This window comes from Dunckerocampus dactyliophorus, chromosome 12, assembly GCF_027744805.1.
Source record: "Dunckerocampus dactyliophorus isolate RoL2022-P2 chromosome 12, RoL_Ddac_1.1, whole genome shotgun sequence".
In the NCBI taxonomy this organism is placed as follows: domain Eukaryota; kingdom Metazoa; phylum Chordata; class Actinopteri; order Syngnathiformes; family Syngnathidae; genus Dunckerocampus; species Dunckerocampus dactyliophorus.
In genome coordinates this window covers 8,188,122-8,332,300 of record NC_072830.1, presented here as the reverse complement: position 1 = coordinate 8,332,300, position 144,179 = coordinate 8,188,122, and the positions used below count along the sequence as shown (strand labels likewise).

Genomic DNA, 144,179 nt, shown 5'->3' with positions numbered 1-144,179 from the left:
AAAGTAATGAACAGAATCGATGACAAAGGGCAGCCCTGGCGGAGTCCAACCCTCACTGGAAATGGGTCAGACTTATTGCCAACAATGCAAACCGAACTCTGACACCGGTCATACAGGGAACAAACAGCCTGAATTAGGTGGTCCGGTACCCCATACTCCCAGAGTACTCGTGGGACACGGTCAAATGCCTTCTTCAAGTCCGTAAAACACATGTGGACTGGTTGGGCAAACGCTCATGCACCTTTGAGGACCTTGCCGAGAGTAGAGTTTTGCACAGTTCCACGACCAAGACGAAAATCACACTGCTCCCCGTGAATCTGAGATTCAACTATCCGGCAGGTCCTCCTCAACAATGTGGAGATTGTGGAGTATAGTTTTATAGAGTATAGTTGTAGCTGACCTAATTTTAGCACGTAAGCATGTTGTTGATTGTGGTGATTTCTAGCCTTGTCACAAGCTCAGCCAATGAGGCAATAGCAGTCACCGAATCTGCTCGACATGCTACCAGGTATGGTAAATACTACCTGCTACCAGAAATAGTACCCGGCACTTGTAAAAGACTCAAAAGCATGCCCAGCAGGTACCGTACAGCAAAAGAAGAGCTTCAGGAGTTCACGTTATGGTTCATCAACATGCTTTTGCTGTTGCATATCACTGCTACCCTTTTGTGTAGCATCATAAAAAAAGCCAAAGAAACAGCAAAACATCAGGCAAAGTGCAAACTGTATACAAGAATACCGTAGCTTCCAGAGGTAAGTTGACATGTGTTGCCTGTTGCCATTTCCAGGGCGCCATTTCGTCACTCGCAATATCACGGTTTGGTGATCGCTCCCTCGTTATATCGTGTTTTTTTTTTTTTAATTTAGGAATTAATAAATGATGGCTGTTTCGTGGTACACTGTATTCTATTGTTTGTCAAAACGTATTCAAATACAAGTGATATGTAGTATTCTGGTCACTCGGCGGCAGAAATGACACAAAACCACCATGGCATGTCCGACACGACAGAGTTTAAAATAGTTCTCCTCCCATTCCATGTGGAAGTGGTATGTTTTTGGTCTTGAGTTTAGAACAAATACATTTGAGGCTAACTAGCTGTTAACTAGCTGTTAGCTGTTAAGCTCGCTAGCTTGCTGGCAGCGAGCTTAACGCTTGCTGGCAGCGAGCGCAAGAGTTGCAATGTGGTGTAAACAATGAATTATACGAGCGTAAAGGTGATATAGGGATGTTATTTCATGCCTACAGGGCTCTAATAATGTTAAACACCATATTTAGAAAATCATAAACATGTTTTTTATTCTGTAATTCAGAAAATATTTTGTTTGTTAATACTGAATCCTATATTGCGGACATTTATGTATCGTGGTCGGGTCTGGAACCAATTGACCTCTATAAACCAGGGACGAATGCATGTGGTGCATGGGGGGGGCGGGTATTTTGAGTCAACCCACACACACATTGTAGGTGCCCCTCGAGGAATTGTACAACTTCAGGAGTATTTAAATGTCGAGGTTCCACGTTGTTTATGATACAATGGAACCTTGGTTTTTGTCATTAATGTGTTCTAAAAGGTCAAATGAAAACCAAAACTTAAAAAACCAAGTACTTTTTTGTCTGTCTGAATCTGTCTATAGTGTCCTGACTCTAAAAGAAACACTATCCAGTCCACCAACGTGTGGAAGCTTTGTTGGGAACAGGATGCCGCCGACTAGTTTCGTACGATAACCGAGACAGTGTACAAAAACAAAGACAATTCATTTTCGAAAACCGGGGTGTACGAAAACCAAGGTCCACTGCATCTCCTACTGTGAACACACACAACCAAGCCTCCCACTGTAGCAAAAGGCTGGATTCATCCAAAATGGCACACATTCACGGTCCTTGAGCTCTCAACTGGCCGTGATAGATGACGCTGTCATTGAAACGCAATGGAGCTCGTCTACGGGGCCTTACTTGATGCTTCCTGGGATGTTTGCTTGGCTTCTGCTCCCCCTAAAAGGCACAGCCTCTTGAAAGAAACAAATGCAAGCAAGCCATCTTAAAACACAGTATATGTGGCTTTGTTTTAAAATAACAAGCGTGAGTATCACAACCTCAGCTCTTAATCTGCAGAGCCAGAAGTATATACAAAAAATAAAAGGAAACATGATTAGCTCAAGGCGGCACACGTTTTAGCTTGGACAAGTCATCCATTCTTTTCTGAACGTACGACAAAACCTACACTATATGCATTTAATCCACCATCAAGAGAGAGGAAGGAGGAATCGACGCATGAATATGAACACAAAGAAAGCCCGGGGGTGTAAATACGTTCAATGGCGCTACTGTAAATCCTGCATATACGTGATTAGAAAGGCAATACATCACGTTGCAGTATATCTATAAAACAATATTTGCATTACTACATTGATGAAAAATAAGGCAAACACAGTCAGCGTGTGTTACGTGGAGGAATATATTACTTATGTATGCATGCCAACTACACACACTAACGCTTGAGAATTCCATCATTTATTGGGGCTAATTAGTTCCAGACCCGACCATGACAAGTGAATTTCCGCAAAGTAGGATTCCTTATTCATAAATGGAATATTTTCACATAGAAAACCTGTTTACGATCTTCTAAATACGATTTTTATGATTATTAGAGCCCTCTAGACATGATATAACACCCCATAGACACCTTTACACTCGTATTACCCAATATAGTCGACATAATAAGAGAAAATAAGACATAAGATAAAACCGCAGTATGCATCGCAGTAAATGTGTTCTGTGTGGGGGACAGGATGTGACGTCGGGGATTACGGCCGCAACAGTAGCCCGTGTTGTTATTATGATTATGTTATTATTGTGGCTGATCATTTAAAGCTGCAATAAAAGAGTGTTGTTCCGGCGACCAAGTCTGGTGATTGTCTCACTGAACAGTTACTGACACGTAGTGACCAATGTGGAATACGACATTCACAATTTGAATTTCTTTTGAATGCCTTATATTTGTATTTTAGTTCATGCAGCCATTTTTTTGCTCAAAAATGATTAATTTTGGCAAAATATATGTACAATTTGATTAAATGTGCACATTTTTTTTACGAAAAATAGGCTGAATTTAACCATGAAACAGCGTGATTTATTAATGAATTGTCGCGAAATTCGAACCGTGGCTGTATATTGATTTTCCGTTCATATTTCTGCATTATAAACGTTATACGGTATAACTATATGATGTCATAGCATATGCTTGTAAACCATCACAGTTAAGGATCATTTACAAGCGGAAACCTTCTCCAGGCACAGGATGGGTTGCCATGGTAACCCAAGCTAAAGTGTCCCATCTCCATTATCGCTGGCCTTCAGAGCGCGAGTACAATGGAACCTTGGTTAGCGTACGCGTTTTTTTGGTCAACGTTGAAAATTTCCACCAAAATTTTGCCTCGGTTTGCGTACACTTTTGGGTTAGCGTAGCGTTAGAGCATAGCCTAGAAATACGAGTTTTGTGTTAACATTTTGGCAACTTAGTTTCGGTTTGAGTCGGACCTTCTGGAACGGATTAACGGCGCTAACCAAGGTTCCGATGTGCTTACTTTATTGTAGTTTTCTTCTACAGTGGTTAACTTCTTTTTACACTTGTAAGACAGGTAGGAATGCTTTTTAAAAACCACTGCAGGGAAGTCACACGCGCACTAAAGAGATGATGACGCACAGTGAGACTCCAGTGTGACTTTGTATTCATCACCACGCCGCCTTCGTTGTAACCTGCGGGCCTGTTTTCACAATTAGAATGCGAGAGCTGCAAAATGTCACTTTGGACTGCACTTCTATTCTTCATCTGTCTTGTTCTCACTACATTTGAGAGCCCTCCCCCACCCTCACTGCCCCCCTCATCTAACCCTCTCTGTATAAGTGTGTGTGCACAATGCAAGTTGTATTGGTCTCCAAGGAGCCCGTGAACCCTGGGGTACAGAGGCAGGGAGTAGCAGCTGGAGATGGACTCTCCCTCGGTTCCTGTCCCAATTAATTAGCATGGACAAAGACGTTTACATAAACACACGTCTTTCCCTTGCACACACACGCAAACAGACACAGCAAGGTTTAGCAAATGACGCTAGTGTGGTGTCATTATTCAGAAAGAAATGAAAATGTGTTTGCAGCAGGCTTGCGTTTGCATTTTTGTTTTGTTTTGTACACTACACTTTAAATCTGTGCACTACACATTCGGGGCCATGATGTAGGCCTGCTGTAGATGTAAAAGATGACAGGGTTATGTCACATCCCATAATTCTGTGCCTGCTATACAACAACAATCTGTCTGCATATGACTGAAAGCTGTTGGAAAATGTGCATTGTTGTTATTATTGTATTATTCAGAATTAATGAATTAATGCATCTAATTTTTTCCTATTGTCTATAATGTTATTATGTACTGTATCGCTCTCCCTTTTTTGTACTACTGTATTTTATGAGCCTGTATCCAATCAGATTTCAGCCCTGCGTGTTGCCAGCTAAATGGAAATCTACCTTGCGGAAGTTGGTTTCTTATAGTTTGAGCACAACTCTAGGGTTATGCATTTATTATTATTTAAATGGGCTTGACAGCAAGTGTCTACTTTAGCTTGTTCATATTTGGCAAAGGGACTGAATATTCAAACCTAATTTTGGCTAGCAACAGTCATCCGTGTGGGGGAGTGAACGATCTTAACATACACCTGTTCTTTGGTTGTTTCCATTGCGCTAATTAGTACATCATTTAAAAGTAGCCCAGAAGTTCAAACTGTTACCGAATTGACCATCAATTATCAAGCCGACGTAAATATAATTGCTAAAGTCCACTAGTGGTTTACTTAGCACAGACAAAAAAAAAAAGAACATACCTGAACAGGATTGGCTGGCGCAAAACCCAATTTCCAAGATCCTGCGTTGTGATTGGCTAATAATTAATTTAGCCACGCAATGGCCCAACTTGTTTGGGGAAACCGAAAGTCTTCTAATAGATTTGGCGGATGGCCTGGTATGTGATGACGTCATCGTTTCCTGTGCTTAGCTTGCAGCATCTACTTGTATTACAACAGCAGCAGTAATCAAAATAAAATTAGTTTATATCGATTTGTTTGCCTGTATTTCAACCCACAGTTGTGCATATATACATCCAAGAGGGTGATAATCAGCCTTGAAGTGGATTCAAGGGAAAAGAAGAGAATTGCTGTTTGCACTGCTAGCATTAGCCTCCGTGGCTACAGGAAAGGGCTCACTGTTGGAAGGAGACGGATCAACTACGAGGGAAATGATTGAGTTTGTCTACAAAGATGTAATACTTTTGGTGAGTGTACTATATATAATTATTTTATATATACAGTATATGCATTGTTTAATGTAAACAGTGGGTGTTGTTTAGCTTTGGAGACTTGTTGAATTGAGTTATTTAGCATTATATTGTACTGTACAGGTGAACAGAATAGAATATAACTTTATTGTCACTGTTACAGGAACAATGAAAGTCAGTTTGGCATCTCTTCATAATTAACAGCATTAAAGATAGAAATACAATATAAAACAATAATTTACAAGTTGGGAACAGTCGTCGATGTTGGTCCTTGGGTTACAAACTCGTTCGTTCCGACGCATTGTACGTCGAACGCATACGGATTAATTAACACTTGTCATTTACAGTGAAGTCACTCGCACTGGGCACAGAACGCACAAAGGACATAAAATACAGTAATCACTGGTCAGCGCCGACATATCCCACAATTCCTCATTTTGTTGACTTCCGGTTTAGCGAAAAGCCTTCAACGTAAGAGCCCAGACGAGCTTAACTTAAAAATGTTCAACTTGTATTCTGCAACAAATGAAGCTAAACGTTTTACGAACAAAATTCAATAATAATGTTTTTGGTAACAAATATTTTGCTCAGCATAAGATTTTTATAGTTTGGAAAAATACAGAAAGTCGACTTGCCTTCAAAGGAAGAGTCCTAGGGTTCAACCTAATATTGTTGCCAAGATGATAATACGTACAGTGTACAACATCAGACACACTATGCTTACAATTCCTCTGGAAAGCTTTAAAAATAATGGAACTATCGCCTCAAATTGAAAGTTCTGAAAAATACAAGCTTGTGACGCCGATAAAGCCTCAAACAGCTCTATGTACAATTATTCCATCAAAATAGTTGTTCTTAAACATGACTAAGATAGAATTTGCAAGCTTAACAAGATTCAATAAAATAGTTTCCTTTTAAAAGCATGTTTTTTTCTCTATAAATAATCTGTCATGTGCTGAAAAGCTGCAATATACAGTAAAGTGTGACGTAATGCATAACCCAGACATCAGCAATGCACGTAAGGAGACATGACGGCATGGTGTCATGAAGGCAGCGTTGGCCGCGTTGGCCGCGAACTCCATCTTGAGGGTTAACCACCTGTTAAAAAGTTAGCGGTGGTCCTTAGGTGTGGTAACTATGATGTCAAGTTAACAGCCGGTTAAAGTTAACCGAGTTTTGGACAACAAGATGACGGTGCCGTTAAGTCTACTTAACTAGTGGTTAAATAAATAACAGAGTTATAACTGAGTTACCGTATTTTCACGACCATAAAGCGCAACGTATTAAAAGGCGCAGTCTCAGTTACAGGTGCTATTTCTGTATTTAACACATATACAAGGCGCACCGTATTATTGGGCGCAGGTATGCACGCTAAAACATACCATGTCGCTCAGAAGTCAGTGCGAAAGCGACAATGTTTAGTTTCTTTAGATAAATTAAGAGCAGAACTCTCATTCAGTTTATCAAACTCGCTTGAAATCAGGATGGTCATCACTCAACACAACAGTCTCAGTCATGGTGCACAACTAAAAACATCACACAGCAACGCAAAAACAGGCAAGACACTACCGCTATTTTTGCAGAACAATAACTAACAACTATGTAGCTCAAACATGTAACTTTAAGAGCATTTGCACCAAAACACGCTGGGGAACAGGAAGTGCTCCCAGCGACGCCACAATACGCTAGCATGCATGCTATTGTATGTTTTTAAAAAGCCAGCGGGAGCAAAACGGAGTTCGGTTGTACTTTATTGAAGTATTTAACAATGTACTCACGTTATTTTTGATCAATCCTCATCCACAAATCCATCAAAGTCCTCATCTTTTGTATCCCAAATGAACAGCAGGGCAAGTTCTCCATCAAACACGCCAGGTTCCCTGTCGTCATTGTCAGAGTCAGTCTCGTTGCCGTGCGGCACCTCAGAAATGATGCTGGCTTTTGCGAAAGCTCGAACAACAGTGCATCAGACACGTTAGCCCAAGCATCCACAATCCATTCACAAAATTGTGGCGTAACTCGCACGGCGCTGCCTCCCAGTCTTAGTGAAGCTGTGTTCGCTAGCTGTCATCCATCGCTCCCACGCCGCTCGCAACTTCACTTTAAATGCCGTGTTTACGCCGATGTCCAGCGGTTCGAGTTCCTTCGTCAAGCCTCCTGGAATGATGTCAAGCTCCAAGTTGATTTGCTGCACTTTGTTTTTCACAGCGGCTGTGGTGACGCGTGGGAAAAAAAAACATCCGGTCTCTTTCCGTACACGTCACTCAGCCACTTGGCCATTTTCTCCTCGCCCTACCAGTCCTTTTGATTGGTCCAGGTGGAAACTTTTCTTGAGGCAGCGTCTTCCTCTTACAAATCACCACAGGTGGCAGTTTCTGTCCATTACCATGGCAACCAAGCCCAACAGTAAAAGCCGACTTCTCATGCCCCGTTGTGTGTATCGCTGCACTGGATGTTGAAAGTGAGCGGCACGTCGTCCATGTTGGTTGCAATGTTTTTACTGTGGTAGGAGCGGAAGATGGCCAGCTTTCCTTGTAATCCGCTGGATGTTACTGCGCCACAGTAGTCCTTTCCCGGATGGATAGATGGCGTCGTTTCATAAAATATACCCATATAACTACTGGGGCGTGCCTTTAGCGTCCTCAGTCATGTCCACCTTTCCTCAAAATGAGCAGCGTGTCGGCAAGAGACGCTCCCAGTCAGTCGTGCGGAGCGCTCATAAAAGCCACACAGCAACACTTACAGATTTTGGAACTCGGTACACACATAAGGATAAAGCGCCCCGCCCATTTTGGGCAAAATGTAAGACTTTAGGTGCGCCTTATGGTCGTGAAAATACGGTATGTGTGGTGTTAAAGAGTTTTGTGGTTTCTGACACTTTGTGAAGCCGTGACATGTGACATGACTGTAGCCATGTCCCAATTCAGGATCTACTCTGCATACTTCGAAGGGCACAGCCTATGCGGTCGAAGGAGGCAGGGTTCTTTGGCGTGAATTGGAATTGGACCTTGCCTTCGGAACACTTCCTGGTTCTGTCACGTGTTTACATTCTTGCTTCTTGCGACACTGCCGTTAGGTCCGCAAATGAATAATAATGATAATGGCAGCAAAGTTATTGTAGATTTATTATTGTAGATTTATGTGTTGCTGGAAAGAGAACACAAGCCAGCAGGGCGGCAGTGGCTCAGTAGGTAGAGCAGGTCGTTCTCACTCCCCTCGTCCAGTCACTGCCGTCACTTTGCCTCCAGTGCCGCCCACACTGGTGTATGAATGTGAATGAATGTTTGTTGGTGGTCGGAGAGGCTGTAGGCGCGTATTGGCAGCCACGTTTCCGTCAGACTACCCCAGGGCAGCTGTGGTTACAGATGTAGATTACCACCAGTGTGTGACTGAGAAGTGACTGAATGCCTTAAAAAGTGCAATAAAATCTAATCCATTGTTGTTATTATTGTTATTCATCCATTGGTGAGAGGACCAGCGGTAACCATCAATAAGAAGCTGTGTGGATATCTATATATTGTGTATTATGTCTTTATTAGGTGAGCAATATCTGAAAGTCGGTGCATGAAGCGGAGAGAAAAGGTGTGTACTCTGTATTGGGCAGCTTCTACTTAAAATTTGAAATTAAACCGAGCCCTCTAAGCATCTCCACCCACCGGGAGACACGGAGAAGCAACCCACTCAGATCATGAACTGCATTTTGTTTACTCGCCGTTGTGTGCGCCTAACTATCTTCTCTAAAGTTGAGCTAGAAGTGGGCATGCATTTAAATCATTTAGAGCTGGAACACACTGCAGACTCGGCTAAAATGAGAATAAACTATCTTTTTGTGTGGAGTGAGTTGTGTGATGGTGCTGTGTGGGCTTGCAGTGCAAAGTCTGATTTACTGGCACGGACGCCACAGCAGGATTTGCGTGGCGAAGTCATGCACATGTTGAACACAAGGCTGTGAATGGACTTGAAGTTGCACTCAGCTGAAAACACCCTTCAGTTATTGCGTGTATCCCAAGTGTTCAAGTCCTCCCCCTCCCATACGAGGCGCGGTGAGCTCGTCAAGTCACATGACATTTCCCTGATGGTTCTGTCACTCAGCAGATGGCTGACAGCTCCTTCACATCTGCCCAATGGGGATGTGAGAGCTTTAAAAAAAATAATAATAATGACGTGAACTAGACGTATCTGACAGAAGGTTTATGCAGACTGCACAAATCACTCTGAACGCCGCCTGACACGACCACATGCTCAAGGAAGTTGGTCTCCATGGTGATGAAAATGGGCTCCGATTGCCTCAAGAAGCTCCTGGATACCCGATGATAGAAAGATAAAATGAAAGTTTGCAAGCGGAATGTGTGAATGCATTTTAGTCGTCCATTTTGGACTATGTTCAGATGGTCCCACAGGAGGTCATCCATTGCTAATTAAAGACCCTTTGCAGCTGAGTCCTTGCAGCAGCTCATACACAGGATTGCGATTAGCATTTACTTGTTAGGCTACAGTTGGATAGTCACTCACTTTTGTATACACGCAAAGCCTCATAATTGATACATAAACAAGTTGATTTTATTTTTTTGTTTAACTCTCAAAAAGGAGCAAATGTTCTTGTATTGGAATTGCTTAGGTTGAATTTTTTAGAAAATATGCTGCCAAAGCCAGACCTTTACCATTTACTAATAAAGTAGTGAACTTCTTTTTACACTTGTGTGACAATTACGAGAGAATGCATCTGTAAGGCAAATCCTTTTTTGGTTTTATGCCCTTTGTCATGCATTATTATTTAAGTTAAGGTTGAGACTTTTATGGTTTTTAATGTTAGCCAGGTCCGGTCCAATCCTCAGCTACAGAAGCTAGCTCTTCGGACGTGGAATGTCACCTCTCTGGTAGGGAAGGAGCCTGTACTGGCGCTCGAGGTTGAGAAGTTCCGGCTAGATATAGATGGACTCACCTCAATGCACAGCAAGGGCTGTGGAACCAGTCCTCTCGAGAGGGCCTGGACTTTATTCCACTCTGGCGTTGCCAGATGGGCAGTGGTGGAAATTCTTGTTGCGCCTCGGCTTGTGGCCTGTATGTTGGAGTTTAACGGTCAACGAGAGGGTAGATACCCTCCGCCTTCGGGTGGAGGGACGGGTCCTGACTGTTGTTTGCACTTACGCACCAAAAAGAAGTTCAGAATACCCACCCTTTTTGGAGTCCCTAGAGGGAGTACTGGATAGTGCTGGACCTGATGAAGCCTGATTGGGAGGAACCGTCCCTCTGATTTGAAAGCGGTGCTTTGTTATTGGACTTCTGTGCTCGTCACAGATTGTCATTAACAAACACTATGTTCAAGCGTAAGGGTGTCCACATGTGCACTTGGCACCAGGACACCTTAGGCTGCATGTCGATGATTGACTTTGTGGTCGTCGGGGATGGTTGGTTGGGGAGGATGCCGGTCAGACCTGGCAGGCCCAAACGTATTGTGAGGGTCTGATGGGAACGACTGGCAGAGTCCCCTGTCAGAAGTAGTTTCAACTCCCCCCTCTGGGAGAGCTTTGACCATGTTCCGATTGATGCGGCGGACATAGAGTCCGAATGGGCCATGTTACGTGCCGCCATTGTCAAGGCAGCTGATCGTAGCTGTGGCCGTAAGGTAAGGTAAGGCTGTGCATGTCGTGGCGGTAATGCCAGAACCCGTTGGTGGACACCAGTGGTGAGAGATGCTGATACTAATGGGCATTTGACTAAATATTATTAAGACAGTGAGTAAAAATTTGTTGCGATTATTTTAATTATTTTTTAGACTGTAAACTAGTCTAAACTGACTCAACAGTGCCTCTGCTGGTTGCACCCAAATAGTGCACCCAGCGTTTTGCCTCAGTTTCACAATTAAGGAACAATAAATTCCACTCCATTTATAGGATCCGACTAATTGATTGCTACATCCATGCTTAATAATACCACAGGTTAACATATTTTTACACTTTTGGCAAGTTGAATGTTGTTTTTTTTTTTGAGAGCATTGCCCATGCTTATTAGTTGTCTGTTCCTATTAATTTTCTGTCAGTTCAATTAATGTTGTGCAGGGTTGTGACGGAAGAAGCGTTCCAACACTTTAAGTCAGACTCGGCTTTGCCTCATTTGCCAGACAAGGTGCGTAAGCAGGTGATAAAGGCTATGATGCAACAAGCGAACTTTACGGCCTGTCGTGTGTTTTAGATGGATGCTAGTAAATGTGGCGGAATATTCGCTTGGCCAGTGGAGGAAGAAACTGGAGACGGGAAGTATGAGGGATGAGGATACATTATGTAAACACTTGCACCTGCATGGCTTGGTCAGTCCACTTGCAGTTGTTGGTTTGGAGATGAGTGTTTTGGACACATTTAAGCCACCTTTGATAGTCAGCATTGCGAATTGCACGACTAAATTATAGGATTGTATTCGAAATGAATCATTATTTTGCATTTATACTGAGTGCTAAAAACTATTAAAATCTCCAATCTTTTACTGTTTCTTCGCTTTTTCTTGGCCATTCTTTATTTCTTTATTTTTTTTACACAATTTGAGATTTGAGCCTAAAGAGCTGTTTTCTCCAGCACCCAACACGTTTGCATTCAAATCGCCAGGTTTACATTTCATTCGCTCAGAACCAACAATTGCTGCAGATTGCCTGCCCTCTTTTAAGAGAAATGCAATCCCACGTAAAGACTCGCACAAAGGAAAATCCACCTATATACTGCAGCGTTTCCCACAGGACTGCAGTCTATTGGTGACAAAGGTGGGTAATAATTCCATAATTGGCCATGCGGCATTTGCATGTGATTGTAAGGGACGGTGGAGGAATAACTTTGTGGGAGACAAAAAGTGAGTTAAAGGGATAGTTGGTAGAAGTTGGACATCCCCATCAGCAGTGGAGTGCATCAACAGTTCTTTACCCCCTACTTGGTCCCGTGAGTCCAGTTCTTGTCGGATTTCAATGATGAGGAAAGTAGTTCCGCTTAATGCAGGGGCCATTTAAATAAAGAGTTTGGCTTCTCTAAACAATATGCATTCAAAAGAGTAATACATTTGCATCATAAAAATGCCTCCTCGAAAAAAATCAGACCTCAAACATCACTCGGCGCTATAAGACGCTGGCATCTTCTACCGCTGTGGAACACACACATAAACAAGACGGCTGTCGTGCTCCATCGCGGAAGAAAATGCAAGCGTCTTCACCACACACAAAAGAGTGGAGAGGCGACAGGCGCAGGGACACGGCAGGAGACAAGTATAACACAGATGACAACCTTGAAACGTACCCAGTACAACAAGGCTTTATTGGGTTTTAGGTTATTTTACGTGTATGATATACCCTGGTTAACTAACCTCTTTTGATACTTGACAGATCTACATTGCCATAGAGATAATAAAGGTTTGATGGTGGCAAGAGTGCCTGGAAGAAATGAATTGGCATTACGTTATATCCGATCGGAGAAATAGTTTGGAAATTAGAACTTAGAAGACAAATGTTCAGCTTTGGATCTCCCTTGAACAAATGCAGGCATTCAAACACTTGCTTCTTCCTTTTTCTCAGACTAATCCAGATGCTTACAGATAAGCGATTTCCAGGGGTTTAAAAATAGCGCCCATGGATTTTAGAAAATGACACCTAATTAGAAACAGCGAGCCCAGTCTTCCTACAGCCAACCCTCCTCCTTTATATCGAGCTTCTATTATTGTCAAATGTGTTTTTTTATGCTTTAATGTTTTTTTTTCTTACTTTCTCATCCTACATAACAAAAATCAGCTGCCCTGAAAGTGCTATCAATTTAGATGAAACAGGCAGACTTTGCTTGTCCTCATCACATCAGGAAGCCAAGCGAGAAGAGACTTAACAGCCCGATAGAGCCTTGAGTTTTATTAAAAACGCTGCAGATTGACAGCAGATAGTTTTTATCGTCATCAGAGAAGGTAGTTATGTAATACATTTCTTTCTCTTTGAAAGTTGTCAAATTGAGATGCGTGTTGGCGCCTCGACAACGTGAGAACTCCCCTTGCCCTGCGCACCCATCTCCATCTTATGCAAGCATTTCAACAATTAGATCACAATAAGTGTGAGCTGGGAAAAAATAGAAAGCCAGAATTTGGGGTAAAGATTATGGACTTGGCAGAGAGTGTGTTAGAGGCTGTCAGATATGCCTTCCAGGAGCTCATTAGCATACTTCTTTCGTCTAAATATAGCCCTGATCCCAGGCTGAAGGGCAAACAAATGAATCCATGCAAAAGGGCGTTGTTGATGAGCGGCCCTTTGAATGTTATCATTATGACGACACGCTGTTGTAGAAGTGGTGCACAAAGGGTGCGATGCCAACGCCCGACATGCAGTTTACGACCCCATTTGGAAGCGTTTACTATGCTGCTTGTGACGGAGCAAACTGCAAATGACTGCTGCGGGCTACAGTGATGCCAGGGGAATCTGCTGAAAGGTCACAGGCAAAACAAGCTTGGCTGCAGGGAGGACATGCAGTGACAAGGAAGCACAAGTGTCAAAAGACGTGGAAATCTGCCGGGACTTTAAAAAAAAAAGTCTTGAACGTAGGCTCGCTGGCACACTTTGCATAAAGGAAGTCAGATGCGGACCACTGTTCCTGCCGGCTGTCTCCCATTGGCCCGCTCTGTGAGCATTAAAGCGGCGTGTGTTGTGCTGTACACTTGATGTGATTATATATGAATCATAAAGGCTTGCTGCCTTATGCATGAAGTGTTGTAGCACAAAGCAGGTCACAGATGCATGTAAATGCCATCATGGCCCAAAGGAGACCGTCGCCCCCGTTGAAATTATGTCAATTCAGCAGAATTCAACATTGAGACACAACCAATATTTCATACAAAAAATGCAATAAATGAATTGGCCTAAAATGCAGTTTAACTGGAAGCAGGCGTTAAGTGGAGAGACTCAACTTCACAACTCATGATATATGACGACCAGGTGTGCTCCAATCAGGGATTTATGCTGCAGATTCCGACACCGATCATCCATCAGTGAAATTGGCTGATCAATGCCAATACCGATCACAAACCTTTTAACTTATTTATGAGGGGTGTAATGATTCATTCACTACATCGATGCATCGATTTATATTCCTGTGATTCAAGTCAATCGATCTGTGTTTAGCAAGTTTTTCATTCCGTACAGCATATAACTATGATCTAACATTGTTTAATAGGCACTCAATCGATAGAATCGATACTAGGAAATAAAGCATTGGATTTAAGCACAGCAGGCTTTTTATGGAGTATAAAGTCACCACCAGTAGGGAGCCACAGCACCTTTGTCACGGAAGGTGGGGAACTAAGATACACCAGGCCATGAAAGATACCAAGACCCTTTCCTCCTGACCAGGAGTGGGACATGAGGGTTGACCTCGGCAGGTAGCTTCGATTCCCCACGGAGATCACCGCTAACCCTAGGTCCTGAATTTGTTGTTAAGGAACCAACGCAAGGGCAGCGCCCCTTATCGAACTGACAATTCCACATAAGGAAAGAATTGAGGCTGCCTTTGAGCGCAAGAAGACCAAGTACACAGAGCTGTCTGCCGAGTGCCAGGAGGCTGGCTGGAAGACTATCATCTACCCAGTCGAGGTGCAATGTCGAGGCTTTGTGTGTCTGTCGACCGTACGCCTCTTGAGGGATGCAGGGGTGACTGGGCGGAAGCTGAAGAAAGCAGTAAAAGAACTGTCAGAGGAGGTAGAAAAGGGCAGCTTTTGGCTCTGGTTGAGGAGGAGGGACAGGTGCTGGGGAAAGAATAACTAATCCCAACAACAGCCGCAAAGGAAACACCTATTAGCTGCAGGGATTGACAGGGAGACGTCCCTGTCACTGCTCCGCCACCAGGAGATGTTCCAGGATTAAAGGGGCAAAACATTGAGGAATGATGGTTCCTGGCTGTTGACCCTGCAGCTGACCCATGGGCACCGGAGGAGGTGCGACAGGCAGAAATGCTCAGCAGGAAATTCCAGCCACCTGTACGTTTACTGATGTGTGTTTTTTGAGCACTTTTAATGAAAAAGACGTTAAATGTTAGTCGATTCAGTCTGCCTGTTTGTGACGTCATCGTCTTCTGGGTATGTGGTGGTCATGGGAGTTGATTCTCTCCATTCACTTCATTCAGTATTCATATTTAACTCGTATGGTCTTATTTTAAACTCCTTTTAAGTGACATTTATGGGGACAATATGCAAAGTAAGGACGTTTTGCACGCCTCGAGAAGGTAGTTTAAGGTCCAGTAGCAGTGACGCTTTGTGACGTCATCATCCAGCGTGGCGTGTGCAGGTCAAAACACATATTTGCACATTTGTGTATTCTTGCTAGTTGTTGCAACATTCTTTCAAATGGCTGCTCTGATCAGGAGGATTATCACCACAAAAGAAAAAGCCCCTCCTTCCATTGGCCCGTACAGGTTCCGTCTGCAGAAAGTTTCAACACCTAATTGAAGATACCATACCACATTCATTTGCTGAGGAATTTGCATAATGTCCCTCACCTTTGGGTGCAAAGTGCAGGTCTGGATTGCACTATTTAAAGTAAATAATTAATTAATCATGGCAACCTGTACCAACCTGAGGTCATCCTGATTTTGTATTGCATTTTTAACCAATTTTTTTTCTCATTGGTAATAATGTGGTATGTCCACATTATTAATAATTTATACCTGATTCCCTTACAAAAAACAAGGAGAATCTAGGAAACTTCACCTGCACTGTCCAGTATCCAGGTATTTATTTCACAGTCACACTGGCAAAATTTAGGCTAAAAAGTTGCTGAATCAATTTAAAGTGACTGAATCGTTTTGGATCGTATTGTTCTAAATGAACCACTATCGTCCCTGAATCGTATCGGCAGCCACGAATTGTGATATGAATCGAATTGTTATTAAAACGAATCGTTACACCCCTAGTATTTATGATAAGTGCTATTGGCCAGGGACGCCAAAATAGGGGAGATAAGTTAGGACAATTAATAGGTAATTAAAAGGGGAAATTGTTGTTTTTCCTGCTATTGACTATATTAGGGCTATATTATGAAATCCGTTTTAATTTTTCCAAAACCTGTTTTGTCTTAACTAATTTAAATTCCGTTTTTTTTTTAATGTACTTTTTACACTTATTTTGCCAGCATAGAATGTGTAATAAAATGTCCGCTAATTAAATGCAAAAATTAAATGATTGCATTTATTGATGCACTACATCATTGGTCAATTTTGCTAATTGAAATATTTCAGAAACGGATGTAGCTTGGCTGACTTTGCTAACGGGATGTCAGCCTCTGCACACACAAAATCCTCAACAAACTGCTCTTATTTTGAATGCTGTTGTTTTGAAGGTCGGAAGTGCGATGTGGGTGCAGAGAATGTCTATGGACGATTAAGACCAGCTGGGAGCAACAATAAAAGTGCCTCTCGTCCTTATGTCACTCAGAACTCGCACAACATCAGCAGGCATCGTAAACTGCTTGTTTGCATTGACAAGCGATAAAACACATACTCTAAAACACACACACAGCCGCCCTAGCATTCTTTGCTAAACTAAGCTAAACCCGCTAGCTTGCATTCACTCTCCGTAAGAGAGGGGTTTCAAAGTTTTTTTGACAACTTTTGCCAGTGTTTCAAGTCACCGTCTCGACGTGTTTAGTTCGGGAGGGGGCAGGCTAGTGTTTGTGATGAGATTCCGTTTTTATCGGCCAGTTCTGCGATTCCCTCCCCGATTCCATTAAGACTGAAATCATAGGGCCCTACTAGATGATCTGAAAAAAAGATCCATTAAAATCACCTTAATTTGGACAAAAACATATTTTACTTTCCTTTTCAAGAGAACATACCGTATATCACTCATGAAACTTGCCTTTTTTAGGGAGATTTTTTATGTAATTTTTGATTGTCTGGTGGTGCTCTGGTAGGGCTACGCATGTGAAATAGTTCCTTCCAGGTAGCAGGTAGCGGGGCTCCAAGAGAGATTGCAGACAGCGTAACCCCGTGAAAATCGGTTCATACTGATCGATGGCCGATGGATCAGAGCACCCTAGTAACTTATTTTTTTTAACTTTAATAATGATTTGGAGTTCATGCATGGCAAGGGACATGTATCCTTCTTTGAGGTACTGTATATCAGGAGCAGGATCAATAGGCTGATCAGGAGAGCGAGCTCTGTCCTGGACGGTCCTCTGGACTCCGTGGAGGAAGTGAGGGAGAGAAGGATGTTGGCTAAGCTGACATCCATCATGGACAACACCTCTCACCCGCTACATGACACTGTGGGTTCCCTTAGCAGCTCCTTCAGCAGTAGACTGTTACACCCACGGTGTAAGAAGGAGAGGTTCCGCAGGTCCTTCATACCGACCGCTGTCAGGCTCTACAACACCTGCACCACCTGAACCATGTTGTAGTGCTTTACTTTACTGTTCTCTTTACTTGTCTTGCTTGCTTGCTGCTGTAACAAGTAAATTTCCCCGCTGTGGGATCAATAAAGTACATACAATACAATACAATATGTCACAGCACAGCAGCAACAGAACCAGTGTTGTAATAGCGGTAAGGAGCAAATTGCTCGGCTCACATAAATACCGCTGAGTTCATTGTACATAAGAGTACAGCAAGTCTAGCGTGCATGTGTTTCACACCAACAGCTGAGTCGCGTATTATATAGCGCATGCAGAGGTAGATCACAGCACCCGGTGACTATAGGAAAATTCTCGGTTGATTGAATAAAGGCATTATTGGAGCATTTATGGTATTTCTCTAAAATCTAAAATGTTTGTGCAAAAGGAATGAGCAATAACTGAGTTGTTTTAAACTGAAACATGTTTTTGACAGGACGCCCCTTTAAAATGTGTGTAAATTGCAAAGATGTTCACTATTTTGCTCCATGTTGCGTTATTGGCACTGTTTTACTCACTACTCCGTACCGCAAACCTTCTTCCTGTTGACGTTATGATAATTTTAAAGGAAGCTACAGATGTGAAAGCACAAATGCCATCGCATGCTCGTGTGTGTGAGCGAGAGTGTGTGCTGTGATGCTTTATTTGCCCTGAAACAAATTAGTCATCCTCAGGTAGGTGAGAACCGGACAGCACTCTCTTCCTATTCTCGTGTTGTTTTGGTGCGTAGGAGACCGAGAGGGGTCATGGGGGTTACCTACTCACTGAGCAGGGGAATGGGTGGAATTTATCTGTAAGATAAATATGCCGCACTAGCTTATCTCCCCATGAGGTAATGCAGTTTCCTAAATCAGTGATTCTAATTTTGTTTGCTCGTAGAGATGTCCTGTAGATTCTTGCATGCCTTATTTGTGAATATTTAATGGAGTCCACTCTTGCTTCTATCAGAGAATATACAAATATACGTTCCTGTTAAAAATTGTAAGACCAGTTGAAAGAATTTACATTTTGCATTGTTAGATCTTAAAGAGGTTCTAAATAGAGCTTCAAAATGCAAAAAGAAGAAATGAGAGCGAGACAACTTATCTCACTTATCTGGGTCCGAGTCATGGGGGCAACAGTCTCAGTAGGGAAGTCCATATTTCCAGGTCCTCGGCCACCTCTTCCAGTTCCACTGGGACACCAAGGCTTTCCCAGGCCAATTGTGAGACACCTCACCAGGGAGGCGTCCGGGAGGCATCTGGACTAGATGCTCGAGCCTTTCGATGTGAAGGAGCAGCGGCTCTACTCTGAGACCCTCCCAGATGACCGAGCTCCCCACCCTTAGGTTAAGTCCAGCCACCCTATGGAGGAAACTCATTTGAGGCGCTTGTATCCGCGATCTCATTCTTTCGGTCACGACCCAAAGCTTATGACCATATGTGAGGGTGGGAACATCACCTCATCAGGCTCCTCTCAATGCAGAGGAGCAGCGGTTCTAAGCTCCAAGCTTCTCCCGGATGACAGTGCTTCTCAACTTATCTCTAAGGGAGAGCCCAGCCACCCTACGAAGAAAACTAATTTTGGCTGCTTGTACTCGCGATCTTGTCCTTTTGGTCACTACCCAAAGCTCATGACCATAAGTGAGGGTAGGAATGTAGCTCGACCAGTAAATTGAGAGCTTTGCCTTTCAGCTCAGCTCCCTCTTCACATCAACACGCCGATGCAGAGTCCGCATCAATGCAGACGCCACACCGATTCGCCTGTCGATCTCGTATTCCATCCTTCCCTCGATCGTGAACAAGACTCCGAGGTGCTTAAACTCCTCCACTTGGAGCAGATCTCACCCTGGACCCGGAGATGGCACTCCACCCTTTTCAGAGCGAGAACCATGGACTCGGACTTGGAGGTGCCGATTCTCATCCCAGACGCTGAAGGAAAGTTGAAAGTGAAAGTTGAAGGTCACGGCTCGATGAAGCCAGCAGGACCACATCATCTGCAAAAAGCAGAGACCCAATCCTGCAGCCACCAAACCGGAACTCCTCAATGCCTTCTATGCGCCTAGAAATTCTGTCCATAAAAGTAATGAACAGAATCGGTGACAAAGAGCAGCCCTGGCGGCGTCCAACAATCACTGGAAACTCTTACACCGGTCATACAGGGAACGAACAGCCTGAATTTGCTGATCCGATAACCCAAACTCCCGGAGTACTCCCCACAGAATTCCTCTAGGAACACTGCCGAATGCTTTCTCCAAGGTCAAAAAACACATGTAGACTGGTTGGGCAAACTCCCATGCACCCTCAAGATTCAAGATTCAAGATTCAAGATTCAAGAGAGTTTATTGTCATGTGCATAGTAAAACAGCAGTTATACCATGCAATGAAAATCTTATCCTGTTCATTCTCCCAAGAAAAAAAAGAAAACACAAGAAAGAATAAGAACATAAGAAACATAAACACATAAACATATTTACCAATAAATTAAGCAACAACAACAGAAGAGACATTAATACATCTTAGAAGGACCCTGCCGAGAGTGTAGAGCTGGTCCAAAATTCAAGAAAACCACACTGCACCTCCTGATTCTGAGATTCAACTATCCAGCGGATCCTCCTTTGCAGAACCCCTAAATAAACCTTACCAGGAAGGCTGAGAAGTGTGACCCCACAATAGTTGGAACACACCCTTCGGTCCCCCTTCATAAAAAGGGAGACCACCACCCCGGTCTGCCAATCCAGAGGCACCGCCCCCGATATCCACACGTCGCTGCAGAGTTGTGTCAACCAAGACACGCCCACAGCATCCAGGGCCTCATGTAAAACAATAAAACATTTTTTTTAGAGGGCTTCATAGTTGAAATAGGTACCTTCCATGATGTGCATTGTTAGCTGGCTCATACTAACTCGTTTCTCCTGTTGGAACGCACAGAAAAGGGATTTGTGCTTGTGTTTCACATAAGGATTGTGGATGATGGGCAAAATTCCAAAAAAAGTGCAATTTTCCTTTAAGATTCAACAGTGCAAAATTGTGTAAGTTCTTGCAATTTTTCAACTGGTCTCTTCATCAGGAGTGTATATAAGCAGGTGGGTTGTCTTGGAGTACTCAGGTTTGGTCTGCATTGTTTGAAGTTATTTCTAACTGAAGTAAAGATTGAGCTTAAGGGTGCAAACAATTCATACCCAACTAGTTTGCCCCCTCAATGGGCTACAGAGGAATTTTGAGTTTGGTAGCACTCATCCAAACCATCACTCCATTGCCTTTATTTGCAGTCTTTTTCTTCACTTCACATTTCCCAAACGTGAAGCTGAGGCTCAAATAATGGCATTGATGTTTTTACATTCGAGTGAAAAAAGATATGAAAGAAAGCATTGATTTTGTTCTTTTCTGGTTTTGCTTAATCAATAAACAATTTGAAGTGCAAGAAAGACTTACAGTGCAATGTTTTTGTTATTTGCTGTTCAAAATAAAGACAACCAATCACTTTGGCGGACAGCTGAGGTGCAGCCATAACACTTCCCACCAACGAGCAAAGTGACTCTCGTGTTGTGTATAGAAGTCCTCTTAGAACAAAGTGTGTCTTGTGTCTTTGACTTGCCCAGACAAAGCAAAGTGATGACTTCATTTGCAGAGCCTATGTGGAACTATTGATTCATCGCTATCATTGATGGGATCTCTCACATCTCACATACTTCCTTGCTGGCTTGCGCCTCAAATTGTATTACTCACTCTCAGTTGAAGAGCATTCTGTTTTTTTGGAACATGCCATTGCCACTGTCCAGATAAGGGTATTGAGTAGATGATACGGTGGTCTTCCAATGATTCGACATACTGAAGCTCTCAATGTGATGCAGTGCAGGTCTACACCAATGCTTTTACAGCTACTAGGGGTGTAACGATACACCATGATCACAGTTATGTGCATACCTCTATATATGATTCCATATATTTTTATTTTAGTAAATTAAACTTCCTCATTGCCATTCCCCATCTCTGCTTCTCTGCTTCTTCTTATCTACTTGTGTTTTTCCAATTGAAATATTTCACAGGGAATGCCAAGTATTCCCAATCAGGACATTTTAATGATGGAAAAGGATTTTCAAGCTCTGGCTTTTCCTTGGCACTATTGCTAGTTATGACTGTACCGTATGGAAAAATCCCATTAGAAATACATGTACCATTACACCCTTAACAACTACCAAAATAAACATATTATTATATTAATACAGGGGTGCATGGTAATGTCATACCGATAAATCCGAAAACATAAAAAAAATATTTCGATAATTGATTGAAAAAACAAAACAAAACTAGAAAAGCACTCTGAGAAAGCAGACCTCTGCCAAGCGCCATAGTCCCCCCCCCCCCCCCCCCCCGATTTATGATTTACAGCATAAATATTACTCCTATATTTATTTTATCAACATATTTAGATTCCTTGACCATAAAAACATACCATTAGCAATTGGATTGATAACGATGTCAATATTAGTTCAGTGGTTATTCACAAAAATAGCATTTTCCGTAATGGCAGGTTTCTTGTGAATCTAGTAGCTTCTGGAGTAGCATAGTAGCATTTGAAGATACAACGCATCCGTTGGAACACTCCAGATTCCACAGTGTCTTGGTTATACAGTATATAATGGTGTTTGATGCATGTTTAGAGCTTAATTTGTTGTCTTCCTCATGATTAAAATTCCAAAGGTCCCCTATTTTTTCATATTCTGGATCATCGTATGCGGAATGATTCCATTGTCTGTATCAGTCTAAGTAGAACATTTTGTAGACTGCCTCCCAATACATTAATTCTCACACAACTGTGTGACTAATTCACTGGGTCCAATTATCCATCGGGAACTGGAGAACTGGACTGTTTTTTTTCCTTTGTGGCAGTATGCTGGAAATTGAGAGATTGAATTGTTTAATATTTACGTTACTGTGCACAGTAGTCAAAAGAAATTCTGGTACCAATACTTTGAAAAAAATCTGCAGTATTGTAAATATTTTTTTTTGTACACTTTATTTTCAATATAATTCACACGCAAACTTAATTTTTTATTTTGTCAGCTACTGCTCCTGCCCTCAGTAGCCGAACCTGGTCTTCTTTGTAATTCCCTGGCCTTTATATTGTGCTAACATTTGCATTAACATATTTACATTAAATATGTTGCATTGTCCTGCATTTTTTTCCCCCAAGTGCTCTGACCATTTTTTGTGGAGTTATATGCACAAATGCCAAAAAATCTCAATGTTAAAGAATACTTTAAACAATTTCTGGATCCAGACGGTGATCCGGATCACCCCCATCATTTAATCAGTTCTTCCATATCCCATTTCTGACAATTCTTGAGTAAATCAAGTGCTCATTTTTTGTGACGTGGTGCAAACGGCCTGTCGTAACTTCCCCTGAGCTCACTTGTAAACAAACTTGCCGTCGTATGGGACTTCTTCAGTTTCAGAGGAAGACATTTAGCCAAATTCCATAATGAGGGTGAAAAAAAACAGCAAACGTCAACAAATCAAAGCTTATCACCAATCTGAAACGCCAGCATTGCTACGACACCTGGGGCCCGGGGCTTGTTCCTATCGCCGCTGTGTTAGAAAAGTGCAAACAGAGACACACGAGGGCTTAAGCGGTCTGTAATTTTTACCATCATGGAAGATTCTGGCTTTTGTCAACTGGTAAACCCCTTTGAGCCACAGTTTGTTCTTCTGAGCTGCCGCAATTTTTTTTTTTAAACGTTGTGTTAGTAGTACTTGCATAGGACAAATATAGGTACAATTTGTCAAAATTTGTTTGTGCACAAACTACAGGTAACTCTACAGTGAAAAAGCTAATAGATATTCTGTAAATAAGCTATTGGTCATCTGTATCGGTCTTGAGAAGCAGGAAGTTATCAGCACCGGTATCGGCATCCCTGATTAATACCAAAAAAAAAAAAACAATTATCTTTAAAAGCACAGCATTTAATACAGACTTTACATTGCTTTTTTTTTTATATATATGTGGTTTCCTGTTTCCTCCCATTTATGATTTTGATTATATTCTGTTATCCACCTACGTAGACAGAATTTAAAGTGAAACAGTAAATCAGTAGTTTCTTCAATCACTGGTATATTACAGGAGGCCAAGATGAGGCACACGTTTAACAGTGCACGCAGTAGAGAAATGGTGAATCTCATCATGTTTACCAAGTCAGAATTAGGAGTCTGCAAAGTGTCTGTTCTGGGAAATGGTTGTTTTCATCTGTGCTACTCAGCAGCTGAAATTTGGAAAGATGCACTCTGAGGCGATAGAAACTGCCATCAAAGGCAAAAAGCTCTGTTTGCTTCCATGATGAAGGCAAAGGTTTGTCTTCTGAAGCTTTTAGTCACGACTCTCTCTTTATAGCAGCCACTGTTTGATCTGTGTGCAAGGCACCGTGTTTCATAATGTGGTGAGATTGCATGTTGCTATATTTTCTATCTTGCAGCGGGAAAAAATAGCACTCTTTATCTGTGAGGGTAGTCCCACTTGTGGTGTTGTGAGCATATTTTCTCCCTTTTTGAATGTTGTCTTAAATTGCATCACCTTAGCACCTCTCCTGATTGGTCGGCTCTGTCTGAAGCTGCTTTTACACCCGAGCTTTACAATCATGTTCACTTTCGATTCCCGAGGCTTACAGTGCCTCTTTTGTTGGAGAGAAAATACTTTCCAGGAAGCTCTTGAGGGCTTTTTGCATGGGGCTGCATGTGATGATGGTGCAGTTTAAATGCATCTTTGTCATACAAGGAAGTTAAAGTAGGAGGGGAATTCTTGTAGCTGTGAGAAAATTAGGCACAGCAAAGTCAGTTCCTTGGCAATAATGAACAGAAGAGGCAAAGAAGAAAACAAACAACCCTGTTTAGGGCCGCACAATTCCGCAAGCATGTAAAAGGTTAGGTCAAATATAACACATTAGAAAATGGTTCATATCTTGGTGTGACAGCTCGCGCTTTTTCCGTTGTGCAGCCGTAATCCTCCGGCAAGTATTGTCTTTCTCTTCTGCAGCTGTTTTATTCCGACTACACATGTTAATGGCTTCATGCGCTTCCATCTTTTTCCACATGCATGCATTATTTAAAGCAGAAGACTCGTGTATTAACTAGCAATGGAGAGAGAGCGAGAGAACAATGGCTCAGTGTTATACTTTTGTAAGGGTTTGTATGGGTGTGCTTTCCTCACGAGCAAATAACATCTACAGCACAGCATGACGCAATATTTTATTCATGCAAACATGACAGCACCCCCTCTGTAGATCGAAAACAAACAGTACAACTGATCGACTGATAACCATTAACTAATGCTGCAGTGCATTTTATATATACAGCAACTGCTTGACACAGTGTTAGCCGTCCCTCCCTATTAGTGTTGGGACCAAGGTCAGGAGGCACAGGGGAGATGCAAATTGCAACCGCTCCAGGGCCCCACTTAATTATCTCTTACATCCAGGCTAAGACCTTGCCCTTAGAGCTCATTGCTAACTATCAGCGCTGTTCCTCCCTACTGCGCCACCACTCCTTAAGAGCAAGTAAACTAACCCAGAAGCGTCTGTGTTTGTGATTCTCTGGAACGGACACTTCGGGGAAATAATTATTAGAACACACTTTGCCGTAATGGACTGAGATCCCGCTGTACCCACAAGGTCCCTCTGCTCAACGCACAAGTCTGTGTAAAGTTGGCCAATGAAAACCTCAACGATGGGACAGTATAATGTGACCAGATGATGTTTTTGGCAGCAACGCCACTCTCCATGCTAGGAGGAGGTGGTGAAACATGGAGGTGGAGACATTGTCCTTTCTCTGCTCAGGGTCCAGGAAGACTTGACCGCATTGAGGGGCCGACCAATGGGGCCCATGTGCTGAATCTTGGATGATGGGTGTGGATGGGTTGCCAAGGCGACCAAGGAATGGTTCAAGAATAAGCACGTTAAGATCCTTGCATGACCTAGTCTCCAGACCTTAGTCCTGTTGAAAAGGTGTAGAGGGAAAGGCAAATCTGGTTCTTTTGTTTAAATTCTGTCTGTCTGTTAAAATAAACGTGCTTAAAAAAGTTATGGACTGTTCATGTCCACGTACAAAATCGGCAAGGATGAAATAATTATTTCCCCCCCACTGTATCGTAACCCATCATGTCTCTCTTGCACAACACTCCACACGAACACCCTCTTGCACCTGCCACGGGTACCAATCTCAACATGTCATTCATCAGATGCATTATATTACCATCGTGCATTATTCAATTTTGAATCAGGGACTGCCATCTTGCTGACGATCTGCCTTCCGAATGTAATAGCTCAGACAGAAATAGCCTTGACACCATAGTGCTGTGATTATGCGAATTTGGACGACACCGACCCTCCCCTCCTCTCCCCATCAAATGTAATATCGTGTTCCTTTTTTCTGACTAGTGTGCTCGTTAAAAGTCCTCCTCGCGCCTCCTCTGTCGCTAGGTAGTAGCTATGTGGCAGGGCATGCTTTGACGTTTTTGTGTAAACTGGTAATGAGCGATAGAAGTGACGTTTGCCGCGACCAGCAATATTGACATCAACAAGCTGCAAGCAAACAGGCTGAAAGGGAACAGAGCTGGTGGAAAAGGCCAGTACAATATTGGACTTGGTTCGTGTTTAAGCCGTCTGACAATCAGCAGAAATCGGTGTGTGGGGCAGCAATTCCAGCTGGCAAATACAACTTTGAGCTTTACCACCTCAAAATGATACTGACTTCTTCACTGTATTGCACTTTTTACTGTCTACGGCATGGCACTATTGGAAAGAACCCTTAAAACTTGAAATAATTGCTTTTAGAAGTATGTGTGCCTTTGTATACTGGAAGTGTTTTCTGTATTCCAATAATTCATTGCTTTATTTGGGGGAAAATATGTGTACAGCACCAAATGTTGCTGGCTATTTTGTGGCAAACAAAAAATTATCAGGATATATTTTTTTTCATATCATCCAATCACGATTTTATATGTCATTTTGAGCTTGACAGTTTGAAAGCATTTGTACTAAAAGCTCAAGAAACTAAAGGTTATTTAACATTTTTGATTGCTGCCTTGGTCCAGTGGCCGTACCACCAGGAGAGTCTGAACTGCTACTACGGATGCTAGCAGCAGTGGCAGACTCCGCTCCCATTTTCACTTTTTGTGTAACCACTTAAGCGGTATTTCTTCAAATTATTAAACAAGTTTGTGTTGCCGGTTTTTGAGCGCACCGACCGCTGACATATACGTTGCACATCGGCTTGATTTGCTCCACGTGACTTTGGAGAAACACAAACCAGCGTCACACAACCGACGCTGAGTATCCTCAACAATACCCTCATCTTCGGAGGACAACTCCAAGTCACAGCTGATCTATTTCACTGCCCTCACCTCTGCTTTTAGCTCCACGTCTGGTCATGATGTTTACTTCTCCGGCAACTTGTAAACTCAGGTGGTTCAGGAAAAGATCAACTCTGATTGGCTGTCACGGACATTTCCGCCATGTTTGATCGAGTAGATATGCTCACAGCTGATGAAAATGTTGTGATATACACTCCTGACCAAAATTTTAAGACCAGTTGAAAAATTGCAAGAATTTACATTTTGCACTGTTGAATCTTAAGGAGGTCCTACGTACAGCTTCAAAATGCAAAAAGAAGAAATGTTCATCTGGTGATCAAAAGTCTAAGACTGAAGCCTTTAAAAGCCAGAATCTTGGCAAAAATGTGCCATTTTCTGTCAGGTATTTACACCGTCATGATCTCGTCATGGCAAAGGGAAAAAAGCTTTCTCTCTCTGAACGCGGCCGGGTTGTTGAGCTGCATAAACAAGGCCTCTCGCAGCACTCCATTGCTGCTGAGGCTGGACACAGTAAGACTTAAAAGATCTTAAGTGTTATTGAACAAAAAAGTCAAGTGGTCGACCCAAAACAATGTTATGGGCCCTGAGTCCGAGGATCCGATTGACTGTCCGTCAAGACACAGGACGATCCTCGGCCCAAATGAAGGTTGTTACTGGCGCCGAGTTCACACCAACAACCATCAGACAGCATCTGCGAGAAGGGTTTTAACAAAAAGCATCTTCAAGGCCTTGTCTCCTTCAACGCCACAAAATTGCTCGTTTTGGAGTTTGCACAAGAGTACCAAACATGGGACATTGACGGGTGAGGAAAAAATGTAACCCTAATGGTCCTGATGGCTTCCAACATTACTGGGATGACAAGGAGATCCCACCTGAGAGGTTTTCCACACGGCACAGTGGAGGGGACACCATCACGATCTGGGGTGCTTTTTCCTTCAGTGGAACAATGGAGCTTCAGGTTGTGCAGGGGCGTCAGCAGCTGGCTATGTGGAGATATTGCAGGGGGCATTTCTCATGACTGAAGGTCCTCGTCTGTGTGGTAACGACTGGCTTTTTCAACAGGACGATGCTGCAGTTCGCCGGACAATGGACTTTTTCCCAGAGAAACAAGCTCACTCTTTTGGACCAGCCTGGGTGTTCCCCTGATCTAAACCCAACTGAGAACATTTGGGGATGGATGGCAAGGAAAGTTAACAAATGGACATCAGTTCCAGGCAGTGGATGCCCTCCGTGAAGCCATCATCAGCACCTGGAGTAATATTCCTACTAGCCTCCTGGAAACACTGTCATACCCTTACCAATTTTTGAGGTGATTAACAAGAATGGCGCAGCTAATCATGACTGTCATTTTTTGTACATTTAATTTCTACTTTAAATGGGTTTGTTCTTTTGGTTTTTTTGAGTTATGGTCTTAAACTTGTGATCAGCTGATGGAACAGCCTGTTTCACTTTAATGCTTGTTTGCAATAAATTGCTTACTCAAAACATTTTTTTGTCTCACTCCCACTTATTCTTTTTGCATTTTGAAGCTCTACTTAGAACCCCCGTAAGATCCAACAGTGCGAAATGTAAATTATTTTAAAATTTTGATCAGCAGTGTATATTGCAGTAAGGATTTTAGGCCATATCGCCCATCCCTGGTGTAAAAGTCATTTGCATAGCACACAAAGCTGACTCAGGGATGCTGCTGAATTCTGCGTCGACTTCTGTTTTTAATCCTTCAGAATCCATGTGACTGTTAGCCTTCAGAAAGGAACACAGATAATGTTCCTTCTGAAATGTATCCACTTTTCTCCAGCATGCATTTAACAAAAAAATGAAATACAAGAGAGTGGGAGACAGTGTTGTTGATCTTATCACACATATTACTTCCCCAAAGCATTTACTGCATGAGGTTTTTGCCTCAAGACAAGATAGTGCTGTACTGATCTTGCCATGCACTGCTAATCCAGTTTTCAGGTATCTAGAGCTCACCCATAGCCTTGTCAATTTGTTACACCACAATGCTATGTCATGCTCTTTTAAATTAAGGTCATTTCTAGTCCTTGTTTGCATAATTATCTGCAAAAAAAAATAAAAATGCTCGCTGATGGATGAACACAGAACATGTTGTTCTTTTGGCCGTATTATGTTTATTCCCATGAGAACACACATAAAACAGATGACATTCCTGCAATGAAAGATGAGCACTCTCTAACAACAAACCTAGCAGATGGAATACATAATCTGAGGCAATAATGTCACAGTGAAAATAAGTGAATTGATTGGACAAGCATCTGTAAAATAGAATGGTGCATTAGAAGGATTCAAAGATGACTGCGGATCTATCATTTCTTTTGATAAATGAAAGCTGGATATGAAAATCATGTATTTTTATATTGTAGAAATTGTTTTCGATTTGCATGCCTAGAAAATACCCTGTATCTAATAATATCGCTGTATTAAACATATTCCGAAGTAGAGGACGTATAGGGGTCACCTCATGCAGGCAGTCTCGCATCAAGTCAGTCAATTGTTACTGTCCGTCTCCATAACCCGCCACAAGGGCCGTTTTTAACAGAAGACAAGGGAGGAAACAAGTGAAGAGACCGAAAATGTGGAAAGACAAAGAACACTTCAAGTAATAGGGTAAGGACCGGAGGGGGTCATGATGAAAAAGGCAAATATTCCAGACGATCGACACAAGATCTGATCATCAACAGTTGCATCGTTCGGAATAAATATACATGGAGTATTTCATTGTCATCGTGTGTCTCATCTAACATTTTGTAGACCATTTGAAAAATACATTTCGTATAAAATCGAGCCACAACATGCATCAGCCAGCAGCAGTAGCTTGGTGAGTAGTTTGATCTGCATGGATCAAACTACCACCATCTCATTGTAATGTAGTACTGAAAGACACAGTACCGTTTTATTCACTGGGAGGGGGGATTCAAGCAACAATATGTGGACAATTGGACGTTAATCTTAATTTGAGTGGGCAGTGGCGTTGTTATTGGTAGTGCCTGTGTCATTGTCAGACGACACGTTCTCCGAACCTGCAGAGATCTTTACAAAGAGCTTGGATTTTGTGTATATTTTAAAATTATTTGGTGAAATTGAAATTCTATGGTTGTAATGTTTACAATATTGAGGTATAGTGACGTTAAATTGAATTTTGGTTAACATTTGGTATAATTTTGATTTTGGGGATGCAAAAACCTGACAGGAATATAATGGTTTTGAGCCGCTCTGATATTAACTGAAATTGCACCCAGTAAAATCATTTCATTATGCATTCATGCTGTTTCTGCTACACCGATAATATTGACGAAGTCCATTACATCCATCCAAAACAATTGTTACTTTTTGTGTCTGCCGCCAACATGCGTGTTAATTAGCAGGGGAAGCTCCTTGAACGCCTTCTGTTTTGCTTCTAACACACAGCAGCTGCAAAGCAAGACGCTCGGTTATAGTTATGGAGCTAAATTACACCAGGTGAATAAAATGTGAAGTTATGTATTGATATCTAAAAATTGTCCAAATCATCATGCTTATCGCTGACATGAATGTTTCTTTTGGGAGTGCACTATTTTTCATGATTTATGATGTGGTGGTGATTAAACAACGAGTGCGCCTCAACTGTTAGTCAGTGGGTTGGAGAACGTGCCATACGCTGTGCTGTATGTCAAGGCCAGGGGTTTTCAAAGTACCAGTAGATTTCAAGGGCGGCAGAAAAAAAACAAAAAAACAATATTTTTCAAACCTGCTGAGCGAACTTCAGTTATGGTTAAAGGCAAAATTAATTGATTTTTACTTCCCACAGTGAGAGTGAATAAAACAGTCTGGGGTAAGCAGAAACCCCCACAATGTATGCTCCAGAAAATCTGTTTTTCATGCCGTTGGCGGAGACCAATTGTATCATATTCTCTGAGGGGATTCTTGCTGCACCACACTTTGAAAACCTTTGGTCTGGTCGAGGCCATCACTGGAGGTGTCGTTTTCTGCAACGGTCTGTTCGTTAGTGAGCAGGCTGTTTGTTGGTTCATGGAGAATGGGGGTTGATTAATCCATTTTCCCATGAATAAAACAAGAAAAGGAGTCAAATGCCCATGACTTGATGTCTACAACATGACTACAACGAGACATAATGAAGACATAATGTTTATGCTACAGACAATGTTAGCTTCCAGAACATATACATTAATTGGCATGGATTTAGTCTATGTCAATTAACAAGTGCATGTTAACCGCTGTCCACTTATAATTTACCACCGCCGCTTTTAAGTAAATGACACTTCACAATCGCGGGGGAGAAAATAAAATCAGTCACTCAGTTGCATTGTCTTCTTTTACCAGCCTGTGTTGCAGCTAATTACCCTGAAAATGAGCATAGAATGAGGTACAAGCTGGCTTATTTTGGGGCAAAGCTCCCAGTGTGTGCGAGAGAGACAATTAGTCACACATACATGACAATATACGCTATACTAAAGACAGGGATTTGAAAAAGAAAACTGCATATCGGTTGCATTTGGATGGCTTCCTATGTTTTCCTATGAGCAAACTATTAGCCTTACATATTCCAGTGAAGAGGAAGCAGAGTATGGAACAGAGACGGGAAACAATTTTCCATCACTGCAGAGAAGCTGTCTGTCAGACACATTAGCTGTGCTGAGATGAATCAATACTCTTAAAAATCAGAGCAACGGTGTATCCATAATGTGCTCGGTAACCTGTAGTCTTCAGATGGAGTTTCCCTCACACAACTGCAATTGTAGTAAGTGGACACGATAATAGGATTATAAAAAGACAATCGGCACCACCAACTTTGAAGTGAAGATATAGATGCTGTACGTATGTGTGTCGGTACTTACAGTACAGTACAGTGTCTAAAAACAATCTATACTATAGATTGACACTCTAGTAGAGGAGTATTGCATGAAAGTGTCCTTGCAATGGAGCAAACTGGCCATTAATGGTTAATCAGTCAGGTAGTCCATCAGCAAAGGGCGTCTCCTCCAAAGCAGCCGCTGAGCCATTGGTCTCTCCTCTACCTCCTCCTGATTCCCTCTCCTCCTTGTCCTCATCCTGGCTCAGTGGGTCCAAGTCGGACAGGCGGTTTAGAGGGTCAAAAGTATGCATTTTTGGTTCCGGGCTGAGCAATGACAGCTGAGGCAATAGCGGCCCTTCCCGGAGCTTGGCGGCCATCTCCTTGGCGCTGCAGGTGGGGGTGTTGGTCTCGTAGACGTCGTGGAAGTTGTTGTAGTCGACCTCATAGAAGCCCTTCTCCAGGGAGAGAACGGGCGTGAAGCGGTAGCCCCAAAGCACTTCTGTGTCCAGATAGGAGCTTCTTGCTTGACAGGTCATCCCTATACCGAATCCATGCAGACGGGTCAACACGCACACACGCACGCACACACACACACACACACACACACACGGTATGAAGTACAAACACATAGAAATGAAAGAAATTGGGAGACTGACATTGGTAATTTATTCATGCTTATACACAAACTGCATAAGAGGAAAACAATGTTAGAAATGCCATTGCTTTAATGTTAAACTATTCTAGTCATTTTATATACTGTAGTGCAGGGGTGCCCAAACTACGGCCCGCGGACCAAATGCAGCCCACGATACATTTTCCACTGTTAAAGTCTAAAAATATAACAGAATATGGCCCCTCATAGAATATGTACTTCTTCTTCTTCTTCTTTAAACACTAGAAGACCCCTGCTGTACGTACAGTAGTCTTTATTCTGTACACTTTCTTATAGGCTGTAAATGATATCTGATTAAAGCTGATGAATGTAGCTGAACCTCTGACATCATACTGTAGTTCACAAGCAAATTTCCTCCTCAACTCACTTCATTTAGAATGACTGCATATCCAATGCAAGTACACTTATTTTATGTTTATTTTTTTCAGTGCTCGGTGTCTCGCTTCGCTTTTCCTTCCTTGGCACAGACAAACAAAGATCCAAAGCAAGAGTGTGTGTGGGCAACCACGGGGTGGTGGGTAAGTTGGTAAAATCAGGCTTCTTTTGTATCTATCTAAAAGTGAAAGGTTTGAACTTTCAACCGAAAACATTAGACAGGCTCTGTTGCTCCTTCCCTGACACTTCGCATGCAAATGTGATTCAAAAATAGAAATACAGTCAATTCAGCGTCTTTTATGTTGCTGCACAAGCGAGCGCTCGAAGACCTTTGTTATTATTCCCTCTGGATATTAATGGCCTAGTTTGTTCCTCTTACTAATGTTTGTCTACTACTGTAAATCCTGGACTATAAGCCGTTTCACTTTCACTTTCGCTTAAACAATGATGCGGCTAACCTATGGCTAAAAGAACGACAGCTCCCATGATGCTTAGAGGAAAAGAATCAGGAAGTAGTGAATTGGATGAGTGAAGTGGATGCTAATATCATATTTTGAAGTCGTAGGCAGGAACCATGTTTTGATCTGACAATTCTTAAGTAACTTTGATCAAGTGTAGAATTATTGACAGCTTCTTCTTGGACTGTTTGGACGGCGGCAGCTGTTGAACTCCGATGAATTCCGCCTCACGCCTCATCAGCGGCGCTGACGAGTGACCCTGGGAACGGTCGAGTGTCGGTATGATTGCAAGGTTTAAAGTGTCTTTCTGTGTAAATATCCCATGTTACAACGTGGACACCTGCGGTTTATAGACAAGTGTGGCCGATATACAGTGGTGTGAAAAAGTGCTTGCCCCCTTCCTGAGGTCTTATTTTGCACGTTTGTCACACTTAAAGGTTTCAGCTGATTAAACAAAATTTAGTTAATTTTAGTCAATGACAACACAACTGAACACAAAATGCAGTTTTTAAATTAAACTTGGCCCTGTGTGAAAAAGTGATTGCCCCCTAAACCTAATAACTGGTTGGCCCGCCCTTAGCAGCAACAACTGCAATCAAGCGTTTGCCATAGCTTGCAATGAGTCTCTTCCAGCGCTGTGGAGGAATTTTGGCCCACTCATCTTTGCAGAATTGTTGTCATTCAGCCACATTGGAGGGTTTTCCAGCATGAAGCACCTTTTTAAGGTCATGCCACAGCATCTCAATAGGATTCAGGTCAGGACTTGGCCAGTCCAAAGTCTTAATTTTGTTTTTCTTCAGCCATTCAGAGGTGGACTTGCTGGTGTGTTTTGAATCATTGTCCTGCTGCAGAACCCAAGTTGGTTTCAGCTTGAGGTCACCAACAGATGGCCGTACATTCTCCTTCAGCAGAATTCATGCTTACACTTATCACAGCAAGTCTTCCAGGTCCTGAAGCAGCAAAACAGCCCCAGACCACCACAGTACCACCACCATATTTTACTGTTGGTATGATCTTTTTCTGAAATGCGGCGTTACTTTTACACACACTTTTCAAAAAGTTCAGCTTTTCAATTTTCCACAGAGTATTTTCCCAAAGGTCTTGGGGATCAAGTTTATCATGTTTTCTGGCAAAATTTAGATGAGCTTTAGTGGATTTTTTTGTTCAGCAGTGGTTTTGGTTTTGTAACTCTGCCATGCAGGCCGTGTCTTTCTTATGGTGGAGTCATGAACACTGACCTTTACTGAGGCAAGTGAGGCCTGCAGTTTTTTGGATGCTGCTGTGGGGTCTTTTGTGACGTCTTGGATGAGTCGTCGCTGCGCTCTTGCGGTCATTTTGGGAAGGTTCACCACTGTTCCATGTTTTTGCCATTTGTGGAAAATTGCTTTCACTGTGGTTCGCTGGAGTCCCAAAGCTTCAGAAATGGCTTTGTAACCTTTTCCAGACTGATATACAGTGTTCCCTCATTTAACGCGGGGGTTAGGTTCCAAAAAATACCCGTGTTAAGTGAAATCCGTGTAGTATAAGTAGATTTTTTTTAAAACTTTTTTTTAAAATGTTTTTTCGTTCATTATATATTTTTTCATGTACAGGATGTTTTTTCATGTATGTTTTTTTTTGTTTACAGTTTGTGATTTTTCGTTCACAGGATATGTTTTTTCGTTTATTATACAGGATATGTTTTAAAGCTGTAAAACCCTCCATCCATTTTCTTCTGCTTAATCCAGTATAAACGTTTTCCTATAAAAAGAAAAATATGATAGCTTTTAGCCATTGGTGCAGGTGTCTTTTTGCAAGTGAAGAACATAGTTATGGGTAGTTGTTGGCTCTCTTTTTTTTTTTTTTTTTCTTCTGGGCCAGAATATTCTCATAAACAGACATGCCCCCTTCGATTATATTTGAGAACTGTAATGAACGAAACATCAGAGGGTCCCATTCTTGTGCAGCTTGCTGAAGTTCATTGGACATTATCACCACTGTTGCCAAGCGATCAAGTGCTAGTCCATGCTCCTCGTCTTTATCAACACCTGTGTCCTCTTCTCCCTCTTCTCCCTCATCCTCACTTGGTGGCCTCGTCATCTCTGCCAGGTCTTCATCAGTCAGCGGTTGTGAGTGGGCATTAGTCAGGGCATTAATGTCATCAGGAGTCATATCGTTAAAGCGTTAAAGTCATATCCTGGACATTGTGTTTTGTCGGGGAGAAAACTTACAGCACTAAAGAGCCACACTGCTAGCGATCGAACAATGATGTAAATTAGGCAGTCCCTACACAAGATTGGGTCCACGAGAATGGGGTGAAATGAGATTTTGATATTAATTTTAAGAAAAGTACAATGAAAAAATATGACAGGAGAAACAAACTTTTTTTTACTTAACCGAGCCACAAAACAATGCAGGTGCATTTTGAAATGTTTATTGTTATTCTTGTCAACATTTTTTGAAACCAAATAAACTACTGGTATGCTAATAATAATTAGAATAAATACTATATCAATATAGTATTTGACATGTAGGATTTTACACTGGTCATGTTACTGGTACTGGTAATGATACTTAACCGACGTGATCGCCGGAAGAGCAGGTACTACAGGTTTGAATTATTTTGTAATGGCCACAATAATCCCTAAAACGGGTTACTGTTGCAGCCGTAGCCCACACCAAGCTAAAACTCAACTCTGAACGCCCGACATCACTTCCTATCTGCGCCACCAGAACACATTTACAGGACCACACACGAGTGTGAATCTTATTTATGTTTTTTAAATGGCTTTTTTTCTGTTATGTCTACTAATATTGGGTAACAAGAGTATAAAAGTGACCATAGGGGTGTTATTTCATCTCTAGAGGGCTCTAACAATTTATTTTCAGGGTCATAAACAGGTTTTCATTGCTCTAACTATAAAAATATTCCATTTAAATAAGGAATCCTACCTTGCGTAAATTCACTTATCACGGTCAGGCCTGGAACCGATTAACTGTGGTAAACAAGCGATTACTGTATACTCAAATACAAGTACAAGTTTTTGTATCACTAGACAAGTAGTGAGTTCTGGACAATCAGTGGGTAAATCCAAAGATGTTTTGATTAATGGCGGCCATGTTTTTTTCAGTTTTGCTCAGATCTTGCAGACGTGCTTGTCAGTCCTCTAAAAGTGTGTGCCAAATTTTGTGGTGTTTGGTAGAGCACATTGACCTGTGTGACGAAATTCGAATCGATCCAACTAACGGGGTCAGACTTGTCCTAATTTTTTCACGTTATGATGTGGAGGGCTCTTAGATCTTTAGGATCTAACACAACTTTGAGCATTCATGTAAGCAAGAAAGTATATAACATATATATTAAATACTGTATAAGGTCACTTAGGTGGATCAATAACACTGATAACTGCATCGCATGAAAGTCATCCAGACGTCTGGTATGGAAGTACCCTTTCAAGGTAGACCTTTTAACCTATCTAAGTAGAAACATAAAACATAATTAAAACTGTGCTCCACTTCCTGCTATTGTGCATGCTGACTTAATGGGACGAAGCGATCATTAGCCGTTTTTTTTCCCCCACATGCGTCCACCTGAGCGAGTGTGGAAGTCAGAAGTAATTACCATGTCTGTGCTTATTTCCACGAGATTTCTTGTAACTGTGGTAGCTCACACGTGTTGTCGTGTCAAGTGCTTGTACAGTGAGAAAAACGACATCTCCGCGTGTTTGTTGTTGCTTTCTCGTGTATTTTGCCCTTGTGTCTGGCCCTCAAGGCTTCCCGTGCACGCTCGTGTCTCGCGCTGACTAAGCTTTGTTGCTGGTGGAAGTCGCCCTTGTGTGTCTCTTGGGGACTTTACATGGTCCCCTCAAGGCTTCCAAGTTCTTAGTCATCTCATGAGCTCGGTTTCGGCCCGCACGATACGGACTACTCACGATTGATTCATTCCTGTACCAAAAATGTTGCAGCTCAGGGGTTCTTCGTGTCAAATAATAAAAGAAAATGATGATTCACAATCTAGTCGGAAACGCAGCGGCATGTATTTTGCCTGTAGATGGAAACTTAAAGCATCGCACTGATAATGTTTACAATAAATCATAGTTAGCCACGGAGTGTTAAACTCCCAATTAGAATCATCTGGGTGAAATGATGCTTTTCATGTAAAATATGTAAACTCATAAGCTTGATATGATCAAGGTTGTTGGCACTTGAGGTACTGCATGACAGCAAAGTAAAATGAGTGGGCTTTGCTTTGAAGGTGTTGAACGTCTCTTAGCTCTCGCACGCAAATCTAGTGGGATCAATGTAAAGTGAAATGCTAAACTATTAGATGTAATAAAACATACAATCAAACCTTGCACGCAACCAGTTTAGGTACCAATTGTTTTTTTGTTGAAAATATTTCCTAAAATTTTGCCTCAGGTTTTGTACAATACTGCACGTGGCGAACTAGTCCGTTCGCCCTGCACTGTATCGTTCTGCAAACTCAAGTGCCCAAATAAAGCACCCTAGGCCTTGCTGACACTCGCTGTCTGTGCATTTTTTTTTTTTTTGTATTGGTGAGGCTTCAAAATAACCTGCCATGGGGCCAAATAAAGTTGCAGGTGCTATCAATTTGAGGAACACTATTGAATTCAATCTTGCCAAGATGTACAGGAAGTCCATCTCAACAGTAAGTTCCACCCGTTTGCCATTTATAATTATTTTGCACAGGGATGCGCCGATAGATCATCCACCGATCAGTATCGGCCGATTTCCGTAAAAAAAAATTGCATGATAGGCATATGCCGATAAATGCCTTTCAACGGCAACCACCTGTGGCTAGCACTTTGCAGCTCGAAGCGATCCTTTGGTGCAGTGTAGTGTCTTGCCCTAACTAACATTTTGGGCAGTGTCGTCCTCCCACTTTCCTTAAAAACAAAATGAATCATGTCTGCCATGAGGAACCTAATCATGTTGCCCCACCCGCTTTATTAATTCATAACTAATTTTATTAGTAACTGCCTATTTTTTGGGACCCCTGGCAATCAAGGGACCTTGGAATTGTCCTGACTTTTAACCTTTTATACGGCACCCAATTGCACTCATTATAAATACGTTGAAAAATGTATAGTTAATCCATGTGATATGTATCGGCTGGTTTCAGTCCTGGATGATCAGAATCAGCAACATTAAACCCTGATCGGAGCATCCCTTATTTGACATTTTTTTCTGCATTCTAAATTATTCTCTCTGAAATCTATTTTTTAAATATTTTTTGTTGTCTGAAACACATGAATTGGATGTACATGATTTCCTATGGGAAAAATTGCCTCTCTTTTTGGACATTTTTGTTGGACCTCTTTTGTCGGATTAATGATGAAAACCGAGGTTCCACTGTATTTTACCAACCAAACACAAATGGTATACTTCTTGTTTTGCCGAAAACACAAAGATAATAGGTCTGCTTTCATGATTAACTAAGGACATTAAAAAAATATTCACATCTGAGTAGCTTAAATCAGAAGATGTATACATGTTAAATACCAAAATAGTATGAATTCATTGGATAAATGATGAACTATTGATTCATCATTGCAGCTCTACTGTATTTTAATTGGCACTCTTGGAGAATACAGACAATCACATCGTTTTGATACATAAAAACTGTGGGCTTATGGCTTTGTAATTGGACATCGATAATGTAAGTAAATTTTCATTTTCTTCTACTAATATTATGACTTTATTCCCATAATATTTAGAATATCTTTCCATAATATTCTAACATTTACCAACCAAATTTATTTAACTTTATCTGTTGTTTGATTTTCATACAAAAAATAATATATTATAAACTCATATTACGACATTGTCATAAAATGTTCTCGTTAAGTACAACATTTGTTTCTTAATATTTTGACTTTATATTTATATATATTATATTTATATTATATATTATATTATATTTTGATTCTATATTTATTCCTGTCAAATTACTGCTGATTTTTTCCATTTTCGCTGTTTATTTTTAGTTTTCTTGTTTAAATTATATTTTTAGAATCTGCTGCGGGCCAGTAAAAAAACAGCTATGGGCCGCAAATGGCGCCTGGGCCACGCCGTGGACACCCCTGCACTAGTATAACTGACAAAGAGCCATCGCATTTGTCATTCTATAACACTAAGCTGTACATACAGTAGTTATGTTAGTGTATGTGTTTTGTCTAAATGACACCCTCTTACCCTCCCAATACCCCCCCCCCAATAAAAAAATAAACTGTAAACCCAGGGGCCACATTCAAGTTCATAAATGCATTGGATACTACATTACTAACTTTGATTTGTTTCTATCGGCAGTCAGAGAACATCTAGTACTCGTTCTGAGGTCCGCCGTAACATAAAAACTGTATTACGCAGCATAAAACAGGCTTTATTTCATGTACAAATAAAACACGGCGACGGAAACGGAGTGACAAAGCTGTCATAAAACGTAACTATCGTCAGGGACCTTTTGATAACGAAAACAAGGTTTGTTGTCGCAACATGGGCACACACACGAGCGGGCCTCTGGCACAGAAACTCCGAACAACTGCGGCATCGTCACCGAGATGTTTGCTTAGAAGTTGTCATAACAATAAACGGGAATATAGTGACTGCAAACATGGACGCCCACAGGGTATGATTGGATAGTTTTGCTGTTTGTGGTCAGCTGCGATCTAAACCAACCTGCCTTTGGTTGTTGTTGTCGTTGTCTATACTGCCTGTTTTATACTGTAAGATGCACTTTGCACTCACATTGGGTGAAAAAATTCACAGTCGATCTGCACAGCTGGAGTACGTGTTTAGGATTAGGGATGTCCCGGTCCACATTTTTTGGCTTCCGATCCGCTCCAAATTTTTTTTATAGTCTAGCCGAGTCGATCCTGTATTCTGTAACAAAGCGTTAAAATAATGCAACCAAAGTATTGCTGAATTTTTGTTACACAGCCTGACCAACAATATTGTTTGGCTTTTGTGACAACCAATGAAATATAAAATTGGAAAAAATGGGTGTGCAAAATACTTTTAGGGTAGGACTAATCATTTGACATGGTTGTAGATCAATTTGTGGTGTGATTTAGAATATATTAATTTTTTTTAACAAACTGTCTTCAGTGCAATAGTAATTTATTGACAGTCCCTAGTATGAACAACCGATCAGCACTTCCCGTGTGAGCTCCCCGCACCATGACACAGCAGGCCGGGCACAGTGAGGGGGAACTACCGCTGTAGCTACGGAGCAGACTATCCAACGTAAAACTAACTTACACCGCGGACATGTCTGCATGGTGGTGTTGCTTTTTCTTCTTCTTGCGGGTGGCGGGAGTCCAATGGCAACCAGCTTTGAGGCTCATTACCGCACCTACTGTGTTCGAGTGTGGCCCAGAGTTACAAACATTACACGACAACCGGATTGTCTCAATCCCACGGCGGAAGCCAATATTATCCGATCTTCAAAATCCAGCGGATCGGCAGCCGATCCCATTCCTGAAGATCGGATCGGGACATCCCTACTTAGGATAGGGGCCGTCCTTCGCTCTGGTATCCTTCATTAATTTTCTTTCAAATTCATATTTGTCCAGTGTAATATCACTTCTCTGGCAAGGAAAATTAAACCTTTTGAAAGGAGGATTCTTCCCTTTTCAAATATTTAGTGATGTGCAATTATATGACTGAACATTTACAGAGCTGCTGTTAAAAAGGCATGGTCTAAGTGCCTCATTGAAGTAATAGGTGCAGAATGCACAACTACAAGTCGTATTTATAGACCGTTAACACCAGTAATGTGATGACAAATTGTGATAGTAACCCAGCTTGTTATGCATTTGTCCATCTTAGGCTTGTGACCAGTTTAAGAGTCTCAGGGGGAGATTGCAAGGGGGATGGGATAAGAAATGGTCAGCTTGGCCGCTTGCCCAGCGGTCAAGGACAGTGACGACATATAACCCCCGAACGCTACGCTGGTTTGTGCTGCTGAGGCAAGGCGATGATTTAATGGCTGAGTCAAGTATCCAGCAGAGTGTGATCAGGGAGCATGATGACGACTAGTACTTACGGGAGGAAAATATATATATATATTTGAAAAAATCAAACAGGAAATAGAGCAGAAATGTTCAGATGCATGCAAAGCCATGCCTGATTGCATCAGGGAGCGCTGTGCTTTCTACACATTTGCCGAGCAGTGCACACCCTCCCCATCAGCCAGTGTGCCTCATTTACTGACGCAAACTCCATCCAGTGCTATGCATTAGTGGCATGTAGGCCTGTCACAATAACACATTTTGCTGGGCGAGAATTGTCCTACAAATTATTGACGATAAACGATATTATTGTCAACATTATTTTGAGGTCATTTTTTTCATGAATGTAATGATAATATATGGCATAATAATGCCAGTACACCGTATCAAAAGCCATCAACTTTAATTTCTGGCTCTCGCAACAAGACCAAAGTTATTTGTTTCTACTGTCGCTGTGATTTGAATTGTCACGGACTACGTCGACCTGCCAGACAGACGTGAGCTGCGAGAAGGTACTGAAGCACTGCCGGTATTTTTTTGTTGCCTTTTGGTATCTTGGCATACGAGTGTCTGAACTAACTTTTAGATGCAAGCTAAAATATGGGTACGAGCTGCTAGTTAACGTCATAACCGAGGATAGCTATATAGGGGCTTATGTCAAAATTGGTAGCATGGCTGGAGAGCTAGCAATGCTAGCATTAGCAGCAACTAGCTAGTCACAGCAGTAAAACATATGTACATTGTAGTGATCCAATTGATCTTTTTTGTTATGTATTGTATAAAACTTACACAGGAACAACATAAAATTTAAAGCACAAAATGAATACAGACCCACCATCCACCAGTACGAGTCTGGACTTTCAGTGCCCTTCTTTCCAAAATTTGTCCCTTTAAAATTTGATGTAGTTATCATAGTTGCGTATCAAATTGTTTATCACAGAGATTTACATCCCTACCGTATTGTGTGAATGCCTTCAAAGGCATTCTGCACCAATTCTTCTTCTTTTTATTCCGTCTCATTTTTCGGCCGCTTCCACAGGCCACATTTTTCAACTTATTCCAAATATTTCAAAACAAAAATGTTCCACTTATTCACGCAGCGTGTGCTCTCTTTTCGCCATGTTTCTAAAATGTTCACATTTCCCAAAATTCTAAAATTTACACAAAATGTTCCTATTGAAAATGAATGGGCCATTTTTCAAACATCCACAGTTCCTGGATTTTTCAACAAATTCAAAACATTCCAATCATGAAAATGTTCCACAAACTAAGCCCTTCAAAATTCACTATTTTAGGCATTCAAAAAACTCCCACTTTTTCCAAGTTTTCAAAATGTTCCAATTTTCCGGAATCCGCATTTTTCTTTTTCTAAGAAAAGTTTCACAGTCCACATATCTCAACTGATTCAAGCCATTCCAACATCAAACTGTTCAACACATTGACAACATTCATTCAATCTATTTTTGAAATTAAACAAAAATTTAAATTTTGCAAAATTCTTGTGTTTTTTTGTAACACTAGTTACCTTTACGAAGATGCTACTATTTTCACATTTCTCATCTGATTCACCTCATTCCAACATCAAACCATTCAACAAAGTCAGAACAATCATTCTATGAGCCACAGTATGAAAATTGTAAAAATTGTAAAAACTGTAAATTTTTGCAAAATTTAAAATTTCTACTAATGCTCCTTTGTTTCAATGGGCTTCTTCCAATGGACGGCCGATTAAATTTCTCAAACGAATAAAGCCACTCCAACATCAAACTGTTCAACACGTTCACGACTTTCAGACTCCCAATATTTATACTGAGTAAAAATTCAAAATTTTCCCAAAATTCACCTTTTTTGCTAAAACTAATTAACTGCTACTACTGCCACATTTCTCAACTGATTCAAGCCATTCCAACATCAAACTGTTCAACAAGTTTGAGACATTCAGGCTTTCAATATCTATACTGAACAAAAATGGACACAGTGTTCCGTGGGAACACGAAATGCCTTTGATCTAACGACTCCTAAATACTTCCACATTTCTCAACCAATCAACTAATTCAGAACATTCTTGCTAAAATACACTCATTCTGTTTAAAACAAATTACCTAAAACTATTTAAAAACTAATTACCTGCTGCTACAAAAATTTACATTTTTTTTCTTCCAGAACGCAAAATGCCTTTGGTCTAAAGAGTTCTAACTACTTCCACGTTTCTCACCCGATTTACACCGTTCCAACATCAAAGCATCTAAGCATCAACTAATTAAGGACAATCATGCCATTTTCCACATAACAAGAACTCCCACTTTTTCATGCATTCCCATTTTCGGAATGCAAAATGCCTTTGATTTAAAGACTTCTAACTACTTCCAAACTTCTAAACTCATTCGGCACATTTAGCCGCCCCGGTATATTGCGCTATCATGCTAGGTGTTAGCATGCTAATGTTAGCATGTTAGCATTACTAGCATGTTAACATTAGCATAGTAGCATTTTTATCCATTTTCATACGTACACACACATATAAACACTTAGCACTATTGTGCTAATGAGCATTCTTTAGGTCACAGAAACTCTTCCTCTGTTCATGTTACATTTCAGCACAATTCCGCGTAGACTACAAATTTTTGCATTCATTCTATGCTCTACCGTTCTTACGTTTTTCCAATTCTTTCTACACTTCCACTCATTTCTACCATCATTCAACACATTTAGACATTCATGCTCCATTTGAACATTCATACACCATTTCAGTTCGGCTTCAGCTCATCTTCTAAAATATTTGTACACTAAGTCGCCAACTAACGAACACAATTGGTTCCACACGACCGTTCTTATGTCGAATTGTTTTTAAGTAGGGGAAAAGGTAATATTACCAATGATATAGGTACTACATGTATGTGTATACATATACAGTATATTGTGTTTTATCCACAAAGAAAGCGGCACAAAGAAAATATTCCACACTGTTTCCTCTGTTTATTCAATATGTTTGCACTATATTTTCACATGGCTATGGCTTCAAATCGCTGTAGTCTGTGCGTCGTGGCCCTCGAAATTAACTGTCCTGTCGCTGATACGCCTGTGAATACTCTCCTTTGCTGGGGAGCCCTTTCAGGAGAATCACCCATTTGCCTTTTCTTGCTCGTTACTCCTCACGACACTCACTTGCAGCACTCGCTTGCGCCTCGGTAGCGCCAACAAACACGCACGCACATGTCAATTTATTGCGGCCGGCAAAATCATCAAGTTTGTTTTTATTTATTGTGCGGTTAATTGATTTGATTACTGTGACAGGCCTGTAATGATGTTTGAAGCATCTCAAAATGACTAAAACTCATATTACATAAATGCATGTTCAGTTGAAAAAGATTAAAGTGCTCATGACACCAAAACAAGTTTGAAAACAAAAACAACTAAATCTAAGTACTCACTTAATGAAACATTTTTGTCATACTGATGTCATAGATAAACAATTATGAAATAGGAGTGACAGGAAGTGGTGATTTTGACACAGGAGACATGGCAGGGCAGCAGGAAGGTGTTTGATTGACAATGGTCTACAGCCATTCAGGACGCAGAAGACAATGGGCGGTGCAGACAGACGAGAGAGAGAAGAGAGAGACACAACTTCCCACAATGCAATTCTTCTTAAAGGGCCAGGCCTGTAACAGCGTTCATACGGTGAACCGCAATACAGCGAGGGGACACTGCATATCGACCGCGTAAAAGGTAATCAATCGATTTAATCGTTACTAGGAAATAAAGCATTGGATTTAAGCACAGCAAGCTTTATATGGATGTGTGTTTTTTACCACTTCTAATGATAAAAACCTTAAACGTTACTCAATTCATTCTGCTTGTCTGTGACGTCATCGCCTTCCGGGTAAGTGGTACGTGGTGTCTTTTTAAGTGACATTTATGGGGACAATATGCAAAGTAAGGACGTTATGTACGCCTCTAGACGGTGGTTTACGGCAGTAACGCTTCGTGGCGTCCTCATCCAGCGCGGACTTTCCAGGTCAAAACACATACTGTGTGTCTGCTGCAAAACGTTCTGTATTCTTGCTAGTTGCTGCACTGTTCGTTCAAATAGCTGCTCTGATTAGGAGGATCAGGATTATCAACACACACAAAAAGCCCCTGCTGCCATCGGCCCGTACAGGTGAGAAAGTTTCATCACCTAATTGAAGATACCATACCACATTCATTTGCTGAGCAATTTGCATAATGTCCCTCACCTTTGGTTGCAAAGTGCAGGTTTGGATTGCACTATTTAAAGTCATTAATCATGGCAAGCTGTACCACCCTCTGTTCATCCTGATTTTGTATTGCAGATTTTGTATTTACAGTTTTTTTTTACTCATTGATAATTTATTCTAAAGTGTCAGCATTATTAATAATTTATGCCTGATTCCCTTACAAAAAACAACGGGAATGTAGGAAACTTCACCTGCACTGTCCAGTATCCATGTACTTATTTCACAGTCACACTGGTTGAATTTTTGGCAAAAAAGTTACTGAATCAATTTAAAGTTACCGAATTGTTTCGGATCGTGTCGTTCCAAATGAACCGATGTCGTCCTTGAATTGTGATACGAATCAAATCATTATTAAAATGAATCGTTACACCCCAACTTGGCACACTTTTCCACGGTGTTGTGGGTTTTTGAGGGTTTTTTTTTTAATCTACGGGGCAATATTCAAACATTTGTACACCAAAGTTCCCCGCATCTGATGAGTTGAATGGTGTCCTTTAGAAAGATCAACAAGCTTACTCCGTCTCCTCGAGTCTTCCGGCAAAAGCCTTCAACACAACGAGCGGGCACGAAGTGGCGCATAATAATCACAATGCATTGTCGTGAAGCAGAAGTTGGGACTGAGGACCTGAGGTGACTTGCTTCCTCATCCAGACCCCGAAGAAGTGGCGAAAAACACAGGAAATGCCTTTCAATGTTGTGTTTCACATTTTGGTGTCATGAGCACTTTAAGCATATCAACAATGCATACTTTCAGCCAAAACAGACTCAAAGCCTGTTAGAGCCGCCAATGAACACCTATGGGTTGTGCTCAAAATGCGTTGGAATACATGCTAGCATACATGTAACACAACACAGATGTCCTCAGTTAAACAGTATAATCCACAGACCCATAGCCAATGACTTATGTACAGTTAGTTTCCCCTGCAAAGACGTTTTGCCTAATGCATGTGCTGGTCAGGTGCTGATCGGGCTAAACACCCTAAAGTTACAGCAGTTGTTTTGTAGGGTGCATTGAGCTGTGTGACAATTTTCAAGTTAATCCGACTTATGGGGTTTTAATCACATCACCGCCATGTGGGACGCGTGTCAGAAAAATAATAGCTCATAACTGTATGGGGGGCGGGGTCATCTTTTGACAAATTTGCACCCTTCTGCATGTAGCGATTCGGGAAGAGAAGCGTTACCATGTTACACCATGACTGTCATTTTTGTTATTTTTCAGTAAGATGTCATGCCTGACATTGTCAGCTTGTGCCTGGAAATTTTTGGGAACTTTACAGAAGCACCTGACGCCGTCTGCCTTTTTAAACGTAACCAGCCCTGGAGCAGTTTTGGACAACTTGGCATTTACCCAAAACAGCGACCAACAGTGTGGGTAGCTACACTTAACTCATTTTGAAATAAACAATATATCAAAGATGCAACCTTGAAGTAGCAACAGTGGAAATATGGGCGGTGGGGCGCCTTAGTTTGAGTGACACATACTTTTAAAAGCAGAGCTGCTGGATACATAAACATCAGCATCTCTGTAGAACTGAGTCAGCTCGTGGAAATCTTCACTTCAACAAATGCTGAATTGCATTCACTTCATGTCCCACTGGCGTACCGATTGTCGTCTCGCTATCTACCTTCAAACTTTTTCCACCAAGGGCCACATACTAAAAAATGAAAGGGCGCAAGGGCCATTTTGATCATTTGTCAGCTTTGTGATATACTGTAGGTGCAAGAGCGTGTTATTAGTATCAACTTTGGTTTTTGCGCTGACATTTTTGCTGCTGATTTTTAAATTTATCAAATATTTCAACTTTCTTCTGAAATAATCTTTGTAAATTTACCGTTATGACGTTTTCCCCAACCTAATTTTCCAAAAATGTAATATTGCGACTTTATTATTTCTTTAATATTTCAGCTCTATGCTACTAAAAGTAAAAAAATGTTTCCCTCATATTAGTATGAGTTAACGTAAAATTGCTACTTTTTTCACAGAATATTTTGACTCTTTTTGTAAAATGACAGCTGTTTTTTCATTTCTGTTCGTTTTTTCAGTTTTCCAGCTGTTTCAACTTTCTTCTTGTAATTTTTCTTCTCACAATTGACTTTTTTCCCATATTTTTACATATCTCATACCATTATTGTTTTTTATAATATTGCCAGTTTAAAACCCCCCGTCTTTTTTCTTCATTTAAACTATACGTTATTTTTCCTCACAATATCCTCCTCCTCGTAAAACTATGACCTTTTCTTGTTAGATTACAACTTTTTCTCTTAATATTTTGACTTTATTCTTGTACAATTACTGCAGATTTATTCCTTTGTGTAAAATTTGATTTTTAGGCCAACACAAACAGCTGCAGTCCACAAAAGGTCCCTGGGCCACAATTTGGACACCCCTGTTGTAGAAGTACCATATTCCACATTTTGTCGTTTTCTTCTATTTGGGTCTATGCATTGTATGTACCTTATGTCGACCTCCCACCCATCAGTGTGTTCCTCATCTACCCAGTTTCATACCTGTGGCCTCCACCATGCCCTCCAGGATAACCACGATCTCAAACTCCTCCTTCTCCATTTGTGCCAGGGACATTTCCCAGAAAGGACTCTTCTCGTTGATCTCATGTGAGATGATGAGCGGCGACACCAGGAACAGTCGGTCGTCCCCTGTGTCGAAGCCGATGTTTATGTCCGTTTGGTTGAGCGGGATGAACTCCCCCTCCTTTGTCTGCTGCGAGCGGATCAGCTTTGCTCGGATGGAGGCTTCCACAATGTGAGAATTCCTCAGGTCTCCCACCCGAAACATCAGGCACATCTTGTTGTCTCGCACCGATATGACGGCGTTGTGCGAGAACATGAGGGTCTCGGCGCGGTTCTTTGGCTGTGAGATCTTGACGAACATGCAGCCCACCATCATGGCATTGACAATGGAACCCAGTATGGCCTGCACCAAAAGCAGAACGATGCCTTCAGGGCATTTTTCCGTGATAACACGATAACCGTAACCGATTGTGGTCTCTGTCTCAATAGAGAAAAGGAAGGCCGAGACAAAACTGTTCAGGTTTTCCACGCAGGGGGTCCAGCCCTCTTCATCTGCATGCACGAGATCCCCACGGATGAGCGCAATCAGCCACCACAGAAATCCAAAGAAAAGCCAGTTGACGACGTACACCAGGGTGAAAATAAAGAGACTAAGACGCCAGCGGAGGTCGACTAGTGTTGTGAACAAGTCACTGAGGTATCTGTAGGTCTCTTGCACGTTTCCATGGTGGACGTTGCACTTGCCGTCCTTTTGCACGTAGCGCTGACGTGGCTTCTTGGCCGGGTCGGATATCAAGTGCGTTCTCTCTGTCGAGATCTGGGCTTCCCGTAAGTGTTTGGGAAGCTTCTTCACCTGCACGGAGAAGGCAGATAAGGAGATGCAGTGTCAGAAGTACAGGAACACCCATAACTGATCTTTCCATTAGCGTTGTCTCTGAAGCTACAGTCATCACTGGGGTGATGCTTTTTATGTGATTTTCCCGCAAAATTCACTGCAATAAATCAGGAAGCACTTACAAAAGGATCTTTATATGGTGTACTTGTAGACTCATGGCTATTCATGACGCTAACATTTCATGTTTAATATTATTAAACTGTCATTTTTAGAAGCTATAGTTACCTTAATATATTCTTCAAAAACTACAGCCTCCAGAAATTCCCATCATGTATCGCATTGATGTGGTTTTGGATTGTTTTTTAGCACTCATTAATCTTGGTTGACAAGCGTTTTGTATTGGTTACCGTTCAGACCAGGCACTTTTATGTGGCCCTCTCTTATGGCTTAAACTGTGGCTTTTCAGTATATGGGATCAGCGAGGGCGAGAACCTACAACAAAACAATAACAAAAAAACAAGGATGCAGAGTCTTTGTTGGCCCAACTCCAAAGAACCGATCTGGCTCTACTGCCGCTTCCTCTCCTTCCCCTGTTCCCCTCTCCTCTCACACTTGGGATCCTGGCAGGCCTCCACAGGAACAGCCGTGCATCCTCCATCCACCCCATAGATACTAATTACATCCTTCAAAAAGAGTGATCACTCTTGCTGCTCTCCGATGAAGACTACTTGCTTTCCAGTCCCCCCCGATATGAGCGATACAATACCTATACCGATACCAACTTTGCATGATTTGCAACGTTCACAAATAAGAAAATCAATGACTGTCACGGTCTTGTCCCTATTTTTGGACTTGTGCACACATGAGATGACGCTGATGGAGGGCAGCGGCGCCTTTCAAAGGGACCAAGGACATGCTGGCAACACACTGCCACTTTCCAGTGTGAGTTGACAACTGAAAAATGTTGAGTCAAGAAAACGGCTCTCTTGCCGCTAATCAGACACCTGTGATTCATCACTCTCCAGAGATACAACCTCAGTAAAGTTACTATTATTGTATACTCCTACTCAGCTTTGCATTTCAGGCGGTCCATGGTCGTAAGGTATGTAAATAACATCCTTGTCAAGCCTTGGATTGTAGTAAAGAATGGAATCTACGCTATGTTTTATGCAAGACTGGCAGCTTCCATTGAGGTGTCACCTCTCAATAAGAAATACACTCACTTAGTCCAGCAACTATTGAGTGTTCATCTATCATTTGGAGGTGATCTTTATTTAAGGAAAGTTTGGACAAAGAGGAATTGAAAGACGATGCTTATTGACTTGGTAGTGCAATTAGTCCTTTGATGACTGCGCATTCACTAGATGTCCGTGGACTACATTTAACCAACTGTGCTCAAACCCCTTGATCTACAAGCAGACACCCCCTAATTTTTGGATTTGCTTCATCTGATAAGATGCCATCTAGTTTACAAACACTTTAAAAAGCTTTGCACGAAAGGGGAAAGGCAAGATAAAAGACAAACTCTCTTCCTGGAGTCGGGCTGGAGCTAACTGAGTGATTGATGAAGCTGTCGAGACCGGTGCCACCCAATCTCTGGCCTCTCAAGTCAACACGGTCCCTGGAGCGGGGTGGCGGCCCTTACACTAATTCATTAGTTGTCTCTCCACACTGCGCTGGTAAGTAGGTGATGTTTTCTCTTATTGAGCTTTCCTGGCCAATAAGAGGGACAGAAGGACAAGTTGCAGTCTGTCTCAGAATCGGGCAGAGATAACGAACGGCCGAGCTTCACCATCTGTTTCAAGGCCATCTTTGCCTTGACTCTTAATCTGAGCAGCACTAAGCAAACTCCACATATCTGAATTCAAGAAATCGCTTCAGTTAGGCTTTGTCATCTATAATCAGCACAGCCTTTTGTCCTCATTCTTACCACTCGCAAACTCAAATCTTTATTTGTCACCACCTTTAATTCTTTGTCTCCTCAGGGTCTACAAAAGAACAAATATTGACATGAACTGTGGCTGTAGGGAACCTCCTGATGTAGTTTTTATTAACCACAGATTGGCAGTAGCTGCATTTGCAGTGGTCGGCATCTGACATCTTTATCTACCTCTGCGGGTGCTTTAAGGGGATAGTTTGGATTTTCGGACATGAAGTTGTCAGCAGTGTAGTGCATCAACAGAGAATTACCCCCTACTTTGTCCCGTGAGCTGAGCTCTGGTCGGATTTTGGTGATGAGGAACGTAGTTCCGGTTTGTTGTTGGGGCCACTTGAAGAGTTTCGTTTAAAAGAGTAATACATTTGCATCACAAAAATGGCTCCTCGAAGAAATCTGACCTCGGAATTGCTCAGCGTTACTTTCTCTCCCGTTGCATCACTGCGCGTCCATTGTTGTGTATGTGCCCCATCAACTACCCGACCAGAAGTCGGCTCACGGGATGGGGCTGGGGTGGCAGTGTAATAGCCTCTTTCCAATAATCTATTAAGTCCATTTCATGGACGGGCTTGGCTTTTTACCTGTGCAGGTGTGACACCTATCTCTATGTTGTGGTCCATGAGGACTCTGGAATCTCCCGCCATCCTCAACTGAAGCTGAACACCTTCAAGACATAAGACAATTTAGACATTATTATTGTTACTCAGCCATCCTGTCAAAACTGGATGTTCCCCCATATTGACCCTTCACAAGGCAGCAGATAGAAAAAGGCAAGCAGATGCAATACTGTATGTCCACTGGTCCGTTTACCTTCTAAACCCCCTTCATAAGTTGTGGGGAAAAAAAACATGCGTGTACACAAGTGTTGTGCTGATGTTAAGTGCCAACGCTGCAGGCAAATTTATTTTCCTTCTGTCATTTAAATTGCCGCAATTTGTCATGTCAGTACATGTCAGCGGCTATTAGACAGTACGCAAACAGCACTAGTGTAAGGTTAAAATGGGCACATGTTCGACAAATTACAGTTGTTATTACTCGGTGTTAATGTGTGTTTTTTTTTCTGTCATGCTTATGAGAAAGCAAACAAGCAGTTGTCTCTGCTGTTAAACTGACTTAACAATAGATGGCAAAAGCGGTACAATCAGAGCCCTAATTTTTGCTGTAATCCTGTTCAACCTTTTGAGTTCCACAAGAGGCAATTCATTTAAAGAGCCCCAGGGTGCTGTTGGAAAATCTGCTACTTTTAATTTAACAAAAGAACCAATGGAGTCCCAGCCAGCGCTCTGTAATCAACCGGGCACAAAAGCAACACAGATAAACGACTTCTTACGGCTACTTCCTGACCCCAACGCCATCTGACATTTCCTCGTCATCTGTCTTTAGCGTCAATCTATTTGATCACCGGCGAAGCCAAGGAGAGGCAGCGCGGAGGCGAGAGAGGAAAAAGTGAGAGGAACACATCACAAATCAGGCCCACACAGGAATGTAGTGTTGACATTGATGGGCCAAAGCAAAGGGCAGAGTGACGTGACGGGCATCTGAGCAGGCAGAAAGACAGACAGACAGTGAGACAGACAGGATGTGCAGGAGCCACACACAAAACTTCTCTGAATACACCAGGAGAAAATTTCTACATGAATTAAACATGATTCCATGGAGATCTGTGAACTCCGGACCTGGACCAAACATCAGCCAGGCTCTGATTGCGGGAGACTCAGAAACCCTGAATGGGAGTTATGAGGACATGCTCATTTTTTTGTTACAGTGGTTTAAGAGGGCAACAAGCATTTATCTTGTGACTGGAGAGTGACTGGATGCTTTGGCTCGATGGGATTTGTGGTGATAATGGGAGTGTTACATCTGTTGTCTTTCAAAGCAACAGCATGGAATGTTAGAAATCACGTCTATGCATATTCAGTATCTCACAAAAGTGAGTACACCCCACGCCCCCACACATCAAAGTGTCAAACACCATCTACCACTGCCTTAATCTTCTTGGGCATGGAGTTCACCAGAGCTACACAGGTTGTTACTGGAATCCTCTTCCACTCGTGCATGATGACATCACTGGTGGAGCTGGCGGACGTTACGACACCTTGTTACGCTCCTCTAACTTCCCTCTGCTTGAGGAGGACCCACAGTTGTTCAATTGGGTTCAGGTCTGGAGGAAACACACTTGGCCACTCCATCACCTTCGCATTCCCCAGCAATGAACTTGATCATCTTGGAGGTGTGTTTGGGTTCATTCTCGTGTTGGAAACAGGTTGCCAAGAAAGGGGATCGTGCACTGTTTTACAATGTCACAGTACATGATGTGAATTCATGTTCCCCCTCAATGCACCACAGCACTCATGCAGCCCCAGAAGCTGTGGTGGTGGGCTGCATGAGAGGGCAGACTGCCGTCTGTATCGTGCCGCTGCTGTGACTGCATTTTTTTTTAAATGACAAAATAGCAATTTTCTATGACTAATTTATTTATGTAACAACAACCTGCAGGACAAGAACCGAGAACATTGCAAAACTGTTCATTTAATGGCAAAGTTGCTGAGAGCACTTAAAGTAAGAGTCTAAAATGTCGAGCCTCCTTTTGTTACCTGACCTGTTTAGTCCAATAGTACTATGTGACTAGTACAAAAGTACAACATTTTGTACTATTTGACACAAACAAAAATTGAATTTGATGCCTGTTTTAGAGTAATACGAATACATGGGAAATTAATTGTTCAATAATATATTTAGTTGAAAATAACTCCAACAACAATTTCAATATTTTTGTTCTAGAAATATGTCCTGTATAAAGAATTATAAATTCAGAGTTCAGGGTTCCGATAACACAGGTGTATCCAACTTGCAGGACTATTAAATCTACTTTGCCAAAAAGAAAGTGGATGTGTTCTATTTTGTTTTTATAAGTCCCTGCCAACATTTAAAATTGCACTTTATGGACAAAACACTTCTCCACTCGGTGTGCTCCTTTGTCATTAAACACAGATGCCATGTTTGAATAGAACACTTACAAAGAGGTGAAGCAAATATTATTTGGTGAACTACTCAACATCAGCTGGTGAGCTACTGCTGGCATACGAGCTACCCGTTGGAGACACAACTAGTGCTAGTTGAACTAGTGATAACAAGAGAGCAAGATTGTTAAGTGACACTTTGAAAAAGTTGTGATGGTGATCGATGATCGATGTATCCCATGAACGTAAAAGCCACTTGTAGCTCCGAGTTAGCTAGATGCCCCCAGCCGGGCATGTAAACAAAAAAGAGAGAAAGTTGAATGATATTGAAACATGCGGGAATAGATAGGTGCTAGCACGCTGTGGTCAATTGACTACACATTTTACGGGCTGTTGTTCATTCTCCTGATAAGAAACAAGTGACAGTCAACACCAGACGTGTCCTGTATCTGGTCAGACGTATGCGAGTGCCAGCAAGGCAGACAGGCCATTCTGGTGCATGCTTATGAAAATAAAGCACAGTGAAACATTTTTTAGCTTTTAAATCGTTTTCACACAAATATGTCGGTAAATAATGAGCTACATGTGTGTCTAGACAGCATATATGTCCATTCTTACAATATATTACTTTAAATTGTTTTCAAATTCAAGAAAAAAACACTCATTTTTAAGGTGTGGTGGCTTTTATTTTGTAGTGGTGGCCCGCCACAATCAATTACATGTAGCGGAAACCCACACAGTCACAAAACTTCTTCATTTTGTACAAGTTGAATTTCTATGGTATTGTCCCTGTGACCGTATACTATCATCAAAATGTCATTACTGTACTCACTTTTGTGAGATATGCTATGTGCCAAACACTGACACGACCAGTTATTACAACGATATATTGTGTTGTGCTAAAGTTAAAAGCTGACTTTTACTTGAACTTTGACTGTATATTTTCCTTAGTTGCTGATGCTGCATGCTGCATTAATCCATTTTGTGAAGCTTTGACTGCAAAACATCAGTTACTTAAATTGTATATCAACTGTAGTACCACTGTGCATTCATACTTCACGCCACAAAGCAAACCATGCTTACAAATGGCAGTCGGGCTTTGCAAACTCAGCAGTGTTCCTTTTATTTAACAATACAAATGTGACTGTGAGCTGTTGCTCATCCGTAGGCTTTGTGGGTCATGCGTCACAATTTACTTTCGGATTATCAAGTGCAAAGAACTTGAATCAAAAAGATCGAATGAAATGCCAAAGCTTATTTCGTGTCCCCGCTTCTCGGTCACGGAGTGAAAGCAAAGAGTTATTGTCACTGGTAGTGTCATGGCTGTGGCCGCATTAAATAACACGGCCTCGTCCGTATCTCTGCTCACTTATGACACTTCCAGGTCGGCCAGGGCAAATGTCTAAAAACGTCCCCTACTCGTTTGGCTCCAGGCTACACCGACACTGATACACACACTCAAAGACTTGTGCATACAAAGTTCTTGCCAACCCTCCCCTCCCCGTTTTCCCATTGTGTCCGATAGTGAGCCGAGTGTATCAAGTTGTGCCCTTCTCATGAGTGACCTTCTCCAAAGTGACACCGCTGTACTGAGACGTCCCGCTCGCACTGGAGAAACAATTTCCCTAATGATATGTCAAACACTGTCAATCACTCTCCCTCCGTCCTTTACTTATTCTTCACATTACTGTCCTTGCACCTGTAGTTTTAGGTGTGTCACTCATCCACAAACGTACGTAGTTTAGCGTAGTTTAGACGTGCTGCTGAGTGAGGCTTGAATGGTTTTCAAAGTCAACACCTCCTGAAACCACACCATCACCCTCTTAAACCGCGTTGGCTTAAAGTGTGAGGGATGGGGTGGGAAGACACGCACCGAGAGGGAGATGTTTCTTATCTGCGAGTGGTGTCAGACACCTGCTGTGATTGAGGGCTTAGATCTCATCTACTCGGTGCTGCAGGCCTCACGGAGCTTTAGAGAGTGATGGACAAATAAAGAACTGAAGTGGACTGCCTGTATGTGTTTGTGGATTCTAACTCTTCTACTCTCGTTGCACATAAAAAAACAGAAAATCTGAAAACTGCAAATTTGTCAAAACCTGCACCCCTACTGTGTCTTTTTTTTCTGGCAACTACACCACATGGTTGCACTGTTATTAAACCCCATAAGTCGGATTTACTTGGTTTTGTTGCTTTTTATTTTTCACACAGCTCAATATGCTTTACAAAATCACCCACTGTAACTGCAGAAATCACCACAAAGTATGGTGCACATCTTAAGGCAGTGCCTCTCGAATAGTGGAACGGGACGCGGTGAACTGTCAGTGGGGGCGTGAGAGGCAGGGAGTACTTTCAATTTTACTGCAGACACGCCGACATGTACAAATTTATTCTACTTAACATGCAATTTGACTCTTGAATACGCGTGTACGCTTCACACCTCTCCATTTTGTTGCATTTTCCTGGTTTCAGTTTTGAGTTCCGTCTGCACAGATGAATAAATAGATAGTAGTTTCTCAATAGTATTTCAAATCGGGGTGGCGTGAAAACTCCCTAGGGGGAGCATAGCAGAAAGACTGAGAACCACTGCCTTAAGGGGACTGCTGTGCACAGGTTTGTACAATTCGAGCAAGGTTGATTGGGAAAAACACATCAAGAAAAATGTTTATCTAATCCTACAGCCGGTCTACGTGCGAAGAAATGCACAGAGGGCGCGTGCGACGGGATGATTTTGGATCCGTAGACTCTACGGGCCCTTAGGTTTTTTTCAGATTGCAAGAAAAACGTGCTCACTTCGTACATCTTTGTCCGTACGGCCAACATGTGTCTTTTGTATGTTTTGCTGGAGTCAGGTTTGTCCATTTTTCGTACGTCGCACTTGCAGACTCCTGTGTGTCATGTGTGTGTCGCCACATTTGCGCCCCGCATACGTAATTAGTGCGGCCGACGCACATTCAGATATTTTGTACGTCCTCCGTGCATGTCGAGATCTTGCGCCATGATCCAACTCAGTGTGCACTAAGCCGTCAAGCCACGCTCACGGTGGCGTCAGCTTAGGTTCCTTCCCCGTATTTAATCAGAAAATCTGCAAATTCTGCGATTTTCACTTAAAATGATCGGAAAATACAGTTAGAATACAGTTCAATGGACACGTTAATAGTTATGGTATTCATTTTTTCCCCCCATCATGACAAGTTAGGCTCTGCCTCGCCGACCTGCCCTGATCACATGTCGCTCGATGTTACTCATGCTCTTCTGCCTACCCATTTATGGCCAAAAAATGTGCCGCCGTATGACGTCTGATGTAAATATTTAGGCCACTGGTGTCAAACTCAAGGCCCAGGGGCCAGATTCGGCCCGCCATATCGTTTCATGGGCCCCACGAAGGCCTGGAAATAATTCATGCCAAAAAAATGTGTAATATTTTTTTTTTACTGTTTTTGCATTATTTTTAATATATGTTTTATTATTTATTTGGATTTATTTATGTATTTCATTATTTTTAATATTATATTAAGTCAAAAATGATATATATTTTTTTAATATATCAAGTTCAAAAAATAATTAACAAAAAAAATCAAAGACAGTCTGTCTTGCTAAATGTATTTCTGTCAAACTTCTCATGTAAATGTAAATTTGTTGCTAAAACAATACAAACTCATAATAATAATCATAAAAATGTGGTGATTATATATGACCATGGTCTCAGTTACAGGCGGCGCTCGGAGGGTGACCATATAACTAGGAAGTGGCGCACGGTGAAAACGAGTTTGACGACCCTCATGTAGTCGGAGGCAGACCGAATCGTTAAACGGCGCAGTGGGGCTGAGCCTTAACAGACAATCCAACACCAGATAAGCTCCAGACAGGTTTCGCCAGCCCACAAATTACCCACTTCTTGAATGTTGCCCTCTTTTATCTGCTATCATGTTAGAGGCGTCGCTACTGGAGGCCGTTGTAAGTGGTATGTCTCCAAACCACTTCTTGAATGAGCATGAGCATATTTGATTTGGCCGTGTTTGTTTGATGATTAATCACGCCTTGGAGCAATTGATGCATAATGTAGTGCAGTACTGGCTGCAGGCAGCAGAGGCGCTGTTCATTCAGTCTCACCTAGTTTGCGGACGAAAGACAGTAGAACAACGTGGGACGTTGAGCTACATTCATGCAGATCGCCACTTTTGTTACAACACCTCCTGGCAGCAGTATTTTCCTCAGTATGACACTGGCATTGAAATAGGGGTTAAGAACATTCAAAATACATTCCTTTCACAATAAATTGCGGTTACCGAAAAGTAGGTTTAAAGTATTCCTGGCTTGAAACAGCTCTCTTAAAGAAGCTTTCAGGAATCTACTGACTCTGCAGTCCGCACATGAATCTGAATAAAAAGGGATTATAACTTTACAATTCCATGACAAGCTTCACCTCTTTTGCTCCGGCAGATGTGCTTGTAACACGCGTCAGCGCCACCAATACGGGCCACAGTCACTCGATCATGGAGAAAATTTGTCAATAAAAGAATACATCACACGGAGAAAATCAATGGCGTCGCCTTGTTAGCCATCCCTCCTTCATCTGTGTTAATGAGCTGCAAATGTATGGCAACGTATTTCCCCTGGGTGAAAAATGCTCACTCGCTGGATGCTTACGTAAAACCTGGGGATAAAAAAAAAAAAAAAAAATGCTCCCAGATGTGAAGTAGGACTGAATGTGCTCACTTCCCACGTCTTAATAGCACTGCAGTGATTAGCAGCGCAAATGCTCAAAACAAAGTACAATTTCCATACATTGCTGTATCGGGAGACTTTCTCTTTGTTTACCATCATGGTTTGTCCTTGTATTGCAGTAATCAGGATGTAGTCAGTGGGTAGTGTGTTAGCTTGCAGCTTTATTAGGGACTACAATTTATGGGCCTTTTTACCAGTGGGCCAATTAAAGTCATTTTTGAGGTTGTGTTTTCCATTCTAAATTACACGAGAGCATCGCAACCGGAGGAGTCTCCCTTAGTGTTTCGGTTCAACCGGCCTGACCTGAATGGTTATCTTTATCAGATAGACATGAGACGTCTAAAGTACCTCCGCCATCGTCTACCTATCTTAACAAAAGGACAAAGGATCACCCTTTATTAAAACATTTAAACCAGATAAAGACTCGGGACGAAATGTAAGAATATTTAATCTCGCATAACCTGCTGCTTACAGATAAGAACAGAATCCATCCATTAATCAAGATTCTTCAGCAGACAAAACATACAGTCAAGAGGTCATCGCTGGAATGTTCAAAATGGATGGTTTGCACCAAAGCAGAAATGTAATTCTTGTCAAACGTATAAGTCTAGCAAGGCTACTGGTGAATCAGTGAGTGGGCTGTACTATAAATCTCCATGCTCGGACTCGTAGGTGCAGTTGAATTTGCATTGCTTGATTTATGAGTGCTTTCCTTATGGGGGTAATCAAATTATATAAGCAATTTGAACTGCTTCATACATTCATATGAGGTGAAGAGACACATTTGAACTAGAAAAGCACTCGGAGAGCGCAGACCTCCGCCAAGCGTCATAGTTCCCGTCATACTGCGCTTCACACCAAAGTAAGCATCCTACATTTTTTGGGGTCAGTCTTTGATATTTTTTTTAGAACCTGTTAAGTGGTCTGACCATTTTTCGTCGCGAAAAATGCCGAAAATGGTCCTGTCTCGCAATGTTAAAGAATCCTAAAAAAAAAATTCCTGGCTCGAGACGGTGATCCGATCACATTTCCGACAATTCCTGTAAATTTCATCCAAATCCATTCACAAACTTTTCAAGTTATTTTGAACACAAACGGATAAACGCCAGAAAAAACACAACCTCTGCTCTTGCACTTTGAGCTTGGCGAAGCTAATTAACATTCAAAGCTCCCGAAGTTATCCCGTCGTCTTTCTCAGCCCGCTAGTATTCTGTACATTCTAGTCCAGCTGTCTCATGAAAACATTACAGTGCCAACTGTTGTTTTAAACGTCACGCACTGGCATCAACAAATAATATAGACGTGTTTTATTACCTCCGCCAAGGAGGTTATGTTTTTGCCGGCGTTTGTGTTTGTTCGTGTCCCTCGTGATATTGCGGTTTAAACATTGCTCCCTCACTCCATCATGTTTTTTCACAAATTAATTAATTAATTAATTAATGATCGCCGTGTCGTGGTTGACTACGGCCTATTATTAGTCGGGTACCCCTTTGAACATTTGATCTGAAGCCATGTACCTCATGCACACTTAAAAATGATTTGATCTGAACTTGGAATATTTAACATAATGAATTGGCTAATTAATTTTATATTAAAAAAAATGTTCATTTGGCACGGTCACATTTACATGAGCACTTAATAGATACTGTAAGTATCCTACAGATCTTATATTCAAGTGTGATGCTGGCATCCTTCTGTTTGAATGGGTTCAAGTTAAACTTCACTTTTTTTGTCCACTCACGATGGCTGTGGGGGAGCCGCACGGTGGATAGCATGTTGGCTACACAGCCAGGAGATTGGGAAGATCTGGGTTTGAATCTCCAAAAACATGCATGTTAGGTTAACTGGCGTCTCTAAATTGTCCATAAGTATGAATGTGAGTGTAAATGGTTGTTTGTCTATATGTGCCTTGCGATTGGCTGGTGACCAGTCCAGGGTGTACCCCCCCTCTCGCATACCCCCGCGACCCTAATGAGGATAAGCGGCATAGAAGATGGGTGATGGCTATGGTTTAAGTCTGCATAGTCATTTAATTCCGAATTGAAGGGGAAAGTTAACCAGGATGATAAAGCAGTATCCGAAGTACAAAAAGGCATCCAAGCATTTGTCATTTTTGGGGGAATCCGGGGGAATCCCCACTCAGTGACAGGGTTTCAAAGCTGTGCCGTGCGGCGATCGGAACACCAAATTATCATCAAACTTGCTTACTTGTTCATACGATGCACACAAATGCAAATGTTTTTCATTTCTATTCACGCACTGGTGTTATTTTCAAATACAAATACGCAATAAGCCTTTAAGACCACAACTTGTGAATGTAGTATTCTACATTGGGCACTAGACCACCACCGAAGCTTTTATGGCAGGTTTAAATGATCTCACAACAGGCAAGTAACAGCATCATAATAATAGAACAACGGGTTACTGTTGCGGCCCACAACAAGCTAAAACTCAACTCTGAAACCCCCTACGTCACTTCCTGTCTGCTCCCATATAGATGAACTATCTTAAATGGCTTATTTTCTCCGATTATAGCTACTATATTGGGTAGTAGGAATGTAAAGGTGACAATATGGGTGCTATTTCATGTCTACATGCTCTAATGTTAAAATAACGTACTTAGAAGATCTTTAGAAGAGCTTCCATGAAAGGTTTTCCTCCATGCCATAACTATGAAAATATTCCATTTATAAACAAGGACTCTTGCTTTAAGGAAATTCACACACGTCGCAGTTGAGTCAGGAACCAATTAACAGCGATAAACGAGAAATTACTATATATGTAAAAAGTGGATAAATTGCTCAATAGCACTTCTTGGAGACAGGCGGGGACAAACACAGCTCATTCGCATTAAAGCTAAAAACACACAAAACAGTGTGTTCCCAGTCGGGCTTACGAAAAGCACTTTTAAACTGTCTACTTTCCAGCATCAAGCAACATTTTGAATAACACACTTCCAAGACACCACAGTGGGACCTCTGGGATGTGTGTTAAATTGTTGGAATATATAATTTGAGGGATTTAGGGAAATATAATATGCTTGTGCCTACACGGGGGTTGCAAAACCAGCTGAATGACATTTTGCAGACCTCAGAGACACTGAGCGACCTCTGTCACAACTCCTCCTTAATACAAGGCTGGATTTGAACATTCAGAGAGAGGGAGAGTACTCCATTCCACCAAGGAGATAGCTCATTAGCATTAAAGCTACAGACACAGCTTACTAAACTGTAAATTGCAACATTAAGGTATACACAACTTTCAATACAATAAGATTGGACGTTTAGAGATGTATACGTTCTCACTTTAACTTTATTGTAAACTTCAGCAGCAGGCACAGTCATTACACACACGCCTCTTAAACCCTTCCCCCTGCAACCAGTATTAAAGGTTCCTACCAGGGGTGCTCCGATCGATCAGCCACCGATCAGTATCGGCCGATTTCCGTGCCGATCACAAAAGCCGATCACCTGTGCCTATCACTGTTGCAGCCCCAGCAATTTCATGCGGTGTAGTGTCTTGACCTAGCTAACATCTTTGGCAGCGTCGTCCTCCATTTTCCTCTCCCACAAAACAGTAACAAATCATGTCTGCCGTGTGGAACTTAACTGCTAACGCGTGCCACGGAAACGACCTTGCGGGTGTAGCACCTTAAAAAAAGCTTTAATACGGCGTTTGAAGAACAAACAATGGACAGAGTATGGTGAGTTTTGGAGGCTCACGGTGTGATCATCATTCAGACAGCAGCTAACGTAGCCATGTGGCTAACACTCGCGCATCTGTGCGTGACAGTCAGAAGGCTAAGCTAATAACCCAAAAAACAATTGATACTTTCTCACGTACCTGGAAGTTCCACCAGTGATATGTTCTCTTCAAAAAGTAAGTCAACTATGTTTTTGTTTAAATGAAGGTGATTTTATGGTTCCTTTTTTCATATCATATAGCCAGTAGCAGGGTTGCAGCCAGGAATTCTGGGTCCCATGAAAAAAAACTAAAAAAAACATGTCCCTCCCATTAATGAATGACTAATTGTATTCATAATTACCTATTGTTTGGGTCCCCTGGCAGTCAAGGGACCTTGTGATGACTTTTCCCCTTTATACGGCACCCCTGGCCAATAGCACTCATTATAAATTGAAAAATGTATCATTAATCCATGTGTACCATCTGTATTGGTATCAGCCGATTTCAGTCCTGGATGATCTGTATCGGCAGCATAAAACCCTGATGTGAGCATCCTTAATTCCTACCTTTACATGACAATCCTGTTGTAACAGGTGCAGCCTTTGTTTTTTCCTAGAGTTCTATCTTGAATTTAATCATGTTTCTCACCATGTTTCTCTCTTGTGTCCTTCTTCAATATGTTTTGACCCTCAGGTTGTAACAGTTTTTTTTTGCACCCGTATTTAATTCAAAAGAAAAGCAGCACATTCAGAAATACTCAAACAATACAATGTGCTTATTAGGTGGAAGGGATACCGTAATTTCCGGTGTGTAAGCCACTACCTTTTTCTCACGCTTTGAACTCTGCGGCTTATACCGTGATGCGGCTAATTTATGGTCACGTTCTAATCTCGCGACATCTCGTATGCTTCAAGAGTCATGATGCGCTTCATGCACACAACCTCATCCCGGGAAACACACAAAGACATGCATATGATGCAGCTTTCAGGTTAAAGGCCATGGATCAAGCAGCTTTTGCTCAAGTCTGCCAGTGGAAGGAATTATGAGGCTGTTCAATGCCGACACTGAAGAAGACACAGGAGGAAGATGAAGACAGCGATGAATGACTTGTCTGGTAGCCTAGTGTGAAACTAGTCGTCTTACATGCCCTGTTCAACAATGTATGGGAAAAAACATTTATTTCATTAAAAGTTAAAATAATCTTTCTATGTACCAAATCACCCAGGTTACGACGTGGACACCTGCAGCACATATACAGAGTATGTACTTTTTTTTTTTTCTTTCAATTTAGTGGGCACGGCTTACATTCAGGTGCGCTCAATAGTTAGGAAATTACGGTAGATACAACGGTATGACGTACAACCATATCAGCCTAATACAGTATATACAGCTATGGCCAAAAACATTAGCATCTTTGGCATGCCAATATTATTGGCCATGATTGTGCAAGTAGTTTACCATTCTGGGCGTGCTCTATGAACAAACACACACACACACACACACACACACACAAACACACACACATAATAAAAGATGATTAAAGGATTCCCTGGTTGATATCTGTCTATAGTGTCCCAACTCTAAAAGAACCGCTATCTATTCTTCCTAGAGACTCCAAAGTCTCCAATGCGTGGATGCTTTGTTTGGGAACTCGAGTCGTTTGTTCGGCGCACTGTTTTGCCTTATGAAGGCCAATAAAAAAATAAGCCTACCAAAAGTGGGCGTACAAAAACCGAGGTTCCACTGCAATCTGATTGATGCATTCAGGTCAAAAATAGCTACTGTAGCATTAAATGTCAAAAAATGCTGACTTCAGTGGAAGATACAGTATCAATGCAGTGTTGATAAACATTAGTCATGTATGGTAAATTGCATCTATGAGAAGTACCATTTAATGTGCTGCATACTAAATCTTGGAGAATACCCCCCAAGTAGGTATGAGTACATTAATGACTACAATCCTGTATTTCTTGGGAGAGGTTAGACATTTTCCAAGGTTAGTGTTAGGGTTCGAGCAAGAGTTTATTCCTGCATAAACCCTCTACCTTACACGGCCTTGACTTCCAATTAATCAATCACACATCCGATTAATCATTCCCAGTGTCGTCTTTTAGGAGACTTTCTTTTAGATACCGAGGAGCTCGACATCAAACCACTGACAACCTTGTGTCCTATTTGCTATGGAGATGTGGACATAGATACTGTAGCTGCCTAGCAGAAGCGGAGTGAAGTCCGCACTGAGTTGCAGCTACATCGTGATGTGCAGATAATAAGGTCAAAAGGCTGTCCATCAGAAAGTGTTACATCTTGGCTGTTCACCCCCCCCCCCCAGCGCGCTTGAAATAGCCAATAATGGTCCAAGCATCTGTGAGCGGGGGTCATTAATGATTACAGTGATAGAAGTAGCGCTTTTGTTGCTGTGAAACGTTTCCAAATGTTAGCACTTGCCCTCCCTTCCCTTCTAGTGTAGTGTGTTCATGAAGAGTGCCGATTCGGCTTGCTTTTCATGTTTTTCTCCCCCTCCAACCCGAGAGATACGACATTAAAAAATGATGATCAATTTGGCACGTTGCCTACTTTTGACGCCTTGGCTCCGATGAGACAATAGAAGCAATAGAGAGCTGTGGTTGATTAAAACAGCCGCTAAGCCGCACTGCATTGCCATAAAAGTTTTACGGTCAGTACTCTCGAGACGTGTGTCCTCCAGAGAACACCGGGCTACATGTAGCCCCTTCCGACATGCAGAGTCAATCCAAGGAAATCAATATAAATGATTCCAACTCAATGCTTCGGTGTAGCCTGCAATATTCATGAAACCGCAGCCAGCAGATATCACTACCGGCACTGCTGTATCTCCTAAAAGCAAAAACGTGCTATACGAACCACGTGCTATACTATACGGGCCACATACTACCCCTACCCCCTCTTATAGTAACACAGATGCACTCTGCAAACTCCTGCATTGCACTGTATGCAACTATACGGCACCACGCTGCGCACGAGGGGGGCGGACATGTTTCCATCACCCTGCCCCCTCCCCAATCCCCCTCCTCCTCCGAACCATGAGGGCTGGTGGCTGATGTACGCCTCACCGCAGTGACACTGGCGATAAAAGATGAGGCGAGATGTGATGATGTGATTAGATTGATGAAGGAGGCTAATCCGGCCACATTTTCCTCATCATCACTTTTTGCGCTCCGTGTTCTCGCATCTGTCTTTGTCGCTTTGATTCCGGCTCAAGTTGCAATGTAAGACAGACTTTATTAGGCGGCAGCAGATGGGGAAAGCCGTCATGCGAACACAGATCCACACTGATAGGAAGAGCTCCGATAGCTCCCCTCTCCCTATCGCCATCATCAGCAGCGTGCATGAGGCTTACCTTCAGGGCATTGTGGGAGTCGCTGTCTCTTCCAGGCATTCTCTTTTTCTTTCCAGGACTGTGAACTCCTTTTATTTTTTTTTTGTAGCCCTCCTGCCTCTCCTGTCTCTTCCTGCCAGCCAACTCCTTCTGCTCCTCACCGCTCTATATCAAGTCCAGTGTGAGAGAGGGGGTCTCGGGCAGAGAGAAAGGCAGGGATGGTGGGGGGGGGGTGTAGATGCAGAGTCAGAGTAGGAGAGAGAGAGAGGGGACAAGGCAAGGGGACGTAAATATGTGAGTGTGTGTGTGTGTGTGTGTGTGTGTGTGCTCTCTCTTGATTGCTTCTGTCTTCTCACTTCCACACATATATTGCACCTCTTGTCCCTGAGGATTTATCTTTCCTAAGAGTGTGTGTTGATATTCTATTCGCACACACAACCATTTTATACGTGTGTATCTACCGCACGGCTTACATCTTTCCCCCTCATCGTAAAAGTCAAGTGCAGTTTTTGCCAAGAGAGAGAGGATGAAGAGAAGACTGTGTGTGTGTTTTGTGGTGTGCATGTGTAGAGGATGCAGACAAGGCAGGTCGTCATGGTGAGGAGGAGGACGAGGAGTGCGGTGTAATCGTTTGCCAGAAAATGCCTTAAGGGTTTGAGGGAGATGTAAGAACAGGAAAAAGAGAATAGACAGGAGGAGTGTAAATAGGGTTAAAACCAGTCAAAAGCCTGAGAGGTCATTTTGACAATCACCCCCCCACCACCCCGCCCCCCCATTGATCCCATTGACATTCATGATTCAGCATTCACAGCCCCGCAAATACAAAGTCGCTAACGTTGGCTGCACTGATCCCTCCTGCTCCAACTTCTGTCTTCAGGCAGACCGGGTGTGTATGAGGTGTGTTAAAAAGCAGTGGTGTGATGCATACCGCCACCTACTGTAGGGATTTGTAAAGACAAGCTTCTTTCACAGTAGGGTTGGGCGATCATTTTTACATGCGGGTATACATCCTTCCAATGATAAAACAATGACGCATACCGGTGGAAATGATATTTTCAAACGCAGAGTTGATGACGTGTTTGCCCTGCGACTGCGTGCCGCGACGCACCGTATTGACGCATTGGCGCTTCACGTCTACGAGCAAGCAACAAAACAACTAAAAAGAGAGAAAATGAGCATAGACTAAGAAATTGTTGGTAAACGGGAGGTACGTTTGCAATATGGAAGTGGTTTGGTTTCGGTAGAGCAGATGTAGTACAGACATGTGAATTAGCTGAACGACTCAACCACATATTAGCCTCATGGTCCACTACATATGCAGCGACTGGGCTTTGAAGTCGTCCTGTCTCCAGACAAGTTTGTTTTTTTTTTTGTTCCGGAGGAACACACTGGTGAAAACATCGCAAGTGTGTGGAACTACTGCCAGTGGATCTAATGTTGTGATAGCAGCTGCCCTCAACAACTGGAATAGACTGGCTCGCTTGGACAGTCTCTACACAGTGCCATGGGAAAGCTTACTTTTAATTTCATTGCTTTTAATTATATGGGTTAAGGTTCGTAGCTTTTTATGCAAGACTTAGCTGAATTTCATTATCGTCATATCCCAAAAATATGGTGATACATGCTAAGGTCCATATCGGCCAACCCTAATTCACAGTCCCATTATGTGTTTGAGTGAGGGCGAACTGATGTGTCAAATCTATTTACGGCGATCCAAATTTCTTTGTGAAAATGAATATACGGTAAACCCTCGCCACTTTGCACTCGATTTCCGCGGCTTCACTTCATCAAGGTTTTTCAAAAATATGGTAATTGATAAAACATGCTTTTTCGTGGTTGAACACGGTCTTTTATTAGTCAAGCATTTCCAAGCATAAAAATGGCTAAATGAACTAAAATACAAATGTAAGGCATTGAGAAAACACTTTCAAAGACACTGTTATGATATGTTGTATTCTACACTGGTCACTAGTCAGTAATGTTACTGTAATGTTCAGTGAGACACACAAGCACCAGACTTGATCGCCGGAATAACATACTTAAACATACACTTAAAGCAACCCCAACAAGCACGAGTCTTATTTATGTCTTAAATGGCTTATTTTCTGTTATGCCTCCTATATTGGTTTGTACGAGTGTAAAGATGACTATAGGGGTGTTATTTTATGTCTGCAGGGCTTTAATAATGTTAAATGTATTTAGAAGGTTGTAAACAGGTTTTCTATACTCTCGCTATATGAAAATATTCCATTTATAAATGAGGAATCCTACTTCGCTAAAATTCACTTATCATGGTCTGGTCAGGATTTTTTATATTTTTTTATTTTGGGTTGAAAAATTTGCGTCCACACTTTGCCTGATGAATAAATAGTTGCATCCGGACGGGAACGAATGACTGTGTGAAAACGAGGCACACCTACGTGTGACGCTGTAAACAGACGGAACCAGGTGACACACCAAACTATAGAAGAAGAAAGAACGCATGCTCATAAGTTTGCGGTCTTCCGCTTTCCGAGCCTCACCACGACTTACGACGAAGTGGAGTTACTTAGGCGAGTCATTTTGGAGAATAAGACAACTGGCTTTCAATGAAGGCGGTCGCATCATATCCCTCTCCTCTCCCTTATCTTCCCCGCTTTGCTTCTCATGTCTCGTTTTGTCCTGTGTAATACTTTCAAGAGGGCTTCGGGGGAACCTGTCTGCCCCTACGGAGCATTCACCGCCGGTTACGTAATGGACAGTTGTGGGAAATGGAGGGTCATGGACCTGGTGATTTTTTTCCATTGAGGACATCGAAGACATCCTGTCTTTTCCAACAACATGTCTTTTGCTGATGGGATTAGGCAATGCCCTGGTGTATCACAGAATTCGGAAGACGGAGACAGCAGTCCAACATGCCCAGCAGCTGCCTGTCATGATCGATGGATAGGTCGAGAGACCAGAATGGACAGAGTAGCAGAGTCTATTGGAATGTGGCTACTCGCATTAACCCAAACCATCTAATTAATCCTATATAAATCCTATAAAATACAAGACGGTGCGACTTTCCATGCCTACACACACACGCATCCAAGGACACTCATGCACATGCACATGCACATATGCTACACACACACCCTCCCCCAGCCCACGCCTGGGCTGCAATTAATTGCTGTGGCTGGCTGCCGGCCTACGCTAGAACGCCTCCCCCTCACTCCCTCCCTCTCCAGGTGCAAGTCTTAATTCCTGGTGCAATTCTACATATTTATTTATTGATTTATTTTGTAGAAAGGTTTTTAAAGTAAATAAAGTAATATGTAAAGACATGTAAAGCTTTGTATTTAAATACAAAGCTTTGTGTTATTATTGGTTGTTGTCAACATTTCAGCTTTTTCTCATTGTGCCTTTTCCTCTATTTTTACCATTTGCTGCTGTTTTTTAAATGTTATTTTGTTTCTGCAGTGATGCAATGACAAATTCAACCATGGTGCACAGATATCCCCCGTGCCGCACTTTGGGCACCCCTACTTTTGTGGATGTTCATCGGGGGCGGGCTTGTGGCGTGGGCTCTATGAGCAAACTACAAATCTATTTGGCTTGTTGGCTCAGTGTCGTGGGCGAGCGAAGCGATGGTGGTTGAGGGGAGAGGGGCTGCGTTACAACAGTCAGTCCTAATGAGCAGCGTTTTTTGGAGGTGCACATCTAAAGAGTTATGTTTGTGCCTTCATTTTGAGGGAGCAAAGGCTGATTTTGATCCACAACGTGCAATAATTACTGTTGCGTGAGCAGGCACATCGCTGCACGCTGACTCTCTCTCTCCTTGTCGCTCAACCTGTGAGCGCGAGGCGAGCCGGTGTATGTGTATCCGCTCATGGTTCCTCCGGTCGGGTTTTGGGGACTGGGCTCCTGGCTGGAGCTTGCACGTTGCGTGCCTGGAGAGCGGCAAGGCGCACGGGCGCGTCGGTTGGTCACTCTCTGGGAGGAGAGGGCACTGATGTCATAATACATTTTTTTTCCTAATATTCTTGCATTCAGCCGGCCAAGTCCCGAAGATCAACTAGTAGCTCGCAATCGACGGGTTGGTGACCCCTGTCATAAAGTGTGCTTATTTGTGCCTATGTTGCAGAGGTTTTTTTGCCAGTCCTACACTTTACTCTCCCATAGGAGCATAGTTTGGAGTTGCTTTTTATTCTCCTCACCTCTTTTCTTGTTCTTCTCTTTCCTCTCCCCCTTTTATCGCCCAGTCATCCTGTCCTGTCTGCTCCTCTTTCATATTGTATAGTATGTCGTATAAACGCAGGGGAGATGGCACAATGTAGCTTGTACCTCTTTATAAGTGACGAGTAAAGGACATTCTGATTCTGGAAATATCAGAGTGTCTACTGGGGTGAGTCACGCCAGTTGAAATATTCAGGTTTTATGTTGGCTTGTCATCAAAGCTCACTTCCGGTCATGTGACAACGACAGGTCGTTGATGTCATCGTTTTGTTAAAACAGCGGTTTCGCTTTCGGTTACACAGAAACGACAAGCCTGTGTTTTCAGATTTTCCCACTCTGGAAGAAGTGGATGAACGACTGAAACGATGAAATACTTCCTGAAAATTATTCCGTGTGGATAGCGCCTCATAGTGTACATTTCAAAATCCCCGCTGCCCTCGATAATGTGCGCTTTGGATGTGTGTGTGCTTGTTTGTTTCTGGTGTTCGCTCAATGTAAGTGTAACATATTGGATTTGGGTCACTTGAAGTACAAACATTCCAACATAGGCACTTAATTTAAATTAGGCACTTAAGACCTGCAGTGTAAGCCCAGCCTAAGATGGTATTGACCTTACGTTGGCCCCAGTTGCCATTGCGTGCTTATACGTCTGCTCAATAAATTGCCTTTAGCAAAATGCTCGCTCATTTATTCAAGATTCTGCACCACTGGAATGCACTGTATGTGTGCACACAAATGAAAGCATGTCAAGTTGTTACCACCATACCACAGAGAAGATGTTCTGCATGTAAAAGAGGCAGACGGCGGAGTAAGGGCTTTGTTGTCGTCCCGAAGACTCCTCATGTACTTCCTGCATTGAGTTTCGAGAAGAGATTTATGACTCCGTCTCACCCTTTTGTCTCCCACCCCCCACCCTCAATCTCCATCACCCCTCTGAATTGCTGGGCCATGGCGAAAATGGAAGACGGCTGTCAGATACATCTTCTTGTGTTGCTGGCTGCCACTGACCAGGGAGCCAATTATAGTGGATTATAGAACATAAAGGAGAGCGTATGCAATAATGAGGAGCTTGGGATCTGCCAGAGGGATGGAGATACAAGTTCTGGGTCATACTCCCAGTCCTCCCTACAGCAGTGCTGATCTTCATTGGAAGGATTCTGGTACTCCTTTTGACAACCTTGATCTGCCGTTTGGGTCCCCCCAGCCTACTGCCTCCACCATGGGCCAATCCAGGCCATGTGTGATTATTAGTCCCCATCTGAGACTCACACCCCAGTGGAAAAATTCATCCGGTTAGCTGAACCACCTCTCATTAATCACACAACACACGTTGACAAATTGCCGGCACGTTCATTACTGAGGCATCGTGTGTACAGTTCAGCCTTATTTGCCTAATAGGGGTGGCCATTGCTTTATATCAGGGTCTTCTTGGCCCAGCCCATTAGAAAGATCAGACTGTGGATTCCCTGCAGGGTGAGCACGCATCGCATAATTTGATATCCATCAGTGCAGATGTCTGCATGTAAAGAGAGCAGTACTCCATCAGAGATGAACAATCAGCACCAAATGATCTAGATTTACATTGCGGATGTGTGGCACTCGTTACATTTGAATTGCAATGCATTCTTTCCTGGCCCATGTTTTTGCATATAAGCCACAATTAAAATATAACTTAGCTCTGTTGTCGAAGCGCATCACCCACCAGTGCATGTTAATCCTTTATTCCAAGTCATCTTGGCTGTATTGAGTGAATACAGGTTGAATTTGCCAGAGGATATTTATTGTATTACCTATGATCATGATTCATTAAAAAACTGTGATTCATTTGATTCAGATTTGAATCATTTGACAGCCCTAACGATTTGTGCTGATATAAGATTGATATCAGTATCAGCCGATATTCAAGACTGCAATATCAGTATCAAATCGGAAGTTAAAATGTTGTATCGGGACACCCCTGCTATTAGACTTCATCTCTCTTTCTTAAATTAGGCAAACATGGCAACACTACACAGAAACTGACACATTTGATACTAGCAACAACAAATATCTCATTAAAAATGCCATTTCTGACTACCAGATTCCTTCTGATAGCGCTACTTTTTCCCATTCAAAGCATGCAGAAAAACATCTCACCTTTTGCTTAAAATTCCCCAAAATATAATTCATACTTTATGTACAGTTTCTGAGTGTTGTGAAGATATGGGGTGTGAGGTGCTTTTTTAATCCAATACTTTAGAAAAAAATAACAGTAATGGTAAATACAGTAAATCCCTGCCTGCTCTCAAATCCAGCAGGGGGTGCTGTCTCACATGTCAATCCACTAAAGATTTTCCAGCAGGAAGATGCTTTGACAAAACATGATGTTGTGTGTCTATATGTTTTGTACGTACAATAGTGTATGCCTGTAATTGTTCCTTAATGTGTAAAACAGAATTTAAAATGTGTTTAATAACAGAGAGGCACATTATGGGGTTTGGAGTTTTAAACAATTTGCATTTTTAGGGCTTGCTATGGGTGCACCTATTATTCATTTGATTTGTGGGGGTCTTGGGACAATCTACTGTACTCCTTGAAATGTATTTTATGAAAAAAAACATATCAAATCTGAAAACAGTGGAGTTATGTACAAATATTGGTCTTAAACGGTGATAAAAACCAATAAGATTGTATATTTCATGCTAGTTTTTATAGATTGCCTCAAGTAGGGAAAAATCTCTTCAAACTTGCTTATAATGTTTAATCCCATTTTTGAGTTTTTAGAAAAGCGCTTCTAAATAAAAATCTATTATTATTATTATTATTATTATTATTATTATTGCAAACAGACCAGTTTAAGTGCAATATTGTATGAAAACCGAGGCAAAGTCTGACAGAAAATGTTCGACAAAAACCGAATCATACGAAAAAAACTGGGCGTACAAAAACGGAGGTTTGACTGTTCAAGCTGACATTTTGTGTCGTCGTGTGAAATGTGTGTGTTTTTTTAAGGACCTTTTCAGGGTTAAAGCAAGACGTCTGTGTTACAATCTAAGCTTCACAAGCTGCTTCGATGGTTTATAGATGAGAAGAAGCGCTCTGGAAGTGTTGTCTTGCCCGCAGTTCTTGGCGTTTGACAGGCTGTCGAGTGACGAAACAATCGCTTGAGAGGTCACCCTCACACTCCCACCCGCACCTCTGTTTTTGGGCCTCATCACTTGTTCTCACCTCCTTCCAGGAGGCTTCATTAGCAGTGATTGATCCTCACGTCTTGCCTTGTTGCTAGCATCCTCATACGAGAAAAGGGAGGCGGAAGGGAAGGAGTGGATTTGGGAGGACGACCTCAGTAAGCATATCAGAGGACAAGCATGACAGGAGAAGCTTCAAGCATGCTCGGACACACGCACCACACTGCTGACTTGCATATGAAATATTTAGCGGCTTAACAAGTCAAAGTTGTCAAAGTTACGGAAGTTTCCTTTAACGGCATTATTTTTTTTTTGTACGTGCGCACATCCTGTTTGACCCTCAGCCCACACCGTAGTTTGAGGAAGGACCAGTAACTGTGTAGCCACAAGCGGGAACAAATATTGATGAGAATTGGACACATTTTGATTAGTCGGTGTATCTTCAAAGCCCTGGCAGATGGCTCTTGGAACAAGACCAAAGTTATTTGTACAGTATCTACTGTCTACGAGACGACCATGGCTGAAGTTGAGAATAGCTGTAAATAGCCATTAGCAGTGCTAGCATTAGCAGCGAACTATACTGTAGCTAGTCACCGGGAAAGATTTTCAACACCTCATTAAAACATACGTACATTATAGTGATCTGATTTATCTTATTCTTTCTGTATTCATCAAATGAAAAGGACAAAATGAATGCATGATGTGGTGAATGCTTCAGCAGGGGATGTACGTGTATATCTTTGCTGTGAAAAGTGTGTGAATTATTGAAAAATGTACTGGGCCATCATCATCATCCTTTCACAAGCACAGCAAAATAATATATAACGCACCAGCTTATATTTCTGTCATTGTAAAGGGAGTTCAGAGAATGAGTATTAGGCTTTAAATTATGAATTATACGAGAGTGTGGCTCCACAGAGCAGCGCTGCGTTACGCAATTTAGACATACTGTACATTGTGTCTGTTCGTGTGCAGCCTGAACATATGACGGCGAAGCAGGAAGAGTCGAAGACAAAACACCATTACCGCCGACGTGTATGTCACAGCACGATCTGATGCGCTGTTGTTGCGACAGCACAATTAACCCCCACCCCCGCCCCCACCCTGACCTCCAACTTTAACGACGATGCTTCTGCTCAAACCCACCCGGCCACAGAAGACGTGATATGGAAATCTGCAGTGTTTGTCACAAGGCTCGTGAGATTACACCCATAACATCATGGTTGTAACGATCACCTGACAGAATATTAATAATAACAATGGATTCGATTCTTTAGTGCTTTTCAAGATACCCAGAGAGCCTCACAATGAAGTGAACCCATTATTCATTCACTGCACAGTCACACACTGGTGTGTGGTAATCCACATCTGTAGGCACAGCTGGTAGTCTGACGGAAACGTGGCTGCCGATTTGCACCTACGGCCTCTCTGACCACCACCAAACGTTCATTCGCATTCATACACCAGTGTGGGCAGCACTGGAGGCAAAGTGGGTTAAGTGTCAACGCACAACGCAGGGAGGGAGCAAACCTCGACCTGCTCTACCTCCTGAGCCGCCCCATATGTATATGTATACAGTATAGATCTATACTGTATATACAGTATAGATCTATACTGTATATACAGTATACCATTTTTTAACATGACTGTGTGGGTCTGTGTAATGTAACTCTTCTACTCCTGAACCGCAACACACAAAAAGGTGAAACTTCTGCAAAACATGCACCCCTGTTGTGCTGCCAATGCTATTATTTGTCTGGCAAATACACCACATGGTGGCGCTCTTATTGCCATTTCTCACACACCTCCATGCGCTCTACAAAACACTATCATTTGTTTGTTCAGCCCAATCACCATGAAATAGTTGGGTGGGACACACTGAGAACAGGGGCGGACTCACCATTAGGCAAACACAGGCAGTTGCGTTGGGGAGGGCCCGCAATTTCCAGGGGCCCCCAAACGTAAAAAAAAACTGATTGTTTTGTTTTGTTTTGTTTTAATATTACTGTTTTAGTCGTAATTCATGTTCATAAAAAGGCATCCAAATGCATAATCAATTATGATCATTTCCACCGCTCCCCCCCTCCCTTCTCATGCGACGAACTATTCCATGTTACTGCGCATGTGCAAATTGATTCCGGAAGACGGGAGTGCAACAAACTTGTCACCACAGAGTTTGGAGGAGAAGGCGATCAAAACTACCGAAGATGTCAACCTTTTTCACAATCACAACAAACGCAGACACACGAGGACAGCAGCACCGCACCGAGGATGCAGTCGTTTTAGAGAGAAAGCTGAGAGTTTTGCTTTTCATCGTTACAATCTTGGGCTAGAATGCTTGCTTGCTTTTAATGGCCTATCTACTGAAAGGCATGGAGAAGGGGTAGGGTTACATAAGCTCTGCTCCTTCGTACTCCTTGTCGAACATGTTGAATTGTGCAAATGTAAACGTGTGAGGTACTTAATGCAACACCGTTAAGCATGCTCACAGTAACCTAAACCTTAACCACAACCATGCTTAGTACTCTTTGGGAAGGTTTAATTGTCAAACAACCAAATCAAAATGGCTAAGCCCTGCTGTCAGATTGATTACTTTTGCTCAGGCAAAATCACCCCGGAGTGTCCGTCTAGGCGCGATCATTGCAGAGGTTTCCGGAAACCTTCAAGCAGCGACTGAACTGAGAATGCTGCGGTATGCACGGCGATAGCCCTCCAGCAGAGCAACGCAGTGCAGTGCAGTACGCTCTTCTCTCGCTCTCTGCATGGCCGTCATTACGGCCAGACTTCAGAACACCTTGTTACTTGGAAGAAAAGGACTTTGAAACAAAAAACAAAGTGAAAATAATAAGTAGCTGCAAAAATGTGAAGAGAGTGAAATGTGATATGATGGCAGTGTAGCTGTATCCACAACGGAGGAAGGGTATTACCCCTCCAGCAGGACAACGGTGCAGCATTGTTAGGTGTCACTTTACATCTTCCACTTCAAGTTGGAAATAGGAGGTGAATGAGTGAAGTGATTTGGAGCGCTTAAGTCTGGCTGTATACACTGTTATGTTTTTTCCCCTTTCATTTACTTTATTATTCCGGCCAGGGAGCTGCCTAATCAAGCTGAAGTCCTTTGAGTGGGGAGTGTGGGGGTGGGGGGCGATTGGTGACAGGAAGACAGAATCACAACTTGAGCCAAGAATATTGAGTGGGAACGAAATTACACACTTGATCATTTTATGGCTATGGAAGTCCAATGATTGAGGGGGATGGCGGAATCAATCACCTCAGCATGTAGCCCCAACTCCATATTTTATTATTTCCATTGCCTTTTTAACCACTGCTTTTATATTTTTCTATATTATCGTATAGCGGTTTCCCTCCTCTTTGAATTCTCACAAGCATTAAAGGGAGAATTACGTTGAGTATAACAAAAAACACTGAGTTTCTAAATGGTTGTGGTGCCTAAGGTTATGGTTTAGTTTATTTCAAATGCGCTTAAGAACATTACAATAACGGGCATGCAGGTACGTGCACAATTCAGTGTACCAGGAAAGGAGTAGGAAGAAGCAAAGCTGATTTAAGATATGCCCCACCCTGCAAAAACAGTCAAGGACAGGACCAATAGAACGGCAACAAACATCACCGGTTGGCTAATTGATGACATGACTGATATGTAGATATGTGAACTCTAATTATGTTAAAGTTGGCTACGAGGAGGAAGTAGTTTGTGTTTAAAATATTTCAAAGCAAGCCTGCACATGCACAGTGTTAGTTGAAGTCTGTTGTTGTAACAGCTGCATTTTAAAAAGACGACAACTTTTAAAAGTGTATAAACCGTGTCATGTTTTGTGGCTCCATGCCATTTTTCTTTACTGGAAGAGGAGGCGAAATGGCTCTTTTGATGCCAAAGGATGCCGACCCCTGCCTTAACTCATTCAAACCCAGACATTTTTCAAAATTCATCCCTTTCAGTACCGGCCAATTTAGACGATTTGGACTGATCTTTCAAGGCACACAGGATATTGTGTTCTATGGCGATATAAACATGGAACCTAGCAAAAGAAAGATCAGACTCCCATCTTTCATCAGAATCTACCTTTTTCCGTTCTTTAGTAATCAGCAGTAGAACATAGGTAAGTTTCAGGAAAATATCAGTTCCCGACTAAAAAAGGGAGAAAACCAGCTTTTAGTGAAAAGATACATTTCAGGCATAACTTTAATTCTGACATAAATATTTTGCTTTTGTGACAGCTTAAATATCTAAACAACTATACTGTACCACAACAACACACGCACACACTCATAGCACTTTATTTATTTATTTATTTATTTATTTGTATTATTTGCTTGTATTAATGTCTCTTCTGTTGTTGTTGCTTAATTTATTGGTATATATGTTTATGTGTTTATGTTTCTTATGTTCTTATCTTTCTTGTGTTTTCTTTCTTTTCTTGGGAGAATGAACAGAATAAGATTTTCATTGCATGGTATAACTGCTGTTTTACCATGCACATGACAATAAAACTCTCTTGAATCTTGAATCTTGAATCTTGAATCTTGAACATAACAACATGACAATTTATTTACAATATTCGCATTTGGAACTAAACTGTGTGTGCGCACGCGTGTGCATGTGCATGCAAATGATCCATGCCGAGCTCTTATCAAATGCACTTCTGCTACCTTGTTGCCATTGTTATGTCTTAAAAGTGCTCTACAAATGACATCTATTTGTGTGCAGTTGCCTCATCACCTCTTTTTGCCTCTCGCGCAAAAAAACTGTAAAAGACGTATAAATATGTCTTTGGGATCAGGCGTTTGGGTTTATGAAAACGTATAAATTATGTATTGAATGAGTTAATAAGATACAATACAAGACTCAACAAACTCCAAAAGAGCTACTGTATCGCTTTGTGTGCAAAATTTGACTCTATCCCCATTTGGAAACATGCTGAGAAGCATCTTGAGGTTACATGTTGCGTAAAACCCCAAATCATTTAGGCCCGGAGGCCAACCAGTGAGTGGACAAGCGAGTGGAAAATTCCCACAAACCCTGTAGGCCTGTCGCCTCCTCCGTATGCTCGTACAGGCCTGGCAGCCCCAAGTTGTCGCCTACAGGCTTCTATTGATATGCACGTTGCACCCAAGGACATCAATACTTGATTCGCAAGGTCCCGCAATCATTATGACCCGAAGAAACCCAACACTAAATATTGCAGACAAAAGTGTTCCCCAATAAATGATTCACAGCTTGTAACTGTACGAGCGTGGGGTGGAGTAATGCTGTACAAGCAGATTTCCTCTGCTCGGGATTGCAAATGGTTGGCATTTAGCACGTTGCCATTTTTACCCTGTGAATGATGCATATGGAATATGAATGCTCAGTGACATGATGACCCATCAGTGCACACGGAAATGACTCGGACCATCCCATGACATTTACATGATCATCGAACATGAACCCCCTTTTAAATTAAAACCTAAGTCCCACATCTCATCAAAACCAAAGAATGCATATTGTTCAACTACTGCAAAACGCTTCAACTCAATCAATACCTGTTATTTTAGCTGTTTCATCATAATTCATTCATAATCGTAATTCATTCATACCAACAAGTACTGTATTATGTAAATAAGCACTCCATCCGTCTGTTGTATTGATGCATGATCACCCGGCGACCAAAAGATAATTGACAGAAACTAATACAGAAACCACCATTGTTCATGAAAGTGCCCCTTGCCAATGGGTGGGAGGGGCCGGGGGTGTACTGCCATTGTTTATATATCACTTTATAGACCTTTACGTCACGCAAACTGCAGTCTACTGAGGGAGGGTTTGGCTCTTGTGCAAAGTAAGATGCAAAATGTGGAAAATCACGTCACGTTAGGGCTGCAACTAACAGTTCGTTTTTTTAGTTGATTAATCTGAAACTTTATGTTTTGATTAATCAGTTAGGCCCTAAATCAGGGGTGTCCAAACTTTTCCACTGAGGGCTGCATACGGAAAAATCAAAGGAAGTGGGGGCCACTTACATGTTTTAAGTCCGTGTAGATACTGTATGATGTATGCTGAAGAAAAAAACAGTCTGCATCCCAGCTTTGTGTGATCATTGACAAAGTGTGTTGTTAGGATGAAGTTTTCTTCTTACATGAGGCATTTTTGCAGTTTCTTGTTTATTTTTTACAAACATTTCGACTTTCTTCTTGTACCCTTTTTTTCTCTTAAATTATGACTTTATTCAGAGAATATTTTGACTTTATTATAATATTATCTTTTCCCCCACCTAATTTCCAAGAATTGCAACTTTTATTTTCATATTACGATTTTCCAATAATATTTCAACTTTATTCTATTGTTTTCTTTTAATATTATGACTTTACTTAATGTTTAATCTTTATTCTTCTAAAATTAGCATTTTTGCAGTTTTTTTTATTTCTTTCTTTTTTCATATTTTTTTGAGAATGGGCTGTTCGGTGGCCGAGTGGTTAGCATGTTGGCCACACAGTCGGGAGATTCGGAAGAATCGAACCTCCGTTTGGACCTCTCTGTGTGGGTTTTCTCCGGGTATTCCGGTTTCCTTCCACATTCCAAAAATATGCACGTTAGGTTAATTAGAGACTCTAATTGCCCACAGGTCTCTCGGCCAAGGTCAGCTGGGATAGGCTCCAGAATACCCCCGCGATCCCAGTGAGGAAAAGCAGCATAGACAATGGATGGATCATATTTTTAGAATGTGCTGATGAAAAAACAAATAGCTTTAAATGGCCCCCGGGCCGCACTTTGGACACCCCTGCCCTAGATGGACACTGTAAAGTTACAGGTGGTGTTTTGGAGCACGCACCCCACTTATGGGGTATTATGGGAGTATTTGTCAGCAAAATAATAACACAGGCAACACAACACACTGTGGGCACTTGTTGAGGAATAGAAGATACATAAAAAAAAACATGGGTTTCTTCTTTTTTTATGCATGACTGTAGCGTGTTGCATACAGGCTCAGTAAGTATTGCAAAATACCAATAATATGCCAGCCATCCATCCATTTTCTTCCACTTATCCGGGTCCAAGTCACGAGGACTGCAGTCTCAGTAGGGAAGTCAAGACTTCCCAGTCCCCGGCCACCTCTTCCAGTTCCACCGGGAGGAAGCCAAGGCTTTCCCAGGCCAGCTATGAGACAAAATCCCTCCAGCATGTCCTAGGTATGCCACAGGGCCTTCTCCCACCTGGGCATGGAGGTGTCCGGGAGGCATCTGGACTAGATGCCCGATCCACCCCAACTGGCTCCTCTCCATGTGAAGGAGCAGCGGCCCTACTCTGAGCCCCTCCTGGATGACCGAGCTCCTCACCCTATCTCATAGGGTGAGTCCAGCCACCCTAGGGAGGTAACTCATTTCAGACGCTTGTGTCCGCGATCTCGTTCTTTCGGTCACGACCCAAAGCTCAAATACAATAATACGATCAATAAATCAATGATCGGGTCCACAAAATGTATTTTACACTGGGTTTAAAGTTGCCAAACCAGCCCGGCCATCAGCATGGCGACAAAGCTACAATAAAAGGCACGCTGAATGACAGACTTGATCAAACAATGGAGACTCAAAAGAGTCTTTGAAAGCCTAATGCTTGACATCCTTTTACTAGGGAACGGATGAACAAAAACATAGTAGAACCTTAATGGTGCTATTTGCCAACAACACCGCGTAGTGGATACAGAGCACGTGTCTTCCAGCATGGAAAAGTAAAACCGTAGCCCGCTTTTTTTTGTCACTTTTGCTCAAACAATAGTGCTGAAAAATGACTCCCGTCTGTAATTCTCACTTTTTTTTTTCTTTTTTTTTAACCTCTCCCCACAGCAGAATGTCCAGAGGTGGGTGTTTGGATGTGGAGCATGTTGCGTTTTATCTTCCCGGAATCTCTTGTCTCAATCCATCACCTACTTTTGTTCCGTGTTGCTCACATTTCATCACAACTCCGCTCTGTGGTTGCGGTTAAGGCATTGTGCTGATGTTTGATTGACAGCGGCTACTCCACGCATTGCATTTTTTCAGAAATGAAAAGCTGACAACGTGAAAGCAAACGGACTGCAGCCAAAGAAACAGTAAGTAACACGTGCACTGTGTTCGCTCCTCGGACGCAGATAAATGTAACCTGCAGACACAGTACACAGCTTCTCCATTTATATTGCAAACACTGGCTTGGTCTTTTATACTTAATTGTGCGATATCATAAAGTAGAAAGACAACCCCTGATGACTGCATGGGGAGTGGATCGAGGTCAGCTTAGTCCTTGGTGCCAGGCGTCTGTGGGGTAAACACACCTTCGTCCGCGCATCCGGGGGGAAGGGTATGCATGCATGTATGCATGTGTGTTTGGGTGGTTGGGGGGGGGTAGTTGATGTCTCTGTGGGCGTAAACATTACCTGGCCCACCCATCGCAGGAAGACAGTATAAATGTACACAGGTGCTGTAGAGCAGGCATGAGAGGCGGACACACCTCAATCCTGTCGTTCAACAGTGAGGAAGACCAAAGAGCTGGAAGTGGAGATCAACATTTATCTGGATGTGCCTTCAATTCCTTAGAGGTAAGCATTCTTCATTATTTAGCTCAGTTTGCTTATTTACCAACCAAAGCAACTATTTTGACGTTCATTACCTCATTTAACAGTCTTGTTGCTCATTAGCAAAACGTTTATTTCCACTCCTCTGAGAGCATTTCATATCCACGGGGGCTCTTTTTGCTCACCTTTGCTAAAGCATTTAATGCGGTGCTACTCCAACATGAAACATTGATGCTCATCATTTAATCGTCACAGCGAATGTTTGGGAGTGAAGAACTGAATGTGTTGTTTGTGAGCTTTTGAGCTGCAAGACAACAGTGAATGAAGCCAGCACAGCAGCTATACAAGTAGAGTATGATGATTTGATTTCCTGCGCTTTGAGCTTTGAAGCATGAAAAAGAAACTCTCAGCTGCCTGTACAAATAGTTTTGTACCAATTATTAGGACCCCCAAGAAGCCTTTGAAGTGCATTTCATGACTCGGCAAGAATAGTAGTTAGGGAGTTTCAGTCAGCTTACTGTGCCAGATATTGTGTTCAACAGCTGCTTTACTGGAAAGGTTTGCATGAAACATATCACAACTCACTTATTTTGCTCTCTTTCAGGTTCTGGACTTCTGGATAGAAAATGTTTGGACCTTTCAGCAAACACATCCAGGGCTACCTGTCTGAGAGAAGGAGTCGCAGGGCCAGACTGGTTACCAAAGACGGACGCTGTAACATCGAATACGGAAACATAAAGTACAGCAAACACTTTGCCTTCCTGGCAGACTTCTGGACCACGTTCGTGGAGATCCGGTGGCGTTTTGTACTCTTCTTCTTCATCGCATCGTTCACCCTGAGCTGGTTCATCTTTGGCCTGCTCTGGTACTGGATTGCCCGCAGTAATGGTGACCTGACATGGCAGTCACCCCCCGTGGATCACACGCCTTGTGTTGATAACGTTGTCGGACTGACCACGGCGTTCCTGTACTCACTTGAAACCCAAACTACCATCGGGTACGGTGGCCGAGCGCTCACTCCAGTGTGCCCCGGTGCCGTAGCCCTTCTCATCATCCAGTCTCTCTTGGGAGCGATCATCAACTGCTTCATGTGTGGAATCATTTTGTCCAAAATTTCCTTACCTAAAAAGAGAGCAAAGACGATCACCTTCAGTGACATGGCTGTCATCAGCCCAAAGAACGGCGCTCTCTGCTTGTCAATACGAGTTGCCAACCTTCGCAAGACCTTGATGATAGGAAGCCAGATCTACGGCAAGCTGCTGAGAACAACCAATACAGCAGACGGCGAGACCATCATCATGGACCAGGTCAACATTGACTTCATGGTGGACGCCGGAAAGGACAACCTGTTCTTTGTATGTCCACTCACGCTTTATCACGTCATCGACAAAAGCAGCCCCTTCTTCGAGATGGCGGTGGACACGCTCCACAAGCAAGAGTTTGAACTGGTCGTCTTCCTCGACGGTACCGCCGAGTCCACCAGCTCCTCCTGTCAAGTCCGGACCTCCTTTATCCCCCAGGAGATCATGTGGGGCTTCAATTTCTTGCCGATCATCTCGCGAAGCAAAGAAGGCAAATACAAGGTGGACTTCTCCAATTTCTCCAAAGTGGTGCCTGTGGCCACTGCACACTGCGCCTACTGCTTCCACAACATCAAGGGTCATCACCACCACTCCAAAGACGGACACGACAATCAGGGGTTTGAGGTCATTGATATCAGTGACCCTGCAAGCATCACCAAGATGTAAGACTTCAGAGACACAGTGAACAACAGACTACTTGAGAAGAGTAGGTGCAGGGAACAGCATCTAAGGGAGTACTCACCCTGGGCCAGTGCTTCTCAAATAGTAGGGCGGTCCCCCATTGGGGGGTGTACTAATGTTAGAACAATGCTGATAAAAGCAACTCATACAGTGGTTTGTACAGCTAAATAAGACTAAGAGGTTTGCATGTATTTCACATCGGCTAGTGTGAGTGCACTGATCGGTGCTCCAGGTTAGTACACTTCCTTTCCTTTGGCATGATGGGGAGAGTTGGACTACGGCATGGCCGTGTCAGTCTGTGGCACCCTCATGCACATGAAAGTCCTAATTAATAACATGTAAGTAAAGCGATCGCTTCTCTTCCAAGCAATTGACATTGGAAATAATCAAAACAATTTGAAATAAGACTGGGAATCGTCCACAAAGTTAGATGAATTGCAGTAATACAGCAGTGTGGAAGTGAAAGCAATCACGCCCAAGTCCAGCCCGTTGCTAATGGCCTAGTGTGAGTACGCCCTACATGTTAGGTCAAGAAAACCTTCTTATTTCTTTCTATTGTGTTTAACAACCAAGGAACACGTGTGGGTCAAGACTAATCCCTACGTAAAACCACACCTGTCATTGTCTAGCCATCAAGAACTTGAACCTCAGAGGGTCTGCCAGGTCATTGGCTGAAAAGCAACACGTGAGGGATGAAAAAATGTATATAGTGTACATATACTGGTTGTTGTAGCAGAAATGTAGTGGAATGAGCTCTTGCTGTGTATGAAGATGAAAGACTGTATTATTCTGTCCATAAATCTTACTTGAGTGACTTGTTTTAAGTGTCTAGCAGACGTCATGGATGGGAAAACAATATTGGTTGTTGTTGAATAATTCATGCCAGTGTAGTCCGAAGACAAAAATGCACTTGGACTTGAAGCTGTTGCTGAACTACTCAAGGCAAGAGCACACGTTCGGTGGGCTCAGGGACCAATGGCCGTTCTTGGTGAACTTCTTTCGTTGAATAAAGACAATGTGGGAGAACAACACTCTCAGGAAACGCTTAAATGATCAAATCTTTGTCTTTTTTTTTTTTTTTTTTTATCAGGGTTATACTGAAATAAAAATATTTTTGCACTCATTTTGTCTGTCTGTCTTGTCTGTAACATTATTAATGTAATCGAAAAGGTCAAAGCGACATTCTGCCAGCTGCCAAACCCCTATTAAGGATTTTCATCTAAACAAAGTCAAGTTGTGACAGCAAACAAGAATCCAAACACTGAAAAGTAAGCCAGCAAAGAGGGGATGTCCACTGCTGAGTAGCCTCTGACTCGGATTCTTTAGCGTCTGGTTCATGGATGCGTGTCCATTTATATTGTGACCGTGTTTTAGAAATCAATTATATTTTCAAATTGTATGTGACCTGCTGAGACCCAGCAATGCATTATTGTCCTCTGTAAGAGGGAAGACTTTCATACGTTGCTTGAAATGCAGAAGAATAAAACCTGTTGTGCAGCGGAGAGGACATCCTCGGCTTTCCAGTGGTTTGTCATTATTTTCGGGAGGGGGTGGTTGTCCTGTGAAATTAGAGATTTGTCTTCCCAAATTGACTGCTCTACTGGCCAGCATGTTTTACGGGCACAAGAAGTTGTTCTTGTGTAAGATAACAACAACACGTTCCCACAATTAATCGATGGTTAATCGATTACCCAATTAATCGACAACTATTTTGGTAATCGATGAATCTTTTTTTGATTTAAATATGTAAATATTGTCTGATTTCAGCCTTTCAAATGTGAATATTTTCTCCATTTCCTGAGTCATCCATGGAAGCAGCTTCAGATTAATCTGCTTTAGTGTACATTTAATGTTTTACCGAAACTGTTTAACAAACGTTTCGATTTTTTATGATTTAACATTATTTTAACAGAATATTCAAGCGGCCAACTGGTGTTTGTGCACTTATTAGCTTTGTCAGTTCAAATCTTCTATTTCTGAATAAAGAGGCGGACATTAAAAATGTGTTAGTTTTTTTTTTTAATCCGATTCATCGATTAATATTCCAATAAGTCTATCCACCCTATGTGAGATTTGGTACATTCCCCTTTCGGGTGGTGCAATGGTGCAATTTGTTTTCCTTTTTCTTAAAGTATTTTTCACTTTTCGGCCACCGAAAACATGTCTCGTTCCTCTCAGCAAACAGTCGTTTTTGTTTTGACGTATGGAATAATTGTTCTGCTGGAACTAGATAACATTTTCCACTGCAGAGGACATTGCATTAAAAAAAAAAAAACATACATTTTCTGCCCGCCCTTGAAAACTCCATTGCGGAATAATGTTTTTACCTCAACAACACAATTATTTAATGCAAAAAAACCATGGGGGGGAAATAGAGTATGCATGGAGTTGCTTTATGAAGTATTAATAGTCTCTGGGGTTTCCCACGTGGATGTTTACATGTGCATGCGCTCCCAAGCAGGCAGGTTATGGTGATTACACTCACTGTTAAAGTCATCATGATGGCTGGTGAGGCTCTGACTCTTTTGTTTTAGTTTTTTGTGTTTTTTTAATACAGGTTTCTCATTAAGATGATAATTCATGTTCATTTTAAAAAAAATGTCTTGACATTGTTTTCAAATTCTTCTTAGTCCCATTTATTTCATGTTTTTATGAACCAAAAACATTTGTGTTGTTATTTTTTATCAGCGTATATCAGTACATGAAGTCTTTCAATCTCCAGGAAAATGTCTGATACTTTGTTGTAAAAGTCCGATCACCTCCTGGTGAGCTTGGGTATATAATCCTCCATCTTGACAGTCATTTATTCCTTATAGAGCTGCAACAATTAATTGATTAATCGATGGTTAATTGCTTTCCCAATCAATCAGCAACTATTTTGGTAATCAATTAATCGTTTTTTCGTTTAAACATGTAAATATCCTCTGATTTCAGCCTCTCAAATGTGAATATTTTTCAATTTCCTTGGTCATCCACGAAAGCAGACCTATCATCTTTGTGTTTTCTCCAAAACAAGATATTCACACATGTCAGCTTTGAGTTTATTTGACTTTACTTTTTATTATTTAACATTTTCACAGAATATTCAAGCGGCAACCTGGTGTTTGTGCACATATTTGCTCTGTCAATTCAAATCTTCTATTTCTGAATAAAGAGGCAGAAATGAAAAATGTGTCTAAAAAAAAAAAAATCAGAATCATCGATTAATTGAAAAAATAATCGACCAATTAATCAGTTATTAAAAATAATTGTTAGTCGCAGCCCTAATTCATTCATTCAGCAGAGCACAAACATATCTTGAATGCAAAAGAGTTTCTGCTAGCTGGAGCTGCTGCTGTAACAAACAACAACAACAAAAACAAGCTGACTATTCCCCTATGGAAGAACGGCAGTGACAAGCACCTTCCAGCTCACGCACGTCTGACCCCCTCAGGATGCAGCGGTACTGCAAGTGCCTCCCGTATGCATTTTATTGTCAGATCAGCAAGAATAACGCTGTCACACTTCCTGTAGAAAGTCATGGTGTATAATAAATGCTTTTGCAACATTATATGATTGGCCACATAGTGACAAACAAACTGGCAACATGAGCCAACTCCGCGTGCACGCAGATGTGTTGTTATTCACTTTTGTATTGTTCATCATGACAGGTGAGGCCTCCCTTGCCTGCACATCACTGCTGTTGGAATATTTTACCAAATTTATTGACAAATAACTATTGTCCTTGATGCTATTTGTATTCTGCGGTAACGGTTCCAATTCCACTTGAATGGCGAAAGTGAGGTCTGAGCGCTAGATGAGCATACATACAATATGTTCACGACAGCGGTGCCGTTTGCTTTGTTGCGTAATCCTGCTTTTCAAAACACGGCACACACATTCTTCCTGCATTGGTTTGCCCGCAGCGCTGCAGTCGTACAGCGCAAACACATGACCTGGATCAACGTGAGGTGTTATTGCTGATTTCATATTCTGCCTTTAACCTTCTGTTGTTGTTACTTAATTGTTAGCGCCGTCAAGCACAGCGCAGAGGTTACGTTTTTGCCGGCCTTTATCTGTCTGTGTACAAAATAACTTGAGTTCTGAATGGATTTGGATGAAATGTTCAGGGATAGGGGATGGGATATGGAAGAACTGATTACATTTTGCGGGGTGATCCGGATCATCATCTGGGTCCAGCAATATTTTAAAGGATTCTTTGACATTGCGAGATAGGCATTCTCGGCATTGTGCTCCACAAAAAAAATGGTCAGAGCCTTTGTTCAGGACATTAGCGCTATCATGCTAGGTGTGAGCATACTCACATTTTTTGCTATTTTCATGGATAGACCCATATATAAACACTTGCCATTATTGTGCTATGTGTTAGCATGTTAGCATTGCTAGCATGATAATATTAGCATAGCATCATTTTTAGCCGTTTTCATGGGTAGACACTTATATGAACAAGTAGCACTGTCATACTAGGTGTTAGCATGCTAACATTAGAATGTTAGCATTGCTAGCCTGCTAACATTAGCCTAGTCGAATTTTTAGCCATTTTCATAGATGGATACTATCATGCTAGGTGTTAGCACGCTAACGTAAACATGAGCATACTGGCATTTTTAGCATTTTCAGAGGTAAGCACTTAAAGAATGCTGACAATGCTAACGTTAGCATGTTAACACCTAACATAAACGTGCTAAGTTTTGGTATAAGTGCAAAAAGTCATGTAAGTCATTCAAATCTTTCCATCGTACATTTTCATGGTCAAGGAATCTAAATATGTAGCTAAAATAAATGTAGGACTAATATTTATGGCGTAAATCAATTCCCAGTTGAGCATTCCATTGTGTTTGTAGCTGGAAAAATAAGGTAGCGTTACATTTCCCAGCTTGTTGCTTCTGGTCTTGTAAGTTCCACTGGGCTGAAAAGCATGTTAACCGCTTATCATGGTTCAATTTGCAAACAAAATGCATCACAAACGTAAATCAGGCTGCAGTCGATGCTCCCATCAAAGCAGTGCCCTGAGTGCGTATCGTTATCTGACAGCATGCAGCATTGTGTCTTTTCACGGCTATTTTGCGCATGAATTACATTACACTGCCATCAGATAAGATTTCCATTGTTGATCAGGACAATGGCTACAAAGCATAGCGGCTGCTATCTTTCTGTAAAACACGTGTATCCCCATGAAGAAGTCACTGGATGGCAAGTCATTTTATTACAAATGAACATCTTACCCAGAGACAAAACCTCTAAATAAGTTCCTTAAGGCCGATTCTTCTCCAAACAGAGGCTGTGTTGCCATGGTGACGCTGCTGAAGCCATTGACGGGTATCAGGGGAGAACTTGAGAGGTAAAAACATTTATTTGTCACATTTTCCTATACAAAAGCCCTTTTTCAAAAGGTATGACTTCATACATTGCAGGAATGACAATAATAATAATTATAATAATTATAATAATAATAAGGCATTGGTTAATTGTAAAATTATACACACGCAAAATACATTGCTTATAAGAAGTAGCATAGATCCCTTTTTTTGCTTGTGAAAAATCGTTTTTAAGGCTGCAGTAGAGGTTTTTGGTTCAGCTGGAAGCAGGTGGATGTTAATACTATTTGCATTATATGTCTTCATTTCCACGGATTCCAGGACTATTTGGCTTTGAACGTGATTAAAAGAAGCATCGTAATCATAATAATGTCAAAAAGTCCCTGGTTATTGCATGCAAGCAGCAGTCACTTGAGTTACGGGGGAGGCTAAAAAAAAAATAGCTCGTGCACACAAAGGCACTTAGGATGGTACACAGTTATTCTCAGAAGAAGTAATAACAACAAAAAGAAAATAAAAACGTACAAAAATGTACTGCCCAAATGTACAAATATAAAAACACTTCAAATGCCGAACAAACTACTGAGCAGAAATGGACTTCAAAGGTTTGCATTTTTGACCGAGGTCAACTCGTATTAATTCTCTTGTTTCTTCTTCTTTTTTTTAATACTGTGTCACATATGAAAATAACTCTGCATAATTTATACAGTAAGTTGCTTTAATGCCTAGTTGACTGATGCATATAAAACAATACAAAATAGGTCTGACAAACGCACAGCGTTTGCGAATCTGAGGAATTTCTTGTTTCATCTCGTCATATTTTAAAGTCGGTTTTGTTCTCGGATAAACGAAGCCCAAAGTCGCTTGCTTTCAAGTGTTTCGAGCGCATAACGAACTTGAAAACCTTCTGATATGATGCGATAGCATAAGGAGGAGGTCCTACATTGAAATTCATGGTACATTTGTCTTTTTCTTCTGGCCTTTTAGATCAGTGAGAAACTAACATTCAAGCATACATGCTGCTCTCAAACTAGGATCCAGCCCTGGTAAAATGCAACTTATTGACTTCTTGAGAAAGACACTTTTCAAGATCCTGACTAGCCCCACAAGGAGATGATGACACAACGGCAGTCATGGCGAAAAAAATCAAACATTGTCAGATTTTTCATCAAGGAAACGAGACCAAAAAAAATGATGACAGCAACACTATTAGGGTTTATTGCTGGTTAAGTTTAGTCTAGTTAGTTTAGTCTGGTGAGACCAGCGGTGTCCAAACTTATACTACAAAAGACTGCATATCGGAAAAAATGAAGTATGTGAGCATCACTTTTTAGGATTTTCTTCACCTTTTGTTTGCTTGATTGAAGCTCTTTGGTTGGAATATGTTATGCATTTAAATGTATTTAACTCAGCGTTGTGTTAAGTCTGTGATAACTCACAAACACAGTGCACACAATGCATTTTAAAGCTAATTTTACCGATTTGTTTGGCCTAAATTGAGCATTTTCAAGCAGAAAATGGCCATCCATCCATTTTCCCAGGTCGTGGGGACAGCAGTCTCAGTAGGGAAGTCCAGACTTCCCGGTCCTCAGCCACCTCTTCCGGTTTCACTAAGGAGGACACCAAGGCGTTCCCAGGCCAGCTATGAGACATGATCCCTCCAGCGTGTCCTCGGTCTTCTCCTGGGCCTTCTCCCAGCTGGTCATGCCAGGAACATCTCACCCGGGAGGCATCCGGACTAGATGCTCGAGCCACCTCAACTGGCTCCTCTCGATGTGAAGGAGCAGCGGCTGTACTCTGAGACGCTCCTACAGCCCCCCCAACGGAGGAAACTCATTTTACCCGCTTTTATCCGTGATTTCATTATTTTGGTCACAACCCAAAGCTCATGACCGTAGGTGAGGGTGGGAACATAGATCGGCCAGTAAATTGAGAGCTTTGCCTTCCGGCTCGGCTCTCTCTTCACCATGGCGGTCCGGTACGGCGACGCTGCACTGACCTGCCTGAAATCACACTCCAAGCTTCCCTCACTTGTGAACAAGACCCCGAGATACCCCTCGACCTGGGGCAAGGACCTCATTCCCAACCCATTTTCCGACTGAGAACCATGGCCTCGGATTTGGAGGTGCTGAGTCTCATCCCAGAAGCTTCACACTCAGCAAACCGCCCCAGTAAACGCTGAAGGTCACAGCCCAATGAGGCTATCAGGACCAAGGTCGTCTGCAAATAGCAGAGACGGATCCTAAGGCCCCCGAACTGGACCGCCTCGACGCCTTGGCTGAGCCTAGATATTCTGTCCATGAAAATTATGAACAGAATTGGTGACAAAGGGCAGCCTTGGCGGAGGCCAACGTTCACCGGAAACAGGCTCAACTTACTGCTGGCAATGCCAACAAGGCTCCTGCTCCGGTTGTACAAGACCGAATGGCACGTAGTAGCACGCCACCAGTCTCGTACACCCGGAGCACCCCCCTCAGGACACCGCGAGGGACACGGTCAAATGCCTTTTCCACGTCCACAAAGCACATGTAGACCGGTTTGGCAAACTCCCACGTACTCTGGCTAAATGAACTAAAATGCAAATATGAGGCATTCAGAAGACTCATTCAAAGATGGCATGATGGCATGCAGTATTCTTCACTGGTCACTAGGTGTCAGTAATGAAACATTGACGAGATAAAGATAAAGAACAACAACAAGGATGTTGTTGCTCAGTGCTAACGTGTGTATCTATATTACAGTATGTCTTTATGTCTATATGTCTTATTTTCTCTTATGTCTCCCCTGGGTAGACCTATAGGGGTGTTATTTCATGTCTAGAGGGCTCTAATAATGTTAGAAAAATGTTACAGTGACCAAAATATTCCATTTATAAATAAGGAATTCTACATAGCAGAAACGTACTTATCACGGTTGGTCTGGAACCATTTAACGAGGGATTACTGCATGTGACGTGAAAGACAAAAATGTCAACAAAGCATATAATTGCATATTGTGGCGCGTCAGAGATGCACGGATAAGAATGCGAGGTGCATTCGCGGACAGCGGGTCACTACATTGTTGTTTTTTTCCCCACTGAAAACGGCGCCGCGACCCACTTGTGGGTCAAGACCCACCATTTGAGAATCACGTTATTCAAGGAAGGACACACTTCTGTCGCCATTGCGGAGTGACTGATCGAAGGAAATCATAAGCACTGTAAAGGCCCCTTTTTAAAGTTGAAAGGGTCAGCTCGCGCTGTGCCGTACATGTCTCCATCGCTGTGACACCGCACAGCAAACTGTCATTCATTAGTGGCGAGTACCTTACATAGTTTTTTACAATTCTATGCTAGCTGAATCTAATCTAATACCACGGTCACTTTTATTGCAATTGTTGATCCGAAATCAGAGAACGTCAAGCTATCAGGAGAGTTTGGACGGGGAGGAGTGAGCCTGTGTAGCGTACGCCGGCGCTGCGACGCAGCAGTATGACCCAGGCTTGATTAGCGTGCTGTTATTATTACGGGCGTCTCAATTACTCGCCATTTTTGGTTGGTCTTTTGGTTGGAAATAGCGGGGATCTACTGTAGTTTGTCGTTATTCTGATGTGAGGCAGTGTTTCATTTTGCGTTTAGAATATGCAGTGGGCCACACACCTGAGTTAGACTTATGTTTTAAATTTAGATGTAAAAAAACAACTCTCGTTTTTACACAGTGAAAAAAATCTGACAATCTTTGACTTTTGCATCCTCTTTCAAAACACAAACTGGACAACGATTCACATTAATACTGACACCATCGAGAGACAAAACATGGCTTGGACGCAACAACGCGGTAAACGTTTAATACTTGACTCGTCGTTGCAGAAACTGCTACGATTTACGTCTCGACTCTGCTTCCTCTGCGCCACGGAGCTGGACGCGTCGCCCGTCGAGGACGCCACGATGCGGAAAGCATTTTAAAGTTAACAGTTCAGCAGACATACAGCGCTTCCTTCTCTGCGATTGGACTCCTTCTCTCTTGCCTTCCAGTTTGGAGGATAAATTAAATGGTGAATGGCATATTCCAGTTGCCAACTTTCATTCAGTGCCGAGAAAGGTCTTCAGTGTGTGTGTGAGGGCTCCTTCTTTTCCAGCAATTTCCAGAACACTCTCTCTACACACGCACATAAAATGATACAGATGGAGTCAGGGGTGGGAGGACGAAAGCTTGTTGTGGATGTGGTGGGAATAACAAACCCCGACAAGGTTGTAGATGGTGGAAAGAGCAGATGCTTAAAAGCATAATGTACTCAGGAGGATGGACATTGAGACCCGTAAATAAAGGGCCAGGTCTGATAGTGGGCTGAGTAGGCAGATGTCCTTAACCTTTGACTCGGGAGTACTTGGAGAGCTTTCAGGAGGATGTGGAAGATAAATGTCCAAAACATCAAGTCTTCTAAAGGTAAGTAGTATTCCATTTTTGGATCGTAGCATCCAGTTATTCTTCAAAAATATAAAATAGTCATCCGTCTTCATTGCCCTCAGCAATGGTGGGCTTGGCTAGTGGGTGGTTAGATAGAGGTGTCTAATAGTAACTGCCCAGATGGGAGGGCACATGGGCGTTTGGGTGTCGGGGGACGTTGGGGTTGGGGTAGATGCCAGCGGTGGGCGAGCTCCAGTATGGAGCGGTGGGTCCGAAGAAGTTGGAGGAGGTAACCGGCATGGACGGCGGGTGAGGGGACACAAAGTTGACCTTCTGCTGGTGGGTGTGGTAAGAAGGCACGTAGGCTAGGTCCGAGGGGTACTTGTACATGGATGACTCGGTGGGGTGCGGCTGCAGCGCCTGAGCGATGCCATGGAAGTCAAACTTGTAGGCGTAGCGCTTGCCGTGCACCTTGGTCATGATGTTCTTGTCGTAGTAGTAGCGCAGCGCCCGGCTCAGTTTGTCGTAGTTCATGTTGGGCTTGCTCTTGCGCTCGCCCCAGCGCCGCGCCACCTCATCCGGGTCCGTCATCTTGAACTCGCCGTTGGTGCCCTCCCAGGTGATGCAGCCGGCGTTGGCGCTGTCGGACAGGAGCTCCAGGAGGAACTGCCAAAGTTGGATCTGCCCTGAACCTGAGAAGAAGAAGGAGAAGCGGTGTCATTCAGTGGGACACCACATGGACAACCACCTTGGAGTAGCAGGCTTCTTACCTGGATTGGCTAGGCGACTACTGGTTGGACCAAGTATCTGGTAAGGATCTGTGGACAAAAGAAGACACACCGATTGATGGGGGATGGAAAGGAATCTTGTCCTACGCGTATTGGCACTGTGTAGGACTACAAATAAACAACAGATCAAGATTAGACCGACGTACAGCAATTAGATCTTTCTCTCATCCTGCTTCAAATTGATATGTTTATGGTATCACGATTCAATGTGCTTTTGAGAAGAAAAAGAACGACTTTTACTCCTCAACTGACAAATAATTAAAAGGTAATAAATAATATTAAACCCCCAAAGCTTGACTCTGTAAGTAGGATTGACTTGAAATTAGTACACTCCTAAAACCCCACTGCAACGGTAGGGTCTTTAAACGAATCAGCACAAAATCTGGTACACACCTTTAGTGGTCTGACAAGCACATGTGTGTAGAATTGGAGCGCAATATTGGTGATAAAACATGGCCGCCATCAAACAAAATGTCTTTGCAAGGGCACGATCGGGACTGAGCCCACTAAATGTCTGCAAGTCATTGACCACATTTCTAATGTTGATAAAGCTGTAATGATATGTATTACGTGCATGCTAGCATGTATTCGAAAGCAATTTAAGCACAACCCATAGGGGGCGCCCCAAGTGCCATTTGCAGTCTTGTAAGAAGCGATGAAGCACTGATTTGGACGTAGCGTCAGTATAAGCTGCTCTCTATTTTGGAGTGTTGCAAGTGCTGCTTGCTACCTGGCTGAGCTCTGGGCTGCTCGGCGGTCTTGGTCACATTCTGAGTCACCACCGGTGAGCCTGCAGATGAAGATGGAGAAAGTGTGGAAGACATGGAATGTCTTGGAGACACCAGCAGATATTGGACAGACTGTCTACCATTCATTGAGAATGTGTAAGTCATTTTTGTCCTTACCTTTGGCGCTGTGCATGTTGTTTGACCATCCTGTCCGCCGTACAGCATCATACGTTGGGTCTGACAAAGGAAGAAGCGGAGACATGAAATTCAGGCTTTATTCAGAAGACGGGGATTGAGTGTCAAGAGACCTTTGCAGCAAAATGAATATAAAGATAAGCACTACTTTGTTCTAGTGCAGGGAGGCACAACAGTTTGGGATGGTTTAAAAAAAACACATTTTTCAAAGCTGCTAAGGTAGCTTTGGTTATGTCAAGGACAACATGAATTGATTTTTAGTTCCTACGGTGAAACGTTTTCGGTTAAGTGATCGTGTGTAACCACGCACTTGACGTTTTGCAGTCATTTCAAGGACTAACATTGAATATGCTACATTGTCAACATTCAGAATGCGTCTCTCCCCACATGTGGCACCAATTCTTCATCATCATCGTCATCATCAGCAGCAGCGGCGTAGCAGACTATTTGTCCCTGAAACATAAGTCCAGTGCCAACAGTGCATTCATAAATCACGCTGTGCCCAGGTGAAGTGGCTTTTACAGGATATCTGGATGTGGCAGCGTGGTCGTGTTTGGCGCACGCTGCCACGATTGCGGCCCGCTGTTTGACCACGATTACAGCTTGCGACACCCTCGCCGCTGATGAAAGCGGTGCAACGGCAACGCTGGCAATTTTTCAACGCGTGTTCGCTTTTCTCCAACCGCACAAGCTAGCTTTTCATGCAGCTTTTGACAACCAGCCAGTGGATTCTTCCAGATGCTGGGTGGCTTCCAGTAACAATCAATCACTCTGACACAAACAGGTAAAACAGAGGATGTGATGATCGTACTGCACCTTTTGATAGCTTGTAAATACTCTCAGCTCAAACAGTTGCCAGAACACACATAATTACAAAACATTTGGCAGCCACATTGATTCTTTTTATTTATTTATTTTTTTAACGTTACCACATTCTATTGAAAGTGTGTCTGCTAATCTGATCCTGTGTTTCTCCCAGAAGGCAGTGGAGGTGTGAGAGTGATGACAGAGGTTGCGGCTGGGATCGACACGCTGCTTTCAAGGTCAAAGCCATCCCTTTTCCCAACAGAGGAAGCAGAATATTTGGACGGAACGGAAGTTGACTCGGCAAGTTTGTAGACACTCTTTCTAAAACATCTACTCGACAAAAATATGCAACACTTTTGTGTTTGCTCCCATTATTCATGAGCTGAACTCCAAGATGTGAAGCTTTTTCCCATCGCTCTCAAATATTGTTCACATATTTGTCTAAATCTGTCTTAGTGAGCATTCATTCACCGTTCATCCACCTCACAGGTGCACCATGTCAAGATGCTGACTAGACAGCATGACTATTGCACAGGTGTGCCTTAGGTTGGCCACAATAAAAGGCCACTCCACAGCTGTACTGGAGAGAGCTCAGTTCAGCAAATGAAAATGGGAGCAAAAACATGCATACGATGTAAAACATGCTAAAAGACACGCAAAGTGCAAGTAATATAACTTGGCTGTACGGCATATGTTGTTTTTACTGTTTGTGACACTTGCAGACCTAATTTGCAATTGGTTATACTGTGAACCAGTTTCAGATTTATCAAAACAAGAATAGAAATCACTGAAGAAGTCCATTGAATAACACTAGAATAGCATCCAATTTCATGTAGCTGCGGCACCACAATCAATCCCTGTGCAATTATGCCCCCTTGTGGACAAACATATGTTGACACCTAATCAAAGGCCACATCCTCTCCCATGTAACCCTGAAATAAACCACAATAAAGACAATCCAACTCCTGAACTCTGGAAGTAAACTTTCACTCATTTCATAAGTTCAATAACTTATTTAAGTGGCTATTTAATGTCACATATTATTTCATAATTCCCCCTAAATGGGCTAATTCCTGCTGCAGAATCGTCCTTTGATCTCAGTCATCTTTTCTATCTTTTAAATGTGCCAATATGTCGCCAAAGGACTCATTTTGTGCGGCTGATATTCTATGTGTAAATGTAAAATGGCAAAAGGGAGATCCAGATATGGATGTCAACTTGCAAAAAGTAATTATGAACGATAAAAAGAGGCAAGAAATAGCCGGGTTGAGAAAAAAAGCAGCAAAAAGGGACAAAGAACAAGCGCACCGCCGTGGCTCAGAGGGCCTGTCAGGTCCAATCTGGTGGGCCGAAAGGAGAGCCGAGGAGCAGCGAGTATAGGGGAGAGTCCTGGGAGACTTGTGCTTCCTGCCTACCTCGCCTGTAGACAACCTCTCTTTGTTTTACTGGCCCCATTTTTTTTTTTTTTTTTTACCCCCTCAACTCACCGCCAACCCCTAACCACCCCCAAGCCAACACAACATCCACTCGACACCACCTTGAAAGCACAGAAGATGGCGGAGACGAGGATGGCGGAAGAACAAGTCATCACAGGGAAGAGAATATTGGAAAAGACGACAAAATGATTGGAATTTTAAAGGAAAACAAACTTTCTGGTTAGGAATAGCCAAGCTCGGCTCGTCGGGGTGCGTTTCCAACATTAAAGTACATCACGTCTGAAAAGGAGTAGGAAGAAGCACAGCTTATTTAATCCTACTACTTCTCCGAGTGTCAAAAATGACTTGAGGACTAGTCTGTTACAACTTAAGAGGAGAACAATGCTGAAGAAATGAAAACACGAATAAAGAAATGATCCTCGTCGGTATTGTAAAGTAGCTGGCAGCAGGTTAAACCTTAGAGCACGATGTCGCAACGCAGCCCTGAAGAAAGAAACAAGAATGAAGTAGCGCCACCGCAAAATGTGTGACACCACAGTCCACTTTTCTGCTGTTTTTGTGGAGCTGACCACGCCGAGCGCTTGCGAAACACGAAGCGAGAAGCAGCGGCTTGTAAAACATACAAGTGTGTGTGTGTGTGCGTGTGTGTGAGTGTGTGTGTGGGGGGGTTAGCTAGCCAGCCCAGCCACGCAGACATGGACCCGAACGTGCACCCCCCTCCCTCCTTCGCCTTCATTTTTCCAGGCTTTGCTCTTACTGCGACTCCAGCCATGTTTCCACTCTTGTCTGGGGTGTGGCGCAGGCTCCTGGGAGACTCTGACTGCACGACCAGTTAGTCAAAACAAGGCCTGAGTGCTAGACGGAGAGGGCCAGGAAGGTGCAAAGACAACAGGAATATGATGATAACACAGACGGAGAGGGCGTGCTACGTACTGTATATTACAGTACGTGGAAGACGATGACAGGACAGAGACACACAAATTCAAGTCATGTAGAGTCACACTATTTTACGTCTCTGCAACAAGTACGAAAGAAAGAATGGTGGCTTTCACATCCACTTCATGACTACCATATTCACTCATATCGTGTTTATTTACTCAACTGTTCAGGGTACCAGGTATTTATTAGGGGTGAAGCATTTATGAAACGACTAGTGCACACTTATTACAATTGGCCCTAAAGACAACAAATGTCAGCTTTTCAAAAAACAAACAAACAAAAAAAATGTCCACTATTTGGCTGCCAACCCTTTAAAGGCGGCAAGTGTGCTGACAGAAACGCCACTTTTTTTTTTTTAATTGAAAAGAAACAATTTCCATAAAATACATATCAATGACTATTTTTATTTTTCTTCTTATTATTATTATTAGGCTCTGAGATGTGTCAATGATTGGCAGCAATATTGATTTTCATTTTTAATTTAATTTTTTTTACTGTGTCAGATTTCAAAGTGACGTTTAAGGTCCTCGGGACAGAAGATGCTGGCTCCCCAAAAACTGCTGTAAAAATGGTATGTATTTCTATTTTACAAACAAGAAAATCTTTGAAAACTTCTTTGGGTAGACATATCAAATATTAATTATATACAGTGGTGTGAAAAAGGGGTTTCCCCCTTCCTTTTTTTGCACGTTTGTCACACTTGAATGTTTCAGATCATCAAACAAATTAAAATATTAGTCAATGACGACACAACTGAACACAAAATGCAGTTTTGAAACTGAATGAAACTTTTTATTACTAAGGGAGAAAAGCTACATGGCCCTGTGTGAAAAAGTGATTGCCCCCTAAACCTAATAACTGGTTGGGCCACCCTTAGCAGCAACAACTGCAATCAAGCATTTGCGATAACTTGCAATGAGTCTCTTACAGCGCTGTGGAGGAATTTTGGCCCACTCATCTTTGCAGAATTGTTGTCATTCAGCCACAATGGAGGGTTTTCCAGCATCACAACACAGCATCTCAATAGGATTCAGGTCAGGACTTGGACTAAGTCAGTCCAAAGTCTTCTTTTTTTTTCCTTCGTCCATTCAGAGGTGGACTTTCTGGTGTGTTTTGGATCATTGTCCTGCTGCAGAACCCAACTTGGTTTCAGCTTGAGGTCACCAACAGATGGCCGGACATTCTCCTTCAGCAGAATTCATGCTTCCATTTATCACAGCAAGTCTTCCAGGTCCTGAAGCAGCAAAGCAGCCCCAGACCATCACACTACCACCACCATATTTTACTGTTGGCATGATGTTCTTTTTCTGAAATGCGGCGTTACTTTTACACCAGATGTAATGGGACACACACCTTCCAAAAAGTTTAACTTTTGTCTCATCAGACCACAGAGTATTTTCCCAAAGGTCTTGGGGATCATCAAGATGTTTTCTGGCAAAATTGAGACGAGCCTTAATGTTCTTTTTGTTCAGCAGTGGTTTTGGTCTTTGGAACTCTGCCATCCAGGCTGTTTTTGCCCGGTGTCTTTCTTATGGTGGAGTCATGAACACTGACTTTAACTGACGTAAGTGAGGCCTGCAGTTCTTTGGATGTTTTTGTGGGTCATTTGTGACCTCTTGGATGAGTCGTCACTGCACTCTTGGGGTCATTCTGGGGAAGGTTCACCACTGTTCCATGTTTTCGCAATTTGTGGATAATGGCTCTCACTGTGGTTTGCTGGAGTCCCAAAGCTTTAGAAATGCCTTTGTAACCTTTTTCACATTGACAGATCTCTATTAATCTCAGTTATGTTTTAACAGGGAGGAAACACTTTTTCACACAAGGCCATGTAGGTTTGGATTTTCTAGTCTCCCTTTTTTTAATGAAGGGAGAATAGAAAAATAGAAGTTTAATTTAAAAAATGCATTTTGTGTCCAGTTGTGTTGTCATTGACTAATATTTAAATTTGTTTGATGATCTGAAACATTTAAGTGTGACAAACATGTCAAAAATAAGTATATATAATATACATTCCTCTTGTACAGTGCGTGTGTTTTCCATAACTGTTTTAATTGAATAACAAAAGCTAAACAATTGCCATAAAATACATTTATTTTCATTATCATTATTATTATTATCATTTATAAATATGCGATCATGCAGGCCACACGTACAGCATACATGTACACGTTTGTCCTTATGCTTCACTGATGTTTTTTTTTTGCCAAGCATTGAGATTTCAGGCTTTTTTTTCTACAGTCCTTGAATGCACAATAACTGACTTAAAAGTGGAGCCTATATAAAACTTCTACAACGTGACTCAGATTCCGTCTGTCCACGGATCGTCTTCCATCATCATTCATTAGTGGTGAGTAGCTATGCATGACATACTTGCTAATGTCTTTAAGTGTGTGAAGCATATTGAAGAGAGAAAGGGGAGCTGAATCTCATCTCACAATTGTAACAGTCACTTTTATTGCAAATGTTGATGAGGAATGAGAGAACGTCAACGTGAAGCATGAGAGAACGTCAACGTGAAGCCAGCATGAGGATTTGGAGGGGGAGGAGTGAGCAAAATAGATATTTTTTGCCGTATGCTGGTGGTCCCGGATCGGGAAAAGTGGGGATTTACTGTATTATTATTGTTATTATTATTATTATTATTATTATTGTTAGGTCCTGAGATGGGTCCATTATTAGAAGCAACATTGCTTTTCATGCATTATCATTTCAGTAAGAAGGCACCCTTGCGGAAAACAGTAAAGGGTGTGAAAATTTGCTGCATGCTTTGAATGGGAAAAAGTATCACCATCTGGTTGACAAATATAAACATTCAAAATTGAAATCCAGCCATCGAAATTGAAGTCCTAACATAAATGATTGTGTTAGTTTTTGTTAAGATACATTTTAAAAAATGTCATATTTAACTCATTCAATACCAAAGACGTACTTATACGTTTTTTTCAACCCAAACGCTCGCTCCCAAAGATGTATTTATGTGTGATGACGGCATTGCACAATAAAAGAGGTGACTTTTCAAGCAGTTTTAAGCCATAAAATGCCAGAAGTGCATTTGATAAGAGCTCGGCATGGATCTTTTCCATGTATTAACACGCTCGACCGAAAGGAGGACGTGAGAGAGCGTGGAGGAGTGTAGCGTGCAGAAGGTTACGCATGGCAGGGGAATTTTAACGCATGCACACGCACACATGCACACACATAGTTTAGTTCCAAATGTTAAAACTGTAAATAGTTCATGGTGTTATATTTGTAAATTGTTATTTTGATGTAAAGCAACCCTTTTTTTGTGTTGTTTATGTTGTGGTATTGTTGTTTAGATATTATGCTTGAAATGTGTCTTTTCACAAAAAGCGGGTTTTCTCCCTTTTCTAGTTGGGAACTGATATTTTCCTGAAACGTACCAACAGTATGTTCTACTGCTGATAAGTTGTTTTTCTGATGAAAGACAGGAGTCTAATATTTCTTTTGGTAGGTTCCATGTTTATATCGCCATAGAACACAATACTCTGTGTGCCTTGAAAGATCAGTCGAAATTGCCTAAAATGGCGGGTACTGTCTTTCGAAAAATGTCCGGGAGTGAGTGAGTTAAGATAAATCAGAAAATGCCATATTTAATGATTTTAAGAGGACATTTGCAATTTAAAATGGCTTGAAAATACAAAATGCCACAAAACATCCTTCAGATCTCTTAAGCATTAAACAATACTGCATATTATTGGATCATTTCTTTCAAGACGTAAACGCCAAACAGCATGTTACCACACACAAGGTTGACTGCCCTGAGGATGAACCGCTGTATTTCCTCATGCACCCAGAAGAAATAGACCATACGAGTGAAATTCCAAGTCATAAATCCCAGCATTTGCATCGCAGCCAACACAAAACAACAACAACTTTAATGACAGACTCAACCAACAACTACAAGTGAACTCTGTATGGACCCTAATTTACAAAAATGTACCACGCATTGCCCAAACATCCACATGTACGTATAAATAATGATAAATAAAACAAAAAGACAGTCATTTGTTGCCACAACCGTACAGTAAATCCAGAGACCAAGATAATAAAACATCTTACATTACTTTAACAAACAAGGCAAGCCAATAAAAAATGACAAGCCACCCATTTTGGGTCTTTTAAGTTCGGGAAAGGCTGCTTAAAAACAATGTAACATGCTACAACCACACACACACACACACACACACACACACCAGTCCAAAAAGCAGACACTACACTGTGAAAGACAGACACACACACCCTTTCATTGCCGCCACATTCTGTGTTTTATACACTGCCTCTTTTATTCATAACATTGCATTTTACACCACAGCGTCTGGGGCAGATTAAGGCTTGTCTCCTGCGGGATGCTCATGCTTACTCGACCCCAAAGAGTCTGCAAAGTATTTGGCTCCTCGCGAACAGCAATATGAACACCGACATCTGGCAGTGCTGATCTGTGAAACCGTCTGATAAAGGCTTATCCTGCAGAAAACCGACTTTCATATTGACGCACATTTTTGACATCATTTGGATGGGAAGCTGATGGTTGACCGCTCTGGCATGAATTTAGTAGGAAATTATACAAAAAAAAAAAAAAGGTAGAAACTAACATGCCAGCTGTGTAAAAACAATATAGTTTGTCTTGAGAACGTTAGATGTGACCATGATTTCACAGCAGACGCTATGAAAAGGTTCCTGCATAGAGAGGAAACTCCAACACTTCTTAGGTCATTCAACTCAGAATTTAACCAAAATTGTCACTGTACTTGAGTTGGAGTTTCTTTTTACACTTTAATCTATATTTAATATACATGTGGAAACTATACAAGATGCAGGAATCAGGTCTCCATCATGTCTCTATTGTTAACACATTGGTTAACTTATTTTTACACTTGTATGTTTTAAATCTTACTTTAAAAATGCCACTAAAAGGTTATAGTTGCTTTTTTCATGAGGGCTACCGTTTAACATTTTTTTAAACAGTATGGGAAATGTGGGGAATTTTGGAATTCCGCAAAATTAGAACAGCACTCAGGCACAGATTATTTGATTTCACTTGAACAAAGTACCAATATTGTTATTTTGTATAGAAATTGCATAAAAGTATAAATTTACTTTTAAAAAAAAATCTAAAAATTGTATTTCTATTATTTTTTATTAATAATATCCAATTAAATTGTTATATATAATATATATAATATACATTACTGTTATTATTATAAATATTGTTATTATATTATATTATATTATCAAATTATATAAAATTATAATACTGATATATAATATACATTATTATGTTATTTGTAGTTATTTTTTATTATGTTATATTTTAAATTTGGTGAAAAATATAAGGGCTTATGATTGTAATCCAACAAAGAATTTGAAAATAGCACGTATGTTATTTCAAATACAAATTGCAGGACCTTGCTTTTTTGTGTAAAATTATAATAATGTTAATCAGAATTATAAAAAATATTAATATAAGAATGTAAAATTATAACATAAAAATATAATAATATTAATATATTATACATACATTATGTGAGTTTTCAAAAAATGCTAATTACTTGAAAATTTGTGGGAACGTGTAAGGTAATCCAACAAATCAAAAATGTTTTTTTTATTGTAATGACAGCACTTTTTATAACAAAATACACTACAAAATAAATGATACTATTAATATTAATATAATATTATAGTATACATTTAATGAGGAATGAAAATGTAAGGGGTTGTGTTGTGTTTGACCTTAACTGAACCTCTTCTTTGAGTGTTATATTGTCTTTTTCATACAAATGATGTGACTTTTTGGAAAAGCTGCTAAACTGTAATGAGTACGTATGCTGGGGCACTTCTGTGAAATGCGTTTGTGCATGTAGGTGCAAACCTTAGTGCGAGAGGGGAAAAAAATCAGGAAACGGGAAGTCGAGGCACTTTTTTTGCAAAGAAAACAGGAAGGGGATGCTTTCACCTTCTTCATTTTCTGATCTTTTGTCAAGGATCGGGGCCACGAAAGTGTACTCAGACACAAGAAATGGTAAATTGCATTATTTCTAAGGTGGACAGGGTCACTGAAGGTGTTTCGTTTCCATTTGGAGGATATCAATGTGACTGTATCAACTTTTTCTCAGCTGGGAGGTGGCTTTGCCTTCGCGAAAGAACGGACCACATGTAGATTCACAGCCAGGCGGCCCATAATAGAAATCACCTCTTGCGAAAAGGGAAATGCTCTTGAAGGGAGTCGCCCTCTTTCCCTGCCAGTCCAAATACCTGGTGCTGAGAAGCAGGAAAGGCCGGGGTCGAGGGGTGACCGAGCAGAATCTTATCAAGCTCGCCCCATGGTCCACTCGTATTTAAGCCTCGCAGCATCGGGCCCGCTGGGCCAGATAGCGAGTCCGAGGGCATTCTCGGACACTTATCAGACGCAGCGTTTCCTCTTTTTCCTGCCTGGATGGGCCTCTCATCCTGCTAGCCCACGCTATCATTGTTATTGCAGTCCTGTGTGGTGGTGACACCATATGCACGACGTAAAGGATGTGTAGCTTACTTTTAGCAGTCGGCGGTGCAGTGTTTGTGTTATGTCAGCACAGTAATGTTTGTGCAGTGAAAAGGTATCCAGAGGAAGTCATCCTGGGCGTTGTCCTTAAAGGCTTAAGCTTGGCTTTTTGCTAGGATTCTGGTGGAAAGATCTCTAATATGATGAAGAATTAGTTCAAAGCTGTTTTAAAAGCAGAGGAACTTTTAATGAAGACATCCAATTCAGAATCCATCCAACGTTTTTTCGGAGAAAAAGAATATTGTCGTCCCTGACTTTGCGCTTTAAATTTTGTGGCCCCTACTCTACCACCGTTTTTCAAAAATATCGAGGATCAGGATCGGCTGCCGATCCGCTGTATTTTGAAGGTCGATCGGATAATAACGGCTTCCGCCACGAGACCGCCACCAATAATATTGCCGTATAGCGTTCATTACGCTTTTCATTTCATTGCATAGCAGAACTACCTGCTCTACTGTGCACATGACAATAAAACTCTTCAGTCTTGAATCTTGATTACTCTGGGCCACACTCCAACACTCCAACAAGGTAGGTGCAGTAATGCGCCTCAAAGCTGATGGCCACTCGACTCCCGCCACCCGCAAGAAGAAGAAAACGCAACACCACCATGCAGACATGTCTGCGGTGTACCGTGGTGAAGTTAATTTCACGTTGGATGTCGGATATTCGCCTCATCATTGTGCGCGGAGCTCGCACGCAGTGGCGGAGCTACGTTGTGGCCGTGGCCACCATTGGTCACTCAAGGCCATCTAGACCGCAGGTGCCTTTGACGGTGCAGAAAGTTTCGTCGACATTGTTGAACCGCGATGTAGCGAGGGAACGCTGTATTCAGTTAATTTCCTACGGGGAAAAACGTATTGTCCTTTTGAATTTGCTTGATTCCTCCAGTCAATCATGATGTGCCAGTCAGTATTGTTCCACTCAGGTCCTCTAGGTGGCGGTCATGTGGATTAAAGCGTATCGCAAGATGTGTTCCTCCCTTAGCACCATCACTGCAATGCAAGCGGACTGTAACAAAGTATATTCTTCAATCCGCAATTGAACTGCATCATATACTGTATTATTTTGTATGAGAGGGTGGGGAAAAAACCATGCAGTGCAGTTCCGTAGCACCCTGCAACAACAGTAATGGAGAAAAGAATGATATTTGATTGTGTTTGTCAAAACTGAGAAGGATTTACCGAATAAAAAGTCCCTTTTGGTCTCCTTTCAAGCCCAGTACAGTAAGCACTGTCGTCGCAGGCTCTCATCTCTGATACAATCAACCTCCTGGACCGAATCATACACATGAATTGTCGCCTCGGCACCTGTCACAGATGCACGTCAACCCCCCATCATCACCGCATTCACCGTCTTGTCTTCACCCCCCCGCCTGCTGCGGATAGGACTCGTCAGCACCGCCGCTTTTTACATTTTATCTCCTAGTTAATATGCTTCTATTCTTTTCAAGTTGTCGCTCTCTGAATGGTCGCGGCTTGTGTCATTTTGTTCAGCACACAAAAGCTACACCTGCCGCCCGAGCTCGTTCAAAAGAACAAAACAGAAAAGTGCTCTCTTTTTTTTAAAAACATTTTCCAGAGTGTGTCAGACGGGCTTACAAGCCAGTCGCTGACTTCTACGTCTCTCTTTTCTCTTCATCTTTTCCCTCACCTCGCTGGCCCATTCATGAATAGAGACATGGACTTGGATAGAAACAATACCGGATAATAAAAAGTGCTCTTACCTTCTTTGGCAGGCAGGCGTGGTGATGGGTCCGTGTGAGATGGTGTGTTGTAGGATAATGATGAACTACCTGCAAGGAGACAACACACAAATGCCATTAAAAGCTAAAAAAAAAAAAAAAAAAAACTGAAATTAATTGAAAGGATTTTCAATTTCAAACATTTCACACCATGTACCAACTACCACCGTTTTTGCCACCATCGCTTACCATCACATTTTATGTGGCTTTGTACTTGCATGTGACTTTTTGGTCAATACATTTGTATTTGTATGACTACTTCGTACATATTTCCAATATGTGTGTATCTGTGGTAGTCCTCCATATCGCTCCAGCAGGGGCGCTCGTGACGTCGATCGCGAGCTACCGGTCAATCGCGAAGGTAGTTTGGCTCGATGGCATAAACGTCACTTTGCAGATGTCACACGACATCAGTCAGCTGACATTAAGCTCCCCTCCCGATTGACTCTTGCTCCCCCGCGGCAATGGTGAATAGACGTCTCAAACTACACACAGAGATGCAACGATCATCTTTATTATTCCGATTTTGGATAAACTAAGTCAGCGGTAAGATGCCTGTTTCTATAGGAAAAGTTATCCGTTCACTTGTGGCGTCTAATTATGTAGAAAAAAAAGTCAATTGTTCTTTTCTTCATGTCCTGAACTCCACTATAGAAATGTGTTTTTCTACTTTTCCCTTTCTTAATCTATTATTTCACCAGGAACTGGAAAATGTGGCATTGCTGAAACTTTAATGTCGCCTTGACTTTGGCTACATTGTCTTGTGCATAATCATTTTCTTTTCTTGTATATCTTTAATGTTTGATAGCAAATGCAGGGTTTGCCCAACGCTTTCTTGAAGCTGTGGCGCACTGCCGTCGCTGTCGTGCCGCTGCTGCGTCTGCAATTTTTTTATGAGTACTTATTTAACTTTTTTCAACAACTAGCCAAACATGAACGGAGAGCAACATTAAAATGGCACTTTATTTACAAAGCTTTATTTACATTTCCACACAGTGTGCTCATTTGCCATTAAATGGTCTCATGTTTGACTAGAACACTTAAAAATACTTCGAGGTGAAGCAAATATTCTTTGATGAACTACTCAAGATCAGCTGGTGAGCTACCTGTTGGAGACCCCTGTGATAGCATCACTGTCCAAAGCTGGACACACTACATTTTTTAGGTGCACAACTTCGACACACAACTGGTGTTTTGAAGACAAGCCATAAGTATTATAATGATAACAAGACAGCACGACTGTTAAGTGACACTTTAAAAGAGTAAGTTGTGATGATGATCGATTATTGATCTATTCCGTGAACGTAATAGCCACTTGTAGCTCCAAGCTAGCGCGATGCCGCCCAGCCAGACGTGTCAACAAAGATGCCAGAAAGTGGAATGAGATTGAAACGTGAGCAATCACGCACGCTGGCATAAATAGGTTTAGCATGTGACAAGCTGTCGTCAATTGATGACACATTTTACGGGCTATTGTTCATTCTCCCGATAATAAGAAACACAGTGAAAGTCAACACAAGGCGTGTCGCGTATCTGATCGCTGGTCAAGAGCCAGCAAGGCAGACAGGCAATTCCGGTGCATGCTTATCAAAATAAAGCGCAGTGAAACATTTGTATGATATTTTAAAACTAAGCTATATACTGCATATATGTACATTTTTGCAAATTATAACTTAAAATTGTTTTCAAGCTTTTAAAAAAGCTTTATTTTTAAGGTGTGTCGGCATTTATTTTGTAGTGGCGCACCGCCACGATCAACTAATTGGGTCCTGTACGTGCAGTACTGAGCCGTCTCATTTGATCTGTTGTGATATCTTTAGAACGCACAGAATAGAGAAAGACATATATGTTCTGTTCTCACGTAAGGGTTGTGGATGATGGGCAAAATAAAAAAGTGCACTTTTCCTTTAAAAGGGACTGAATGCAGCGGTTCATTGGAGCCTACGAAGAGCCTTATATAGCGCCTGTTCCTGCTTTTAATACGTAAGACGTGACACACACACACACAAGCATTTCGCTACACTTTTTCAGCCTTCAAGCTACTTTTAAAATGATCCAAAGACCTACTTCCTACTATAAATGTAGAAAATATATATATTTCCCATATTTAGTAGTTGAAATCATAATTATATTCAATATGGCAATTAAGATAATGACACATACATAACCTAAGTACTAGTAATACGTCAAAATAGCTACGTAGTTCATTAGACACACAGTTCATGTATTACATCCAGTTAGCATTTGATATCAAACATTATACAAGAATTGAAAATGATTATGCAAAAGGCAATGCCGCCGAAGCCAAGGCAACATATTCAAAAGGTTTCAGCAATGGGCACATTTTCCTTTTCATCATGAAATAATAGTTTAAAAGGCGGACGTGTAGAAAACACTGATTTCTGTAGTGGAGTTCAGGACGTGAAGCAAAGCCATCAAACAATACCCTTTTTTTTCTACATAAACCAGCCGCTACAAATGAACAGATAACTTTTGTTATAGATATAAGCATCTCACCACAGAGTTAGTTTATCCATATGTAACGGGGTCAATTAAGTCATTGTAAATACGTTATGTAAATGTTTGATATAATTACACAAAATGTATGTTCAAGTAATGCCTGATGTGTTTGTATTGTCATGTTGTTCATGTGGAACATCAATAACGTCTGTCGCTGTGTACCCCCTACTGCTCTAATGAGTGTGACACCTTTCATTATAAGTTTGGGCCACGCCTTTGTACTTTTTGTTCGTGATCTCCAAGTGAGAGGGGGCACGTTATTCGGCCACACTGTGACTGCATATGTGTGTTTTACTTCCATCAGTGAAACGAAGTGCAACTCCCCAGCAACCCTGTGTCTGTCGTCACTATATCAGCCACAACGCAGAGAGACAAACACCACCGGTTACACATAATCAGAATAATAAAGATGAAAGTTACGTACATCTCCGTGCGTAGCATGAAATGCCGTGGGGGTTCAAGAGCGAATCAGGAGGGGAACTTAATGTCAGCTGACTGATGTCATATGACATCTACAAAGTGACATTTACACGATCGACTCAACCTACCTTGGCGATCTACCGGTGGCTCGCGATCGACGTAATGGGCAACCCTGGTATAGCCTATCATAACCCCACAATGACTCCAAAGTGTTGTTCGCTTCTCTGGGACTGCGTTTGTGTATGTGCATGCGCTACGGACATGTAAGTGTATAACAGACAGAATAACAGACAATTACTTTATTTGGGCTAAATGGAAATTTACAGCATTTTTTTTTTTTTGCAGTTTATTTTGTAATTGTGAAAATATATATATACAGTATATATATATATTTGTATAATCTGCAAACCACTACTCTAGTGGTGGTGTTTTTTTGATTTTTTTTCAATATATATTCATTCATTCACTCATTTTCTATGACACTTATCCTCACTAGGGTCACGGGGGTATGCTGGAGCCTATCCCAGCTGACTTACGGCGAAAGGTCGGTTGGTCGCCAGCCATTCGCAGGGCACATGTAGACATTCAGACAAACACTCACATTCAGTGAGGACAGTTTAGAGTCTCCAATTAACCCAGGGCGCAAAAATGTTTCTGTTCCCCAGTGGGGGCATGACAGAAAATAATTGAGAACCACTGAATGAACCTACCATGCATGTTTTTTGGAATGTGGGAGGAAACCGGAATACCGGGAGAAAACCCACGCACGCACGGGGAGAACATGCAAACGCCACACAGAGATGCCCGAACCCAGATACTGTGATACTGTGATACTGTGCGGCCACTACGCCATTTTCTGTATGTATTATATATGCTGTATAGTAACCCGTCGCCACTTTGGCATAAGGCAATCAGAAGACACCTTCAAAGATGTGATGATATGTACTGTCGTATTCTACACTGGTCACTCACACTGGTTACTGTAATGTTCATCGAGACACACAAGCACCAGACTTGATCACCAAAACAACAGGCTTTTATCTCATAAGAGATACGATAATCCCTAACATGGGCTACCGTTGTGGCCATGACCCTTGCCAACCTAAAATTCAACTCTGAATAGTATGCCCAACGTCACTTCCTGTCCTCCACCCCCCCCGCTCATCCCATAGAGAACCTGAACACATTTGCAGCAACACACATGGTCAGAAATTTTATTTACAGTATGTTTTATTGTCTCTTATTATGTCTACTACATTGCATAATAGAGTAGGAAAGTTCTTGCCTCCCATTCCGTAGGTTCAACGTTCGAACCCCGCCGCAGGCAGATGGGTTACACTTGCCATTTATGCACTTGCACCAGTGTAAAGGTGACTATAGGGGTGCTATTTCATGTCTGGAGGGCTCTAATAATGTAAAAAACGTATTTCGAAGGTCAAACTGTTTTTTAAAAAATATTTAGGCAAAGATAATCGATAAAATGATTATAATATACAGTATAAAAGATCCCACTTTGTGGAAATTCACTTGTATCACAGCCGGGTTTGGACCCAATTAACCACAATAAATGAGGGATTACTGTATATATTATGTATATTACTTGTTTTTTTTCCTTTTAATTTGGAGCGACTTGCATACCGTCCTTTTAAATCAGACGTGTCCACATTTTTTTCCACCAAGAAAAACATTTCCACAAAAAAATGTACTAATGCGCGGGTCACTTTGATCCATGTTGTACACGAGATGCTAAAGATGCTAAAACCAATCCAGTGTAAATGAATGTATGCTGAGCTATCGGAACTAAACATTCACATCTTAGTGTGTTTTATAGTTGACAAAGCAAACAGTTGTTAGTGTAATATGTAATAATAATCTTTATGAATATGCCCAAGGCCAATGAAAAACAAGTCGCTGTCTGCAAATGGCCCCCAGTGCTGTACTTTGGGCACCCTTGCCATAAAGAAACCTAGACCTAGTATTGAAATGTAATAGAATATTATATAGAACAACCAGCAGGTGGCAGTACAAAGTCCACACACACTAAGACACACTAAGACTTTTATTTCTGAACTGGTGTCATTTTTGGACTTAACAAACAATCTCAATAGAAAATAATAGACAGTGGCAAGTACACAGTCCGCCCCCTAAAATGTAGGGGAAAAAAATCTTGGAGTCCATCAGCATTTAAAACCAAAGTCCAACCCTGAATAATAGCAATAATAATAATAATAATAAAGGCGTGCGGCCGGCTGCCGAGTGGTTTCACCTTATGTAGCAGAACCCATGCCGGCGTTGCATTCCTGCGCTTGCACAGGCACCCTGGGCGGCACCAAAATGCTCTCTTAATTTTAGCTGCCCCAGGCATAAATCAAGCCAGTGGAAAAACAGACCCAAAAAATGCACAGAGAAAACACAGCGATGTGGAGCGTGTTAAGATTTAGCGGCTGCTGAGTTGGGAGGAAAGTTTTCTCTCTTTTTTTTTTTCTTTGTCGAAATTGGACTAAATGAAACACTGTGGAGAAAAAGTTTGTGTATGATTCGATTCAGATCGTCTGTGCCTGTTATGGGATCGGGGAGGGGGGAGTGGGGCACGGTGGCCAACTTAGGCTCTGTTATTTTAGGGGGTGCTCCACAAATGCATGCTCGCCTCCCAACACCCCACCCCTCCCAGTTCTACCTATTCCGTGGCACCCCCGAGGCTCTGCGTCTCGTTTAGAGACCTGGGGGCCGAAGAACAGGGGAACCATTGTATGAGGAAGGGTCCCTCCACAGCAATCAAACGCAGCTCCTCATAGAAAAATAATTCCTCATGCTGAGTGCAAGCACGCAGGCAGCCATCTTTGGAATAAGGCACAAAGTGTATAAGGGGGTTAGATGAACAGAAAAAGGCGGAGGAAGGGGCTGTTTAACCCTTTTCCTACTGTGCGCCACACATGTGGGCTGACCCAGACAGGCAAACAGGCAGCATTGCTGAGAAAACCTCAAACCGTCCCGCAGAGAAATCCAGGATCGCTGTAAGGACGGCGAGCAAGGAGGGGTGAGCGACACAGAGAGAGAGCGAGAGAGGCAAATGACAGGGAATTTTGGCTGTGCTGCGTATTTATTTGGAAGGCCTCTTCCTCTCTCCGAAAACAAACAGGTCCCGGTAATCTGACAGCACACTGGCCCGTGTTAAACCTCAGTCTTTCTCTTTCGCTACACTCTGTAGGATTGCATAATGCAACTCCAATATGCCAGCCGGGGTTGTAACACTAACAGAGATGGGTTAGGCATCGCAGGCTGTTTATTCTCTGGAGCCACAGGATAGCGCCGCCTAAACATGTGGCGTGGCCTTTTGTCAACAAACAGAGGTCCCAAGTCAGTCACTTTATAGCGCTACGGGAGACAAATAGAACATAGCTTCCCTTTTCTACTGTCTTCCTTACAGTGCCATCCAGACATCAGCGATGCCAATCCCTTTACTTTCCCGAAGTGGGGTACGCCGGTTGACATGGGGGGTACGTGCATAAAAAGGAAAAACAATTAGCGCCTAACACTCACAATCACGAGCGCACCTGAACGCCTCATAGCACAGAGCGTACAGTCATAGCGGTTCATAGCAGTAATCATGAGGAAGTTCTTCACTGCTCTGTGTGAGTTATATGCATAAGTAATTAAGTTTGATGATTCTGTTGCGTATTGTAAGGTGTGTAAGTTTTCATGTAAATTGGTGTTCCAATCCCCGCACTGTGAAAACCTGTCAATGCGTCAGGATGAGAGAGTGGAGATTCCCCTGAAAATGACGCTTGCATGTATTTTTCTCCTTTGGATACCGCTTCATCATGTTTGTTCAACGTTCCCTTTCAATTTGCCATCAAATGAATATGCAGACTTAAATCATAGCGATTGCAGGCGGACAAAAGTGAAGCTCGAGTTCAAGCCGTTCATAGGGACGGATCCCAACATCCGGCTGAAATAAAAGATATGTAGGACCAATACTTAGATACTTTATTCATCTCCAAGAGAAATTCACATCTTATCTATTTATCGGTGCTCATGTGAAACGTTTATCAAAATATGACCATGCACAATGCAACTTTCTGAACCAGAATCACGTCCTATAAATGTAATGAATCATGCTTAATATTTCAATTGAATGAAAATTTTAAAATGTGGGTGTTTTTTTTGTGTGCAAGAGTAAGGGGGTGCATGACTTCAAGTCTGTCTGAAGGGGTACACGACGGTGAAAGGTTTAGGAACCGCTGCTATAGAATGAACATACTTTGCTTTGACATCAAAATATGAGTATGAGACCAGAAGGCGACATTTCAGCGTGTTTGCATCTCGATCGGATGCACAACTTAAAATTACGGCCGTCAAATCATTGAGAATTTTGATCACATTAATCACAGTTTTAAAATTAATTCATCACAATTAATCACCATGAGCAACAATGTCTGAAATATGCCCGTTTTTGCTGTATTTAATGAGCAGAAAGATAAATGACAGGACAGGATGATATATATCTGTATGTATTAACAGATCCAAATGAACTGAATATGTCAATCAACCTAAGTCTAAAAATCTATTTCTCTAACACTAGTCTCGTTAATAGTAGCAGAACGTTTGAATCACTTTAAACAGTGTTATTATGAGCAACGAGGGGTTGCGTCCAAAGACATCACGTAATTTAAGGTAAATTTACTTCTTTTCAGTGTATTTTCCAGCATACTTAAACGTATCAAATTGTACATTTGAGTTAAGAGTTACGAAGTGAGTGATAAGAATATCCACTTCATGTTTTTCTTTATCTTCCTGTTTATTTATACACACACACGCATTATAAAGCTGTTCGGAGTGTCCCCGAATGCATCTCGTGTTCTTGTAACGACAATGAGGAAGTGTCGTTCCCAGGATGAGCGGACTAGAGGCGTGTGTGAGTTGGCGATACATGCGTTATACGGTGTTGGGATTGTACTGCTGTTGATGCGTTCAGGTTACAAAAGAGCGTCAGACCCTGTGTGGGGACGCTCCACTGTGCTTCCGTCTGCCATCATAACAGAAAGGCGTGCTAAAAATTACACAAAAAAATGTAACTCATGAAATAAATTAGTTACCGCCGTTAACGCTTTATTTTTGACAGCCCCACTTAAAATATAACACCTTCTGTTTGAAACCACCCATTTAAAAGTAAAAGTATTGGAACGTCTATTTTGTTGCCCAGGTGTGTCGTACTACGTTGCTTATTCAGTCAAATAGCACAAACAAAAAAGCCAAAGAAAAATCAAAATGCATCCAGAATTAATCAGTTGCATTAGGACTGTTTGAACCGCAAACCTTTTTTTAAGACATTGGAGTGTCACTCTACTGGATTGAGGACTTTGCTTGGGTTTTGAGTGGATCTCCTTGTCAGACTTCGATAGAAATTGTGCTTTTTATGGTAGTTCTAAGTAATATAGTCAAACCGCACACCATAGCTCAGAAACGCTGGCCTTTCTTGTGGATTGCATTGATTTGAAACATCTCCGTATCCCATCATTCCATGAAATATTGGTCATCCAGCCCTGTTACTGACTGCTGATTGGTCCAGGGGGGTACCTGCTTGCAACCTAAATCAGGTGGGGTCTGAGCCAAGCCCCCCCTTTGACTCTGCGCGGAATAAGCCTTATAGAAAAGTATGGATGCATGGTTAATCCCTGTAGGTTCAGAGAAAGGTAGCGGAATACACAAAAACAGGATCCCGCCAAAGGGTCTGTCCAACTGGTTATCCAATTGTCCAATATCAACATTCTTATTTGGCAGGAGCCATCTGCATCTCCGCTTATTTCAAAAGCGATATAAATTCTTGGTAGCGCTGAGCGTCTGATGTCTCGCGTTTAAAAGTGAGCAGCTGCATAGTAGCTCTGTTTGTGGCGGTGCATGGCTAGCAGCAGACAGCTAGCAGTACGGGCGCACAGCCAGGCCCTGCACACCAATGATAACCTGCCAATAGAAAGAAAGTCATGCGCACGGAGCTCAATAAAAATGTTGCGAGGTTTGAAAGGGAGGGAGAAACGTTTTCCCTACTCAGCCTTCAAGGCCAGATGTTTATGGTCTGTATAAACTATTGAGGGCTCGAGAATGTCCCCCACTCAGCAACAGTGTGGTGCAGCTTTTTTTTTTTTTTTGCTTGACTCTCACTGTAATCCGTCCAGATACACAAGAAGAAGCAACAGTCCTTCTCTTTTCTGATGCTGCTCAGTCATGACCAGATAAGAAGTTCCAAGCTAACTTTCTATTTGTCGTAAGGTGCCTTTGCAATTGTCACGTTTGGTTATGTGGGTTAAAAGGAACTCTGGTGCGCACCAAACAAGCGAACTCTGATAAGGTTCGCTTCAAATGTGAACGTTGAACGGACAAAAGACACGGGCCAGGTGAAAAATGACAGCACAAAGCATGCAAAAATGACAAATGTGTAAGAGAAAATAAAGTGCTGTCTCTCTGCTCTGCTCTTCCCGTGTGTGTGTGAGACAACGGCACTCTTTAAAAGTATATTTTAGAGTGTCTAAATGTGTTGTGTCTGAATTCCAGCATCTAAAAGTGAATTTGGTTTGGAATATTTTGAGTTATGCAGTGTTTTTGTCAACAATGACTATGACGAAATGATTTCATTGACGCCCCTTTTTTGTGATGGTGACTGTGACGAGCTAAACATGGCTCTTTGATGACTAGACGAGACATGTGCCAGTTTTCGTTGACGAGACCGGACAAAAATGTTAGTGGGTGGTCTGTCAGACGTTCAAATTGCATGACATTTCTGCCGATTGCGCTCGGCACTTACAGAGTCTCAGCATTGCTGCTGCATGCTATCCTATCCTGGCATGCAGCGAACATTCAGGACCATGGCGGCGGGTGGTTGATGGTTGGAAACGACCAAACAATATACAGTAATCTTCTAATCTTTTCTCGGCATTACTCCATCACGGTTTTTCAAAAATGTATTAATTGATAACATTGATAGCATTTTCATCCATAAAAATGTCTACTTGAACTAAAATACAAACGTAAGGCATTCAGAAGATGTATTCAAAGATGTTGTGATGATATGTAGTATTCTACACAGGTCACTAGGTGTCAGTAATGTTACTGTAATGTTCGGTGAGACACACAAGCACCAGACGTGTTTGCCGGAACAACGACCTTTTATTGCAGGTTTGAATTGTCTCACAGCCGGCACAATAATCCCTAACACGGGCTACTGCTGCGGCTGCAACCCATGCCAAACTAAAACTGAACTCTGAACTCCACCCCCCCCCACTCAGCTCCTCCAGCACCGGAACACATTTAAAGACACACAAACCAGTATTATTCTTATTTATGTCTTATATGTTTTATTTTCTCTTATTATGTCTACAATATTGGGTAGTACTATGGGGTGTTATTTTATGTCTAGAGGCTCGAATAATGTTAACAGGAAACAGGATTTCTATACTTTAACAATGAAACTATTCCTTTTATAAATCCAATATCTAATATCAAAATATAATATTAAGGAATCCTACTTGGTGGAAATTCACTTATTACGGTCGGGTTTGGAACCAATTAACCGCGATAAATGAGGGATGACTGGATTTGCTTTCGTAGGCCACAAACCCGGTGACTATCAGAGACTTTGCTGTTCAATAAAGAGGCGTGAATTGGAACATTTACAGCGCTTCCTTGATGTCAATTTGTGAGATACCGTGCTAGCTCGACGAGGTTGGTACAATTGGTGCTCACTTGACAAGAAGTAGATAAGAAAGGTGAAAGGTGAAATGTCCTTTACTGATAAAACTGCTACTATGTTCATGTCAACCTGGGCAGTGTTGACAGCACCGGAACATTTACAGCAACACATTATGTCTACAATATTGGGTAATATGAGTGTAAAGGTGACTATAGGGATGTTATTTTATGTTTAGAGGGCTCCAGTAATGTTAAAAAAAACATATTTAGAAGGTCGTAAATATGCTTTCTATGGTCTAGCTACAAAAACATTTCATTTATGAATAAGGGATCCTACTTTGCAGAAATTCACGTGTCATGGTCGGGTCTGGAACCAATTAATCGTGATAAACGGGGGATTATTGTATAGCGGTTGCCGCGCCACTCTAGAAAGTGAAAGCTACATTTGTGTAGAAGTGAAAGTGGGTGAAAGAAGCTTGCGTGCGTGAGAAAAATACATATATTGTGTGTCTCTTCCCCCGGTGTTTTTCCATCAGTCATCTGTAAGCGTTTGTTCAACTCTGATTGTGTTACGTGTGCGTGTCATGGAGGGTGGGCATTTGGTCTCATGCTAAAACTATCAGTGGGAACACTTTGCAAATTGCAAGTGTCTTTTTTTGGTTCGGACCAGAGAACCGGACCACAAATGTGAACGCAGCCTTACTCATACCCACATTTTTTTATCTTGGTACTGCTCTCTTCTCTTTTTCTTCCCCCTCTGTGCACTCCGTTCCCACCACATGTGGTATCAAACCGACCTACGTGGGTGCGATAAAGCAAACAGTCCACACTCCCTCCCCGACAGACTAATTTGAACAAATTCTCCAATTGCACCCCAAATTGAAAGCACATTGGGTTGCGGACAGCCATCATTTATAAAAATCTGTGAGCAAGAATGAAGCCAAAATATTGCACTGGCAACTACCCTTGTTACTGCGAGCAGCTGGTTTGCCCAGACAGATGTTCTCATTGTGCTAGCGAAGGCGCTGGGTACCTGAATGATGTATCAGCGCAGGACACGGCGGCAATGTTTGGATACGCAATGGCCGCAGGGTGGGGAAGTGTGTCCCAGCCATGGCGGCCAGTCTACATTCAGGGCTTAATGACTGTATGGAATGTTAATCAGAGGTTCAATAAACAGACTGAGCTCACGCATGATGCACACAGATGTCTATGAAATGATTGCAGCAGCCCCTTTAGACCATCTACTGTTCGAGGGTGGGTCAGGGATAATGAATGAACGAGTCCTCAATGAGGGAGAAGTCATGTGACCTGTAATCACTAATACATCCAGGGTTTGGCTCAACCGTCCCTTCCATCAATTTTTCAGCCGAGAAGCTCGGCCTGCCTCCAGCATTCATGAGTGAATCCAGAGGTCTTTTTTTTTTCTGGACGTCTCGCTATGATTGCGCCAAAGGAGGAGACGAAGAAATGGATTTAGTTACCAAATCATTGTCCCTGCAGGGTCCACACGAAGTCTGCCTCTCTTAGACGTTTGGTACTAACGTGAGTTCCCCCTGGCCCGTAGGCCTCCTCGCGTCGGTAATATGCTCTGTGCTTCCCAGACAGCTGCTCCGAAGCAGGTCAGTCCAAGCACGGGAAGGGAGCATTCATTGCTTTTGTTTGTCGGGAAGGGATCCAAAGCAATTTTGAACGGGCAAGCGGAGAAGATTCCACAGTGCACAAGGTCTAAATAATAAATAAGGGGGGGGGCAGCAACAGGCAAAGTCACGGTACAGCACGCCTAAGCCGTGGCTAAGTCGTGCAGCCGGCAGCCATAATGAAAAGTGCTGTGCCGAGTGGCGGTCAGACAGATCCAGCCGCTGCAGCGTTGCACAATGAGGCCGTTATAGTCCTGACAAGCATCCCTCTCTGCCCTGACAACGTGCACGGGGAAAAACTGTTGACACCCACTAAAGCACAGTTCCCATTACATCACGCTGGGGCCCATCACAACATTTTGAGAGTAATGTTAAATTTAGTGGAGGCATCAATCACTCCACCCAGCGCGGTTTCGTGATATTCTGCAGCAGTTAAAAGCAGCTCTTAAAGTTGTTTTTAGCAGCAGAATGCAAAGTATTCATTAATAGGCCCAACAGGTCTCTGTGATAATCACTGTGACTGAGCTGGTGCACTTAAAAATATTAGCCTCGCCAGATGGTATGTTTTTTATTTGAAAAGCATTTGCATACGGCCTCAGCAAATTGCTTTGCGTTCCCAGCTGAAACATATGAAGTGGGATTCCATCGAGAGCCTCTTCAAAGGTAATAAGCTCAAATTTAGTTGCCTGGACACACTGGCCTAGCATGCTTCCCGAGGCAATGCACCTGGACTTGTTTCTGAGGACCATGTGGAATACAGCAGAGTGAAGTGCAGCGAGACATGTAGCGGGTGGACCGGGGAGGAGTCGTTCCCCGTTTCCACCACTTTGCTCAGGACTGGAAGCCATCATACTGTAGAAGAAACTTGCAGTCGACGCTATAGATGCAGTATGGATGTCAACACTGCCCAGGTTGACATGAACGTAGTAGCAGTTTTATCAGTAAAGGACATTTGTTCTTTTTCTTATCTACTTCTTGCCAAATGTGCACCAATTGTACCAACCTTGTCAAGCTAGCACGGTATCTCACAAATTTACATTGAGAAAGTACTGTAAATGCTCCAATTAACGCCTCTGTTTATTTCACTGCAAAGACTCCGATAGTCACCAGGTGCGGGGCTGACAAAACAAATCCAGTAATCCCTCGTTTATCGTGGTTAATTGGTTCCAAACCCGACCATAATAAGTGCATTTCCATGAAGTAGCATTCCTTTATTTTATATTTTGATATTAGATTTATAAAAGGAATAGTTCTATAGTTAAAGCATAGAAATCCTGTTTACGTCCTTCTAAATATGGTTTTGAACATTATTAGAGCCCTCTAGACATAAAATAACACCCCTATAGTCACATTTACACTCCTATAACCCAATATAGTAGACATAATAAGAGAAAATAAGACATATTAGACATAAATAAGACAATGTAGACTAACATAGCATTGGGAGAGGTCTTTGTTGTTGTTTTTTTTTACTTCCTGTTCTGGACAGTACTTCCTGCAGCTATTGTCTCATCAAAGTAGCATTACTGACACCTAGTGACCAGAGAAGAATAGTAGAATCACAGCGTCTTTGAATGCATCTTCTGAATGCCTCATATTTGTATTTTACTTCATCTATGTACAATTTGCTGCCATATTCAACCATGAAACAGCGATGAGCCGTATATTAAAAAAAAAAAAAACATAATAGGGAGAAGTGACAAAATTCAAAACACAAAGTGGTGAGGCATGACTGTAAACATTGGTATTAACAGCTGTGGCTGTAGGCAACCTCCTGTTGAACTTTCTTAGTAACTCCACAAGATGAAGCATCCAGCAGGTTTATCTGTCTCTGCATGTGCTTTAAAATGTAGCTGTTGGTGTGAAACTCCTGTGCGTTGTAATGTTGCCATATTGTTGTTTACAATGAACTCATCAGCGCTATAAATGTTGGCTGAGCAGTTTGCTCTACTCCTACATTGGCTCTGTTGCTGCTGTGTTGTAATGATACGCTTGCATGGGAGCCTATTCCAGCTGACTTTGACCAGGACTGGTCGCCAGCCAATCGCAGGGCAAACAACCATTCATATTCACATTCATACCTATGGACTAATATGGGAGGAAACCGGAGTACCCGGAGAAAACACACACAGGGAACATGCAAACTCCAAACAGAGATTGGAACCCAGATCTTCCTGGTCTCCTGACTGTGTGACCAACATGCAAACCACTAGGCCACCGTGCGGCGTGTAATCGTACAAGTAGTCGTTCATTGATGACCGTGTGGTGAAAGAGAGCTTCTCATGCAATCCAAATCATTATAAAAGCTTGAAAAGTTAAGTTGTGATATAGAATGAGCTTTCAAATTTCAGAAGCAACTGCCTCTCTAATTTATCGCCTGCTTCTAATTAACGCCCCGTCCTTTAGGTTTAAATAAATTAACGCCCTGGCGATAATTTTGCCATTTACAGTAGTTGCCCTTTTCCAAAGGCTTTCTAGCAACAGATTCAATGGGTTGTTTCACAATTCAATCTGGGAGAAGATCCATTCTTTGACTGGCCTAGGATAAGTTAGATTGGCCATTTGTGGAGAGCACACTTACTTTCCCTGAGGTAATTGAGATGAGAGAGAAGAACCTCGGCGTTGTACATGGTGGTGAGCCGAAGGAAGTCGTCCTTGCTCATCTTGCACAACTCCTTGCCGTCCGTGTTCTGAAACAGGGACGTGTCGATCTCCAACAAGCCGTACTCCTTGATGGCCCACTCCAGCCACTGGCGCACGTGGTCCTGGGACCACAATGAAGGATCTGCAGGACAGAAGACAGAGGACATTTATTGCCTGCAGATATAAAACTGGAGCTCGCCTCAGGCCTGAGAGCGATGGAAGCAGAGTTGAGAGTCTCTTCTCTCGTGGTGTGAAGCGATTGGAAAAAGTGAACAAGTTGGAAATAGAATGATTGATCAGGCGTGGACGTGGCTCAGTTATTTGTTATAAATAATTCTTTGTCCTCCTTAAACCTCGGGGGGATAGGATAATATATCAGGTGAAGTAGACTTAGACAGGGGGAGTTTTCATTTTGAAATCCACAACATATCTTACATAAAGTTCCATCTGGAGAGACTTACTTAACACACCGTAGTGCATGTTTAATAGGCTGCTCAGACAATCTGGAATCCAGAACCAAAGCAGTCAAGGTGCAGCCGCTGCGTAATGTCGTTAGACCAGTGTGCACTTGCATCAGCTCCCAATCAACTTCATTCTTCAGACTTCATTTGCTTCATTTCTTGTGATTGTTTTTGGCAATAATGTGTCGCTTCGGCTGCTTGAATGAAGTTCTTTAAGGTTGCAAGTACAGTCCTGAAAATGCACTTGTAGCTACATGACGCATATTTAATGATTAACCAGAGCTGTTAAAACAAAATATAGCTCCGGCAGACCCAACACATATTTGTACTTGTGCACACTCAGCCATACTCTCGAGGGAGAGATGAAACGTTGGCACACGGTTGAATAAAAATAAGGGCAGCGTTGGCAACCTTCTATCAAAACAGAAGCACTACACAGGCAAACACCAAGATTCATTGCTTCTGTATATCATATCCACGCTGTTCCACGACTCCAGTCATGTACGTACATAAACATCTACCCCACTTTAGAGTTTTTTGCTTACCGGCCGGTACGATGACTCTTCGCTCATTGGTGGTCATGTTGGGGGGAGGGGCGTTCTTCTCGTCCATGTAGTTTCCGTAGTTCATCTGAGACGTCTCGTTGCTCCCCACCAGCTTATTGCATTTACCCACGCTGCAGTCCACTGGAGACTCCCTGCTGAAGTAAAAAAAAAAATTCTGTGTAAGACAATGTTTGGCTAAAATAAAGGGCAGTTACAGTTTTCCAATCAAAGGAAATACAGTAGATGTTCGCCTTTCGCGGGAGTAACGTTTCCGGAACCACCAGCGAATGGCGATAAACCACTACCCAAACTATCCTGCTCGCTTGACGTTGACATTCCTTTGTGATTTGGGATCAACATTTACAATAAAAGTGATGGTTGTAACTATTAGGGCAGTGGTCATCAACCTTTTTGAGACCAAGATCCCTGGTGAACCTCCACAAGTAAAAAGTGATTCATATTTAAAGCTTTGTCTTTAAATACTTGTGTTATTATCGGGTGTTGGTGTCACCATTTCAGCTTTTTGTGTCTTTTGCTCTATTTTGCACCATTTTTGCTGTTTTTTTTACATTTTATTTGTTTCTGCATTTGTTTTTTTTATTTGTTTCTGCAGTGATGCAATGACAAATGAGCCGCAGTCCGCGGATGGGCCCCAAGCCGCACTTTGACCACCCCTACTTTTGTGGCTCTTGGTTGGGGTCGGACGTGTGGCGTGGGCTCTATGCGCAAACAACAGCTCAGCTTGTTGGCTCAGTGTAATGGGCGAGTGATGGTGAGGAGAGAGAGACTGGTCTATGCATCCCTAACGCGCTGCAGCTCAAAGACTTTTTTGGAGGTGAACATCTATGGATTTATGTTTATGTCTTAATTTTGATGAAGAAAAGGCACATTTTGAGCCATAAACGTGCAATAATGTGTGCGCAGGCACATCGCTGCGCACTGTCACTCACTCTCTTGCCCTCGCTTGCACGGTGAGGCGATCCGGTGTACGTGCGCTGATGCCTGGAGGGCGGTGAGGCGTACAGGCAAGTTCAGTGGTCAAAATGCATGTCAGTTGGTCACTCTCCGGGAGGGGAGGGTACTGATGTAATTAATATTTTTTTTTCTAATATTCTCGCAATCGAGCGGTAATGTCTCAAAGATTGACCAGTCGACGTGTTGGTGACCCCTGTATTAGGGGCTATCTACACTGAAACGTTTTCAGGTCAAAACGGTATTTTATCGTTTCAGCCTCTCATCCACACAGAAACAGCATTCGTTTCGTGCAGACGTCCAACACGAAAACGATGACATCACCGACCCACTGCCACCCCGTCGCCGTCACGTGAGCTTTGACGACAAGCCAATCAAATATCTGAATATTTCGGCCGACATGACTCACCCCAGTCGACATTCTCCTGATATTTTGCTGTCCTATACTCCATAAGCAGAAGACAACGGACTTATGTGCATGCGTTCTTTCTTCTTCTGTGGTTTGATGTGTCACGTGGTTCCTTCTGCGTGTCTACACAGCCTTGTATATCACATTGCTTTCACTCAAGTGATCCGTTCCCGTTTACTTACTAATCCGGCACAGTGTGGACGCAAATTTCTTTCAACCCGCCAAAAAAAAAATCTCCGGAGCGTTCCCGTGTGGACAGGACCTTAGATTGCGACACCATCCAGCTTTAAGATGTGAATATGTAAATGTAATGTCAGCTGATCAATGAACAGATGGAGTCTGAGTCACGTTGTTGAGAGTCGCAGCACGCAACTACGCTGCGTTTAAGGATCGTTGAACGAAGTGCGAAATCGCAGTACTTGACTTTTATCAGTGAAGCATGAAGATTGTGCGACCTGCGGGCTGTCTAGCAGGGGTGCATGCGTGCTGTGCATTTACCAATATTATCACGTACTTATAAATGATTACAGACTTACGGTGAATCAGATCATGAAAAAAATACATTTTTCCAACCAAAAATCAGCAAAATTGAGGGGCCGTGAATCCACCGTACACTGCAAATCAAAGAAATCAGACACTTCAAGACATTGCTTGACGTTCTTTGAAGACTCGAAAGTTTTCCTGGCGATACATGAGACATGTCGGCCATGTTTTTCAGTGTCAAATCACAACTCATTTTTGGACACTGCTGGATTTCACACAGTGCTGCTAGAAAATCAGGCAGCTTGAAAGTACCACATTGACCCGAATATAAGATTATGTAACATTTTTTGTCTCTCGAACAGTCTGAGAAAGAAAGAGGTGCGTCGTCGTAGATCAACACGTGCCTCAGCGCTTTTCTTCCTGTCACTCACACCCGCCAGTGACCAGGAGAGATGCAGAGACCCGCTCGTGAAAACGGTTTCAAAGGTTGCTAGCACGTTAGCCAACAACAGAGAAGGAGTTGTGATGCTAATTTTAAGATAGTGGGGTTCAGCAGTCATCAAAGTGTCGAGCAGGTAAGAAAAATGATATCCCTTTTTTTATTGTAATCTACCAGTTATTTGACTGATATTGAGATTATCGTCTTGTATTTGGGTCATTGTGTGAATCCTTTCAATGATCTGTCTGTGATAAATATTTTATACTACGGGTAATGATTCCTAAACGTGCCTCGTCATGATGATATCATTTTTGGTCTTTGACCATGGCATGTGGCATGAATATCCAATTTCTTCAAATAGTAACTTTCCTTGTAACTATCCTCCAACCTGGGCACACACAGTTCTGTTTCTTACCTGGATCCATTCATATGCTCATATTCTCTCTTGACGTTGACCCGCACTGGCTGGTTGATCCACTCCTGCTGTGGGGGTAATGGGTTGATTTTGTGAGTCTGGCCGTAGTCCTGCGCGCCAGATGCAGTCATGTCTGTCTTGGGGAGAGGGGCAGCAGCGGCGTACGGAGGCTCGAATAAGGACTGGTCTTCACTCACCACTGATAGCGCCTCCTGAAAAGCAAAGGAACGGGACATGTGGCGTGTGTCTTTCTTCGCTCGAACAGGCATGACACAGTGACGCTAACTCGTGTGTTTTACGAGGGTTAGTAATGAGTTGTTTGTTAGAGAATTAAAGGGATAGTTTGAAGTTGTACGACATCACCATCAGCAGTGTAGTCCATTGACGGCGAAATGTGATGAGGACACTCGCATCTTCTTCCGCTGTGCAACACATACGTAAAGAAGACGCTGCGTTGCGGAAGAAGAGTGGTATCACCGCCAGTGTGTTCATCCCATGCACATGAATGCACAGGCGACGGTGCGCAGGGATACGGCAGGAGACATACAGTATATAAGACAGAGCGTCTTGTGAGGTATTTTGGTGATGCAAATGTATTACTCTTATGAACGCACTTTTTTTGGAGAAGCAAAACTCTTCACTTAAACGTCCCCAGCAACGAAGCGGAGCTACCTTCTTCATCGCCGAAATCCGACCAGAACTGCACTTAGGAGACCAAGTGAGGGAGTGAGTCGCCGTTGATGGACTACACTGCTGATGGGGATGTCATACAACTTGATGTCAAAAAATCCAAACTATCCCTTTAAGACAAGGAGCATCTGAAGTTCTTAGCAAGAGTTTTAGGTTGCTGTGACCTAACTTTGGTGTTTTAAAGACTTTTTGTCACTGCGGTCATTTTGATTTAGCACAACCATAAATAGACATATATCATTAGCGCACTTATGCCAGAAATCTGACAATAGCATCGGTGGAACTTCCTGTCGCCTGCTAACTAAAGAACAGATGGACAAACATATAGAAATACCAACGGAATACAGTCATCCCTCACGACATCGTGCTTCAAACATCGCTCCCTCGCTCTGTTGTCACTCTTTCGCTTGATTTTTCAAAAATGGTCGAAATATATTGAAAAACAAGTATTATATACCATATAGTATTGTGGTCACTAGGTGTCAGTAATGTTACAGGACATTGATACCTTAGATTACATTACCCCAGGGGTAGGGGGACCTATGTGGCTCTTTTTAGGACTGCATGTGGCTTTCAGACGTGTCTCAACACAATAAAATGTAGGCTACATTCACACTGCAGGGTATGATGCCCAATTTGTTTAAATCGGATTTTTGATGTGGTCGTTCACATCACGAAACAAATGCCACAAAGCGTCCAGAAAGTGAAGTGCATGCGCAATAGCACGACCTTAGACCTTGCTCGCATTTCTGTATGTGTTTCCACAAGTAAAGATTGCTGCAGCGTGCGCACTAGTGATGTGCGATACCATTTCTGATACGATACTGGGCAAAATTCAGGCTGGAGACAAAATCACATATCTGCAGTATCAAAAGTATCATCGTTTCATCGACTTTAGAGCATGAAGAGCTGGTATCGGAAGTATCGATATAAAATAATAGCACAAGAAATATTTAGAAAGTCATAAACTGGTTTTCGATGCTCTAACTAGGAAAATATTGTGTTTATTAATATTGAATCCTTCTTCAGGGAAATTCACTTATTGCGGTCAAGTCTGGAACCGATTAACCGCAATAAACGAGTGTACCTCATGATGTACCCCAGATTTTTTCACATGACTGTGAATGACATTTATGGCGCCCTCAGTAAGACATGTTAGCATACATGTACAGCATGCAGGGTTAGGGTCTGTGGTGTGGTCACTGACTTATTGCAAAAACGTTTCCCATCCATCCATCCATCCATCCATCCATTTTCTATGCCGCTTATCCAAATTAGGGTCTAATTTGGGGGAATGCTACACACATGTTTTTGTCAGTACTCGAAAGGTGCGAACCAAATTCGGTGACCATTCGGCTAAACACCTTAATGTTACGGCGGGTGTTTTGTCGAGCTGCATTGATCTGTGTGAGGAATTTCCAGTCAGTTCAGCTTCAGGGGTTTAATAAATATAATAACACAGGCAGCACAACTGGGGTGCATGTTTTGCCAAATGTTCACCCCTTTGCGTGCCACCGTTCAGGAGTAGAAGAGTTAGTTTTACACTTTTTTTTCAACCAATCCTGCCTTGGAAAGAGCTCCGTGCTCTCTTGAGTGACAGACTAATCCTGTATATATGGTACATACTGTAGGTTTTAATAAAAACGACAAAACCCAAACCACAGTTTCCAGCCTCATATTGAGAAATGAAAGCAAGATACAACAAGGAAGTTAGTGCGCTTTGGAGGCTGGCAGGCAGATGTTCACCTCCACCATTTCCTGCCAAGACATGAGAATGACATCAATCTTCTCAACACTCTCTGGGCCAAGACAGCAAACATAAAGACTGGCAGGTGATGACGGCGATAAGAACTCATTTTTAAACAACGCACACTCTTGTGATGTCAAATATTCCCTCTCTTGGGGACCTTTTTTTCTGTTTGTTACAGTAATTACGTGCAGTTATGGGTCATATCACAGTCTGGCATCCTAAGTCATTTGACTAAACAGCCCCTTCAGCTACTGTAGCTTCCTGTTGACGTTAGATGACTTCAATCAGGCTCACAGTGGAGTGAGTAAACACATTCTGATTTGCTTACGTTGCTGTCATCGTCCACCCTAACCCTAACCGTCGGATTGATGAAGACATCAGTGTTCATCTTGTCTGTCCTTCTGTCTCGTCTGGTCCCTGGGACGGGGGCTGTGGGGGGTCACGGCTACACCGACCTTTCTGCTGTGGCTCAGCAATGTAAGCAATGTAAGTTTATTAAAGAAAACAACAGCAAAAACTCTCCACCGGATGAGATAGTACACGCTATCATCGGACTCTAACGTGTCAACATCCCTGAGATGCGACAATGGCTCGATGAGCCGTCGCTGAGCCAAGCGCCTGGAGAGGAGTACGCTCAGAATATTAAGTATAGTCGCTGCCGTCTCTGTGCTTTGACTCGGGATTCTGAAGCACATCTGGATCTGGTAGGATCTGATGGCACGACTTAGACTGAGACGTGTCTAATCCTCAAAGGAATTATTTATTTCTATCATTCCGAAGTGCCACATATGTTTGTCAGGGGAACGGATTGACATTAATAGTAAGAAAGGAATCCTCTGCACTAACTGCCCTTTTAAAACACACAACACAACTATTCACAGAAAAAACTGCAACAGCAAGTTCAAAAATACATCAGGGGTGTCCACACTTGTTCCAGCGAAGGCCACAACTGCATATCAGCTTTGTAATATACGGCACAGGCCAAAGGTTTGGACACACACAACACAGCTGATGGTCCCAACCTCATTAATCAGGCAAGAAACTCCACTAAGTAACCCTGACAAGGCACACCCGTGATGTGAAAACCACAAAACCATTTCAGGAGACTACCTCATGAAGCTCATTGACAGAACAGCAAGGCTTTGCAGTGCTATAAAAAAAAGAAATCATAAGACATAAAATATATCTCTAAAATATAAGACATATTAAGTGTTATTTCACACTTTTTTGTTAAGTTCAAAATTCCACGTGTTCATTGATTGTTTTGGGAATGTACAACGGAAATAGTCGTGAAGATTAAGAAAACGCATTGAATGAGAAGGCGTGTCCAAGCTTTTGGCCTGTACTGTAGGTGAAATATTATTACTACTATTTTTTTACATTTTCCAAATATTTCAACTTTCTTCCTAAATAAATAATCTTCGTAAATGATATTATGACTTTATTCCCATAATATCACTTTTTCTCCAACCTAATTTCCCCTAAAATTACAACTTTGTTTTGTTTTTTTGTTTCTCATAATATTACAACTGAAGAAATAACTTTTTTCTTTAATATTTTAACTCTATGCTACTAAAAAGTCATTATTTTTCCTCATAATATTATGAGTTTATTCTAAAAAAAAAAGTGACTTTTTTCATGTTAAAATACGATATTTTTCTCTTAATATTTTGACTTTACTCTCTAAAAATGTAAACTAATTACAGCAGGTTTTTTTCTTTTTTTTCTTCTTCTTTTTTTCTTCTTTCAATTTTCTTCTGATAATTATGACTTTATTCACAACATATTTTGACTTTTTTTCCACAACCTAACTTTATTCGTTTTGTTTGTTTCTCATACTACGACTTAATGAATTTTTTTCTTTAATATTTCAACTTTAGGCTACTGAATTGATGTTATTTTTCCTCATAATGCTACATTATTCTTGTGACATTATGACTTTTTCTCGTTAGATTACACCTAGGGATGTCAGATAATATCGGCCCATTGATACTATCGCATAAAAATATGATATCGGTAGACATCGGTATGGGTTTTTTTTCCGACAATGAAAACCAATACTAAAAAATGCTGTACAGTATAGATGGACATTTTAATGTTCAATGTTTAATGTTCGCACAGGTTGTTCACATATAGCGTCCAGTTCCTTTGCCCATTTCACAGGCTATTGTGTTCCTGGCCGCCCTGACTGTACTGAGCGTACATGGCTAGCTCCATGTTAGCATCTGGGGCACTAGCTGTTAGCCATTCAGTGACGCACCAATGAGCTGCACTCCCTGAAGGTCTTGACGTTCTTGCCAGCTTGTCGGTCTTGCTCTGTAGTGAATTCACGTTTCCTATGATAATAACTACCGAAGGCTTGAATCGCCATTTCCTTGCCAGCTGCTTGACTTTCATCTTAGCTCCTTCGCGGCCGCCTCGATATCAATGGGTAGACTTGAAATCACACCGATGCCGGACGTCGCTCTCATGGCACGTAAAAATATGCTTGAATAAAAGAACAGAATTGCTTGAAAGGCAAATTCACATTTCCAGCAGCTCTGCAAAAGTATAGTTATGAACTTAATCACAAAATAAAACAACCAAGGTAAGACGTGAGAGATAAGAAAAATAAGAAAATAAAATAAGAATAAATAAATACGGAGCAGATCACGTCAAATTTGTAGTGCAATATACATAATAAATAATAATAATAATATTAATAATACATAACAAGGCAATAAATCCAGTTCTGTCCAGTCCAGTCCTTCCACGACAGGAAATATGTGATGTTACACATATCGGTATTGGTGTTGGTTGTTTTCGGAATCAGAAATTGAGAGTTGGACAATAACAGTTATCGACAAAAAAGCCAATATCGGACATCCCTAATTACAACTTTTTTTCTCTGAATATTTTGACTTTATTCTATGTACCGTATTTTCCAGACTATAAATCGCTCCGGAGTATAAGTCGCACCAGCCAAAAATGCACAATGAAGAAGAAAAAAAAACATATATAAGTCGGACTGGACTATAAGTCGCATTTTTGGGGGGAAATGTATTTTATAAAACCAGAGACCAAGAACAGACATTTCATCTTGAAAGGCAAGTTATAGTAATAACAATAAAATTGAGAACAACATTCTAAATAGGTTGTATGCTAATGTAACAGCTATTCAGATCCCTATAGCCCTAAACCAGTGATCCCCAACCCCCGGACCGCGGCCCAGTACCGGGCCGTGGGCCATTTGCTACCGGGCCGCACAGAAAGAAAAAATAATTTCCATGCTGTTTTATTTTGAAAAGTGGCCGGATTCTCTCTGTTGCATCCGTCTCACTTGATGCATGTCCATTGTGCGTGTGCTAACTTTCTCTCGCCGCACAGATAGACTACTACTGTATTTTTAGCCTTTTTCTTTCACCTCATATTTGGTCTCAGATGCTGATACTTTGTGGGAATGCATAAAGGTAAGTTTTCATGACTTATTGAGTGCTAATGTGCACATTTGTCTCAAGTGAATTCATGCTAGCACACTGCCTTTTACCACACACAGCAAACAGCGAATAATCTCTCTGGAAAAACTCCAGAGCTAAGATAAATTAGATCACTATAATGTACGAACCCCAAAGCCCCCGCCCCCCACTTCCCGGTCCGCGGGAGATTTGTGGGAACACAAGCCGGTCCGTGGGTCAGAAAAGGTTGGGGACCACTGGCCTAAACAATATAACATCACTAGTTTACTTAATATGATTTTCTTTTTGGGGGGTATTTGTGTTCCGTCTTTGTCCGTTGTTTTTATAAGTTGTTGTTTACATTGTACATTTTCAGTGGTACAGGAGTGATAGGAGTAGCAGATATTGGCACACAAGCCTAGAGCGCTCTCTCGTGGCTGTCAGTGTGAAAAAAAACCCTATATCAGTCGCTCCGGAGTACAAGTCGCAGGACCGGCCAAACCATGAAAAAAAGTGCAATTTATAGTCCGGAAAATACAGTAATCACAGCTGTTGTTGGTTTGTTTTTTAATTTTCTTGTTAAATTATATTTTTAGACTTTGCAGCGGGCTACAAATGGCCCCCAGACCGCACTTTGGACACCCCTGAAATACATACCAGTAATCACAGTCATGTTTTCATCACTTGTAGTCAAAAACCTGCCACACGAAGCCAGAAGTCACAAGGAAAAACACATTTTTGGAGTGGGACTACGGAATAAAAAGTTTCCCTGCAGGTATCGTAAACAAGCATATAAAAGCTAAACCCCCTCTAGAACATTTAACTTCCCTCCCCAGAATTAGATTTTCCAGGGATTTAATCGGTTGATCCATCATACAGTCAGTATTACCCGCTATCTAAGAGGCGCACACCAGCCAGCCCCAGCACGATAAAAGCGCGGCCGAGCGAGGGGGACGTCCCGCTGCGACTCGATAAGGCCTCGCCGCCGGGCTATTGTGACTGTTAGGAGTCGTGGTCCCAGTGACAAATCATGCGGCCTGTCATATGGTAACCATGATTGGCAGGTGCCGTGTGCCCATCAAGATGGAGGGCGTTTAAAAATAGGAGAGGAGAAATCTGCCGTGTTTTCTCTTGTCGTATCTGTGAGGCACACAAATGTGCTGCCAGTGAAGGCGGCAGGCTGTTTCAAAACAGTTGAACCTCGAAATATAAACTCAGACACGGCGTTTATGCACTCAACGCCTCCCGCTACTGTCTAAAGCATCCTTGCGCCTCCTGAAACGTATTACAATAACTCATTACAGTGCATTAACTGCAACAGAGTCCACTTAGAGTCTCTTAAGGTCCAGTCTACACTAGCGTACCTCATAAATTACCTCATTAGGGACTCTAAGGCAGTTCCAACCTTAATTGACCCAAAGCACATATTTTACATGAAAAAAATTGCTCTGGACACCACCAAACAAAAATGTATGAATGGCAAGGTGGAAAAACAGGTTAATTATGTACCGTCTGCCCTCTAGTGGAAGAGCATTGAATGGTTCTGCCTCTCACTATACGTCACGGATACATGACCAAAGATGCGTTATTTATAAATAATATAATTTCAATTTCAAGTCATGGCACACAGTGGTGAGTATACAGTACATGCCATTGTTAGTATATAGGTTATTTAACCCATCACAATATTAAACACAGCACTAGTGACACACTGGACTGGTAGCCACAGGAGGGCTCAAGGCCAAGGCCTTCCCTTTTTCCCATCATCCACAAGCCTTATGTGAAACATGAACACATATTTCTCTCCCTTTTTTGTGCGTTCTAAAAAGAGAAAACAAGTTGGCATGAGCCAGCTAACATTGCACGTCAAGGGAGGCACCTATTTTGACGGCAAAGCCATAAAAAACCCTGAAAAAACGCCAGCAGTGTTTCATTTGCATAACCGACCTGTATATTAACCAAGCAATATTGTTATTGTAGCAGCTAAGACGAAAAGCTAGATTTGTCTGGCGGAGTAACACTACACTCACTCACAACGCCTCAAGCCACTGCAACGGGACAGACGGAAGAGTGGATACTACTGGCTCTCAATTTCCCTACGAAGACTCAACAAGATGCTCGTATGCTGTCAGCATTGTTTACCTGAGGACTGGGGCACAAGTCTCGCACTGGAAGACACAGCCATCCCAATGAGAGCGGACATTGTAAGTGTTCTTGCTTTTTTATGCTGCTGCCGTTGACCAAAGTATCGTTAGCTCCTATGGGCTATGTCAAATCAGTGCGCCGAGGAAAGAAGTTCCGGTAATGTTTCAAATCATCAAAATATGGCGAGATACTGTTTAGGCCTGTCACGATAACAAATTTTGCTGGTCGATAATTGTGCTACAAATTATCGTCGATAGTCAATATAATCGGCAAAATTTTTGGAGACCATTTTTTTATTATTTGCAAGAGAGGTGTAATTCACATTTCAACCACTAGATGATACTCAAGCATAGTGCACCGTGTACTTGTGTGAGACATTAGCTTGACACAGAAGTTGCGTGTGTGTATGTTTTTGCAACATAGCCAGCGACACTGTAAGTGCGCATATATTATATTTGCCGACCAAACGCCTCAGTAAGCGTTGACTGTCGGGACGAAGGCTCCGCTGCTCCTCCATCGGTAGGTCCGTGTCGGTCGTCGGTGTTCGTGCGCTCACCGTGTTCATTCTGTTTAAAACCCAAATATTCCCACATTGCAGTCGTGGCATTAGCCTGAAAGCTATTGCATTTGTGCCGTCATTCATGTGTACGCTGGCTCACGAAGCTAACTGCTGCTAGGGTAGTAGCTCCTAGCTGTTGGCCCCGCCTCCACAAAGAGGCTGAACGAAATCTCTTCGTTCATTCCACTATAGGACCAATGCACACAGACAGATGTGACATCCAGCCTGTTTCAGAGACGAACAGAAAAGGGAAAGAAGTACGTGCTCCTGTTTCACATAAGAACTGTGGATGATGGGCAAAATTCCAAAAAAGTGCAGATTTCCTTTAAATAAATGTATATTTATATATAATATTAACATATAATATTTAGAAATTAGCGGCGTAACGATTCATCGATACATTCCTATGATCCAACTACATCGATCTGTGTCCAGCAAAGTTTCCATTCAGGATGACATTTATCGATCTAACGTTGTTTCAAAGGTAATCAATCGATTGAATCGATACTAGGAAATAAAGCGTTGGATGTACAGGAAAATGTTCATACTGGAAAATGTACAGTACTGATGTACAGTAAACAGTACTTATATCGTGTTGGAGCACATCGAGTCACATCCAAAGTTAAGTCCAACTTTAAGCCTTTCAAACTCATGGATCGGCGCTTCAGGACAATATAAACGGTATGTAGGATATAAATTCACTTCAATATCTATCTGTGGATGTAGTTTGGTTAAAATCTGGTGGTGACGAATATGTTCATTTTGCACTGCAATTACTGTGTACATGCAATTTGTCACATGAAATGACACTTGATTTTCTTCCCTGGACTTTTTGATGATCCAAAAAATGTCACTGGCTACTCTGTTGAGTTTTAAAACAAATGTCCCAGCCTAAGTTATGATATATTTCGTAGTACGGTTGCACTTGCCAAGGTCCGTGGGTGGATCACAGCTTTGGTCTTGACTCAACGTTAAAGCAATGGGAACCGAAGGCGCTATTTCCCGCTATGAAATTTGCTCTAACTTATTTAATACTTGAGGTAAAGACGTGAATGAGGTATCAAATTAAAGTTCTAGTCATGTAGATCAAATAGAAATAATCACAGACTTGATTTCATTCAACCTGTTCATGCATTCATTGTTAATTCAAATAAAATGTGAATGCATTTGCCATCAATTGTTGTTTACTTGTTTGTTTTATATCCATAATTACTTTATACCTGATTGGCTTACAAAAAACAACGAGAATCTAGGAAATTTCACCTGCACTGTCAAGTATCCAGGTATTTATTTCACAGCCAGACCGGCTGAATTTTTTGGCCAAAAAGTTACTGTATCAATGTAAAGTTACTGTATCGCTTTGGGTCGTATCGTTCTAAATGAACCAATATCGTCCTTCAGTCATATCGGCAACCGTGAATCCAGTCTTTATTAAAACGAATCGTTGTGCTTTGAAAAAAAAAAAAAACATTCTTCAACTGTAATACAAAAATAAGTTAACTACTTAAAATTAAACCAGTTAAAAACAGCGACTAACCTCCTGCTTATACATGTTGTTTCTGCCATGTTGCACTGAGCAGCCGGGACCGAGATGCATTTTTACTACCTTCCTGGAAGTTCCATTTCTCGTCGTCACATCCACAAAAGTTCTGTCTCTTTACATGACACACGAGTCAGCACGTAGATGTCCACTCATCAGCCATCTTGTACTGACCAGCCAGGACAGATGTGTTCTTACCATTTTACTATGACACAGTGTGTCCCATTTCTGGTTCTTTGGTTATCATCACTGATTTTTCCATCCCTTGTACCCTACCGCGGTGTGGTGACATCACAGCAAAAGCAAAAAAAAAAACCACATCTAATCCTACGGATGCTCAAAGAAATGTTGTTTTGTGAATTGTTTGACAATAGAGGTTCCACTGCACTGTTTTTTGGGGAGGTTTTTTGCGGGGAGGCGACACACTTTAGCCAACACAATGCTCATCGTCACACGCGACACCTGCCGCTTTTGTTTACATCAGCCAATTCCCCTCAAATGCATCACGACGGCACACGGAGACTACACGTGGACGTGGAAAAGCACAGGAATGGGAGGGGTGAGGGGGTTAGAGTGGTCCATTCTTGTCTTTTGTTTTAAGTAGGAAACCTGTCAGGAAAAGATTGTGTAGAACAGGAAGCTCTCATGCTCTCCAGAGTGCCGTCTTTCTTTAGGTTGCAGCCACACTTCAATTTGGATTCTTCATTCTTCTTTTTTTTTTGTTGCATCCATCCACCAACAAGCCGAAATTACAAAATAATCACAGATGCACAAATGCAGACTTTGTTATTTTTTGTGTGCCGCCAGCGTTTACACTCCGTCAACAACCACACCCAGCTGCCACAAAGACCACTATACTTGAAATGTCCCCTCCAAAATGCTTCATTTTTGGGAGCTGACACTTGTTGGGAACCAAGAGGGACTTGCCATTCAAACATCTGGAGCATCTGGAACGTCTAGAAGTGCATGAGGGGTTTGCAGTAGCTCATGTTAATACAGCCCAGCTCGTTTTAGCAATCACACAAATTGCACAAAATAGTTGTGTAACTTTAAAAAAAAAGTTGTGAAGCCTTGTGTGGTTTTGAAGTGTTGCAAGGTTTGCGGGTTGCCAAATAACAGCTTTACAATAATCTTCTTCCGATAAATAAATAAATAAATCAATCAATAAATAAATAAATAAATAAATAAATAAATAAATAAATCACCCAACCATCACTTTCTTCAGACCCAATGAGAAGCTCCTCCGAGTTGCGCAGTTACATCCACTCCGTTAAGAAGACGCTTTTAAAAGTGAAGAAGAAGTCATACCTACATGAAAAGTCTCAAGAAAACAGACGCGTTGTTTAGAAAAAGCCTCTCCAGACGTGCGTAAAATGCGCGCTCGCTCCCCCCTGGAAATCCAAAGTGTGACTCAGGCTTCCATGCACATCCTCGCAGCAGCGTAGGGTGGAAATTATGATTATTTCACCAAAAAAAGAAGAAGAAGAAGAAGAAGGGGGGATGGTTTGAAGGAAAAGCGAGAGAAAAAGGTCCTCAGTGTGGAGCTCGCATTCCGACTGAGGGGGGGAAAAAAAGGAGGCGCAACTTTGCGGGGAAAAAAGAAGCGGTCCCCCCACAATCCTCCTTTACACCCCATTCTCCACCCTTACCTTAATAGTTCCGTCCATTTTGCGCAACTTTCAGTGGACTCCGACGGTATCCCAAACATGACACGCTCCTGAATTAATTCCAGCCCCAGTCCTGGTATGTGCGGCGCAGAGAAAGACACACTTTTTTTTTTCTTTCCTCCTAAATTTGGGAAGTGAAGTCACCACCACCACCGCCACCTCCTCCACTGCTGCTGCTGCTGCTGTTGCTGCAGAGAAGGAAGCTGTGTGTCACCCAAAGCCCTGCCTTCAACAAAAAAACAAAAAAGCAAGCAGGATACTGTCCTGAGGAGATAAGCAGGCAAAACAATTGAGTGTCCACTTCGTTGTTTTTTTTTTTTAAGCTGGGAAATATTTACAGGATGACAGCCTGCTGTGGAAAACTCGTGTGATTTTTGCCTTCCCAGAAATAATTGAATATGGATGACCAACCTCGTTCATATCACCACAAATGTACTTTTAACATCCAAAAAATGATCTTTTCCTGTCTGTTTTTACAGCGAGCATGACAAAAGGTGTAATAAATCCTACACAGATGACAAATCTGAGCACCTGTAGGCACTACTTGTTGCAATATTTCTTGCCCTTACAAGCCTCCACGTCAAGGTGAAGACTTCACAAAAGATGCCATAAATTACATTCAACCATTCAGAGCCCAACGCACACAAAAAGTCTGTTGTACACGTGTGTGGACCAGCAGGAACTACACCGTCTATTTTTATTATTCCGATTTTTTTTAATGTAGCTTGTCTGCGGTGCCCCCCCCCCCCCCCACTCCCACCCTCCCTTGTGAGAGCCCAACATCTCCACTCCCAGCTTTTTTCCCCCAGTCTTCCCTTTAAAATTGCCCCCATTTCAGTTGCAATGAAAACACGTCCACTTTCTCGATGGAATGAAAAACATGAACATCTACGGAGTTCTGTGCGAAAACCGCCAGTTTTCTCTGTGGCGTTCTACGTGAGAAATGTTCATTTTCTACATTACCACTGCATGAAAAACATGTATTTTTGTCTACAGTGTTTGACACAAAATATGTCTATATTGTCTACGTTGTTATGCCCGAAAAGCATACATTTTTCTTTAGAGTTCAACGCGAAAACATGAAAAATGTATTTTTTTCTGTATGAAGTTCTGTATGAAAAATGTAAAATTTCCTCTTCGGACTTCTATCCAAAAAAACGTCAATTTTTGCTCCATTGAGTTTCTTGTCAAAAATGTTCATTTTCTACATGTAGTTCTGTACGAAATAAATGTATTTTAGTCTACGGAGCTCTACACGGAAAACATCAATTTTCTCTACAGAGTTCCGCATGAGAACCGTCCATTTTCTCCATGGAGTTCTGCATGACAAATGCCCGCTTTCTCTATGGAGTTATACCTGGGAAAACAAATTTTCCTCTATGGATTTCTGCACGAAGAACGGGAAACATTTCAATTCTATCTATGAAGTTCTGCATCAAAAACATCTATCCAAAAAACGTCAATTTTGACTTTGAGTTTTATATGAAAAATGTGCTTTTTTTACATGGAGGGGAAAGAAAAGCATCAATTTTCTCTACAGAGTTCAACATGAGAACCATCCATTTTATCTATGGCGTTCTACACGAAAAACATGAAAAATGTCAAGTTTCTCTGTGACGTAATGTATTGAAACATCTTCTTTTTTTGTTTTCCTCTGTGGAGTTCTGTCAGAAAAATGTAAAATTTTTTTCTATGGGGTTCTGCATGAATAACACCAAAAACGTACATTTTCTTTGCAGACTTTAGCATGAGAATAGTCTATTTTCTATATGGAGTTCTGCATGAAAAATGTGCACTTTTTCTGCAGAGTTATGCCCAAAAACGAAACTTTCTCTATGAAGTTCTCTATTAAAATGTAATTTTTCTCTATTAAAATAAATTTTCTCAGTGATGTTCTGCATGAATTTTTTGGCACGTATGTTTTTACTATTTTCCTAAAGATGAAAACTCGCATACCTTTACATGACTTCACAATTGAATATCTTATCCAAAGCCAATAGACAATGACATTTCTCAATAGCCGCTTATTGAGAATAGAATGTTCGGCCTGCTCAAAGTATAGCCAAACTTTGACAGCACGGTCCAGTCTGTCTGCTCCCCTCTTGGGGGTCTGGCGGGGCTCAGGGCCCCACCCATGGGACCACCACATCTGGATCCTGCTAAGGGTCAAGGCTTCTCCTGCCTGAGGCCAGCTCAGACTTGTATAATTAAGGGAGACACCTTGTTTAACTCTTTGGTGACTGCTTTGATACACCCTATCCCCTTATTTTTAATACCCTTTATAACTTCATTTAAATAGATGTCCGTCCCAAATAGGCTTAAATATATTCATTCAGTTATGCTAAACATTTGTATGTAGTAACATTTTTATTATTGTGGTGTGCTTTTTTTTGTTGCAATGACAAAATATTAGAAACCTGAAACTTGAATAGATTCACTGCAGTGCAGTCAGCTCCCAGCCACAATACTGTATCATCACCGGTAATGATTATTGGTAAAAGATGGTGTAATATGTTGAATTTCCAAGTATTTCAGTAAGCGTCCATCCAGCATTGTTGTATATATACTGTAGTTAATACGTACTTGGATCTTATTATATTGTGCAAGTGCACTTTAAAAAATGGGGGAAAAAAGAAATAACCAGCAAGACAAGTGGAAAAAAAAATCCTGCTTGAGATGTAATTGAGGCGGGTGACTGGGGGTCTTCCCATTACTGATCGTCATAATGAATCCAGTGGTAACAAACATTTTGGAATGCCAATAAACAGATGCAAGTCGGTTTACACAGCCAACCACAGAACATCTGGCTTGATGCGGGCTGCAAGTAGACAGCCAGCAGACATGTCTTCCCCAGTGTACACACACAAACACACAGACAGCATAAAAACACATGCAATCGTGCTTCTGCATGCATGGACCATGCATGATATAGAACTTGGTTTACAACAAGGAAGAATGTCAGTCAGTGTAGGGTGGAGAGCATTCATAATATCGGTCTTTATAACACTTGATATGGATTTGTGTTTGCCTGACTTTAATTTGCAGACTCTCACATCATGCCTGTCCAGTCTTGAGTCCACATAACCCCAAAAAGTGGCGTCTGCAGCACGTATGCTGCACAAACTGTCTGCTCCCCCTCCTCTCCGCTACCTTCAGGCCATAATTAATTTGAGATTTATTTTTATTGGAGAGTTCCAGTCTCGCCTGGCCTTAACCAAACAAAACCAAATGCTTGGACCGTGGAGTCTTTTGAAGGATGAGGGGAAAAGGGATAGTTGGGGTGGGAGGCATGTCCTCTACAGTTGTTCCACATTCTGAGCGATATTTGAATGTCTGCTATGTGAGTGTGCACGCAACAAAAATGTCTACCTGGCATCCAGCGCGCTGGCGTGACGAATGCACAGTATGAAGCAAAAAAAAAAAAAGGGCAACACATGACGGCAACGTGACAAATAAGACATCCACAGTGCTTATTTAAACAAAATTCAAAGAATCCATTTCATCGTTTCATCAGAGCCCCTTCTTGTTATTTTTTTTGTTTTTTTTAATGGAAACAGAGCAGGAATTGTTCTTTTACCTCTGTGTAAGAAACCCTCCCTAAAACGCTGAAAAGAGGCCTTATTCGGAATTTAACACACATTCAAATAATGTTTTGCTTGGGGGGGGGGAGTAAACTACCAGTTTTTCTTGGTTTTGACAGCAAAAAGAGACCAATAAAACCCCAGTGGACATGATAGAAACATGTATTATAATTGTTGTGATTATTTTTTTAGCAGTAGTAGTCGTTGCTGTTATATTTAAGCCATAAATAGGTATTTCGCAATCAAGTTAATTTTAGTTAATCAACTAAAATACCAAAATATATTAATCAAAAAATATCGTAAAAAAAAAATATGTGTATAAAGTATTGCTCACCACTTCACACTTCAAATTTCATCGCTTCACTCTATCACGCTTTTTCCAAAATATAGTAATTGTTTTGTGGTTAAATACTACCTATTATTAATTTTTTAAAATGCATTGTTGTCTAAATTAAGTAATTTCAAACCTAAAAATGGCTAAATGAACTAAAATACAAATGTAGGGCATTCAGAAGACCCATTCAAACACATTGTGATGATAGTAGTGGTGTTTTACACTGGTCACCAGGTGTCAGTAATGTTGCTGTAATGTTCGAGATGCGACACACAAGCACCAGACTTGATTGCCGGAACAACAGGCTTTTGTTGCAGGCTTCAGTTATCTCAAAACAGGCACAATAAGCCCTTACACGGGCTACTGGTGCAGCCGTAGCCTACGCCAAGCCATTAAGTCTCAACCCCGGACATCATTATTTTATCTTTATGTCTACTATATCGGGGTAATACAAGTGTAAAGTTGACTATAGGGGTGTTATTTCATGTCTGGAGGGCTCTAATAACATTAAAAACCGTATTTAGAAGGATTTTAAACAGGTTTTCTATGCTCTAACTATGAAAATGTTCTGTTTCTAAATAAGAAATCTGACTTTGTGGATTACTGTATAATCTAAAATATATACATAGTCAAAATATATGGTATATTATCCAGTAATTTCGTGTTTTCTCATCGCTCTTATTTTATAGGGCTAGTTAGTTGTGCTGGGGTTGCTAACTTGTAAGCAAAAGAACAAAAAATGAGCCCACCTGTTGGAAGAGGAGGTGCTGTCTTACCTTGACGTAAGACGACGTGTCAGGGACAGTTTGGAACATGACGGTAGGGTGCTGCCGGGTGTCCAACAGTAAGTGCAGGACCCTGACATTGAGAGGAACAGAGACGTCACAATGAACCCAACTTAAAAAGTGTTGCAGGTTTTATTCAAGTGTCACCAACATGGGTGAATTATTAGTGGTGGCCCTCGGGGTGTGTGTGTGTGTGTGTGCGTGTGCGCGTGTGTGTGTATGGAGAGGACTTTGGCCCTATGCATGCATCCCAACCCCCATCACGCCCCCCCTCCAGTCCCCTAAAGCTTAGCACATATTGAAGCACTTTTGGCTTTAATAAGTGCAGCTTACAAAGTCTAGGGTGAAAGGGCACTAAGAGGACGGTCCCTCCTTTTTGTGACGGTTGCACATGCATATATGATACACGCATGACACAAATGTTTCATGCAGTGAGGGAGGGAAGTAGTTTACAGTTAAAATGAGAATTATGAGTGCAGCGGATGCACTTGGCGTATTGCTTTGCTGCAATCTAACACAATTAAGTGTTGAATGAAGCCCTTCCAACAATCAAGCGCCTATTTATGGTGTTGCTCCGCCTCCTAGCCATGATGATCAATTGTCATTGAACGTGGCATACTTCTTTTTTTTGCAGTCCCCCCAATGCATCCATTTTCAGTGCAAAAAAGTGCATGGAGCCCAGCATCTGCAGCCAATTAAGCAGGGCAGCTCTGGTGAATAACGGCGTGAACCTTCCTCCGAGACACCCCCGTGGGCCCGTGGGCCGGGACCCCTCTAGTGTTACATTTTAAGCATCTTACTTTGCTGTTATCCATCAAGGGCGAGGCGAGCCCACTCATTCTCAGCTAATACGCGACCCCTATATTGCTTTACATTAATGTTTTAAGTGCACAAAATGTGCACACTTTGTAATGAACTTAACCTTAATAAAAAAACAATTAAGCAGGCAATAGGTGTGCACCACGTGATCAGTCCGCCGCTCACCTGTTCTTAAGGCGTCGCTGCAAGGGGTTCACTGCTCCTATTCTTCTTACGCAATTAAAAAAAAAAATAGTCCTCTCCACGTGTGCCTGCTTTTCTTGCGAGTTATTTAAGTCAAAAGCTCAGCAGCGAGTGTATGAATGGATATGTTCCTAAGATGAGAGGGAGAAGTAATGCGGCCAATGAGCAGCGAGAGAAAAACCTCCCCTTGTCTGCGGTGCTCTGAGGCCACTCACGCGTGAAATAAGAGGGACACACACACACACACACGCACGCACGCTGCTGCTTAAATCTGCTTCATAAAGTTCTCTTTACGCTCAAATTAATTGTTAACTTGGTTTGTTGTCTTCTTTACGTGAGGTTAATTGTGCTTTCTTTGATTCGGATTGCAGTAGCTGCTGAGGGAAAAGCCGCAAATATGAGATTTTGTGGAAATAAAATGGCTGAGATTTTAATAACAATTGGATTTGTATCGTGATTCGCGGCTGCCGATACGATATTGGTTTATTTCTCACACTTTTTCAGCCTGCGAGCTACTTTTAAAATGGCCACGTCCCAAAGATCTATCTCCTACTATAAATATAGAAAAAAATAGATATATATTTAGTATATTTATTTTAAAAATATGAGTACGTATTTATGTACGTTACATGTGTATATCAGGGGTGCACGCACTTTTTCAGTATGTAAGTAAAAAAACTGTAAACTTTGAAATACCATCGTAAATATTAATGATTCATATTTCACATTCACATTTTCAAGGTTTACACGTAATCAAAGTAGTTGATATCATAATTCTATTCAATAATTCCTCAGTAGTTGTGTCCATAACCTGAGTACTGGTAATATGTCAGTGAAAATAGCTTCGTAACGTTCATTAGGACACACGTTCATGTATTACATCCAATTAGTATTTGCTATCAAACATTACCAATATACAAGAATTGACAATGATTATGCAAAAGACAATGCAGCCAAAGCCAAGGCAACATATTCAAAAGGTTTCAGCAACGGGCACATTTTCCTTTTCATCATGAAATAATAGTTTAAGAAGTGGACGTGTAGAAAACACTGATTTCTGTAGTGGAGTTCATGACGCCAAGCAAATACACTTTTTTTTTTCTACATAACTAGCCTCTACAAGTGAGCAGATAACTTTTGTTATAGATATTAGCATCTTACCGCTGAGTTAGTTTATCCATAATCACAATAATAAAGATGAAAGTTGCATCTTTGTGTGTAGCTTGAAACGCCGAGGGGGAGCAAGAGCGAATCAGGAGGGGAGTTAATGTCAGCTGACTGATGTCATATGACATCTACAAAGTGACGTTTACATGATCGGCCCAAACTACCTACCGATAGCTCGTGATCAACGTAATGGGCACCCCTGATTTAGAACGATACGATCGGAAACAATTCAGTAACTTTTTAACCAAAAATGCAACCAGTGTGACTGTGAAATGAATACCTGGATACTGGACAGTCCAGGTGAAGTTTCTTGACTCCCGTTGTTTTTTTGTAAGTAAATCAGGTATAAATGAATTATGGATATAAACAAACAAGTAATCAACAATGAATGACCAATGCATTCACATTTGAATAAAGCGCAACCAACACTTCAGGCTGAGTTAACAGTAGGTTTACCTGCTACTTTACCTGCCATGAAATCCCATGGCACCTTAGTAGGAGGTTGGAGAGATTTGTCGCGTTGCTGTGGTATTTTACGTGACCTTTACATATCCTACAAACAGCGAGCGACTCATTTTGAACATTTCCCTCTTTAAAAAAGCCAAAGTGTTTCCACAAACCGGACCCCAGTGGTGGCTTCATTATTTCTCGCTGAC

The 144,179-nt window shown here is 41.9% G+C and overlaps 3 protein-coding genes across 9 annotated transcripts; 1 reads left to right on the top strand and 2 right to left on the bottom strand.

The window, feature by feature from the left end:
- Positions 1-22,102: 22,102 nt before the first annotated feature.
- kcnj5 (potassium inwardly rectifying channel subfamily J member 5) lies at positions 22,103-65,886 on the bottom strand. Of its 2 annotated transcripts, XM_054794867.1 has the most exons (4): positions 65,692-65,886; positions 51,525-51,607; positions 48,152-49,025; positions 22,103-32,401 (listed from the first exon to the last, which is right to left on the bottom strand). In XM_054794867.1, exons 2-4 carry the CDS (start codon positions 51,585-51,587, stop codon positions 32,016-32,018), a joined length of 1,323 nt encoding a protein of 440 aa, XP_054650842.1. In that variant the 5' UTR covers positions 51,588-51,607; positions 65,692-65,886; the 3' UTR covers positions 22,103-32,015. The 2 variants fall into 2 exon arrangements, with proteins under 2 accessions (XP_054650842.1, XP_054650843.1); XM_054794868.1 differs by lacking the exon at positions 51,525-51,607.
- Positions 65,887-81,506: 15,620 nt separating this feature from the next.
- Positions 81,507-84,669, top strand: kcnj1a.1 (potassium inwardly rectifying channel subfamily J member 1a, tandem duplicate 1). The gene is made up of 2 exons (XM_054794869.1): positions 81,507-81,604; positions 82,185-84,669. The coding sequence occupies exon 2, from the start codon at positions 82,207-82,209 to the stop codon at positions 83,326-83,328; it is 1,122 nt and encodes a 373-aa protein (XP_054650844.1). The 5' UTR covers positions 81,507-81,604; positions 82,185-82,206; the 3' UTR covers positions 83,329-84,669.
- Positions 84,670-88,677: 4,008 nt separating this feature from the next.
- On the bottom strand, positions 88,678-142,503 carry fli1 (Fli-1 proto-oncogene, ETS transcription factor). 6 transcript variants are annotated; one of them, XM_054794860.1, is made up of 10 exons: positions 142,339-142,503; positions 141,319-141,427; positions 124,870-125,081; positions 122,152-122,303; positions 121,084-121,287; positions 106,222-106,290; positions 94,740-94,799; positions 94,565-94,624; positions 93,817-93,864; positions 88,678-93,738 (listed from the first exon to the last, which is right to left on the bottom strand). In XM_054794860.1, exons 2-10 carry the CDS (start codon positions 141,382-141,384, stop codon positions 93,209-93,211), a joined length of 1,401 nt encoding a protein of 466 aa, XP_054650835.1. In that variant the 5' UTR covers positions 141,385-141,427; positions 142,339-142,503; the 3' UTR covers positions 88,678-93,208. The 6 variants fall into 6 exon arrangements, with proteins under 6 accessions (XP_054650835.1, XP_054650834.1, XP_054650837.1 ...); XM_054794859.1 differs by having other exon boundaries at positions 122,152-122,306; positions 142,339-142,501; XM_054794862.1 differs by having other exon boundaries at positions 122,152-122,306; positions 141,346-141,427; positions 142,339-142,501.
- Between the last annotated feature and the right edge of the window lie 1,676 nt (positions 142,504-144,179).

Bases quoted from the DNA above. Each gene is read 5' to 3' on its own strand.
- kcnj5 (XM_054794867.1), bottom strand. From the start codon at position 51,587: ATGGCGGGAGATTCCAGAGTCCTCATGGACCACAACATAGAGATAGGT. The intron at 49,026-51,524 runs GTAAAAAGCCAA...TTCTCCGTGCAG, and splicing joins TAGGTGTCACACCTGCACAG to GTGAAGAAGCTTCCCAAACA. The intron at 32,402-48,151 runs GTATGAAACTGG...GATTCGGTATAG, and splicing joins GGGCATGGTGGAGGCCACAG to GGATGACCTGTCAAGCAAGA.
- kcnj1a.1 (XM_054794869.1), top strand. From the start codon at position 82,207: ATGTTTGGACCTTTCAGCAAACACATCCAGGGCTACCTGTCTGAGAGA.
- fli1 (XM_054794859.1), bottom strand. From the start codon at position 141,384: ATGTTCCAAACTGTCCCTGACACGTCGTCTTACGTCAAGGTAAGACAG. The intron at 94,800-106,221 runs GTAAGAGCACTT...TTCCTTTGTCAG, and splicing joins ACGCCTGCCTGCCAAAGAAG to ACCCAACGTATGATGCTGTA. The intron at 94,625-94,739 runs GTAAGGACAAAA...CTTCATCTGCAG, and splicing joins CAACATGCACAGCGCCAAAG to GCTCACCGGTGGTGACTCAG.